At 38.2% G+C, this 144,179-nt stretch overlaps 2 protein-coding genes across 4 annotated transcripts; one reads left to right on the top strand and one right to left on the bottom strand.

The window, feature by feature from the left end:
- The first annotated feature begins 21,360 nt into the window (after positions 1 to 21,360).
- Positions 21,361 to 34,344, top strand: PDK4 (pyruvate dehydrogenase kinase 4). Its single transcript, XM_003921226.4, has 11 exons — positions 21,361 to 21,727; positions 22,732 to 22,873; positions 24,126 to 24,197; positions 24,910 to 25,094; positions 25,256 to 25,342; positions 25,796 to 25,873; positions 28,181 to 28,257; positions 30,077 to 30,175; positions 30,377 to 30,487; positions 30,782 to 30,895; positions 32,123 to 34,344. The coding sequence occupies exons 1-11, from the start codon at positions 21,598 to 21,600 to the stop codon at positions 32,261 to 32,263; spliced, it is 1,236 nt and encodes a 411-aa protein (XP_003921275.1). The 5' UTR covers positions 21,361 to 21,597; the 3' UTR covers positions 32,264 to 34,344.
- Positions 34,345 to 67,354: 33,010 nt separating this feature from the next.
- On the bottom strand, positions 67,355 to 126,106 carry ASB4 (ankyrin repeat and SOCS box containing 4). 3 transcript variants are annotated; one of them, XM_074379470.1, is made up of 6 exons: positions 125,862 to 126,106; positions 116,835 to 117,134; positions 79,355 to 79,845; positions 71,762 to 71,875; positions 70,815 to 70,883; positions 67,355 to 70,386 (listed from the first exon to the last, which is right to left on the bottom strand). In XM_074379470.1, exons 1-6 carry the CDS (start codon positions 126,046 to 126,048, stop codon positions 70,198 to 70,200), a joined length of 1,350 nt encoding a protein of 449 aa, XP_074235571.1. In that variant the 5' UTR covers positions 126,049 to 126,106; the 3' UTR covers positions 67,355 to 70,197. The 3 variants fall into 3 exon arrangements, with proteins under 3 accessions (XP_074235571.1, XP_003921274.1, XP_074235572.1); XM_074379471.1 differs by having other exon boundaries at positions 70,260 to 70,386; positions 70,802 to 70,883; XM_003921225.4 differs by lacking the exon at positions 70,815 to 70,883.
- Between the last annotated feature and the right edge of the window lie 18,073 nt (positions 126,107 to 144,179).

Below are 144,179 nucleotides of genomic sequence, written 5' to 3'. Positions count from 1 at the left end.
CAGCCTCCTGAGTAGCTGGGATTACAGGCACACGCCACCATGCCCAGCTAATTTTTTGTATTTTTAGTAGAGACGGGGTTTCACCATGTTGACCAGGATGGTCTCGATCTCTTGACCTCGTGATCCACCCACCTCGGCCTCCCAAAGTGCTGGGATTACAGGCTTGAGCCACCGCGCCCGGCCTCGATATTTTTTAATTGAATGCAGAAGCTATTACCTACGAGAACCTTTAATGTATTCTTAACCAGTCAATCGAAAACAATTTAAGCAAAGCAAAATCTGTTTTCTTCTAAGTTGCAACTGAGCTGAGAGCTGTCATGCCAAGTTTCACCCAGTGTGAATTTCAGCAGCTGAATGATAAACACCAGTAAAAGAAACCCTTTTCTAGAATGCCAGCAGGACTACTTTAACCAAACTTTTGCTACTAGGCAACAATCTAAAAAAAAAAAAAAAACAAAAAACAATATTCTATTGTTAATTACCCATCTAAAAGGCTAGAGAGGAAATTAAAGAAAGAAATAATCTCTAAATAATTCCCCCATTACCCTTATTCTGAATCTTTCCTTATCCACAAAAGGGTGATCATAGAAGTTTCAGAAATCCCAAATTTCATTAATGTGGAAAAATTGAGGGATTGTGTCCCTAAAGAAATGAGCTTAGCAGTTTAATTCAGAGGTCTTACCGCCATATAATAATTCACAAATGTAGTGAGAGAAAGTGACAGAGATGGAAGGCTGAAGTGGTGGGAGCCACAAGCCCCAGATTGATGTCAATGCCGTCAGCCACGTGGCAATCTTGTCCCCTGCTGGTTCATTTATTCATCAATTACAGGTGAACAAGACAGAAAAGCATAGAGTCTAATGTGGGGGTCAGATGAGAAATAGGTAATAAACAAAGAAGATAATTAATGATAATTCCGCCTTGAAGAAAATTCCTGCAGTGATACAGCAAAGAGTAACTTTCGAAGCCTTATCAATTAAGTGGTCAAGAAAGGGCTCTCAGAGTGCTCTTCTGGTGTAAAGTTTAAAATGTTATAAATGTTCTGTGTTCTTTTTAAATTGGGACTGCCCATTGCCCTGTCATATTAGCTGATAGAGATTTCCCAACAACTAGAAGCTTACTCTCTTTTCCAGCCAACTCACGTTGAGTCTGTGGAAAGGGAAGGCGGGAAGAGAATGGGAGGAAGTCCTAACATGGTGGCTGAAATGAGCCAACGAAAGAAGAAAATGGCAACAAGGAGAAAATGCACTGCTTCTCTTTGATCATGGAGCAGGCCAAGATGCCCTAGAAAGGTTTTTTTTAAAAAGCAACCAAGAACATTAAAGAAAAAATTAGACTTCATCAAAATTAAAAGCTGTTCATCAAAAGATACCATTAAGAAGTAAAAAGTCAAACCAGACTGGGAGAAAATATCTAATATATATCCAAAATACCATATATACATATACGTGTGCAGTGTGTATATATATGTGTGTGGGTGTGCATATATACATCATATATAATTAGATATTAATTACATATTAATAAAAATTACTTACATATTAATAAAAAGACAGGAGACTGAGATGGAAGGAGTTTAAGGCTGCAGTGAGCCATAATTGCACCATTCTGCTCCAGCCTGGGTAACAGTGAAACTCTGTCTCTATAAATAAATAAATAAATAAATAAAATAAGAAGACAACACAATTGTAACATGACAAAAATTTGAACAGGGACTTCACAAAAGGGGATATATAAATGGTCAATAAGCACATGAAAAATGTTTATCACAAGTCATTTAAGTTACCAATTAAAACCACAGTGAGGTATCTCTTCACACTCACTAGAATGGCTAACATTTAAAAGACTGACCAAACCAAGTGTTGACAAGGATATGGAAAACTAACTATTATACACTGCTGGTGCACACACAAAATCCTGTACATTAATGTTCATAAAATCTTTATAATAGCTAAAAACAAGAAACAGTCTACAGCCCATCACAAGTGAATGGATAAACAAGTTGTGTTATATTCATACAATGGAATACTACTCAGCAATAAGATGATGAACCACCAATACATAGAACATGGATGAATCACAAAAACATGCAAAGAAGCTACTCAGCTTCTACAAAGAAGCCTAGGAGGTTGAGGGGAGAGGATCACTTGAGCCCCAGATACAGTGAGCCATAATCATGCCACCACTCTCCCGTGAGACTCTGTCTCTAAAAAAAACAAACAAAAGTTTCAGACACAAAAGTACATTCTATACGGTGTCATTTATAGATAATTCTAGAAAAAAGGAAATATAGCCGGGCGCGGTGGCTCACGCCTGTAATCCCAGCACTTTGGGAGGCTGAGGCGGGTGGATCACGAGGTCAAGAGATCGAGACCATCCTGGTCAACATGGTGAAACCCCGTCTCTAGTAAAAATACAAAAAATTAGCTGGGCGTGGTGGCGCGTGCCTGTAATCCCAGCTACTCAGGAGGCTGAGGCAGGAGAATTGCCTGAACCCTGGAGGCGGAGGTTGCGGTGAGCCGAGATCTCGCCATTGCACTCCAGCCTGGGTAACAAGAGCAAAACTCCGCCACAAAAAAAAAAAAAAAAAAGAAAAGAAAGAAAAAAGGAAATATAATCTACCATCATAAAAAGATCATTTGTTACCTGGACCAGACATTCAGAGAGGAATTGGAGAGAAAATATGTAATATATATCTAAATTACTATATATACATATATGTGTGTATATATATGTGTGTGGGTGTGCATATATGTATCATATATAGTTAGATACATGTAGGTAAATAAAGAACTCTTACATATTAATAATAGCAAGATGCAGGAGGCTGAAGTGGGAGGAGTTTAAGGCTGCCATGATTGCTCCATTCTGCTCCAGCCTGGGTGACAGAGTTAGACTGTGTCTCTAAAAATAAATAAATAAAACTGCAAAGGGGCATGAGAGAATTTTGCGGGGTGATGGAAAAGTTCTAAGTCATAACTATGGTGGTAGTCACAGAAATGTATACATTTGCCAAAACTCATAAAAACGTACATTTTAAAGGAGCACATTTTATTGTATGCAAACAATAAAAGCTGATTTTAAGTCAATAAGTTGATTTTTTTAAACAGGCTTTTTCCAAGAAATAGTCTTACTACTTTCTCATAGCACTGTTACATGTGTGTCATTAATTAGATCAAGATCTGAGATTAGAAAGTTAGGCAGATAACCATAGTCCCAAAATATTTACTGATGCAGTTTTACCAAATTTACCATACCAGTCTTGAAAGATGCTCCATGAAAAAAGAAGTCTCTATGGTCCAAATAATTGTAGAAAGACTGAATATTCTATCCATAAATTATATATATTCTTAGATATTTATAGACCCAAAATTGTTTTGATTTTTTAAAAAATCTTTAAATATTTTTAGCATTTTTAAAAATATATATTTTATTGCATTTTAGGTTTGGGGGTACATGTGAAGAACATGCAGGATTGTTGCATAGGTACATACATGGCAATGTGGTTTGCTGCCTTCCTCCCTATCACCTATATCTGGCATTTCTTCCCATGTTATCCTTCCCCAACTTCCCACCCTCTGCTGTCCCTCCTCTACTTCCCCTCCCCCCAACAGACCTCAGTGTATAATGCTCCCCTCCCTGCGTCCATGTGTTCTCATTGTTCAATACCTGCCTGTGAGTGAGAACATGTGGTGTTTGATTTTCTGTTATTGTGTCAGTTTGCTGAGAATGATGGTTTTCAGGTTCATCCATGTCCCTACAAGGGACACAAATTCATCGTTTTTTATGGCTGCATAATATTCTGTGGTGTATATATGCCACATTTTCCCTGTCCAGTCTATCATCGATGGGCATTTGGGTTGGTACCAAGTCTTTGCTATTGTAAACAGTGCTGCAATGAACATTCGTGTGCATGTGTCCTTATAACAGAATGATTTATAATCCTTTGGATATATGCTATCATCAGTTCTTACAAGGAAGAAGATAGGTGTGGGAAATTAAAGATGGCTATGAGTTCTTATTTTTAACTTTTAAGTTCAGGGGCACACGTGCAGATTTCTTATATAGGTAAATTTGTGTTATTGGGGTTTGTTGTACAGATCATTTTGTCATCCATGTATTAAGCCTAGTACCCATTCGTTATTTTTTCCTGATCCTCTCTCTCCTCCCACCTTCCACCTCCAATAGGCCCCAGTGTGTGTTGTCCCCCTCTATATATCCATGTGTTTGGATCATTTATATCCTGCTTATAAGTGAAAATGTGCATATCTGGTTTTCTGTCCCTGCATTAGTTTGCTAAAGATAATGGCCTCCAGCTCCATCCATGTCCCTGCAAAGGACATGAACTCCTTCTTTCTTATGGCTGCATAGTATTCCGTGGTTTATATGTACCACATTTTCTTTATCCAGTCTGTTGATACCAAATACACTCAGCATTTGCTTGTCTGAAAAGAATCTTATTTCTCCTTTGCTTATAAAGCTTAGTTTGGTTGGATATGAAATTCTGGGTTCGAATTTGTTTTCATTAAGAGTTGAACATTGGCCACTGATTTCTTCTGACTTGTAGAGTTTCAGCTGAGAGGTCCACTGTTAGTCTGATGGGCTTCCCTTTGTAGGTGACTAACCTTTCTCTCTAGCTGCTTTTGATAATTTTTCTTTCAATTCGATCTTGGAGAATCTGATGATTAGGTGTCTTAGGGATTATTTTATTGTGAAGTATCTTACTGGGGTTCTCTGAATTTCCTAAACTTGAATGTTGACCTCTCTAGCTAGGTTGGGGAAGTTCTCATGGATGATATCCTGAAATACGTCTTCCAAGTTGGGTCTATTCTCTCCATCTCATTCAGGGACACCAGTGAGTGTTAGATTCAATCTCTTTATTCAGTCTCTTTACTAAGTCTATTTCTCAGAGGCTTTGTTCCTTCTTTTTATTCTTTTTTCTCTATTTTTGTCTGATAGTTTTATTTCAGAAAGCTATTCTTTAAGCTCTTAATTTCATCCACTTGTCATATTCTGCTACTAATGCTTGTGATTGTATTATTAAATTATTGTAGTATATTTTTTGGCTCTATCAGGCCAGTTACAGTCTTTTCTATACTGTCTGTTATGGTCTGTCAGCTCCTGCATTGTTTTATCATGATTTTTCGCTTCCTTGCATTGTTTTTCAACATACTCCTGTAGCTCAGTGATCTTCATTCTTACCTATATTTCTGCCATTTTGGCCATTTCAGCTCAGTTCAGAACCTTTGCTGGAGAGGTGATGTGGTCATTTGCAGGAAAGAAGGCACTCTGGTTTTTTGAGTTTTCCGTATTCTTGTGCTGATTCTTGTTTTTGCGAGCTCATCTACCTTCAGTCTTTGACATTGCTAACCTTTGGATGGTTTTTTTTTTTTCTTTCGTCCTAGTTGATGATTTGATGACCTTGAGGATTTGACTGTGATATAAGGGGGATTCAGCCACCTGGCTTTGTTTCTGGGAGATTTTAGAAGGCAAGGACTCATCTCTCAACTCCTGAACTGCGTGCTGTAATTCTGGGGAAGTTGTATTAGGCCTCAACTATTCTCTGACTTTTTGAGATTTGAAATCCACTGTGCTTGTGGAGCCAACGTGCAACAGCTGTTGCAGAATGCTAGCAGGTACTGGGATGCCTGCCTCCCTGCAGGTGCTTACCACAGTAGCAGAGGCAAAGCAGCTGGGAGAACTGGGAGAAGCCCTGCTGGAGACTGTCATTCTGGAGGTGGTGTTGACTCAATGGTGGAGTTCTGGTGGGCGCAGATCAGTGCCTTCTCTGCATCCCATGAGCAGGAGTAATGGCTCTTGCCAGACTTTCTTATTTACTTCATCAAGGAGTGCCTAGTAGAACATAGTTTGGGAAATACTAAACTAGTTTATGAATGTCAATCTGGAAGAAAGTTTCCAGCTCAATTTTACTTAGTTTTTAATCATCAATGTATATTTTAAATCTCAAAAAGGTGGTATGTAGCATTTTTCACATGTATTTGAGCATGGTGCTATTTTTTTCAGCAGCATTTTACAAAATTAGTATTCTATTCGATTTTCTTCCAGAAACAATTTTCTATTGTTTGTTCTCTCCTTAAAAACAACTTGGTCAAATGGCATAAACAGAACTGTCAAATTTGCAAATAGTACAGACTAGTTTTGAAAACAAAGTTGGTCAATATGAATTTGAATTCATTAATATCTGGACAGGTAAGATTAATGAGACATGAAAAACTTTCATTGGCTTTGAAAAATCAATTAGTTCAGTGTATATGTTTTGCAAGGGACAGGGAAAAACCAAGCATTGGAATTTTCGTTGAAAATAAACTCAACCAAAAGTATAACATTGCTGCCTCAAAAGCCAGTTCAACTCTAGTTTACGCTGTTAAGAGAATCAGGTCAAAAACAATAGGAAGAAAGAGAATGTAGCTAAGTACCACTGTAAATCTACAAGATGCCGGAAGGTCTAGGGATGATATCAAAGGCAACAGGTGAAAATTCTGGGGAAAAGAATACACAGACATAATGGTACTGGCCTCCAAATATGTGAGAAAAATTTCCTGGGATGTAATTGAGGCATCTTGATTGCTAGCGTCTATGCCTATTTTTAAAAAGCTGTACCTAACTAAAGTTATCTTATTCAAATGGGAAATTTATTCACAAAATCCACAAGTGGCTGGTGGATAAGGCTTAGCAAAGATGAAGGAAGCTCTGAGACAGGGCAGCCAGAAGCCTAGCAGGGCCACACACAGGAGCCATATGGTCCCCACTGCTACCGTCCTCCACTGTCACTAATGATGAAGGATCAGACCTGCCCTCGGGTTCTTGCAGTTGCAGCGCTCACTCAAAATTCAAATCTGATGAACAAGTTGGATCTGGTCACGTGTCTGGTCCCGGCATTAGGAGGGAATGAAGAAAAGAGAGACCCCAGTGTCTTTTATGGGAGGTAAACACGTCCTCTTCCAAGACAAAACACAAAGGGAGTGTTCCCAAAAGGAAATCAGGGCACAACTTGGAAACTAGAAGTTTGGCTGTTAGATAGGCAAAATTACTAAATGTTAGAGGGAAAACCTAGAAGAGGCTAAATTTATCTCAAGTTCTTTCAGAGAATAGAACTAGAAATAAATGAGACAGGTGAAGTGAAGTCAACGTTTTAGCATGAAGAAATAGTATCAATTCTTTCTGCACCAGGAGGAAATAAAGTTACTTACTAGACAGTGAGCACTGTGTCACCTGAAGAATCCCAGCAGCAATGAGAGGGTTGTTGTTTTGGAATGCTGTAAGGATGTCCCACTTGGAGAAGGAGTTTATTCTAAGTGAACTCTAATCAAAGATACTTCCTCAATAAGGGAGATGCAACAATTATTCAGACTCATTCTGTGAGAATTTTTAAATCAATAATAAGCAACCAAGGAGATGTGAAGAGTGGAATGCACCCTAGAGGTCATCTAGAACAATACCATTTTTGTCACTATGGAAACTGAGACATAGGGAGATGAAATAATTTTCTCCCAAGGGCTTTCAGTGAGTAAATATCAAAAGAAATCTAAAACAAGATCCCTATGCCCTCAACTCATACTTCTCTGCTACAAAGTACCGCTCCTTTTTAAAAACTGAATAGTTGCACTTAGTGATAAATGTCTAATACTCAGTGCGGTGGGGTGGGGGGGTCAGGGAGGGATAACATGGGGAGAAATGTCAGCTGTAGGTGATGGGGGCATGGAGGCAGCAAACCGCATTGCCATATGTGTACCTATGGAACAATCCTGTATGATCTGCACATGTACCGCAGAACCTAAAGTACAATTAAAAAAAAAAAAAAGAAAAACTTATAAAACTAGAAAGAAGTCTCCAAATCTATCCATTGTTAACAGAATTATCACGAACACAGGAAAGTGTGGTCATATGGGGGAGGGAAAGGCGGTTACAGTGGGAGAAGGAGACAAGACAAAAAAAATTCATTCAAACCAAGATGAATTTATTTTTCTGATATGGCCTCTAAATTACCAACATGTCCTTTGTTTTGATGCTAACCTTTTCTTGTAATTAAAGTTTGGGTGTTAAAGAAAAAACAATGCCTTTAAGTACTAGCAAGACCTCAGGAAAATGTCACCGTGAAGGCAAATTATTTTCAACTGCTTGGTAAACTTTTTGATTGATGAAAAATCAATACTTCACCAATTCTTTTTGCAAGTGTTGTTTGTCTGATATGTCTCCTATGTCATCCGGATACAACAGTTTAAACAGTATTTTAATGAGAAAAATCGCCTATGGCTGACCTGTAACTGTCTCAAATGGATTTGTAGCTGATAAGATGTTTGCTTGAAATGTTTTTTGAAGGACAAATCCATTATTTGTTGCCACTTTTCCCAAGGTTCATGGAGAAATTAGCTTAATTATTCCTTGCCAGAAGAGGGCAAATGTTCCTCTTTTTAGAAAGAAGGGCAAATGCTATTATTCACTGGGTTTGAACAATTATTTCATAAATCAGCATATGGAAGTTGGTGGATTAGACCATTGGACACCTTTTTCTGAAAGATAGAGTACATTATATTAATTCTTCTTCCTCAATGTAGAGGCAGAAGAAAAATGTGTTTCCTTAAATGCTGTGTCAAAATATTGAGATAAAATGTAGAAATCTCAGTCATTCAGAGATGTCATAAATATGTCTAATCTCTCTGTAGCCTCCTATCTCCTGTCAAATTCATGTAGGGTATAGATTCTCCAACTGCATCCTGAAATACCATGTCCGTTAGCAGCCAAGGAGGGGTTAGCGTAACTCAGAAGCACTTGCTTAAAAGAAAATCAAATTAAAAAGAAGAAAGAAGAAGAAAGGACAGGGAAAACTAGGCCATCCAAAAATTAAAGCCCTGCACCACCTATTACTGTTCTCTCCATACACTTTCTGGATTCTTTCTCTTTTAATAACTTGATGGTCCTCTCTACTGTTGCTCAGCTGCTCCAGGGGGAATATCCCATCCTCTCAGAGCACAAATCCTACCATCTAGCTGACTCCAGACATTTTCATGACAGCCTGTTTACTACCACATATTCCCAAAGGTAAAAGAAACTATCACGCTAGCTCAGTTTTCTTTGAGTGACGTTCACACCAAACAAGTTTTCATCCAGCCTTGTGAGCAACCAAAGTCTTACTCGCTTGAATTAATTTACCTCTGGGGGATGGTAAATGGAATTCATTTACCTTTCTTTAGATCCCCAATGTTTCAAGAAGGAATGCTTATCAGGAACTAACCCTGGAAACCATCTGAGAGGAACACTGTTTGCACAGCATTTTTAAAAATAATAACATGGCAGGCTTCCCAATTCACAGCCACAACATCCTGTAAAATCAGCGCAGCTCCTTAAAAAGCTAACAACCAGTTTGAATTTGAGCAATTATTTGGGGGCTCAAGGCATCAAAGATTTTGTTCTTAAAATCTAGAACAGTGGTCTTCTTACCTCATGATTCAGATAGATCTGAAATAAAAGTTTGACACACACACACAAAAACAAAAAACCCTGCACTTATCACAAACATACTTTTCTTCCTTGATTCTATTTCATTTTAATGCTGTTTGTGACTCATTAAACTGATTTTATGATCCACTGATTTCATGACCCACTGATTTCATGACCCACAGTCTAAAAAGCACTCCTCTAGAACATGGAGAAGTTCTCTCCTGACCTGGAGCCATTTTAAACACCATATTTTCAAGATTTCACAGCAATGTTGCACATTAAACTACCTGAAGATTAGGAATCATTGCTCTAGAGCAACTGATAAAAAAAAAAAAAAAAAAAAAAAAAAAAAAAACCTACAGGTTTCTTTTTTGAAATACACTTTTGAAAAGAATCTCTCCTTGCAAATTTGTTTTACAGAATATAAATGTAGCAGTAAGTAGGCTGTTTATCAGTTTGCCATATTTGGTACAGGGTGATCTATAAGTGCTTTGCAATCTGTTTTTTCCACTTGAGCAGCAGAATTCCTAACAGCCAGGAGACCGGAGCAGCTGAGTTCATGCAAGTACACAGTGTTAGATCAGGACTATGATAGAGCCGCCTTCGTCTGAACGACCTTTCCCCTAGTGAGCTCTATTTCCATAAACAGAAACTGGATGCCTGGGAGCTGAGGCATGGAAAGTTATTGGTGCTCCACTGCAGCAGTGACCCTTCACCTACTAAACTTCCCCTTGTTGACTCTGCAGCCAGGCAGTCCTGCCCTGGCTGTGGGTGTGGGACTGAACTTTCACCCACTTAGAGCCCCAGCATCTGCTTAGCTTCCGCATGCCAGCTGCTTCTCCCTTCCAACACAATGTTGGTAAAAATTGTGCATAGCAGAAAGTAACTTTGTTTTTTCCCTCGGGCATTTATCTATAGGTTTCATTTCTTATTTAAAAAACAAACAATCCCTCACTCCCTTTGCTCAATACGCAGTGCATTTTGAGAAGCCTATTTGAAAGAAGAGGTGAGGGAAACCTAGTGTGCAAGGGGTGAGGGAAACCTAGTGTGCAAGGGGTGAAATAAAGAACAAAAAAGAGGACTCCTAACCCTACCTATTTGTACTTCCTCTTGAGATTCCGCACTGACCGTTGAAACACAGCCAGGCAGGCCGGCTTTCCTCCATCAAGAACACAACTATGTTGCCCAAACTCAGCATTTGTCGGGCCCTCAAGTTATTTTCAAAACGGGAAACTAAAGAGGGAAAGGAGTGTGTCTCTGTATGGTTATTGCTAAAGTTGCAGACTGTCTAGTGTTCTCTCTGGCAAAGACTAACTGATGCTCAAGAGGACATCCTGTAAAATCAATTTTGTTCAAGCAACAAACGGTTAAGCTTCTAGCATCTGTTTAGCTTGTTTTGGCACTCAATTGCTTCTCACAGTTGCCTGGTTTTGGCCAATAGGGCAAATAGGTATTCTTCCAAAGTGACAGAAAGGCAATTTAAAAAAAAAAAAAAATCTTAGGCTTCTCAATCTCCAGAAGAGTGTGACAAGGATTTCTGCTTAAACTGAGATTTAGAGAACCCGTGTGTCCTACCAGCTATATGACTCTGCTGACTTCACTCTTCTGCCTGTCTTTCCTCTGCAAGTGAAAATGTTGGATTAAATGAATGGTTTTCATGTTTTCCATTGATAGTCTCAAGAAAGGACAGTTCTTCCAAACGGAAAGGCGAAGGTGGAGGAAGGGTGCTGCTGCAGGTTAGAACACCCACCAGCAGCTGTTGGGGGCCCCCAGCCCAGTACTAACAAGGGTTGCCTCTCCCAAACGTAATTCATGGATCCACTGATCTCTGGAGTCCTGTGCTGGGACGAATCCCAAGGCCACATCAGATCACACAGGAAAAGATGTTATGATCTATTATTACTGGTGGCAGCCACAGTTGGAGAGGGAATGACTAATCACTTGCATAACATGTTGCTTAAACTAGTATTTTCAAACAAATGCTGAAATTTTAATATAACATCTGGGTATCTGTCCTTTTACTGCCAAACATGTAGATGTACAATGCATTGCTCATACCAATAGGCCAGTGCACATAATAAAATAGTAAGGAATGTTAGTATCATTGACTGAATTTTCCCACTTTTTCCTAGACAGTGAATGCAATGGTAACACAGCTTTGACTGCCTCAGCACTGGTTTAAGCAACAAAATCACAAAAGAAAGTGAGCTCTAAAATTTGTCTTTCAGATGACCTGGTGTTGGATTGTGCTCCTTTTATTATCTGAAGCCCCAGAAAAAGTAGCTAAGGTAGCCAACCAGTGCTACACAAACCAAGGCTGGAACTGAGCAAAGCCTTGAGTTTTCCAAGGAATTCTATTTGAACTCTTTGTGTGTAGTAGGGGATACAGGAAAAAGAAAGGTCCTATTTAGTGATAATCTCAAGAAATTCATGCAATGATCAGCAATCAGAGGAAAAGAACAGGCTACAAAACTGTAAGCAAAGTTTCATCGTTCAATATCAGTCCACAGAACACAATGAGCAAGAATAATAAGGGAGAAAGCGGATTGCAGGCTCTCTTCAGGTTTTGAGTCTCCAAGCCTCCTAGCATGTCTGAGGTTGTTAGAAGTAGAAGGCAGGAGGACTGCTGATCTATTTCCCGGTCCCAATTTTGCCTTCCAAGTTGGTCAGAAGCCTATTTTGGACAGATATTTGCCAACTTCCTCTGCCTGTTCTCTTACTACACCTATTTTCATTTCAACTTTTGGAATAACATTTATTTTCTTTACAATTAGGAAGTAACATATTTCATGGCTTAACTTTTGAAAATACATTTAAAATGTAAATATAAATACTGGTAATTCTATTGCCCAAAAATAACCACTATGAATAATCTATTTTCCTTATGCATAGATTTGGGTATATGTTTGTGCATATAATATTTAAAATATTAACCAGGTGTGTTTTCCACCAACATTTCTTCTTTTTTCTTATTTTCTTTTCTTTCTTTCTTTTTTTTCTTTTATTTTTTCTTTTCTTTTTTTTTTTTTTTTTTTTTTTGACTAGGTTTTGCTCTTGTTGCTCGGGCTGGAGTGCAATGGCACTATCTTGGCTCACTGCAAACTCCGCCTCCTGGGTTCCAGTGATTCTCCTGCCTCAGCCTCCTGAGTAGCTGGGATTAGAGACATAGGCCACCATGCCTGGCTCATTTTGTATTTTTAGTAGAGATAGGGTTTCACTATGTTGATCAGGCTGGTCTCAAACTCCCGACCTCAGGTGGTCCACCGGCCTCAGCCTCCCAAAGTGCTAGGATTACAGGCGTGAACCACCATGCTCGGCCAATATTTTTTATAATCTCGAGATCCTTTCTCCAATGTAAGCAGCTGGACAGTGACTCACAAAAGGAGCCAAAAATACTTACACGTTTTGAGAAAACTTTACTGAGAAATTGAGATATATGTATTCCTTTTTCTCAGATCCACAAAACCCATATATGGTTTCTGTGATGCACCCATTAACCCTCTTTTTGGGCTCATCTGGGCTATTGTCAAGTCTCCTCCAGTTTTTATTCTCTTTTGCACCCCTACAACCAGAAGTATTTTCTAGTTCAAGAGGCAATAGTGGGAAACATGATGTGATTTATTGTATTTCCACTATGCTAAAAATCCCTTCAAGGACTACACTTTTGAAACTCATTCCCTATGCCAAGACCTTAGAAGATAGCAAGAATAGAAGTAGCTTCATGACAGGTAGGTAGACAGGCCTGTGACAGCCTTGTAGAGTTTCCTGTAGCCCAATGTGTTACAGTCACAACAGAGGGGGCACTAAGGTAGATGGGGTATGAGACTATGGTTCAGTATGTTTCCAGAACAGTGGAATGGAATGCTGTCGTTGGGTCCAAGAATGACTAGAGGCCACAAATGGGCTTTTTGGATGGGAATGAGACACGATGGAGTAGCAATTTGCACGAACCAATAATCTATGACCAAATTTGATAGGAATCATCTCAATGGATACTAGCATGGCCACTTGTCTACTTTCCCTGATAACTTGGGCCTATATACACTCCTGGGAAAATAGATGCTGCTCCAGGGGAAAAGAACAATAAAATCTCACGTTAACCAAAAGGTCTTTAATAGGCCTTAAACTGACTTCCAGGAAATTAAAAGAAAAGAAAATATCAACACGTGCATAGTTGACATTTATGGATTGAGAGCTGTACCCACTCTCTATATTTAGGATGGTTTTAACTAGGGCTTAGTGGGGTTAACTAGAGTAGTTTTAACTAGGTTTGCCACGTGAATATAACAGAGAGAAAGTTAAGGGTTTTCCCTACAGTCTAATTATAGTGTTGGATCATGGAGTCCATACTGGATAAGAAGGGAAGAAAAGACGTTAAGAAGAAAACGCAAAGTAAAATGGTAGCCTCAATTAGATGGAGAAAGGGTAAAGGGGAGAAAGCAGTATTGGGTGGGGAAAGCTTTCAGACTATCGTATCTGTGAAAGAAAAAGGGGCATGGGAAGCAGAATTGAGGCAGGACAGAGATGCCAACCTGATGAAGTCTCAGTACGGGTCTTCAGACAAAGAATCCCCATGAAAGGAGTCCTACATTGAGGAAAAATGACCACGTCCTTCCTGATGCTCCTCCATCACTGTGGGGCTGCCTGAGAAGGGCGTGGCCTCAGCTCAAATGCTGTCTGCGTCCCAAAGATTCTGCAGCTGAAGGCCATCAGCTAATTGCATTCCTTGCAACTAATGGTAAGCTCTTCCTTGAAAGAAATCTCACGGCAGACCTCAAAGCTGCTGAAAAAAATCTATGTCGGCCGGGCACAATGGCTCACTCCTGTAATCCCAGCACTTTGGGAGGCCGAGGCAGCTGGATCACCTGAGGTCAGGAGTTTAAGACCAGCCTGGCCAACATAGTGAAACTCCATCTATACTAAAAATACAAAAATTAGCCAGGCATGGGGGTGGGTGCCTGTAGTTCCAGTTACTCAGTAGGCTGAGGCAGGAGAATCGCTTCAACCTGGGAGGCAGAGGTTGCGGTGAGCCGAGATTGTGCCATTGCACTCCAGCCTAGGCAACAAGAGCTAAAGTCTGACTCAGAAAACAACAACAACAACAACAACAACAAAAATCTATGTCATTTATTTTATCAGCTGCATAGTGTTTTAGTGCATGGGTGTATCATTTACAATATGAGTTATTGGCTAGAGAAGTTGTTTTTCAGTTTTTGTTTTTACAGGTAATGCTACAATAAACAATCTTGTACATATATCTTTGTTCTCTCTGTCAATAAAACTGTAAGATAAGTTGCCAGAAGTAAAATGGCTGAGACATGGGGTAACTATCTTTAAAATTTCTGTAAATTCTGCCATTTACACTCCCACAAATAATACAGGAGAGTGCAATTCCCCAGGCCTTACCAACAAGGAGATGTTACGAGCCTTTTCTTTATTTGCCAGTCTAATGTTAGAACAATGGTGTCGTATTATCTTTTTACTTTTTATTTTCCTAATCACTCTTTAGTTTGAGGATGCTTTCATATGCTTAGGACACATTTGTTTTCCTTCTTCAGTTATTTTTTCATTTCTTTTATTCACCTTTCCTTATTATTTTATTAAAGCAAACATCAAACACAATTGAGAAATTTCTTGCAGGGGGAAAAAAGAATGCTTAACCTATATTTGAAGCCGACGCAAAATTCTTCTTGTCTTTCCTCAAAAAGTCGAGATGTATTAGCTTCAGGATTCACTTGCTTTTCTTTCCAGATAACACTGGAGCCACAAGTGCAAAAAGAAGAATGAACCCATTTGCTATGATGGAGGGAAAAGATTTTGGCCTCGATAAGTAAAAGGAGGCCAAATGAAACGAATGAAACAAAGGGCTGCTCCAGAAGGAGCATAGAAAAAAGTATAGGGACATGGATGAACCTGGAAACCATCATTCTCAGCAAACTGACACAAGAGCAGAAAATCAATCACTGCATGTTCTCACTCACAGCCGGGTGTTGAACAATGAGAACACATGGACACAGGGAGGGGAGCACTACACACTGGGGTCCGTTGGGGGGAAATGGGGGAGGGACGAAGGGGTGGGGAGGTGGGGAGAGATAGCATGGGGAGAAATGACAGATATAGGTGAGGGGGAGGAAGGCAGCAAACCACACTGCCATGTGTGTACCTATGCAACAATCTTGCATGTTCTTCACATGTACCCCCAAACCTAAAATGCAATTAAAAAAAAAAGAAAAAAGTAAGATATAGCTGTTGGCTGATAGGAGAAGGGAGCCTTGTATAAAGAAACTGGGGACAGAATCTCACCCATCTGTTTTCACTTCTCAGCAAAGGCTTAACAGCCTTTGAGTTCTCATCTTCCCTTCCTGGTAATTACTCATGACTCTCCCACGGTTTCTCATCAAGTCAAAATGCTCCCAAACACACACATCACTTGCACTTCTCATCCTTCCTTAGTCAATCTATCCTTTCTTCCGGACACTTTTGACTTCCCTGCTCCTATCAATAATATCACATTCTCCCAGCAACACAGGTTTAAAACGTCAGAGAACTTTTTAAAAATGTTCATTATCAGATTTGACAAAGCCTAGAGATACTACCAACAAAAGGCTCTTTTCAATCCCTCTCCTCACAGCTCCTCTTTGTCTGCCTATGAATGTCTGTTCCACCTTTATAAGTCAGATGACATGCCACTTCCTCTAAGGAAGTCTCCCCTGGCTGCTGCTTGTCCCCCCAGTACGCATACCATATATGCAACATGCTATTTTTTAGATTATTTTCATGATTTCCTCCCATCCTTGAAGACAAACTGTGCCTTCTTAATCTTTATATTCTCAGCATCAATCACAGTGCTGGTACATAGTGGGTGTTCAATAAAGTTTAGTAGAATTATTTAACTGTTAAAAAATTTGAGCAGAAAACACATTACTCCCTGATTAAAAGGCTTCAACAGTTCCCTGCTGCCTACTCTAGAAATCTCAAAGTCCTCATGCTAGCATTTCAGGCTTTCATGAGATAACTGAATCTTCCATTCTCTCTGCCTTTAGAGTACTCTAGACAGCAGCCAGATGAAACTAGTTATTATTTCTCTAACATATCTCTAGCTCCTATATCTGTGCTTTTACTCAGTCTTAGACATTCTTCCCCACTATCTACCAATTATTTGCCAAAATCTCGCTCATCTTTCTATAGCCATCCCAAATGCCAAATCTAGTCGCATTTCCTGATCCCCAACATAGCTCTTCCTCCAAACACCCCTGAGCACCCTTAACATATCTACTGTCTGGCACCATCACTATTACCACCAATAACACCACAATCAGCATTGCATGTGCAGTGAACCTTTCTTATGGAGCTTTTTAAAAAATGTATTTAATTAAAGCTTTTTACCCTGAGGATTAAATGAAAATCTCATAAACTAAAAAATAATTAGCTATTGTTTTTTATCATCCAATCACAGTCTGAGGTGCATGAGAGCAGACATTTTTGCACCCATCAGGGCACCTAGTCCAGCTCCTGGCACCTAGTATTCTCTAGGTTAACAGCAACAATAAGAAACATCAGAGACCAATTTGTGAATTAGCGCCTGCTTTTCCCAACAGCTTCATCAATGTGATTTCACCAGTATTCCCTCGCATCCCCGGTAGAAGCCCATTCCATTTCTTTTTTGTTTATTTGTTTTTAATCTTTTGAGACCAAGTCTCCCACTGTTGCCCAGTCTGGAGTGCAATAGTGCAATCTTGGCTTACTGCAACCTCCACCACCTGGATTCACTTAATTCTCCTGCTTCAGACTCCCGAGTAGCTGGGATTACAGGTGCCCACCACCACACTCTACTAATTTTTTTTTTGTATTTTTAGTAACGACAGGGTTTCACTACGTTGGCCAGACTGGTCTCAAACTCCTGACCTCATGATCCGCCTGCCTTGGCCTCCCAAAGTGCTGGGATTACAGGCTAGGCCACCGCGCCCAGCCCCATTCCATTTCTTTTCATTTTCATTTACTCAAGAAGACCTTCCCTGACCACCAAATCAAAGGTAGTCTTATTACACTCTTCACATTCATTTTCTTCTTAGTCCTTATCCTGTCTAAATATATGGGCTTATTGTCCATATGCTTTTGTAATGCCAATTTCCCCCACAAGTCTATCATCTCCATGAGGGAATAGATCATGACTGTGTGGTTCCCTATTGAAACAGCCATCTCTTAAATAATCGTTTGTCTAATACATATTCTGTAACTATATTATCTAAGTCTGTTGTTCATATTTTAACTTTAATATTCTATGGTCAAGTCTGTTAATCTTTCCATCATGTCTTTGTAGTTCCTGTTATGTGTATTTTAAATTGCTTCCTTGGAATATGATCCTAGAGGTGGAAAAATTGAATAGACTTCTCTTTAAGGACCTGATAAATTTTGTCAAATTGACCATCCCTCACGCTCTGGAAAAAGTGTGACTTGCATTCTCAAAGTTCTACCAGTGGCCTTATGTTATTAGATTTTTCCAGACAAGCTGGACAGAATTCATTTAATGCTAGGTAAGGTGTCCCTAGAAATTTTAGGAATCAGGTATCTCGAGTAGCAATGTTATGTTTAGCATTATCTGCAAGGAAACAGCTTTCATTACTTCTCCTCCTTAGCACTAAATCATTTAATAATCTTCTCATGGTTTACTTTTACTCAAATGAATGCATGGATTTGTCATATCCATTGCCCCCAAATAATCTTTTTGCTTCACCTCTGTCTCGACTGGATCACCCCCAAGATTTGTGGTTAACCTGAGAAGAGAAGTGCCACTCTTTTCCCAGGTGACTCTCTAATCATGGTCATACATAGCATCTTAGCCAACTGGGTAAACAACTTGACCTGACCTTTCTAGGCCAGCTATCATAAATGCTGCCAATAATAACAATAGTTCCCATCACACAGAAATGACACAGAAGAATGCAATGCACTGTGAGAGTAACTTCGTAAATATTATTAGAAGGGATGACATAGAGACAACATTTTGGCAACCTCAGTTCACATTTAGCCCTAGATCATCTCTGTGAACATCATATGATTTCATCTGATCTTTAATCAACTCACAGCACATAGAGTAGTAGTGCTGGGTAAGCTAGGCTGGGCACGCAATGCACTTTCCTAAATTAGCCCTTCCTGTAATGCATAATTTCCATTGCCTTTCCTCTGAAAATCAGAGGATATTCTTTGTAATACATATTTTTGCCTATTTCAGGTTCCACACACAGTGAGAAAAGCAAATGCATGCTTTACTTTTACTTCTGTTCTTAGGACCCAATCCAAGAAAAAGAAGGGGATTTATCTTAAATTTACTCACTTCATCAAAGAGAGTCTTATTTAGTTTTTTGGCTACTTGAACACATTTCTTTGCTGCATCAAGCTATGTAAATATTTAATAACGGATTCCAAGTACAAACAGTGACATCAAAACCTATCTGCAAGTGGAGACGCAATTTGTAACTTGCCCATATTCCCTTGACTGTTTCAGCTTAAGACAAGCACATGAGCTGCTGTGTTTTTTTCTGTCTTACTCAAGTGCAGTTGCTAGAGTCTACACTTGGATCATCCCTCAATATTCTCTAAGAACCCAAGCCCCATCCTCATCATTGGAAGATCGTGAATATTGCATGTCTTCACATAGCTGTTTCTCAAAGGTCTGAACAAAATATTTGGGCATAACAGGAAGTCACAAATTCTAGACCATCTATAGTTAATGTACACACAATGGGGGAAATAGTAGGAGAGTTAATATGGTGCCTCCACACAGGCCACACAGAGGGTTTGCCAGGACTGGTTTGGATCCCCCGTAATGTGGTCGATTTTAGAGGAGCAAAATTGACACCTATTAGACATCCAAGTGGAGAAATCAAATAGGCAATTGAATAGAAGAATCTGGCTTTTGGAAGAAAGTTTATGCTAGAGATAGAATTGGAAATCAGTCCTGTGACTTAATGCAGTCTCCTAGACGAAGAGGTCAAAGGATGACAGCAGATCCTAGGATCTCTCATGACTTTCGGAGTTGCCCATTCTGCTTATAAACACAGGGACAGGCCAGGCGTGGTGGCTTACTCCTGTAATCCTAGCAGTTTGGGAGGCCAAGGTGGGTGGATCACTTGAGGTCAAGAGTTCAAGACCAGCTTGGCCAACATGGTGACACTCCATCTCTACTAAAAATACAAAAAATTAGCTGGGCATGGTGGTGTTCCTGTAATCCCAGCTACTGGGGAGACTGAGGCAGCAGAATCGCTTGAACCCAGGAGGCCGAGGTTGCAGCGAGTCGAGATCGTACCACTGCACTCTAGCCTGGGAGACAGTGTGACTCTGTCTCAAACAAATAAAATAAGTAAAATAAATAAAATAAATAAATACAGGGACAGAAGGTAAAAAGCGGTCTTTCAGAACAAACCATCGTTTTTTAACACCCCATTTGTTCCATTCTATTTCATTTGAAACCAACTCTTTTACTCCCAACTTTCCCAAACATGGTGGCTTCATTCCCTAGTCCCTTCAGAATGTGGAAAGAGGAAAATGAGATTAGTATGAGACTTTTATGACAGGATAATGTGTCTCAACCACTGTCATTAAGCCAAGTAGGTGGCTGATGCCTGTAATCCTAGCACTTTGAAAGGCCGAGGCCGGTGGATCACCTGAGGTCAGGAGTTAGAGACCAGCCTGGCCAACATGGTGAAACCCTGTCTCTACTAAAAATACAAAAATTAGCCTGGTGTGGTGGCGGGCACCTTTAATCCCAGATACTCTGGAGGCTGAGGCGGGAGAATCACTTGAACCCAGGAGGGGGATGTTGCAGTGAGCTGAGATTTCACCATTGCACTCTAGCCTGGGGAACAAGCGTAGGAATCACAAAGATGCATCAGACAGGGTCCCTATTCTGATCTCTTTCAGTAGATGGGGGAGTCACAGAGGGATAATATAAAAACATAAATAACTATGGAATACCATGAAAGACCAAGGTCGTATTTGGAAGAAGTGGGGAGAAGTAATCAGGGAAGACCTCCTGAAGCAAACAGCTTGTGCCAGACATTTGAAGGTAGAATGGAATGTCTTAGGCAAAGATTCAGAGTAAGGACATTTCGTACAGGACAGAGTGAACAAATTCTCTGATCACAGTAAAAGGTAAGGGAAATTGACAAACTGATCCTCTTTTAATTTTGTTTTAATTAACAGAACTAAACCTAACGGAAAGAATGTGTTGCCGGAGAGAAACGGCTTGATGACCTTTTATTACCACAGGAAAAAGTAAATGTATGTGGGCCGCTCCTCAAGTCTCAGCAAAAGGAACGCAGAGTTCCTGCCATGTGCTGTTCTCTTCCGAAGAAAAGGGCATGGTGGTGGTGGGGGCGCAGGTCTTTAAGTTGTTTATTCCTTTCTCTCTGTTCAAAGGCAGAGAAGCGCATGCTTTTGAACGCGCCTTGTGGGCTACTGTAAAAGCTCTGCTCTGAGCAAGGACCAATGAGCGCTCGGAGCCCAAACTCTTGGAAACGCGTCGTGGCCAGGAGTACTTGACATTGAGACAGCCTGGGAGTTGTAAACAAGGACGAGCCTGGGCGGGACCCCAGCCCACGCGACCAGGAGCCCTGTCCCAGGAGGCTAATCTTGAGCCCACGTTGCCCCAGATGTCTGCTTCTGTTTCCTCCTCCCTGTTCTCCCCACCCTTTTCCCCTCACAGCCATGGGCACCGGTGCCAGGGCACTCCGTGGTCACTGTGCCAGGCCACTCCGCGGGGACCGCGGCCGGGGGGGCGGGGACCATAGTTCTTTCTCCTATCTGATTGGCGCGGCCCGGAGTTCAGGACGCGTCTCCAAGTCCCAGTGACTCCTCCTGTTTGGGACTGGGCGGGGAGAGTTCGGGGAGACAAATAAAACCTCGGGAGGCGGCAGCTGGTGGGAAGACGCGAACCTGGGTCTCGACCTACTGCATCTGCCCAGCCTCTTCACCCCTCTGCACCCCCAAACCCCAGCCCAGGCCGGGGCGCACGAGCCAGCCAGCGCACCTGCAGTCCTCGCCCGTACGCGCCGCGCCCCCTCGGAACCAGGCTCTGCTCCAAGCCGCCTTAGTCTCTCAAGCCAGTCACAGTCCCTGCCAGGCCGGGTGGGCGTCAAGATGAAGGCGGCCCGCTTCGTACTGCGCAGCGCTGGCTCGCTCAGCGGTGCCGGCCTGGTGCCCCGAGAGGTCGAGCATTTCTCGCGCTACAGCCCGTCCCCGCTGTCCATGAAGCAGCTGCTGGACTTTGGTGAGAGGGGACACACGGCCCAAAATGGGTCCTGGGGATGGGAGCGGCCTTAACTTTCAGCCTCGGGAGAGGGGGAGCTAGGCTCAAGCTGAACAACTGGGGTTCACGTTGCTGCTGAGCCCTGGATCTTCGACGCCAGCACACCTTTCCTTTTTCTAGATTTGGTTGCTTTCTGACGGTGGTGCCTCCAGGTCAAAGCCACCTGCAACTCTGCTGGAGTTTGACAGTCAAACTGGACGGTTTGACTCCATCTGCATACACTTCTTTCTGACCCATTCTTCCAGTCAAAATACTTTTTGCTTTCAGTTACCCTTTAACAATGGACTAGAAACCCCTCCTTCACAGCTTAGTACTTCCTGGAGAAGATTCCGAGTAATATTAAGTAGCCTCAAATTAATAGATTTTATTCCTTAGCCACCCGGCATCCTTCCACAGGGTACATCTCTCTGCATTCCTAACGGATTCTTTGTCTCTTTATTATTAGAGCTTTCTATATATTTAAATTATTGCTGAAAATATGTGAACACTTGTTGCAGTAATCTTGTAAGGAAAGGTTCAGGAGTTTAAATGTGATATCTGGAAATATCGCAAGTCCCACTCCAGCCTCTTATCGTCTCTTTCCAATTTCGTGTCTACATTCATTAAAGGATGCTGTGTTGTTGACATTGTGGTGTTGACTGAATCCTGCAGTCTTTTATAAATACTAAAAACTGTGGAATATTCTTACTCCTTGGAAGTGAAGCCTCTTCAAAAAGAGAAAACAATCATTCTCCTATATTTGCCACTTTTTAAAAGAAAGAATAAAGGAAAAGAAGGAAGCTAGGAAGAAAGGAAAGAGTCAATTAAGACAATCGCTCCTGAATTATTGATAAACAGTAACCCAACTGAGAGTGAAATATAATTTTATAATATATGTGTGTGTTCAATATTTGATAGTTAATACTATTTAGATATGTCATTTAGACATACCTTTTCCCTAACTAAATTAATTTCATTTATTATAGGTTCAGAAAATGCATGTGAAAGAACTTCTTTTGCATTTTTGCGACAAGAATTGCCTGTGAGGCTTGCCAACATTCTGAAGGAAATTGATATCCTCCCAACCCAATTAGTAAATACCTCTTCAGTGCAATTGGTTAAAAGCTGGTAAGTGGTAAACTATTTTGAAGTCTCTAGTTTTAAAACAGTTACCCGGGTATGAATTCTTATACCATGTTGACATCATAATTGGAAAACAGGTGATGTGAACAGTAACTACTTATGAAAGATGTAAGGATTTTAAAATTAATTTAGGGTAAGTTATCGTTAGGGAAGTTATAAAACTATAAACAGACATTTTTGCCCTGAAAATGTAGATTACTTTATAATAAAATTTTGAGTTCTAGGAGAAATTTGAAAAATAATTGGCATGCAATTTTAATTTTCAATTATAGAAGAGTATTTTCAATAATAAGAGTTTGATATTGCAAAATAAATCCTATGCCTAGAAACCAATTCAAATAACTACTATTTAGGGAAGGCTTAATCTTTGTAACTTACAAAGTGATTTATAGAGTGGGCTCTGGGTTCAAATCCTGCCTCTGTCACTTCTAGTTGTGCAATCCTTGGCAAGTGTCTTAAACTCTTTATGCCATTGAGTTATTATTCCCATCTGTGATTAAGGAGAGTAACGTATGTGACTTTGAGGAATGTTTGAGTGTAATTAAATGAGATAACCCATAAAAAAAGAAACAAAAACACTCAGGACACTATCTGGCATGCAGCCAGCACTCAGTAAATGTCCGTTGTTACAATCTTGTTTTATAAATGAAAATACTGAAGCTCAGAGAAGGTAGGTGACCCCAAAACAGCAAATTTTTGAATCACTGAAGCAGGATATGCACAGGTGGCAGACATGCATGACAGCCTCATCTTAATCCACTGACTGCAGAGCCTTTTGTTCATTCATTCAAGAAATACCTATATTATATACCTATAAGACAATTACAATCTGAAACATATATTCTATCTGTAATATTTACTGTTGCAGTCAAGACTTCTGCTCTTCTATGAATCAGGATAGTAGAAAAAAAATAAGAAGCCTTTAAAAAAGTTGTTTCTAAGTATTATTGCTAGAAGAAATGAAAATATTTGCCAAACGAAACAGTCAGAAAACTGAATACTGATCTGAAATAGTTAAAGAAACATTTTGAGTTAAATTTTAAGTTTGAAAGTCAAGGATTAAAAGTTGAAGCATTTTAAATTTGCATTATTTTCCAAATGTTGTGGGGGAAAGCTTTAATTTTGAATATAAAGCTTACTTTCTCTTTTCAAATTATTTGAAAAAGTGTATTCTATTTTCAGCCATTTGTATCCGACTATTAATTTTAAAACTTAAAGCACACCTATTTCTTTACAGGTATATACAGAGCTTGATGGATTTGGTGGAATTCCATGAGAAAAGCCCAGATGACCAGAAAGCATTATCAGAGTAAGTTCTGTGCATTAGAATAAGTGTTTAAAACTTTGGTTCTTTCCAGACAAATTCCTAAATTATTTTTAGACCTAAATTAAAGGAATTCAGCTCTTACTAATAAATTACTACCCCCTTACACATGACAAGTTTTGGTTTGTTAGTTTTTTAGAAGAAATATGGCATTGAAAATGATGCTGAGTGTGAACAGAAGTGGAAGACTCATTTTTGTTCCCCTTAGGGAGACCTATTTTTACTATAAATTTAGTCCAGTGATTAGATGTGCAGGAGGATTTACCATTACGTAATTTTAATACATTTTAGTGTCATTGGAGATTAAACATTTTCTTTCAGAGTAACTGATAGTTTCTAGCTTCAAATAAGAATCTTTTCTAAATCTGACAAGAAATTTTGAAAGTTTTTTCACAGTGGCATTCTAGAGTCATCTCTATGATGATATTAGATATTCATTATTATTTTATAAAGAGAAGACAATACATATGATGAATGCATTGATTATAAGGCTAATGAGTCTGTTTATGAAATTGTCTCCTCTACTCTGGTGGAAGAACCTGTAGTGAGATTCCTAATAAAGGACTAACATTTTATCATTTGATTTGTTCAGTTGAGTAGCGCAAAAAGAACTTCAGCCTTCTTTGAAGTAACCTAAGGAATGTAAGTGAATGAAATGTATTTGAACCTTCAGTAAACTCTAAATGTTATGGCTTAGCTTTGTAGATACACTCATCAAAGTTCGAAATCGACACCACAATGTAGTCCCTACAATGGCACAAGGAATCATAGAGTATAAAGATACCTGTACCGTTGACCCAGTCACCAATCAAAATCTTCAGTATTTCTTGGATCGATTTTACATGAACCGTATTTCTACTCGGATGCTGATGAACCAGCACAGTAAGTTAGCTCATCATGATCATGGTGTAGAGACATGGGGGTAGAATATAAGCCATACTATAACTAGACATTTCACTACTCAGCGGGTCACATTCTCAGTGGTAGTACTAATCATTATCCTGAATTTTAAAACAATAATTTTTGTTTTTATTTTTCAACAGTTCTTATATTTAGTGACTCACAGACAGGAAACCCAAGCCACATTGGAAGCATTGATCCAAACTGTGATGTGGTAGCAGTGATCCAAGGTATGTTCTGTATTTCTGCATTTCCCTTATTGAAAATGTACAGTATATGATTTGATATACCTATAATTGAGGTGACGCTGTAAATGAATTTACATTCACAGAGTGTTCCATTTATTTTATAAATGTTATCATCAAGGTCCTTTGCTTTTGAGAATCAGTAGTATAAACATTCGTTTAAAATATTCTTTTAAAATCCAAACATAAGTGTCTAACATGTCATATTCTTATATATTGTATTTAATTTCTGAAGTGCACATATTTATATTGCTAAAACTACAACTTAGACACTGTATTAATATTTCTTCAATAAAATACTAAAAATATATTTTATATAGATAAATCTGTACTTTAGAGACTATTTTAGATTAGGGTGATATAGACACTGAAGATTATTTGAGAACTGTACTTGGCATAAATTCATTTCATTGTTATAAAAAACAACTTCTATTCCAGATGCCTTTGAGTGTTCAAGGATGCTCTGTGATCAGTATTATTTAACATCTCCAGAATTAAAGCTTACACAAGTGAATGGTAAGTTATAAGTGAAATCTATTTTGACCTATAGAAAATTGTATATTCTCCCAATGTGATTGCTTTTTGTAAATATAAAGCAACTTCTGTGTTTTTTTAAATCTTGCCTAGAATTTGTGCACATTTTTTTTAAGACAAGGTTCTCTTTAACTATGTCAACTGGAAGGTTCCAATTCTGCATATTCAGTTGAGAATGAGGATTTATAAAGAAGAATGTTTTGAGCGAATAATATGGGATTAAAGTAGCAACTATGTTCCAATGTCTTAAATCAGAGAAAGATTACTTGCTATAGAATATGAAGGACAAGGAGACCAGAAATAGGGGGATTATAGCAGTGGAAATATCCTCTCAAAGAGGTTACCCATAAGACCTGGAAACAAAATTACTTTAAATTTCACTATAAGAAATAAGCCAGTGACAGATGCATGATTCCACTTACATGAGATGTCTAAAATAGTCACACTCACAGAAGCAGAGTAGAATGGTGGTTGTCAGGGGCTGTGAGGAAGGAGAAAACGGGTAGTTGCTATCCAACAGACATGAAGTTTAATTTACACAAGATGAATAAATCCTAGAGTTCTGCTGCTCAACATAGTGCTTATAGTTAGTGATATTGCATTGTACACTTAACATTTTGTTAAAAGGGTAGGTCTCATGTTAAATATCTTCACCCCAATACAAAAAAATTGCACTGTTGGTTTATACTACTGTTTTGGAAGCAGAACGTACTTCAAAAAGCTTCAGCTCAGCTGGGTTCAGTGGCACACACCTGTCATTCCAGCGTTTTGAAAGGCTGAAGTGGGAAGATTGCTTGAGCCCAGGAGTTTGAGAGCAGCCTGGGCAATAAAGGGAGACACTGCCTCTACAAAAAATAAAAATTAGCCAGGCATGGTGGCACACACTTGTAGTCCCAGCTACTCAGGAGGCTGAGGTGGGACGATCGCTTGAGACCAGGAAGTCAAGGCTGCAGTGAGCCATGATCGTCCTACTGCACTTGAGACCAGGTGACAGAGTGAGACCCTGTCTCAAACAAACTAACAACAAAACAAAACAAAACAAAACAAAAACTTAAATTCTGACAAGTTCTTCCATACTGTCTGAATTACTGAAGTGATTACATGATCAATGAAAGGCACTGTGTTCACTCCTTCCCATTCTGTTCTGGTAAATAGTTGTATTTTAAAACAAAACAGTATACTTAAATTGGAATTATCTTCTCTCTTCTACTTAAAGTAAACATCTTTCTCAAGTAATATTTATACAGTTTTTGTTTATGGTGAGAGTTAAAATCAAGTTGTCAAAGAGTAGCATAACAGATTAGGGACATGCAAATATAAGTAAACACTACACTAAAAGTAGAAGTACAAATAAAGAATGGAACATATCTCTAAGGATAAACAGTGTTGTTGCAGAATACTTATAGATAAACTGCTCCAACTGTTAAATAAAATAAAGAGGGAATTATGCCAGACCTTGTGTTTTCTGATTCAAACTTTGCCAAGGCCTGGAACCCTGAAGAATAATACTTTTCTTTTCTTTTTTTTTTTTTAATTTTATTTTACTTTTCAAAAAGCATTAAGAGATTTTTGTTTCTTAGTTTTCTTTAGCCTCTTTGTGATATTTAAGCATATTTAGCATATAAGATTTAATGTTTGGGTGATAAAAAAAAAGCAAGAAAAATCAGGTGTGTTTTTTACCTTGCATTAAAAACATGAAAATTATAGTTAGCATTAATTTCAATATTATGGTATAAGCATGGTGTTTTTCCTTCTATTTTAAAATACGTATGATTTTAACTCTGAAATTGTCCAAAGTAGAAATAAAATGTTCAAAGTAGAAATAATCTGCAAAATCTAATTTAGAGCACCATTCTTCCACACTGATCCAATGCCATACATTTGTGGAGAAATAAAAAAATAATCATATGAAGCAAGATGGTGCAGACCTGTCATCCCAGTAGTTTGGAAGGCTAAGGCTGGAGGATTGCTTGAGGCCAGGAGTTTAAGACTAGCTTGGACAACATAGTGAGACCCCATCTCTACAAACAAACAAACAAACAAACACACCAAAAAAAAAAAAAAAAAAAAAAAAAAAAAAACCGCTAGGTAGCAACTACAATAGCATTTTGAATAGAAGCCTGTTTTATTTACTGTTTAAGTAGAAAAGTTCTAGGGCAGGATTTGGGGATGGAGAAGACAGAGAATATGCCAACCCTCTTGAAATCTAAAATGTTAATCACATGGATATGGTGGTTTATTTTAGTGAAGTATTTGTTTACAAATTCTTAATGAACTTTATTTTTCTAGGAAAATTTCCAGACCAACCAATTCACATCGTGTATGTTCCTTCCCACCTCCATCATATGCTCTTTGAACTATTTAAGGTACGATACTTCACAATAATTGAAATTTTACCTATTAAAAAGGTTTCACAGTTATATTTTTATCTGCTTTATTATTTGCCACAAAACAGGAGCCTCAATACCTTTTCCCAAGAATGCTTCTGGTCCTCCTAAGAGAAAGAAACTACACAGTCAATGTTTGAAAAAATGCGTGTAGCTCATGTGTAGTATCAACACGTATTTGTATTTGAGAATGCATGATAAAATTCATGATGTGTCAATGTTTTAGAGCCAAGAGGAAGTTCCTATTATTTTTTCAGGTGTCCGACAAAGCACTAGTCATTTATGCATTCATTAAGAGAGGTCATAGGGTGAATGCTTCAGTAAATAGGGCCTTGTTATCTCCACCACCAGAGCCTGGTCCAGCTCCAAACTCAGAGGTTCCGGTCTAGAATTCCTGTCGGTGGCATGGCCCCATTCACAGTCCAGAATGTGCTCAGAGCACATCTGTAGTTCCTCCAATCATCTACTTTAAAGTGCATATGAATCACCTGGGGACTTTGTTAAAGTAAAAATTTTAATGCAGGAAGTCTAGAGTGGGGCCTGATATTCTGAATTTTGAATAAGTTAAGGGGTGATGCTGCTGGTCCACAATGCACAGTTTTCCTAGCAGGCCTGTAGAGCTGTGCTTCTCAAACTGTAGTGTGCATTAGAATTGCCCGCAGGGCTTGTTAAAACACAGATTCTTGGGCTCCAGCCCAGAGACTTATTTCTTTAGGTCTGAGAATGCGCATTTCTAACAAGCTCTCAGAGGATGCAGATGTTACTGGTCCGGGGCAGCCAGGTGCTAAGAATCAAATGCTTTCATGGGTCCTAAGATCAAATTAAATTAAGATTCGAAGATTAAATTAAACTGAACTTAAACCAAAAAATAAAAATACCTTAAGCTTTTTGATGCTTCTCAAGAGTTCCCTGAATTAGAGGGAAGGAAGCCTAAAAAAGTAAAATCTAGCTCTAATTCTCACATAACTCTATGCTGAACTTCCTGTTTCCTTATTCTAATATTACCGCTGTGAGGTATTGATTGTATTAGACATCTGATCTACGTTATTTCACTCTAGCTAATGACTAGAACTTAATATTACGTAAAAACCAGAAAGCAAATAGGTGGTGGCAAAGAAAAACGGGCTAAGAAAACCAAGACTGTATTTGTATGAGATTCAGCCAATAGACTGAAAACTTGTTTGAGTTTGTTCTGTGTTAAAGGACAAAGGATACTTTTTCATTGATCTGATTTACTTTTAAATTGAATGATCCAACTCATGGAGTTATTCTGCAATCACTGGTAAAAGTTAGATGATAATCAAATGCAAATTGAAATTTAATTTAGTATTATTGACTGTCCTTTTAAATAGTTAACAACCTTTTCACAGCAAGTTTTATAAAAGCCAGTAAATTGGTTCAATGATTCACTTTTCATTTGTTATGTAATAGTCTTTGGTGCTTGGATGTAAAATGTAATGGAAAGACAGAAAAGAGGGAGCTAGGAAATGGACTATAAAAACCAATTTCTACATTTAAATTAAGCTTACAAATAAGAACTTGACAGCTAGCAGAATTGTTTTTCCGTTAGACATTACTCCCAGGAGCTATATTACATGGTAAAAGAATATTTTTTATTATACATCCTACATGACACATTCATAAATGGCTATTTACAAAGCTGTTTTACTACTAACTTAAAAAAAGTAGGAACTTTCAATTACCCTCTGTGCTACTTTTATTTTAAAAAGTAAAAAAAAGTTATTTATTGTCCCTCATTCCTCTGCCATTGAATTCCTTATGGTTGGGTTTTCTTTAGAATGCAATGCGGGCAACAGTTGAACACCAGGAAAATCAGGCTTCCCTTACACCAATTGAGGTGACAGTTGTCTTGGGAAAAGAAGACCTTACAATTAAGGTAACTATTCTCTGTTTTTCTTTTGGGTGTCTCTTGAGAGAATTAAACAGAGTCAGTAGTAATAATGCTATCTGCTTTTTGCAATATATAACAGTCATGTGCAAAGTGATTTTTAAATGAAGGAAAGCCATTTTTATTTAGTCAGATGCACATTGTTCTTAATGTGTAGCTCTGATGACTTTGTTTGTTTGTTTGTTTTAGATTTCAGACAGAGGAGGTGGTGTTCCCCTGAGAATTATTGACCGCCTCTTTAGTTATACATACTCCACTGCGCCAACACCTGTCATGGATAATTCCCGGAATGCTCCTTTGGTAAGAATAATTATATGGCTAAATTCATCTCAGCCACCTGGTTCTAAATGTAGATCAAGGATTGCAAGGGACTATTTAGACAAGTTTATCAATATAGTTAAATCAGACATGAAGGATATGAGAAAGAATGATAAAGCAAGCTAAAAATGGTGAAACAAGTGGTGTCTGATTGGAAGTAAAAGATATTTATTTAGGTTCTAGGACATTAATATTAGTGAAGATGGAAACTTCCTACTTTTTTGTATTTCAGTAATCACATACACTTTTTAACCTGATAACATCTCTCTTCTCTAGGCTGGTTTTGGTTATGGCTTGCCAATTTCTCGTCTCTATGCCAAGTACTTTCAAGGAGATCTGAATCTCTACTCTTTATCAGGATATGGAACAGATGCTATCATCTACTTAAAGGTATCTCTTGGATTCAATAGCGAAATCCTATTTCTAAAACCATTGCTTCTTTTACAGCACTAAGTGCTACCGTCCAGAGTGAATTCCCCAAACTGAGTTAATGCAAATAATGACCACAGGTTATTCTATTCTCTTTCTGGTTATGTGTACATTATTTAGTATCGTAACTGACCAAAGAGGAAGCTGGGCCACACTACCTGCCTCAAGTGAAGCAAAATTGTTTCCCGAGAAGTTGTAATACATTACCGAAGTTTCAGAATGAGGACATGCGCATGTGAATTTTTTTTTTTTTTTTTTTTTTTTTTTTTGAGACGGAGATTCGCTCTTGTTACCCAGGCTGGAGTGCAATGGCGCGATCTCGGCTCACCGCAACCTCCGCCTCCTGGGTTCAGGCAATTCTCCTGCCTCAGCCTCCTGAGTAGCTGGGATTACAGGCACCCGCCACCATGCCCAGCTAATTTTTTGTATTTTTAGTAGAGACGGGGTTTCACCATGTTGACCAGGATGGTCTCGATCTCTTGACCTCGTGATCAACCCGCCTCGGCCTCCCAAAGTGCTGGGATTACAGGCTTGAGCCACCGCGCCCGGCCGAATTTTTTAAGGCAACTCCTTTTGGCATCTATGAGAGTAGCTGTACTTTTATTTTACTTAGATTTGTGGGAAATATATGCTAATAATGTTCCAGCCTGAAAAAATAACAGATATCAAGATACTCAAGACCTTAAACTGACCTTGTTAAGGAAAGCTGACTGTTCACAGGCTAACAGGGGGATGCCAGACACTCTCTGTTTAAACTTAAAAAGTTGGTGCATTTGTCTGTTTCTGGTAATGCCTAAATTTTTTTGTTAAAATCACTGTCTTGATTCTGTTCACCATTTGCCAACTATTTCAACGGAAAATATATTTACAGATAATAGCAACTAAAACATTAAACGTTCAGACTCCCATTTTGTACACTGGAATTACTTGCCAAATGGCCTTTGACCATCTGAAATAGTTAATATTATATACTTCTTAAATGAGCGCAAGCCTTCAAACTATTGAGAAAGAGCCTTTTAATAGGCTGAGTGCAGGCACCAGCGTGCTCTTATTACTATTTCAATTAAATGAATGTATTTAAATGTTTGGATACTTATCTCTGAAAGTATTTTGAATAATATCTTCCAGTGCAAATTATGCCATGCATAATTTCTTTGGTCTCATGTTTTTTCCCCCTTCTTCTTTTAGGCTTTGTCTTCTGAGTCTGTAGAAAAACTTCCAGTCTTTAACAAGTCAGCTTTCAAACATTATCAGATGAGCTCTGAGGCTGATGACTGGTGTATCCCAAGCAGGGAACCAAAGAACCTGGCAAAAGAAGTGGCCATGTGAAGAGGGACATTCAAGACACTATGGGATCAATGTGGGTCTGCACCAGTGCTGCTTCCTGAATGTTTGTGTGTGAATTCTTGTTTCGTCCAAAACAAACAACATCAACGAAAACTCCTTAATCAGAACCCTGATCCACTGAGGAATGGAGCTTATTTCTGTGACCCAGGAGAACTTAGTGCAGGATGACAGGAGTTAACAGATGGTCAGCTCCTTATTTTTTAATGTAGAACAGCTCATGAATTTATATCAAATCCTGAATAAATAAGCCTCAGTTTTCCATCTATTTTTGATAACAAGAATGAGAAAAAGAGTGAGCATGAAGATGGTGGTTAGTAGTTTCAGTAGACTGATATTTTAGGCCTCTTGTTCACATCAAAGGATACTGGTGTCAGAATACCAGCATTTTCCTGCCATAAAAAGGATTAGCGCGTATGTGGTTAGAAATGCATGTAAACGTACATTTTGAACATATTTATGTGCTCCGGAAGGAAAGGCTGGTGATTTAAATAAGGTTTACTTTGAATGAGGAGGAACGAGTCAAAACATTCTGTTCAAAGTTGCAGTGAAGGCATCAACCTATGTAAAAACTCAGAAGGAAGGCTCCTCTGATAAAAACACAGCTCCTTTTTTATGCTGCTTTTCCTGTTCACTTTACTCACTAAGTGAACACTTATTGTCAGGTGCCTAGTCTTGAGTGAATTGTTAGATGTGCACTTATCTCGGGATGTTGAAGATTGGAGAGAGAGAATTGCCAAAGTAACAGCAAAAATATCTCTTACTTTGCTTTGTTTGTAAACAAATCTGTAGACTGGAAAAACTAGTGTCGGGGAAAGAAATCAGATATTCAGAGCCTAACTCAGTAGGAAAGGCTTTTCTCTACCTTGAAATGATGGTAATCCAAAGGCATCTATTTTCTAGGCTTAAAATACATATTTTTATATAATTATTATGTTCTCTACACTCCAGCATTAATATGTCTGTTTAAAAATTTCTAATTCTCAAATGGTTCAAGAACATTAGAATTTAAGTACCTTTTGGAGTAATTTGTTTAAACAAATAGCCTGGACGTAAGAGATTCTCATGCCAGCATGCTTTCATTTGTGAGTCATTGTGACTGAGAACTAATGAATGACACCTGAAATGCATATGGTATTTTGGGAGAGTTAAGGCATAATATGAAGGTTGGTAGGCCAGTCATGCTGATTACTCTTAAAGAAGAAGGAATGGAAAAATTAAAGAAGGAAGGAAGGAAAGAAAGGATATAGGATGGTAGGGAAGAAGAAGGCAGGCATTTTTCTATTTTTCCCACAAATTATTTCAAAAAATAATCTATGTTTTCATGGATATGTCATTGGCAAGAGGAAGAATTGGTGTCTTTCAAAACAGTATGGCTTCTTTAAATGGCTCTCACTCTTATAAGATAGAAGGCTTTTATGAGATAATAAACTCATCTGTGTCAATTAACATCTAAACTGGCATATAGAGAAAAAGAAGGATTTTCTGCATTATAAAACAATCAGTATGGTTTATATGTTGAATTTAACATTTGTGTGTAATTTTGTGGTGGCCTGGTGTGGTGCTTCTGGTAATGGTAACAGATCCTCAACTGTTTTTCAGATTTTATCATCATAAGTTGTAGACAGTGATATTTCTTAATGGTTGGAGCCCAGCTTATGCATTTCTGATTATACAAAACAGTTTTCAGTAGGTTATTTGTCATTTCAGTTTTTTACTGAAATTTGAGCTAAACATTTTTACATGTAAATACTTCTATTTACCAAAGACTTTAATCAGTTGATTAATTAATTAACCCAAACACTGTGAACTATCTTTAAAACAATAGAAAAAAGAAATGGTAGTTAACTCCATTACATCAACCATGCAAATGGACTCTGATAAAATAGAAATAGTCTACATTGATATTTGTGAAATCTGTGGAAGAACTTTAGGGTTCTAGTGGATGGATACTGAATACTCAGGCTCACTTAAATTATTAATGTATACATTGTGTTTTTGTCTTTATGCTATGTACAGAGAAATGTGATAATTTTTATAATAAATATTTTTTTATGATAATAGAAGTCATTGTCTTTTAAAGTTCTTTTCTTAATTTACCTTAAGATACCAAGAATTTGAGTCAAGATAACATAGTACAATGGTGTGTTCACCTACAAATATGTATTCAGTAATCATTTTGCAATGCATATGTTCTCTGCATATTTTTGTAAATTTAAAGCTTCATTTTATGTCTGTGTTTGCATACAAACAGTGGAGTACCAAAATAATTATCTAGATAACTTAGGTTCCCAATGACTTCTGGATTAAATATCAGAGTAATAATAAGGTGGAAATAGGATAGAAATTACTAAGTTAAAGTGTGGTGTGTATTATCTTTGCTCTCTTTAGTGCTTTTCTTTACTATTTTAATCCTACTTTATCATTAGACAAGATCCTTTGTCTACCTTTCAAATGCCCTTATTGACAAGGTTCTACAAATAGGGGGCTGGGGTGGGAAGGAGAGAAGGGAAGGAGGAAAATAGACTAGAATTAAACAATAACAGTGGAAAGAGTTTCCCATAACTAAATTAGAAATCTTGTCAAAATACTTATATTTGAATAAAAAATGTCATCAGCCTAAGGCATTAGACCCTAAAAATCTTGTAGTAAGGTTGACATTTTACTAAAACACATTTAGTGAGGTTGACAATAAGACTATCCCTTTCCTTGACTGCCTTCATTTCTTCTGCTTCTGTTGAGGAAGCACTGAATCATGTGTAGCTAAGAGAAGCATGCACCTGCATGCACACACAAGATCTAGCTGTACAATTTCCTTGGACCAAGCTGCAGGGAGATAGAGAGTTAGTGCATGCCATAGTCTCAGAACCTTCACTTGTGTTCTCTTAATAACTGTGAAAGTTTGAATCCTACAACTCTCCATGTCTGCATACATATACCTGTTTGACTCAAGTCAATGTGTATACTCCAAAGGATACTAATTTTCAAGTACAATCAAGTGGACCAAATTTCCACCAAAATGCTCTTTAGACCATTTCTCTCAAATTCCACGTTTGGCTAGGAATAGTATTTGCTCTCAACTACAAATGCATATACAAAAAGAGAAAGAGATCATTGTGAGCTAGTAACTTGGGCATCAACCTTGATAATTTCATTATTCTCCTACTATACTTTCAGGGATGCACTTACATTTAGATGTATACCAACACTGAAAATGTGTGTCAAATCTTCTGATCATCTTGGTCTGTCCTGGTGGAAGAATTAAGAGATTTTTATAATTTAATAAGAACCTATATAACAAGTCACTGAGCCCTACGATGAACACCTAGAGAGTAGGGTTCTATCTTCATTAGCATTCCATTCACATATCTCTCTTTTTTAAACATTTATCTTTTCTTTGCCTTACATCACAGTTACTTAGGCACTCAATAAATATTCACTGCCTAAATACATAAATGAACATATGAATAAACTTCTGGCCATAGAACAGTATCCTGGCATTTAAGGATAGATTGGAACTCTATATTAATAGTACATCAAATTTTATAAGATCTTATGCTGGAAGAAGTATTCAAGAAATTGTATAATATTGCAGACACTATGAGATATGTTTCCAAACCAATTAAATTGCAACTCACATTTGTTTAATGTCACTTTTCATTGGTTGTCTTTGGCTATGAAATTATCATATATATCACAAGAAATTAAATAATGGTTAATGTTATCACTACTAAGGAAATTTCTTGAGGAAATGGGCCAGAATTTCAGATTTTATTATGACATCGTTATATTATTATTATCATATTTGAATAAAAAATGCCAACAGCCTAAGATATTAGACCCTAAAATTCCTATAGTAAGGTTGACATTTTACTAAAAAACCTTTAGTGAGGTTGACAATGAGCACTTTCTTGAACACTTTCTTTGTGTTCACCTTGGACGCAGATGAAAACACATTACCACCCATACATCATGATTCCTTAATGGAAATGAACAACTGTCTTTTGATGAGATTTTTCAGTTCCTACCCAAGTGAAAATAAACATTAAAAACCACTCAAAACCAGCAGAAATGTCAGTAGCCTTGAAAACATGTTGAATCTACTAAATGATGTGAAAATGATGTGAGCGGTCTTAATAACAAATCCAGCAACAAAATAATAAAGCTCAACAACGAATCATGAGACATCATTTTCATGTTTACTGCTACCATTAAGATAATGGCTATAACACAGGACTGGTTGTCAAATAATGCAATATATCTAGACATTATTTATTAACATATTGTTTTCCATAAATGTAAAAGGATGCTTTACTATCTAAGACAAATAGTCTACTGAATGGCAAAATCTCAAGTTTTTATCCATTTCACATAGCTATGTTATTTACTATGTTTCTACCCAAATATAGATAGATACAGATATAGAAAGATATTTGGTAGAATTGCCCTTGATTCAGTCTTTTTCTTTTAAGTGCATTTTAAAGATAATAATTTTTTAAATTATAAATTTGTGATTAGAAACAAAAATAAACTTTAAATCAAAAATAATTTATCATGTTCTTATGCAACTCTCCTTACCTATTTGAGTTTCAGTTTTCTCTTCTACCTAAATGGGTCTTGTACAAGAAAGGCATGTCAAATTCTAAAGTCTCTGAATGTCAGTTTTCTAGTAATTCTTTACTAAGTATCCTGCCTCCAATCTCTTTTCAATCTACCTGCACTATAATGCCAGATTACCTCTCCTAAACCAGCCTTCTCATAACTTTATTGCTAAGCTCAAAATCTCTTACCGGCTTCCCAGGGCCTAAGAATCTGAAATGTGTATGATATTTATAGCTTTATGCACTTCAGCCTTATAATTTGTATCTTCCATTACTGAACCGTTCAGAACACTATTTTCTAAACATGTAACAAACATGTTTCTTTTTGCTCATTGGCAATATGACTACCTGTAATACCCTTCTTCTGTTCTCTGTTTTTTTCAGTCTTCTGGGTCTGGCTTAAATCTCACCTTCATGGATGGGTCATACCAACTTCCTGTAAACTCTCACATGGTCAGGACAATTTTAGTATTCATAATTTTTAGGATTGTTAGTTACATGTTATAGATAGGTATAAAGTCCACAAGCCCAACTAGATTGTATCTGGAGTTGAACTGAAGATAGTTTGAATGTCTGGATGTGGCAACTGGGGTATCAAGGAGATACTAGAATGGTAAAAAATCCAAACAGCCCTGTCAAGTAAAATCTCAAGACCATGTATTTTGTTGTCAGTTAATTTAGAAAATACAGTACAGCAATTACGACAACTTTCTGAAATGAGAATGTAATATTTCGATAACTAAAGCAAGCATTGATATATGTTGATTGATGAGTGAAAACAATGGATATGCACCCAAGTGTGGTAGTTGTCAGGCATGTAGACACTGGAGCTGGACTGCCTAGCTTTCCATCCCAGCTCTGCCACTTCATAGCTTTTGGGAGTTACATAACTTCTCTCTTCCTCAGTTTTCTGATCTGTAAAATGGGATTCGTATTACAGCCTCTTCCTTGTATGAGTGTCATGAAAATTAGAATGAGCTAATATACATAAAGTATTTATAACAGTGATTGGCACATAAGAAATATTATATACATAACTGAGCATGGTGACTCATGCCTATAATTCCAACATTTTGGGAGGCCAAAGTGGATGAATTACCTGAGGTCAGGAGTTCGAGACCAGCCTGGCCAACATAGGGAGCCTTGTACCTACTAAAAATACAGAAAAATGGCTGGGCGTGATGGCAGCTGCCTGTAATTCCAGCTACTCGGGAGGCTAAGACAGGAGAATCACTTGAACCTGGGAAGTGAAGGTTGCAGCGAGCCAAGGTCGTGCAAATGCACTCCAGCCTGGGCAACAAGAGTGAAACTCTGTCTCAAAAAAAAAAAAAAAAAAAAAAAGGAAAGAAAGAAATATTATATACATATTAGCTATTTTATCAATAATGCTATTTAAGCATTAGAAACTGGATCCATATATTAAGTTCTTAAACAAATGAGTTGATTGCAATAAAAATAAAGTACAATCTTTAAGATACCAAGTCACACAGTGTAAGCATGCAATGTATCAGTGATAGCAACAAATTTGTTCTCATACACCCTGTTGCTTGTTTGTGACTCTTGGGTTCAATTTTTAGGTCAAAGTATGTGACCTGAAACTGCTGAGCAAGGCTGAAATTTGTTCAGACAGGGATCAAACTCAGACCTTGGCCTCTTCAATAACGCTGTCCAACCGAAAACTGGGTAGATGGTGGTGCCATGTATTACCTAATGAGATCTATTAACTCTTTTAGGTCCCTTTGAGAGCACTGCAAACCTGCACCTTCCTGAACACAGAAGAGAAGCTGGCTCACTAAACATTATGAATGTATACCTAGACAGCGTAACACAGCACTTTGCCAAGAGCACACTTTCAATCATTGTTTGTTTAGTTGATTAAAGGAGTCTTAAGCCATTAAAGTAACAATTAGGCTTCAGTTGTTCCCTAGGCAGCCTCTTTCCCCTTCTAAATATCATATTTCATCTTGCGAAAGCAGACCTTCAAATGATAACAAAAGCAAAACACAGGATTCTTTGAAAACTGTACCCTGGCTTGTCAGAAAATAGAGATTGTTTTCTTACTTTTTTTTTCTTAGAATATCTGACAATGGGTCTTTGTAACTAAAAATATACCTTGCATTTTATATAGAATCAGATGTTATTCTTTTTATATAATTCAGATAGTTCCAGGTGGGATCTTCATTTAGGCACCCATTTGGGGGACATTATTTTAGGGATAGCACTTGTCATAATACTTAGAGCAAAGGCTTCTTAACCAGAGACAATTATGTTGACTTTATTTCTCTTGAACTATATTTTTCAGTAGCCATAAATATATATTTTCATGTATTAAAATAGAAATTCTTTACTAGACTTTCTTTTCTCTCTGTAACTTTTTGAAATTGAATAGTAAATAAAAAAATCTATAGAATTTATGTGTCTTGTATTTTTCTAAGGATTTTATAGAATACATTTTTTCACTACAATTCATTATGTTAACTCCTATGTACAAATTGACTTCTTTTATTCTCCCAATAACTGTGTATTTTTACCCCACCCATGTTACAGATTGACAATGAGTCACGGAGAAGTCAAATAAATTGGCCCTATCAAGGGGCAGAGCTGGGACTGGGGAACTAAGGCACCATATATTTCAAAGTCTTTGCTCTGTAGAAACAGTCTTTCTTTAGGGACTGCACCAGGACAGCAGAATGCCTGAGGCCACGCAAATGAGTGACCCATGACTAGTCTACAGGAGAGAGGACGCTAACACTGACCTCATCAGACCTGAGCCAGTTGCACCAGGTTTGGGTGGCTGGAATTCTTTAGGCAAATATTTTGAGAAAGCCCTATCTACTTGCAGAGCCATCAGTAGCTTCGGGTTGTTAGATCAGCTCCCACATTCTACTGAAAGACATGTGTCTATTCTTCAGATACTAAGACAATTCACTTACTTGTTCAACTAGCCATTGACAAAGATTTCTTAAGTACCACATCTGCCAGGCACTAGGAAAACCATATGAACCATAAGGATTCCTACACCCAAGGGCATTGTAGCCTATTTGTGAACACAGAAATTCAATTTACAAATACTGTTACTTTAATATCTATACTTATTCATATGATTCTGAGAATAGATACATGACTTCTGGGGCAGGGACAAATTATTTGTACTTACTTATATCAATAATGGCATCATCTCCCCTTATCCTAATTATTCCCCCTTATAAGGTAATGCAGTGAAAGCCAGATGTTATCTTATACTTGCCAGGGTCTGTATTATAGGTAAAGAACCCCATAAGAATCTGAGAGTTTTTATAGAAAAGGGATAGCTCCCTTCTGAGACAGAGAAAGAAACCTTTGCTTCCTAATATACACGAACTATCTTTTGGGAGAGAATAGGAAGGATCCTGAGTTCTAACCCTTCAGCATGTAAGTAAATGTCTATAGGGGAGTATAAGACAAATTTCTTCTTGTTTTACAGCCCCTGGAATGTCTTCATGCTCCACCTTTTCTCATGTCTTCTCATCACTCTTGAAATAGAAACATATCTCCAGAGAGGCAAGTTCATTACTATTTTTCAGTTACCTTTAAATATCAAGGCTTGTCCTTAAACCCAAATCTCAGTAAAATTTACCCCAAAAGTCCTAACCAGGCAGAAACACGAAAATATTCGTGCTTCTTCACTTCCTTCTGATCTTTGGTCTTCAGAGAGTTTCTTCAAAAGGAAAAGATGACAATACCTTTTCCAGGACAAAGACTATGCCCAGCTTTGGTTACATGCCTTTTTCTGAATCAACCAATGTCAATGTAGAGGAGGAAAACCACACTCCAGATGGATTAAAGATTTAAACATAAGACCTAACACCATAAAAATCCTAGAAGAAAACCTAGGCAAAACCATTCAGGACATAGGCAGAGGCAAAGACTTCATGATAAAACACCAAAAGCATTGGGAACAAAAGCCAAAATAGACAAATGGAACCTAATTAAACTCCAGAGCTTCTGTACAGCCAAAGAAACAATCATTAGAGTGAACCAGCAACCAACAGAATGGGAAAAAATTTTTTCAATCTACCCATAAATCATTCTACTATAAAGACACATGCACACGTATGTTCATAGTGGCACCGTTTACAATAGCAAAGACCTGGAACCAACCCAAATGCCCATCAGCAATAGACTGGATAAGGAAATGTGCCACATATATACCACGGAATATTATGCAGCCATAAAAAATGAATTTGTATCCTTTGTAGGGACACAGATGAACCCGGAAACCATCATTCTCAGCAAACTGACACAAGAGCAGAAAATCAAACACCGCATGTTCTCACTCATAGGTGGGTGTTGAACAATGAGAACACATGGACACGGGGAGGGGAGCACTACACACTGGGGTCCGTTGGGGTGAAATGGGGGAGGGACGGGGGGTGGGGAGGTGGGAAGAGATAGCATGGGGAGAAATGACAGATACAGGTGAGGGGAGGAAGGCAGCAAACCACACTGCCATGTGTGTACCTATGCAACAATCTTGCATGTTCTTCACATGTACCCCAAAACCTAAAATACAATAAAAGAAATAAATAAAATAAATAAAATAAACCTTGAACATTCTAAAATAAAAACGTTACTTAGCATCACACACTGCGGTCAGTTGGGGGGGACTGGGGGAGGGACAGCAGAGGGTGGGGAGGTAAAACATGGGAGAAATGCCAGATATAGGTGATGGGGGGAGGAAGGCAGCAAACCCCCTTGCCATGTATATACCTATGCAACAATCCTGCATGATCTGCACATGTACCCCAGAACCTAAAGTACAATAAATTTTAAAAAAATTAAACAAGGGAGCTCAAGTTCTCCAGCCTAGTGGCTCCACTTCTGACTCAACAATATAAAAGTCCTTGAGCCAAAAAACACACTAAAGTTTGACTATGTTTTTGATTGGGACGGGGAAAGAAATTTCTATAGATGTAAGAGCAAAGTAAATAATATTATATCAATACATTTTCAGCCTTCAAAATTATAAAACAAAAGGTACACCTCATTCTGACCTTGAATAAAGGAGTGCCTAACCTAGTAATTGGGAGCCAGCAAAGGTTTATCTGAGAAAGGTTGATTGAGGTGAACCAGGTAAAGCAGGCATTGAGGAAAGCGCTCCTGAGATGAGGGGATAGCATATCCCTATGCCCCAAGGTAGAATCAGGAAGAATCATGGTGAGTCAAAGGAACTTAAGAATGGCCAATGTGGCTAAGATGCAGAGTGGGACAAGAGGGAAATTTTAAGATACTTTAAAAGGTATTCCATCATAGGTGGCCCAGTCAACCAAATTAAAAGCAATGGTCTTTATCAGAAAAGTAATAGGATCTATACATGGGTTTTGATGGTCAAATTTAAGTTTTGAAGATAGCACTCTGGCTGCACACCGTGAAAGGAATTGGAGCTGGGTTGGAGTAGGCAGGATGAGTACTAGGAGTTTTGTCTGGTGTTCATGATGACTGAATATGGGAACCTGAGATAAGACAGTAGTGATAAATATGGGGGGAGATGAAGGACTCAGTAGCCATTTAGAGTTAAAATTGAAAAGCACTAAGATTAGGAGGAAGGTTAGGATGTCTACTCCTACTACTGCTATTATATATGGTGTTGTATGTTCTAGCCAGTACAATGAATCACAAAAAAGAAATAAGGGCATACAAATTGGAAAAGAAGAAGTAAACCTGTCTTTCTTCACAATGTAATCACAGATATAGAAAACCCTACAGAATCTACAAAAAAAGTTGCAGGAAACAACAAATGTGTTTAACAATGTTGTACAGAGTCTAGAGTGTACTTCATATTATTTGGTGTTGGATTAGAAAGGGCATTCTTAATGTAAATTGCTAGCCCATAGAAATCAGTTAATAAATGTTATCTGTTATTTGGAAAAAAAAAAACAATGTTGTAAATACAAAATTGCCATATAAAAATCAATCATATTTCTTTATTCTAGCAATTAACAATTGGAAATTACAATTTTTAAAATAAAATATCATTTTGGTAGCATCAAAAAACACAAAATACTTCTAGCTAGATAATATTGATGAAAGATTTGTATACTGAAAACACAAAACATTGCTGAGTGTAAATAAAGATTGTGCAAATAAATAGAGCTATATTATATTTATAGATCAAAGGACTCATTATTTTTAAGAAATCAATTCTCTTCAAATTATGCTTCAGTTTCAATGCAATCCTAATCAAAATCCCAGTAGGCTTGTCTGTGAAAATTGACAAACTAATTCTACAGTTCCTATGGAAATATAAAAGATCTGGAAGAGGCAAAACACATTTGAAAAAGGAGAATACAGTTGAAAGACTAATAGTATCTGACTTCAAGATTTATTATAGCGCTGTAGTAATCAAGATCATGTTTTGGTCTTGGCATCAAGACAAGAAAATCAATTGGTGAGAATTGAGTTCAGAAATAAGCCTACACATAAATAGACAATTGATTTTTGACAAAGGTGCAAAAGCAATTCAACAAAGGAAGGACAGTCTTGTCAGTAAATGAGCTGGGTACAATTGAATATCCATATGGGAAAAAAGTACACTTCAATCTCAACATATACAAAATTAACTCCAAATAGATTAGTGACCTAAGTGTAAATCTAGAACTATAAAACATCTAGGAGAAAACGTAAAAGAAAAATCTTTGCATCTTTAGTTTAGAAAAGATTTCTTAGATATGCCACAAAAGCATGACCTATTGTAAAAAATAAAAAACAAAACTATAAATTAGATCTGATCAAAATTATAAACTTATGCTCTTTAAAATACACTATAAAAAGATAAGCTACAGTCTGGAAAAATATTTATGCATTATATATATGTTAAAGGACTTCCATACAAAATATGTAGAAAGTTATCAAAGCTCAATAAGAAAACATATAATCCAGTTTTATAAGACAGCCAAAAATCTGATTAGACACTTAGTCAATGAAGATATGTGGATGGCAAATAATGTCAGGAAAATATGTTCAACAACATTAGTCATTAGGAAAGCACAAATAAAAAAATAGCTACATACATATTTGAATAATTAAAACTTGAAAGTCTGGCTATACCTCTTGCTGGCAAGGATGTGAAGCAACTGGAACTCTGGTATACAACCACTTAGGAAAAATACTCCAGTAGTTAAAAAAAAAAGTTAAATATACATATACCACATATTGCAGCTTTTCCAGATATCCAAAAGATGAAAAAATAATATATCTATACAAGGATTACATATGAATGTTTATAATATATTTTTTCCAATAGTATCCCAAAGTAGGAATCAACTGAAATGCCCATCAACTGGTGGATAAACACATTTTTATGTATCTATATGAGGAAATATGACTCAGCAATAAAGAGAAAAAAATTGATACACACAATTCAAGGGCGAATCTCAAACTAATTATACTGAATGAAGCAGCTAGAACAAAGAACAAAGAAAATTGTATACTTTGTGATTCCATTTATATAAAATTCTAGAAAATGAAAACTAATCTTTGATGAGAGAAGCTGATCCATCAGTGGTTGATGAGATGGTTGGGGAAAAGTGAATGCGAGGGTATTACGAAGGAGTATGGGGAATTTTGGGGGGTAGTAGAAACATTCATTATCTTGATTGTTGTGGCAGTTATATAAACATATCAAATTTACGCCTTAAATATGTACAGTTTATCATATGTCAATTTTTAAAGTGTGTGTTCCAAACACCAAAGGACTTGGTGACTGGATATGCTTGGTAAACAGAAATAAAGTATCAAGAATGATTCCCTGGGTTCTGGTGTATACACCCATTCACCAGTTCTGGTGTTTTGGCAGCTAGCATTCCTCCTGGGGGTGCTTTGCATTGAGTGATTGCTGCAGAACTCTACAGAGGGCTATTGAAATTGAATGCTTGTTCATTATATGCCCAGGAAGTACTGTGGGAGATGCAAAAGAAGCTTAAAAATCATAGTGCAGTCTATATGTGTTCATGTTTTTAAAAGGCACTATAAAATGGTATTTAGGCAAGTCTTGGACGGTGTCACCTTAAATAAGTAACAGAATAAGAAAGTTGGCTAGGAGTGGTGGCTCATGCTTTTAATCCCAGCACTTTGGGAGGCTGAAGTGGGAGGATCACTTAAGCCAGGAGTTTGAGACCAGCCTGGGCAACAGAGCAAATATCTTATCTCCACAAAACGAATGAATAGATGAATGAATGAATAAATAAATAAAAATTAGCTGGGCATGATGGCATGAGCCTGTGGTTCCAGCTACTTGGGAGGATGAGGTGGGAGGACTGCAAGAGCTCAGGAGGCCAAGGCTGCAGTGAGCTGTGATCATGCCACTGCACTCTAGCCTGGGAAACAGAGTAAGACCCTATCTAAAAGAAAAAAACAAGTGGATCGATAATGTAGGTAACAGTCATCAGGATAGCTTCTTAGAAGAAAGTAGGATTTGTGGTTACTTTAAAGGACTTTTAGATGCTGCTAAGAGAAAAAATATACATATGCAGACAACAGAAAAGGAAAAAAGCATAAGTAAAAGTCCCAGGGTCAGAATATGTATGAAGTGTCTGTGTGTGTGTGCGTGCATGTTTTATATGCAAACCCATATGTGTTGCAGTTGACAGGGTTAGAGAAAGGCAGTAAGGTAATAACAAAGATTGTAATAGGGAAATGTGACATAGAATGTGGGATAGTTAGGATGGGTGCAGATTATCAAAGGTCTTGGAAAGTGTAGACATGATCTGAAACACCAGAAGTCATTATCGATTTTGAACAAGAAGCTGAATAATCAAAATAGCATTTGATAAAAATTAGAACTACATTTGTGTACAGAATAGGAGAGGAGACAGGAAATTTTATAGCTCTATAAAAGTGCCTTTGAATGTCAAAACATTTTTAAAAATCTCTGTAGAGCTAAACTGAAGAATTCCCAACCACATGTCATTTTCTTTCCTTCTTCTCAAAGGAATGTTAATGTGATAAGAAAGAGTTTCACCATGTCTTCATACTTTCTTTTTTAAAGGAGTGCTAAATAACTGCCATGCTTTTTAATCTAAGGAGCTCAGGCACAAGGACTTTAACTTCTACCTAGAAATTTTACTATGGGAAAATTTCCCGTGAAAATATATACCACTAATTGTCACTTGATGTGTAAAAAATTCATTTCCAGTTTGGTGATTTAAATTTTAACCTGGAGAAGTTAGTGAGGGATCTTTCCCCCAAAATTCAAATAATGAAATGTTAAAAGCTGAAACCTTTAAGATTAGAGGAACTAGGGTTATTTCGTGGAGAGTAAAGTAACTTAAAACTTTTATCCCCAATAGACATAGATTTGTCTTAAGGTTTATCTTATCGCATAGTTCTTATATCTACCAAAAATAACGCAAGAACAAACATATTTGTTTTGAACTATGGTTTCAAAGAGAACTCAAAAAAGAATTTTCTTATGGTAAGTGATAAACTGGGGCAGATTATTAAGAAATATTATTGCACTTTCGGCCAGGCACAATAGTTCACACCTGTAATCCCAGCACTTTGGGAGGCCAAGGTGGATGGACCATTTGAGGTCAGGAGTTCGAGACCAGTCTGGTCAACATGGTGAAACCCTTTCTCTACCAAAAATACAAAAATTAGCCGGGCATGATGGTATACACCTGTAATCCCAGATACTTGGGAGGCTGAGGCAAGAGAATTGCTTGAACCTGGGAGGTGGGGGTTGCAGTGAGCTGAGATTGTGCCACTGCATTTCAGCCTGGGCAACAGAGCAAGACTTCGTCAAAAAAAAAAAAAAAAAAAAAAAAAAAAAGTTAAAGAAATATTATTAAACCTTCTAAAAGAGTTTTGCTAAGACTGTGGAGGTCTAATTTCAGTTTAGGTGAGACTCAAACATGTTATATGCAGAGGAGGCAGAGGTCTAGGGAAACTCAGTTTGTGAATTTGAATTTCATTTTTCTTTTCCTTTTATAGGAATAATCTTCATTTCTAATTGGCAAATGAAAAATTGTATATATGCATGGTGTATAACATGATGTTTTGATATATGTATACACAGCAGAATATTAAATCAAATGAATATATCTGTCACTTCTGCATACATTTATCATTTTTGGTGATGAGAACATTTAAATCTACTCTCTTGGCAACTTTCAACTGTACGGTACAATATTTTATTGACTATAATCACATGCTGTCCTATAGCTCACCAGATCTTATTCCTTCTTGTATTCTTTCACCCTGCTTCCACCCCTAGCCCCAGTCCCTGGCAACCACCATTCCACCCCCTGCTTCTATGAGTTAAACTTTTTAAAATTCCACATGTAAGTGAGATCATACAGTATTTGTCTTTCTGTGTCTGTTTTTTTCACTTAGTTTGTTGCAAATGGCAGGATTTCCTCCTTTTTAAGGTAAAACAGTATTTCATTATATTATATGTACCACATTTTCTTTATTCATTTATCAATTGATTCCCTATATTGGCTATTGCAAGTAACGTTGCAATGAATATGGGAATGCAGGTATCTTTTAACTGTACTGATTTCATTTCCGTTGGATGCATATTCAGAAGTGAGATTGCTGGATCATATGGTAGTCCTATTTTTAATTTTTTGAGGACCCTCCATACTATTTTCCATAATGGCTATACTAATGTACATTTCCATCAACTGCGTGCAAGAGGTCTCTTTTCTCCACATCTTTGCAAATACTTATCTTAGAGATGTGAGGTGACAGATATCTCATTGTTTTAATTTGTGCTTCCTTCATGATTAGTGATGTTGAGCATACCTGTTGGTATGCCTGTTGGCCTTTCAGAATCTGTTTAGATTCTTTGCCCATTTATAATTTTTGTTGTTGTTGTTGTTGTTGTTGTTATTTAGTTATTTGAAAGTCTTACATATTTTAGATATTAGTTCCTTATTTGATGTATTATTTACATATATTTTCTCACATTGCATAGGTTTTCTTTTCACTTTGTTGATTGTTATTTCACTGTGATGCTTTTTTTTTGTTTGATGTAATTCCATGATTCTATTTTTGCTTTTGTTGCCTGTGCTTTTGGGGTTATACTCAAAAATTCTTTGCCAAGACCAATGTCAAGAAATTTTGTTCTAGATTTTCTTCTAATAGTGTTACAGTGCTGGTCTTACATTTAAGTTTTTAATCCATTTTATGTTGATTTTTGTATATGACATGAAATAAGGGTCCAATTTCATTCTTCTGCATGTAGATATTAAGTTTTTCCAGCACCATTTTTGAAGAGACTGTCCTTTCCATTGTGTGATTGTGGCACTTTTATTGAAGATCAGTTAACTGTAAATGGGTGAATTTATTTCTGTGCTCTCCGTTCAATTTCATTGGTCCATATTTCTGTTCTTGTGTCAGTACCATATTGTTTTGATTGCTATAGCTTTGTAGTACATTTTGAAATCAAATAATGTGATGCTTCTCACTTTGTTCATTTTGTTTAAGATTGTTTTGGCTATTTGCTGTCTTGTGTGGTTTCACATAAATTTTAGATTTTTTTTCTATTTCTGTGAAAAATGTTATTGGAATCTTGATAGGGCGAGATTACATTGAATCTGTCCATTACTTTGCAGAGTATAGACATTTTCACAATATACTTTTTGATTTTTACATTTGAGAAACACTCAAATTCCAGGGCATGACTGGAAGTCAGATAAGGCAGGCATCAGAAAAATATATTCTGCAACATGAAGCCAGGTGTGATGAAGTCTATTCAGAAGTAAGGACCCACAGTAAGAGGAAGACACAATTTTGAAATTTTGAAATGTGTCTGTCATTCAGATTTGTTTCCTATCTCAGTTCCCACTGAATATATTTTTTAAAGGACAATACTTTGAAAAATACTGCTTAAGCTTTTAAGCATTGGTTTTCATGCAGCAATGCTTGGGAACTCCTCTGGCAGAAGACAATCATGGAGGTCCTCACTCACTGTATTAGTTGCCAGGGACTGCTGTAAGAAAGCATGAATTAGGTGACTTAAACAACAGAAATATGTTTCTCTGAAAGTTTGAAGAACAAAATTAAAGTATGAGAGAAGTTAATTCTTTCTGGGGGCTTTGAGGGAGAATCTGTTCCATGCCTCTCTTTCTCAGCATTCAGGAGCCTCAGGAGTTCCTTCACTTATCAATGGTGCTCTCCTTGCGTTTTCACACCATCTTTCTTTCCCTCTATTTCTATGTCTAAGTTTATCTTAGATTGACACAGTCTTATTAGATTAAGGCCCACTCCAATGACCTCATCCTAACTTGATCATCTATAAATACCTTATTTCCAACTAAGGTGACAATCACAGGTCCTGAAGGGTAGACTTCCACATCTTTTTTGGGGGATGCAATTCAACCCATAATACCCACCATCATCAACGTTATCACACACCATAACACAACTTTGGTATCAAGAGAGTTCCAATGCTTCTGTGTTGAAGCAGATCAGGGTATGAAGACAGTGTAAAATGAGGTAAGAACAAAGGAACTACTGGTTACAAATTCAAAGTTTTAAAAACTTTGGTGGATTCAGCCAGGCTGTCTGTGGACTATTAAAGCCAACCAGTGTGCAGGTGTACATTAAATTTTACCTAAAGTCTACTAGACCTAAAATGCTACAAATGTTACTTTATAATTTTTCTTATAATGTTTCCATTTTCCTCAAAGGACTTAGATGTAGCTTTTGAAATCTCTTTTAAAAATAAAATTGGTTTTAATTCAGCATAATATTTTGTTTATCTTGAAAAAGAAGGCAGTTGCTTTGAAAGAAAACCTCATTAAAGCTTTCATTTTCTTTTTCATCCTCAAAAGAGAAAGAAAAATCACCATTTCAAAAATCAAAAACCTACTAGGAATATACTGTAATTAAACCTAATTTATAGGAAACAACCAATAATAAGGAAAATATTTGACTCTCTAGAAAGTTTTAGAAAACCTCATATACTTACATAAAGGAAAATTCCTAGAACTTAGCCCCTTTCCCCCTTTTGCCAGAAAAAAGGCACTAGGAGTTGACACTGACCTTGTAAATAGAGAAGCCAAAGTTTCTGTAAAGCAAGGTTTGCGTTGCACACAACTAAGAAGAGCAGGAGCCAATAACAAAATGCAGATATTATTCCACTCCATGAGACTGGTCACATATTCAATAACCATGCTAACTTACAGAATAAATCTCTGATGAGGGTAAGTGCTGAAGTCCTTCTTATTTGTACCGGTTAGGAAGGCTTTCGGCAGCAAATAACAAAGTCAATTAGTAATAACATAAATAGATAGGGTTGTTTCTGTTTTCTTTTCTTGTTTGCTTTGTTTTTGCAAAACCTGAACTCTGCAGACAGAGTTAAGGACGTAAATAATGTCTTAATCCTATCACTAGGAATTGGATCTTTCTATTCTTCCTCGCTACCATTCACAGTAAGCTTTTTATCCTTGTTTTGATCATTTCATGATTTCAAGATGACTGTCATAGCACCAAACATCCTGTCTGTGTGTAGGCTGAAAGAAGGAATCACAGGAGCCAATAAGCTATCTTTTCATCTCTGTCTGTTTGATTAGGAACAAAGACTTTCTCATAAGCCTCTACTTATACCCCATTTTGGTCGGATCTCGGCCATGTGATCACCCTCAGCTATAAACAAAAATGAAAAATTGAGTACATGGGAAAGGAATATAAGGTCATCATGGTTTTCTTAGACTAGAACTAAAAACACTATAACACAACAAAATTGGGGCTCTGTAAACAAAGAAGAATGGGGAAATGGCTGTTGGGTACACAGAGTCTGCCAGACCACACTGAGGATGTGTTAGAGGCTTTTTGAAAAACCTTAAATAGTAACCCATCACGAGGTTGAAGGAACAATAAAAAGATGATTAAAACATTTAGCTACAAGGACAAATAAGAAAAAAAAACCAGGAACTGTTTATCACTTTGGGAAACTCAAGAAAAACCATTGGGTAAAATGGTTTAAAATCAGAGCCCTTTATTATAACAAGAAACATTGACTAAATTAATAACCCATATAACATAAATTATGATGCTCAAGGCCTCTGAGCTAGAAAGCGTAGAAGACTGGAACAGTAACCCAAATTTTCCAAGATCAAATTCACCCTAGTTCTGCTTCCTGAAAGGTTTTCTTTTTTTAAGTTTTCCCTGAATATGTAATGAGATAGAACCTTGCTAAAAGAAAATTATAAAGAAAAAGGAGTTCATCTTACTCTCAATATAAGACTGCCTCCAATGGGGTCTGGTTAATAGCTAAAATAGTCGGTGTTCAGTGGTGGAAGCCCTTGCCTGTCTGATGAATTTGTATTGTTTCAAGAAAGGCTATTTCACAGCAAAAGCCAAGAACCAGGCATCCAGTAAGCTGACTTCTGGGACTTAATAACAAAAACTACAGCTGTCAATAAAAATATTGTAGTCTTTAATAAAAATAAAAATTTCTAAAAGATCATCCTTATTCTATCACAAAGAGATGAAATTATTTGTAAACGAAAGCTTCAGAAGAAGACATTTGGACTTACTTTCTAGTTTTCTTTTCACTATACTTCTGTCTATTGTAAATTATGGAAAGTGTTTCTAGTGGCTAGAAGAATTTGCCCCACAATGAGGCAAATCATCAAAGACAACACCACTGATACACATTGTTCTTAAGATCATATTTGCCAGAAAATCCAATAATTTAATTCATTTTCAATTTTCAGGATTTATTTTCTTCATTTTACGCAACATTTAGTTTATTTTATATACTTTTTATTGCTTTTTATGCTGATAATTCAAATTATAATGATAATAGATGGTTAATGTTTATATTCTTGAAATTTAAGTTATAGTCAATGTTATATAATGTTTATACATTTTATATGTGAAATATATGTAATATTTAGTTCAAATGATTTTTAAAATTTTTTTCTGAATTCTCAAGTTTTTAACTAAACAATGGTTATTAATATGAGTAGTTATATACACCATGAGATACATATGAAAATAGCAATATAGTGATTTTGCTCCAATAGCATCATCATGACTTTCTATGGACCTTCTCAATAATGCTGCATAAATGATCACCAACCTTGCTCAAACGTACAAATGAACATTCAGTTCATGTTTGACTTTCTCAATGCCTTCCTTCTGAATAATAGTAACTTATCTCCTCTTAGGGGTGTCTTCTGACTCTGCAACCTTGGAAAGGGGACAATAGCTATTCCTTAAGCATCAACTGTGTGCCTAGCATTGTGTGACACGTTTCCTGTAATCATCTATTTGCTCCTCACAATAACTCAATGTGGTCCTTGCCAAAATCTCTATTTTACAGGTGAGGTGATAGATGCTGCATGGGGTTGAAAAACAGAAAATAGCACATTACTGGGAGCCACTTTGGGTCCCCTGGCTCCAAAGCCAGTGTCCTCTCTCTTCTGTTTCACCACATCCGGACTCTTGGTCTCCTCTTTGTGTTATAAGTGTGCAGAAATTACTTTGTTTGCAAACCAGCACAAGACACTTTGATTTTAACAAGGAAGTGTTTTTCTAGCAACTAAATAATATTTTATCTTAACCAAATTGGAAACGAGATTAGATGATTAGATGACCTTTGTAATCTCCTCAGTCCCTGTTGGGTAGAGTGGGACTGTCCATAAAAGGTCAAAGAAGGCAACTGCCCAGTGCAGCAAAAGGCATGTGGTCAAATAACCCAGAAAAATGTTTCTTCGTGGGGGAAATGAAGACTTAAAGACATAATAAGGGCATTATGCTAAAAGCAGGAATACAAATGGAATATCTTATTCATTCTTTGATAGCAAAACATATGTAGACATTTTCTGAACATTTATTCTCTCTAGGTGACTAGAATAACATCTGCCATTTGTGGAGTACTACCTACTTGGCTAAGCACTTTACATTTGTCAGCAATTTTTTGAACATAGTGAACTCAACAGGGTTCAAACCTGAGAAGGCTTTATTTTTCTCCTATTGTGGCTTTAATATGCTCCGTTGAATCTCCTTTTCCCAAAACTTCATGGCTTCTCCAGCAGATGACAATTTTCTGACCTTTTTAGGTTAGAAAAGATGTACCCTAGTGCCATCCACTTCAGTTTCTTGTTCAATTCAAATGTCCATCTCTTCCCCAGGACACAGTGGCAGGAAGAGAGGGCTACTCTTATTCCCCTCTCTCTTACATTTTTTTGAGTCTTCTTCTATGTTGAGGAAGAAGAGAGAATTCTCAAAAGGCAGATTTGCTTCCGAGTTGCTGTTGTGACCTCTCTCCTCAAGCGGGCATCCCAATTGTACCTCTTGGGAGACACCTGATGATTGGCAAAGGCAAAGACTCCTTTGGCAGTCTCTTCACTGTACAGCCTCCTCTCATGGGATATCAGCTCCTGTAGACCTCTTCCAGTCTCCTTTGTTTCGTGTATAACTCACCCTACAGAATTTTGCTGATGGAGTCTCTTCTCTTAGTGAGTCACAGTCTAGGACAGGCTTGCATCACAATAGTTCAAGCTTGGTATCTCCATAGCATCTACTTGACCTAGGGAAGACTCATGCATTTTTTTCTGTCAGACAATGGGAGTGTGCTTTATTGCCATATTGCTCATTTTCTCTGCCTTTACTTCTGCCCTATACTCTTTCCTACGGCTGGAGTAAACAAAAACGATAGTGTAGAACCATGACTTGCGTAGATATCCAACTGAAAAATGAGATTCGAGGCACAATTTCTTTCAGGCACCCCACGATCATTACAAATATTTCCCTTGAAATAATTCATTGGATATGTATAAGGAGCACTGAGATAGAGTAAAAGGAAAAGACACAGAACCCTTTCTGAGGCTGAAGATTTACAATTCATAGTCCCCTCGAGATTAGTGAGTACAGTGATAAGTGGGGTAGCAGAATGAATTTGCCTCTCAATGATTGGTGTGTACCAATCATCTATATGTCTCCTAGTTTTCACCTATTTTGTCTCTAACTTTGCAGCCAAGTAGACAATCACGAGACAACAAAAAAGCTCCACTTAGTATCCTATTACATATAACTCTGAAAGATAGGCATTGCTGTGCCTTAGAAAGGTAGATTGCAAATAATAATTACTGCTACTTTTTGAGGGCAGGAGAATTTCCATCACCTCACAGAGTGCTTGGCATATATCGGGCCCAATAAATATTTATTAAATGACTACATAATGTGAATGAATAACTGAAAGTCATGCTTAGGAAATGGTGAACTGGAGTTCAAAGCCATTTCTTTTTTACCATCAATATCTCTCTAAACAAAATGTCATCCTAACACTAATGCTTATAACCATAGTACAGTGTTGTATAAGAGTTCCTTCAATATAACTCAGTCATACCTTTCAGTGAAATGCCTGGTTTCTCTACCCATGTTGGAATCCAGTCCTGGGATGGTTCCATACACACATGAAACCAATTAGCAGGTCCTAAGCGCAGGTGCTAAGCTTATCATGCCTGGACTTGATGTTCTATATTTTGCAGTTGCTTATGGTTGGTGAAATCTCTCCATGGCAAAATCCCTAACATTCACAAGTATCATTTTCCCCTGAGCTTTTCTATTTTCAGTTGCTTAATAAACAATAAAGATTTGTGTGAAATTTATCATCTGTTAATTGCCATAGGTTCTCAAATTCAGTCATTTAAAATCATATTCAGTCATATAAAGTCTCTGTTTTAGAGACTTTAAACAAAAAGTATTGGTTGGATGGATGGATGGATGGATGGATGGTCATATGAATGGAATGAAATGGACTAAATACCTACATTTCAGGGAATTGATACCATGTGAATCCACCTTGATTAATGGCAATTTCATAAGCCCAAAAAGCAGCTGAGTCTTAGAAACTTGGAGAACTATTCAAATAGCTTTAAAACAAAAAGCTGTACCCTATAGAAACACAAGGGATATGTGAATAACTCAGTTAAAGATTTTATTTGAAAACTGGTCAGGCACAGTGGCTCTCATCTGTAATCCCAGCACTTTGGGAGGCCAAGGCAGGTGGATCACTTGAGGTCAAGAGTTTGAGACCAGCCTGGCCAATATGGCGAAACCCTGTCTCTACTGAAAATACAAAAATCAGCCAGGCATGGTGGCATATGCCTGTAGTCCCAGCTACTTGTCTCTAATTTTGCAGCCAAGTAGGCAATTATGAGACAACAAAAAAAGCTCCACTTAATATCCTATTACATACAACTCTGAAAGATAGGCATTGCTGTGCCTTAGGAAGGTAGATTGCAAATAATAATTGCTGTTACTTTTTGAGGGCAGAATTTCCATCACCTCAGAGATGCTTGGCATATATAGGGCTCAATAAATATTCATTAAATGAGGCAGGAGAATTGCTTGAACCTGGGAGATGAAGGTTGCAGTGAGCCAAGATCGTGCCATTGCATTCCAGCCTGGGTGACAAAGCAAGACTTTTATTTAAAAACAGACGCATGATTCTTCCCAGTATTATTATAGAGGAAAAAAGATGGTAAATATTTAATTTTACAGCTGGGTCAAGTTGGAGACACCAGGGATTTAAGAAAACTTAGAGGAAAGGGTTGGAGAGACATCTTGTACGTCGAAGAGAAGAGTCAAGTTTTCTCTCAACATTACCTGCACTAGCTGAATTTTGGGTAAATTTGCCACCCTTGCTGAAGCTAAAGCAGAGGGCTAATGAGGTAGACTTTTGCTGGGCAAATAGACAAGGTTGCTGACTGTTCTCCTTGGGCTCTACTTCAAAGATTCATGGCCTGTCTCTGAGATGCAAAACAAATGCAAGCAGAAGGAATGTATTTGCATTTGGCTTTGGAGAACAAGATTACAGGTGCCCAAAGAAGTATAGTGACCTCCAGAAATAATTTTTCAACAAATCAAGAGATTGAGAAATTCAGGGAAACAGTTTGCAGGCTTGCTTTAGGCGGCTAGAGGAGCACAGAAGGGCAGTTGCAACTCAGCACCACACAGTGTCCCCTTCCGAGGCAGGAGAGAGGCCTTGCTTGTCTATTCTTGGCACTGATCAGCCTCTAAGTTTCTGGCAACCTTCCAGAGAGAACGGCGTGTTCCCTGCTGAGTGTATAAAGGGTTTGGAAAACATTTTTGTGTGTACAACCCCGTGGGCAGGGCCTGGCTTAGTCGCTGTGTGTCACATACTTCCTCTCTGGAGTGTAAGGAGGAAGTCTTTGCCTTTTAGACCTGCTCTGCAAGTCTTCAGAATCTGAGCTAGTCCCAGGTTCAGTCTGGGTATGTTGCTGTGTTTTCATCATCAGGGCAGAGATACATTTTTAGGGAACCTGAATGTTCTGTAAACCATGGTCCGTAAAGTATTCTGTCGCAAGGTATAAATATAGGTTGTGTTCCGGCTAACCTCCTATTATGGTCACAAAGGCTTCCTTTGGAAACTTGCACCTGTTTTCCCCAGTGAGACTTGGCTAGGCATGATTACTCACACTGTGGGAGCTAAGATAACACAGATTAACACCAGTGCTCCTTGCTGCCATCTTGGAGCTAGTGACGCACTCCCTGCTCCTCAAACTCCCTTTTCAGTAGAGTGAAATTTGAGCAGAAGGAAGGATTAGTCAGCTTGGCATGAGAAACCCCTAAGAGAGTGCCTGGGGTTTCCAGTAAACAGAAAAGGGGTTTTTAGAGAAACTATGAGCTCCTAGACCCTCTGGCCAGGCAACCTAGGTCTACCTGTCTTAGATTCTAATAACAAACAGCAACCAAAATATTGTAGAGTATCTTAATAACAGATTATAAGATTTTATCATTACAGACCTGTTCTTATGAACAAGGTAAGTCAATTTTTAAAATGAAGTCTCCCATGGAACTCTCTGGAATTGAATCTAGTGAAATTCCTCCATCTTCCAATATTTCAGGCACTTTATCTAACCCTTTTCTTAATATTGTCTTACACTGTAGTTACCAAGTGCACTCTCTTTCTATATCCCCATTCACCTATAATTCTCTCCTAAGTGTCAGGGATTTAGTAGACATCCCCATCCCCCTATCCTATAAGCTCCTCAAAATTAACATGTCCAAAATTAATTTTGTCAGAAGAAACAGGATAGTATAATGGTTTAAAAACAAAGCAAAACACACAGGCATTGGTATACACATGACTGAATATGAATCCTGCCTCCCTCTTTAATTATTGTGAGAGCCTAGGCAATTGCATGACCTATCTATACTACAGTTTAATCATCTATAAAATTAAAATAATAGTATTTTCCTCATAGGGTTATAGTGAGAATTAAATAAATTAAAACATGTAAAGGAATTAGCATCATTATATTTTCCATGTCAGGTTTGCTATAAATAAGAGTTAAAAAATGAATGAAGCAACACAGTTAATGCTTAATTTAATACTTAGTCAAGCTACCGGTAACAAAAAACTAAAACATGAAATACAGAATTTGAGAAGTACATGAGCAGCAATTTTGATAATTAGTAACTAGACCTTGATTAACATAACTTTTCCAGTCCTCATTTCCTCATAGTTAGAATAGGGATGGCACCAATAGCCACCAACTGTGGGGTATTGCCTATGTGTTAGGCACCCTTGATGAGTACTTTATAAGCATTATAAATAATGACACAAAAGTTTAATAACCATTTTGGAATCCTCACTGATAGATGATTTAATATTCATTCATTCATAAAACAGTATACACTGAGTGACTACAAAATGCTAGGAGTTGAGATAAAAAGGGAACAAATGATAAACTATTCCAACAGACAGTTCACCAAAGAAAATACACAAATAGCAAATAAGCAAGTGAAAAACTGTTTAACATCATTAACCCTCAGGGAAATGCAAATGAAAAGTACAGAGACTTATCACTATTTACCTATCAGAATGGCTACAATTAAAAAGACTTACATCACCAACTATTGACAAGAATGACAGCAACCAGAACTCTCATACATTGCTGGTAAAAGTGAACAAATGTACATTACTTTGGAAACACTTTGGTACTTTCTTGTAAAATTAAAGTGGCTGAACTGGATTTCACTTCTAGACATTTGCCAGAGGGAAGTGGAAACATGCCCACAAAAAGACTTGAGCAAGAATGTTTACAGCATATTTGTCCATTGTATTTGTCAAGGTTCTTCAAATAAACAGAACCATATACACAGAAAGAGAGAAAAAACTATGTTATGAAATTGGCTCACATGCTTACAGGGACCAACAAGTTTGAAATCTGCAGAGAAAGCAAGCAGGCTGGAGACCCAGGGAAGAGTTAATGTTTCCAATCTGAAGACAGCCTGGAGGCAGATTTCCCACTTTCTTAGGGAACCTCAGTCTTTTTCTTGTAAGGCATTCAACTGATGAACCCATATTATGGAGGGCAATCTACTTTACTCAAAACCTATTAACTTAAATGTTTGTCACTTCTAAAAAATATTTGCACAACAACATCTAGATGGATGTTTGTCGGGGACCGTGTCAGGTAGGCAGGTCTGCCAGGGGTCTCTCAACCTGCAAGAGGGTCCCAATACCTGGAAGAGAGAGTGCGCGGAAGAAAGGGAGACAGAAAGCGAGGCGTCTGGAGGGCTGGATAGGCCGTGCCTAAACAGCGAATTTTATTTTTCAAAGGCCAGGAATAATACACTTTCTTTGCTCTGGTTTACGTCATTGCAAGAGGAAATGCAAATCTATACCTTACACGCAGCCTATACAATAGAGAAGTCAGATACACAATCAGTGGTTGCAAGAGGAAATGCAAATTTTTACCTTACTGGCCTATACAACAGAGAAGTCAGACAATCAGTGGTTGTAAAAAGTAACAGAATTTCCTGTGATCACAAAGCTTGTTTACATCCAGACATTATTCCTCATGGCTGCAGGTATTTCTGGTTTGATCTTGTTTTAGAACTGAGATGTGAAAAGGTTTTCTGGTTTTGCTCATCAGAATATCTTTTAACCAGATTCTCCTTTGTCTGCTCCTGACTCAACTTATCTCAACTCCCCCATTCAGGAGTCTCTGAGTCAGGGATCAAAGCCATCCCCATTTGCTTTGCAAATATCCCCACAGTTAAACCATTATCTAGGGTACAAGGCAGTCAGGCAAGTAAAGAAAAGGTTAAAGCTATTAAAAGTTAAAAGCAGGAACTGGTTGCTGGTAAGGAGTCACTCGGTCTAGCAGCACTGCATAGTTTTAGGCCTAAATGATATTGTGCTTGATATTAGAAACGGATCATCTATCTCTCAGTCCCTTCTTTCTGATAGCTCGACTGCCTCCAGTAGGAAACTGTGTTTGGGATCAAACTCACTGCATAGTGAGACCCACACCTTTTGGGGGTCTCACATGGGAATGTTCCCCACAGATGTTTCCCCATAGCCAAGTTAACACACAAAACTAACCCTCACATCCATTATTACCCCAAACTGGAAATAACCCAAATCTTCATCGCTAGGAGAACGGGTAAATATTTATTTTGGTGTATTCATAGGATGAAACACTATTAAGCAATAAAGAATTATAAACTACTAATATATGCAAAATACAGATGAATCTCCAGAATATTATGTTAAGAGAATAAAGCCAAACACATAAGAATATATGCTGTATAGTTCTGTTTTTGTGAAATTCAAAACCAAGTGAACCTAACCCATGGTGATAGAAACAGTACAGTGGTTGCTTGTGGGAGATGGGGATTTACTAGAAAGAGGCAAAAGAAAACATGAAGATATTCTGGGGTAATAAATGTATTATTTACCTTGATTAGAGTGTTGATTACAAGGATATATACACTTGTAAACATTCATATAATTATCCATTTTAAAGTTGCATATTTCACTATTGGTAAATTTTACCTTGATCTTAAAAAAAAATGGGAGAGATTATAGTTCTTTCCTTTAAGGAGGTTATAGCCTGGTGGTGGAGACTGGCAGACAGGTGTTTACTACACAGTATAAGTGAGGTGCTTAACCTAATTCGCTTACTAAAGCTTTTAAAAGGGGACGTGGGAAATGGGCATGGTATTTTTCAAAGCACCACAGGTATCCTAATGTGCAGACTCATCAGTGTCCCGGTGAAGGCCAGGACTTTGCCATTATTCACCTTTGAATCCACAGCAGGTACAGAGTCCAGCTCAATAAATATTTGTTGAATAATAATTAAAAAAAAAACACGAAAGTGTGATTCTGTGCCAGCAACCCTGCCTTCTAATTCCATTCAGCTTTTTATTTACGTAATTCGAGACAAAGAGCCTGGGAGAAGATTGTGAATGAAATCCATGGATGACAAATATATTTCAACTTGCCTATCAACTCTAAGCAATTGGAAGTAACAGTCAATACACTGTACTAAGAACTCCGTGCCTGAGTCTGGGCTCAAAAAAAGAGAATATCTTGGTTGGTTAATATTGTCTGCCGTAGGTATAAAAAATAACACAGCCCACTTTTGCCATCCCTGAAGAGCTCAAATTCAACAACCATATAATATTTAAGTAAGAAACAGACACAACGTATGTTGAGTCAACCTGGTTCCAACACAGAAAAAAAAAAAAAAAAAAAGAAAGAACTACTGGAAACCAAATCAAATATCTACACAATGAGAACAGAGGGCCTATATTAATTTATTTAGAGGTGGCCCATGTCTACAAATGGGTAGATTTCCTTGAGTGGGCTGCAACTGGCATATCATTAAATATCTATTCATATGCTCACATGTTTTTGTTACATATGTGTGTGTAATCTTCTGGAATATCCAGGGTCTACAAGTCAGTCACTTACAGAACTCTAGAATTCAAGCAGGGTGGGACTACAATAGTAATTACAGTTTATTAAATGTTAACCATGTGCCTGACATTGTACTAAACAATTATTGCACCTAGTTACAAAGGTGGGAACCGGGCCTCCGAAAATATTAATGGCAGGGAAGAATTCCAACTCTGGCATATCTGACTCTGTGCCTTAGTCTGTATGGCTACCTATTCAGTATGTTATCTGAATAAGTAATTATTTTATGATTTTCCAGAAGGGAGCATACTGGTGGATCTGTCTGACTATGTGCAAAAGTGCATGGGACAACTGTAACCCAAACGGCATGATTAGGCTACTCTGGCATTGCCTGGGGTGGGCAGAAACATGCATGTCTCATTTTGGAGGCTTTTCTCCTGCCTCTTTGGTAGTTTTTGAAACTAGCTTGGCCCTGATCTCTCACCTGTAATCTATTGCACAACAAACGCTATTCCTGCCAGTTGTTGACAGTCCGTAAGAATATATCAACATGTACTCTACGTAAGTACATGCTAACATTGAGATCCTAGCCATGAAGAGGCAAAACAAAAACAAAACAATACCATAGCCAGGAATGAGGACAAGAGACACTAAGGGAAGAGAGAAAAGGAGAGAATGGAAAAGAATGAGAAAAAAAGGGGAGAAGAAAGAAAGAACGGAAATGCAATAAATGGAATTACTAATGAAATTGTCTACTTCAGTGCCACACAGAGAGAAACTAACTGCAATGTTTTTTTTTTTTTTTCTTCCAGATTATGTAACCACAGGACAGAAACCTATGGTTCTAAAATCATTTCCTGATACCCAGATCACTTTCCAATGAAGGGAAGAGCAAATTTTTTAAAACTGTAACCAGGAGATTAAAGAAAGTTGCCATAGAATACCTTTTACCTTCCTTGAGGTTTCGAGTTTAATTTTCTTCAAGATTGCATTTAGAAATGAAAGCTATCTGTGATTCCACGGCTGTGATTCACCGTAAGGACAAAGTTCTCCTGCAGTGCCTCCTTCAGGCCAAACTGCCAGGAGCAATGAACCCTTAAAACAGCTTGGGACAGTTTGTTTCAGAGACTGAGTCTGTACCACAAAAAAATCATTATAGTTAAAATGTAATAAAAAGAAAAAACAAAAGAAACACCAAAAGCTGGGTCTTTGACCTGTGCACATAAATGTCTTAGAAATTGCAATATCTGGCTGGGCACAGTGGCTCATGACTGTAATCTCAGCACTTTGGGAGGCTGAGACAGGTAGATCACAGGAGTTTGAGACCAGACTGGTCAACAGGGTGAAACCCCCGTCTACCAAAAAATACAAAAATTAACTGGGCATGATGGCGCGCACCTGTAATCCCAGCTACTCAGGTGGCTGAGATGACAGAATTGCTTGAACCTGGGAGGCAGAGTTTGCAGCGAGCCAAGATTGTGCCACTGCCCTCCAACCTGCATGACAGAGTGAGACCCCATCTCAAAAAAAAAAAAAACATTCTTAAAAAAGTCCTGAATATCAGGTAGTTAATCACCATTACCCAAATAAAGAAATTGACACGAGTTAAGAAACTGACCCAAGTTCACACAGATATTAAATGGAAAAATCAAGATTAAAATTTAAGCCACTGAATTCCAAAATCCATATATTTTTCTTTGTGCCACAGTGCAGTGCTAATTGGAGTAAATAATTTTTGGCTTCTTTGTATTTTTGCCATAGAATTACCCAGAGATAGCTTAGAAATAATTTGCTGATGTCTGAGTTTTCTTTGACAGATCATTCTAAGAGAGCTTTTGTTGTCCATCTGACTTCAGCAGTATTTGGAGTCCTGGGGTCCCTGAAGGACTGTAATGACGTCAGTGCTTCAGTGTATAATTCACCACTTGAACACTGCCATGTTGAGAACTATAAGCAGTCCTAGACCTCCAAATTTTGCTCTGTTCTGTCATTTTCTGATGCCCTGCAAGAAACATTCCTTTCTTCTTTTAATGCAATTTAAAAATCTTTAGCTTTTGATAAAAAGAAAATGTAAGGCTATAATCCCCTTTTTTGCTCAATAGTAAATTATTCCGTATGATTGGAGTGTTTTACATGAGAAGGAAGGGTTAATTAGTGTCATTTTTACATATTTTTTCAAATCTAACGGATCAGAATTGTATATGGGGGTGGCATGGAAGAAAAGCATAATGATAAAGGCAATTACCTGGTCTTAAATATCACAATGATACTTTGAAAATGATGAAATACCCTGTAAATGTTACATGATTGTACCATAATTGTTATTGCTGGAAAAATTACAAGGTTGGAAGAAGTATAATTATGATGATAATAATATTCATTGATTCCCCATGGTTCTTCCCCACTTTGAGACATTTCAGAATTTCATCCCACTCAGCCCTCCCAACCTTATCCTCTGCTCCCCACACAACAAATGTTCATCTACGTCTGTCAAGTTACTCTGACAGTGGTGAATACTCACTGTATATTCCAACTCTCACCCTTTTTTAGAGATAGTCACTTTTAAATCCCCCCCTCCCAACCCCAGGGCCTTACTGTTACCCAATTACCTAAACCCCACCCCTCTTCAGCTCACAGATCAAGTCCACCTGCCTTCCCAGGTCCACTGTGGCTTCTATCTGTCCTCAACTCGAATAGTACCTACCATCCAGACCACCACCCAGGCTGTCACCGACTTGTCACAGTCTTTTTCATGTGTGCGTCAGTCAGATCCTAGAGCAGGCGTCCCCAAACTTTTTACACAGGGGGCCAGTTCACTGTCCCTCAGACCATTGGGGGGCCGCCACATACTGTGCTCCTCTCACTGACCACCAATGAAAGAGGTGCCCCTTCCTGAAGTGTGGCGGGGGGGCCAGATAAATGGCCTCAGGGGGCCGCATGCGGCCCGCGGGCCGTAGTTTGGGGACGCCTGTCCTAGAGGAAGTGGAGGACACACTCAATACAGGTGATTGAAGAGAATCTAATCAAGGGCTCTCCGTGGAAGTGTAGGTAGTGTAGAGGAAGCAAGCAAGGCATGATGAAATATGCAAAAACATCCCCGAGATGTTTTTTGTTTGTTTTGAGACAGAGTCTTGCTCACCTGGGTGGGAGGCACAGGCAACTCAGTGGAAGCTGTGACTACCCCTAGTCTGAGAAAGCAAATGGAGGAAGCAGCTACCATAACCCAGGGAGAACAGGAGTTTAAAGTGGCTCCTGACAGGAGGTGTGGCCTTGGTAAAAGAATTCACCCACCAGCAAGAAGTGACTAAGAAGGGAGGGAGCCAGGAAGGGCCCAGTCTTCTGCTGATCTTCCCATGAACTGAACCCTCTAGGAAGCCAGGCAACAGGGAGTCAGTTGATGCAGTATATAGAAGTCATTCTGCCAAGAGCCAGAGCAGGGTAGAGAGAGGATCCTTGTTCAGAGAATGGGCAGCTCACTTTGTATGTCTTGCTTCCTGAATCGAATTAATTGTGATCTCTATTGGTTCCCACCACTTGTCAGTCAAATAATTACTTTCAGCTTCCACCATATCTGGAACAAAGCAAGGAGTGAATGTTTGCCTTTGTGCCTCTCAGCAGGTGTGTCTCCGCTCCTGGATCTTGAGAAGGCCCCAGTACCTACCTTCTACATCTGAGGCTGCCTTACGCACCCCAGCATGATAGTTCTGTTTTGTCCATTTTTCCATGCTTAATAAGCACTGAAAACTAATCCAAGCTGTCTTACATACAAGGTGGCTATTTTATTTCCATAACCAGATTCAGCTTATATTTGCATGGTGGTTATCCAATACCATTGAAGCACACCTCTATCTGAGAAAACAGAAAACCAATTAGTAAAGAAGAAATGTAAGTTCACTTAAACGACTTAGTGTTGCTTTTTTAAAAAATTTAAAAACAACTGCTGGCTGGACACAGTGGTTCACACCTATAATCCCAGCACTTTGGAAAGTCAAGGTGAGTGGATCATTTCAGGTCAGGAGTTCGAGACCAGCCTGGCAGATATGGGGAAACACCTCCTCTACTAAAAACATAAAAATTAGCCAGGTGTGGTAGTGGGCATCTGTAGTCCCAGCTACTTGGGAGGCTGAGGCAGGAGAATTGCCTGAACCCCGGAGGTGGAGCTTGTAGTGAGCTGAGATTGTGCCACGGCACTCCAGCCTGGGCAAAAGAGCAAGACTCTGTCTCAAAACAAACAAAAAACTGCTTCTAGACTCTGTCTCAAAACAAACAAAAAACTGCTTCTAGAGGACGTTTTTGCATATTTCGTACATTGTTTTTCATTGATGGCAGATATGATCAAACATGAACAAGGCAATTTATCACTAAAATGTAGGTTTTGAAAATCCTTTCTGATCAACCAGATAGCTCAGTTAGATATCATCTAATCTTTTTTTTTTTTAAAAAGAAAACTTTGTAAATTTTATCCTTATTTCTAAATAAAAACAAACCAAAACCTTAAGCTACTAAAAATGAATCTTATAATGATTTGATAACAACACTCCTCTTGTTCTTCCCACATTCATCACAGAATTGCACAGGCAGTAATACCTAATATGGTCTTTTTAAAAAAAAAATAAAAACAGTCAAGGTCTCCCTCTGTTGCCCAGGTTGGAATTCAGTGGTGTGATCATAGCTCACTGTAACCTTGAACTTGTGGGCTGAAGTGATTTTCCTGCCTCAGCCTCCAGAGGAGCTGGGACTACAGGCGTGTGCCACCACACACAGCTAAGAGAATAAATTCTTGTAGGTGAAAGAATAAATTAATTAAAATCTCCAACACTCTGTTCCTTCATTCTGATACCCAATGACGGTCCCTGCTAGGAATCTCATTGCTAATCTACACCCCGCTACAAAATTCATCTCCTCCTTCTGTTTCCCCCATTGAAGATGGAAGCAGCTGAGAAATCAGCTCTGTACACAGTAACTACATTTTTCCATAGTAAAATAGATTATCGAAACTTTGATAAACGTATTCACAATAATACAAAGTTTCAAAAATTAATTTGGCTGCAGTGTTTACTAATCCATGCAGTGGAGAATTTCTATCCCCACTCCCTACCTCAAAAGAGCCTAAGAAGGTCAGGGACCTGGTTTGTCTTGATCCCCCACAGACTCCCAGCTGTCATCAAAATCCTGACACATAGTACAAGCTCACCGATAGTTTCCAAAGTGAACAAAAATCTACAATGTATCACCTGCAGCTATAGCTTCACTCTAAGGCAGGCGTCCCCAAACTACGGCCCGAGGGCCACATGCGGCCCCCTGAGGCCATTTATCTGCTCCCCCGCCGCACTTCAGGAAGGGGCACCTCTTTCATTGGTGGTCAGTGAGAGGATTACAGTATGCGGCGGCCCTCCAACGGTCTGAGGGACAGTGAACTGGCCCCCTGTGTACAAAGTTTGGGGATGCCTGCTCTAAGGATGTACTACTCCACTGGTGGGAGCCTATCTCTACATTATAATGATTATGACAAAAACAAGGGCATTCATAATAATAAAATGCTACTGAGTATCATGTTCTGCTCTACATGCTTTAATCTGTTAATGATTTAACCTTCAAATCAATCCTATAAAATTCCTATGGGCCGGGCGTGGTACCTCACGCCTGTAATCCAAGCACTTTGGAGGCCAAGGCGGATGGATCACCTGAGGTCAGGAGTTCAAGACCAGCCTTACAAACATGGTGAAACACTGTCTTAAAAAAAAAAAAAAAAAAAAGTCCTATGAAGTAGGCACCATGACTACTGTCATTTCACAAATGAGAAAACTGAGGCATGGACCATTTTATGGACCATTTCCCTATATTACGAGTCAAATAAAGAGGGGAGCCTGAATAGGAATCCAGACAGACAGCAGCAGAGCCAAACCTTTGAACATCTAACTGTAACCCATCTGCTTATCCTCCTAAAGAAAGTGACAGGAATTCCTTCTAGATACTAGCTGTGGTGTTTTCTAAGAAAATGGGTGAATAGTTGGATTCATTTTTTAAAAGTTTTGAAAATGTACCAATTTAGAGCTTTGTAAGCTCTTCACAATCAGATGAATAATAAAAACATAAGGCTCAGCTGTCTTTTACAACATTGATAACCTACTGCAAATGGTTTGTTACTTTTCTTACCCCTACAATCATCGTTCAACTACTGTGTTTTTATCAGAACCCACTGGGCTTAGAATGGAAGGACAAAGTAGAGATATAACACTCGATGATTAAAAAATAGAACACAAGTGTGTCTAGTTCCTAAGGAGAGAAAACCAGATAGGTGGTCTTTCCCTCATATCGAAGATTCTTCCTCTCATGTAAGTTTCAGAAGAGAGATTTTTCTTCTTCAAGACAGTAGATTCTATTTACAGAAAGTTTTCTCAGAAAGTAACAAAGGCATCTTGAGAATATAATTTCCTCTGTTGCTTTGCCCAGGGTCTAGTGGACAGTGAGAATGAAGGAAAATGAAAAACCCCAGGAGGACAGAGATGGTGAGAGGCAGAAGAGAATAATTCAGTACAATTCCTTTATTATTATTAAAACACACTTGTTCTTATAGCAAGAGGCTGCATTGTATTTGTTTTGAAATGTTTTGGCCACATTTACCCTTTACTTTCTTTTGAAAACATTATTTATTTACAGACACAATCCCTTATTCTCTTTTTCTTTCTAAATGTTGAAAAAAGCGATTAAATGTGTAGAGTTCTTCAGTGTTGTTGCTGAAAAGTCAAAGCTGGGTTAGGAAAAGGTGACTCATGGGTAAGTAAACAACTCACAAGATGAAAGAAGACAGAAGAGCTTTATTTGAGTTCTCTAAATAAAAGTTCAAAGATAAGAAAAAACCATTTAAAATCCACCAACAAACATTTCGAAACAAGTAGCCAGGTATTCATGTATTCTATATTAGATTAACATGAATGTTTGAGCACAAGCAAGGTGAATAAGAAAAGTTTTCATTCCCTGGGGAAGGAACATCTTCTCCCTTTGTCCCCAGCATCAGTTTTACTTGCCCCAAGTCAGTGCATCACGAGCTTTTCTGCCAGAATGCTCCTTAAGATGCAGGACACCCAGCAATCCTCCGATTGTTCCAAGGTGCGTTCTTTTTTTTATTTTTTATTTTTTAAATTATTACTGCTTTTAATATTTCAGTGGTTTGGGGGGGTACAGGTGGTTTTGGTTACGTGGATATATTCTTTTTTTTTTTTTTTTGAAGAAAGAAAGAGAAAGAAAGAAAAAAAGAAAAACAAAGAAAGAAAAGAGAGAGAGAAAGAGGGAGAGAGAATGGAAGTCCTGCCCTATTGCCCAGGCTGGAATGCAGTGATGTAATCATAGCTCAGTGCAGCCTCAAACTCCTCACTTCAAGCCACCCTTCCACCTCAGGCTACCCTACCAAGTATCTGAGACTACAGGCATGCACCTCTGTGCCAAGCTAATCTAAAATAAAAATTTCATTTTCTTTTTCTTTTCTTTTTCTTTTTTTTTTTTTTTTTAAAAACTGTTTTCTAAAGTGACTGTCTTGTTTTGTATTTCCACCAGAAATGGATACATTCTTTAGCGGTGAATTTTGAGATTTTAGTGCACCCGTCACCCGAGGAGTGTACACAATACCCAATATGTAGTCTTTAACACCTCACCCCTCTCTCAAGCTTCCCCTCACAAGTCCCCACAGTCCATTATATCACTCTGTATGTCTTTGCATCCTCATAACTTAGCTCCCACTTGTAAGTGAGAACACATAGTATTTCGCTTTCTACTCCTGAGTTACTTCACTTAGAATAATGGTCTCCAGCTCCATCCAAGTTTCTGCAAAAGACATTTCATTCTGTTCCAGGAAGTGTTCTAATACTACTTGCTGCAAGCAAACTATTTTTTGAAGGATCAAGCTTCATATGAATAATTCATACAAATTCGCCATTCTGTTCCATGATACAGATCTTGTTTTAGTACCAAATATTTCCCCCAAAATATCTGAGTAAAACTGATACTTAAAAGACTAAAAACCTGTATCCACCTATGACTTTTACTCCACACCCCTAGGGGTAAGAAAATCCCGGTTCAGAAGCACAGTCTAAACTGGGATTAACCAGTTAGGTGATCACCAGTTACATTAAATAAAAGCCTAGTGGAATATTTGACATCATCTCTATTCAACACTCCAGCATCCAAAGTTAAATATGATGGAGAACTACGCACATAAAATAAACCTATTCACGACTGACAGATTCGTTTGCAATTTACTTCTGCTTTAACCTCTAAAAAATGATGCTAAGAGGCAATGAGCTTAACTAAAAGTGATTAGCAAGAATAAAAAAGTGAAGCAAAACTGATTTCATAAACCACAAGGCCCAGAGCTTAATCACCTACATTTCTCTTTCTGCAATACTCTCACTAGCAAGTCTGATTAACACACTTACCTTCTCAAGTTTCTCAAATTTTTACCATTTTCAAAAAGTCTCTCTTTATTTACTTTTTGTAATCCACTGTCACTAGCAAAGTGCTCCTTATCTTTTAGCTAAAATGCTATGAAATGTCAGTCTGCTACATAAAAAAAACCAAAGTAATCAACTAAGTCCCCTCACACGTTTTCTTTCCCCTATTTTCCTATACTTCCTTGTCACATGCACAGGAGTCATTGAGTGTGGAATATTTTTCTCAAGGAGTCTAACCAAATAACACACTTGTAATACTAACCAAATAACACACTTATCTAGATGTTAAAAAAATTTAAAATACACTAACAAAAACAGGAGATCCCTCCACTTTACATAACCCCTTCACTCTTTATCTTCATGCTTAAAAGAAAAATCACACTTCATGTCAGAAACACGACTTTGAAAGACAAGCACTAAAAATGAGTCTGCGCCTGAACTCTTGCCCCATCAATTTATATTGCAGTTACTTGCGTGTATGTCTGGATCCTCAGCTAAATGGTGAGATCCTGGAGGGCAGGAGTCACACGGGACTCATCTTTGCATCTCCAGTCTCCGGCTCAGTGATGTGTGTTCAAATGTCCATCCTTGACTAATAACTGGGCTGATATTTCTTTCTCATTCCTAATTTGACTCCAATTTCTCCTTGTTTTGACTAAGCTCATGTGCCTTCATCACTGAAATAAACTTGAGTAGCTTGGTTTGGGGAGTAGGAGTTTGCAAAACTAACAACAGTAATTACTGCTAAGGGGTAATGGGGGAAGACACCAAGTTTAAGAGGCCAATCACAAAGCCTGCCATGTGGCCATCTGAATGAGAATGTAAACATATTACTGATAAGGCAGAGAATTAGATTGGTTGGAAGAAAACCTGGGCCCCATTTCAGATGAGATAAGCTATGAAAAGTTTTACAAAAATATTTCAGGTACTTAGTAAAAGCACTATACGTATTAGTTATTACTGTTATATTAGTGTGTTCTGAACACATCCTTGCCTTTGAAAATTCCTTAACTTTACTTCTTGTTTATTTCCCCATACAATGATATGCTAGGATTAATGACACAGTGTTTGTAAAGTGTTTTGAAATCCCTGAAGTGTTATAATCAACCCAAGTACCATTTTATTTACGCAAACTGTGACTACCCAGCGAGTCCACTTAAATACCTAGGATTGGGAACTGCTGTCTCATAAGGCTTAATAAATAATTCCCTCTGGCTCTAAAAGCAAGTACTTTTTCAATGACAATGGGAGGGAAAGCAAAGGAATTGCTCTGTGACATCTGTTGTGTAACGTTCTTCTAATGGCACATCTCGATAAATGCATGAGAGTCCTTGGAGAGTTACAGCACACAGTAAAGAGAGAGTGGTAAAAATCCCAGTATTTCTGAAAAGGAAGGCAAGACAAATTAAAGTTAGCAAGTCCCCATAGTTGACATCAATAAAAATCAACAATGCTGCAACTAACTCCTACTTCACACATAACGGCAGCTTCCTAGGGTCTCTATTGGTGAGGCAAAAATTAAACATAATATTGAAATGGGAGCAGTGAGGAGGTGGTATACAAAGAAAGGCGAGGAGAAATAACATTCTGCAATTCAGAACCCAGGAAATAAGATAAAATATGCATGTGTAAACTGCCTGGACCATTCTAAACCAAAATAGCAATTTTAAACTCGTTATGTGCTTGGTGTGATACATATATTCAAATATTTAATGAAAGTGAAAGATTAATGCAGCTCACTCAAGTTAGGTTACTTTTTGAAGTAACACAGCTAATAAGCAACAGAATAAAATTATACCTAAGCCACAGACCTCCAAGACCAGTGAACTGTGCACTCTGTGCCTGATACCTCTCCATGTGTTAGAGACAGATTGTGACTTCTGAAACCAAGAACCGAAAGCGTTCAGTGAGAAGGACTGTGTACAAAGGTAGCGAAGTCTGAAAGTCTACAAGTGAGGACTTGACTCTGCCCATGGCTTTCTGTATGACCCAAAACGGGTTTATTTTTTATTTTTTATTTTTTTATTTATTTTATATTATTTTATTTTATTTTATTTTTTTTGAGGCGGAGTTTCGCTCGTTACCCAGGCTGGAGTGCAATGGCGCGATCTCGGCTCAACGCAACCTCCGCCTCCTGGGTTCAGGCAATTCTCCTGCCTCAGCCTCCCGAGTAGCTGGGATTACAGGCATGCGCCACCATGCCCAGCTAATTTTTGTATTTTTTTTAGTAGAGACGGGGTTTCACCTTGTTGACCAGGATGGTCTCAATCTCTTGACCTCGTGATTCACCTGCCTCGGCCTCCCAAAGTGCTGGGATTACAGGCTTGAGCCACTGAGCCCGGCCGTTTTTTTTTGTTTTTTAACTCTTTCCTGCCTAATAATCACTTCACGATCCTTAAAAGTAAATGAATTAATCTACACAAAACACTTTAATATTCTGGTAAAAATGCTATACGAGCAAACACAAATGTTATCATTTTACTAATCTAAATTCATGAGAAGAAAGGAAAACTGCCACCTTTATATACTCAATTCAACTTGCCCTTAAATGGAGGAATTCCCCAAGACATTCCCTAGTGCTGCATATTTGATGGAAATATTCTCTCAAACCTGCATTTTATAACCCTTTATCTCATTGCATTTGAATAGTCTTTAAAGGCATTCTCAAAACCAACATTTTATTAGAATTTTCCATACTTCTAGAGCAGTCTGAAAGTACTTGATAGTAAAAACTATAGGAGGGGAATCAATTATTTACCTCCAAGTCATCATCAGGGATAGCTCTTCTCCACTTTGTGTTCCATCTGATGTGTTCATAGGCATTGACTACCACTTCAATTGCTTTAGGACAAGAATGGCAGGCCTGTATCACCTGCAGAGGAAGCACGGAGTTTCAATTGTTTGATGCACATATATGGTTCATTCATTCTGCTCCCAGAGACATCAAGAATTCACAGACCAGTGGGGCTGGTAGCATGTGCCTGTAATCCCGGCTACTTGGGAGACTGAGGCAGGGGGATTGCTTGAGCCCAAGAGTTCAAGGGTATCCTGGGAAACATACCAAGACCTTGTCTCTAAAAAAAAAAAAAAAAAAAAAAAAAAACCCACAGACAAATTAAGCTCCCTGGAACTCTAAAAAGCTTTTGAGAGTCTCAATACTTCGAGTATTCCAATACATTGCCACCATGGCAGATAGGCAGATTAATAAAATCAGACCAATTTCTTTCACCTTCCAAGTGAAAAAGAGACACTAGCAAAAAAGATGAGACCTGAAGAATTGCTTTGCCTTTGTACATAATTGAAGCGATTTTGAGACAGACTGGACACAGAATACATTTCCAGCTGCCCGGGAAACTCTTCCAGCTCTACAGAAAATGTTATCGAAAAACTGAATGTTAGTCAATAAACTTAGATTTGCTGGTGACAACAGGGTAAAGCAAACTCCAGAATAACATGCAAGTTGAGCCAATTTATCTTCCCAGTCCAATACCTGCAGAGGACTGGTGTCAGGTACAAAATCACACTTATTAGTATTTTACCTTTCATCAACAAGTGAAAGATGACATGAAATTCAGTTAGCTCTTAGCACACTCTGTTTAACAGTTTATTGACCAACGAAAAATACTTGAAAGCTGAGTCAAGGTGGCCAGAATTTCCTTCAGGAGACAGAGAGATTTAGCTTGAACATTTAGATGAAACTAGATGGATGTTTATACACTTAACCAGCTCTTGGTGTGGCCAGTAAAAGGCACTCCTTACTCCTAGTTTAATCATCTTTCTTTCCATTGTCAGCAGATAAGCAGCTCCAGCCACAGACCTGTCTTTTAAATTTTCTCATCATGAGTTTCATATCAGTCCCATTTTTTCCTTGAAACTTCAGAAAGCATAAATCAACCTCTCTGAGGACTCCCCTTAAAACCCCTTTCACTTGGTGTTAGGTGGGGAGAAAGCCCATCCCTCACCATTAGAAGAGAGGCATGCCTCTGCACTTGACTTTCCTCGAAGAAATTTCTTCATAATTTCCCAGGTCATCTCAACCTCAACCTATTATTGTTGAGCAAAAGATAATAAACCAACTTTCCCTCCATAGGGAAATGTGATGCTAGACCACCTTCCTCATAGGTGGTCTAGCATCGCATTTTTCAGTTTCAAAGTTGCATTTATATATTACAAAGATGTAATAAAGCATTGCATCTTTATTACATTAGGGTAATAAAGACCTAATGTCTTGGGATCACGGATAAAACAGAGACAGAAAGATTATGATCTTAGCTGGTAAGATGAAGCCAGCTGGCAGCACACCTGGAAGCCAGTCTGAAGAGCGTGGGATTGACTCGACAGGAATGAGAGGCTGTTATACACTCTTAACAAGAAGGGGTGATATTCACCCTATCCATTTCATTAGGAAGCCTATATTATTGAGCACTGTGTTTAGCACTATGACAGTAATTCTGAGATGTTTATGGCCTGTTTTTTGTCTTTAAGGAGTTTATAACCTAGTTGAAAAGACACAAATAATTTCAAAGAGTTAGAGAGCAATATAAGTCAGTAAATAATAAAAGACTAGCTTATAGATCATCAAGTGTTCTTAGGCATCATCAGCAAGGCACAGAGAAGAAAAGTACATCAAGGGCAGAGAGCAGAGGGGAGGCTGACGGGAAGTTCACCAACCAGCTCCGAGGCTGGTGTCAGCACTAGTGCTGGGAAGGAAGGGTGGCTGAAGCTGGGAGAAGGAACAAGTATAGGGCGTAATACTAATCAGACAGAAGGAGGAAAGAATACCACTTGAAAGCCAGAGATAGAAGACAAACAGTGGTGCCACTGATCAACAGAAATGAGGAACATACTAATCTGTGAATGGAAAGATAATGAGCAGGAGGATATTTCATCTTTAACGTCTTCATGTCAGTCAAAAATGTATACAACAGATGTTCCCATGAGAAGGCTAAGTTGGAGAGAGTATGTACCATCAAAGTATGTGCTGGGTAAAGCATGAAGCTCAGCTGCACTCTAAATGGGTATAAATGGAAATGGTAGAGGATCATTACCAACAGCTTCAGAAATCCTAACAGGCACAAGAGAGGAAGAAGGAAAAATAATAGCTACCATTTTTCGAGTACTTACTATATGCAAAGGACAGTGTTAAATCTTCGTATACTTTAGCTTGCTCAATCTTTGAACAATACTATGAGTTTGGTCCAAAAGTATCCCCATTTCAGAGATTTAAGACCAAAGGCTTAGAAAATTTAACCTCTGGGTCCTTTAGCTAGGAAATGATAGAGTCAGGATTTAAACTCAAGTCTGCATGTATAGTTTTTAAACTCAAGTCTGCATGTCAAAAGAAAACCAGACATGCCAGAGTGAAATACCAAATAAAGAAAGAATTCCAAGTGAGGTTATCACAGGAGTCATGAATATCAAGGAGATGAAGACAGATGAAATACCACCAGATTGAATTAAAAGGCCAAGTTACTGGGAGTTGGGTGGACTGAAACTGTTAAGGAACAGATTGTTGGTGATAAAGGATGGAGGAAGAGTTGTAGGTAGGGTGGGCCTGTCCCTATCTTTAAGATCCTTGGTGTCATAGCACGCAGAGTGTTAGAGGCTCACTAAATAATGTTTCCTTTTTAGTGTAAGACCCATTAAAAAATAAAATGAAGATGACAGTCAAAGATCAAAATTATCATCTTCATTACTGATAAAGTAGATTACATATCTTAAGTTAGGGGCCCATACAGAGCTTCTAACACTCTACCTCCAAACTGAATTAATACCCCAAAATTGCAGGCCTCTCCCTGGCAGACAGAATTTATTACTGGAAGCTTCCCACATAAATGAACAAAGAATTCAAGGATCTCCAAGATTCAAGACTCAAGGTTAAGCAAGCTAACTCAATTCCTCCTCCCAACTCATCAGTCTGTTAAGTGAAGTGAGAAGGCTGGGGACAGAGATTAGTGGGGTATATTTTAGCATTATTTTCCTTATGAAAACATGAGCAAAGGAAACGTGAGAGAGCAGATGGGTGTGAACTCCGAAGGGAGAAGCCTTTTGGCTTTGCCAGCCCAGAACACAGAAGATGCTCAGTAAGCTTCACCTTCATGAGTCTCTGGCATCTTTATTCTTCCTTCATGGAGGAACAATTAGACAAAATAGCTCTTTCTACTGTGGTAATTACTGGAGAGAGCTTTAGACACCTCATCTCATCATTCAACCCCCAAAAGCATGGATTAATACACAATCTATTAAAAAAGAGATTCAAGGCAAGTCTCCCTGCCACTCTTCCCAACCAAATGCCATCTGTAAGCCACTTCAGCAGAAACATTTTCAAGCTACCTCCACTCTTACATATTGATATATTTGTATTCAGAAAGGTACTTAATGATCAAAGAAAACTGCCTGTACCCTAGCTTCATATAAGCATTGTTCAATGGCAGAAATCATCCTCACCTCCCCCAAATCCTCATGTTACCTTTTCCTCCTCTAGAAAAATGTCTTCCTTGCCCTACAAGAAAACCCAATCCTGGCTCCCTGGGGTGTCACTTTCTTTGGAATTATGCTGGGAGAAAAAAATCAAATGTTCTTTTGTACCCTGGAAAGCAATTGCAGACCCTCTAATTCTTTTTTCCGCTGCTTACGTAATTTACACATTGGCTTTCAGTGAAATACATCCTCTACAAATATGCTTTGTATTTGGAAGAAAGCATCTTCAGTTCTGACCTTGTTCCTTGTAAATAAGGAAACTGAATTCCCCATCTACACAAGAACGAATCACTTTATCTTCTGGATAAATGAGTCAGTCATTTATTTGTCATAAAGATGACTTTCTCTTTGGAATGTCGGTCTGTGGAGTAGTTGTTTTAAATCACTTTGTGGCATCTGCATAATAAATTATATAGTTTTCCTTTACTTTTCCTTTGGAAGCAGGCCAGCTCTCCTACACAGTCTGTTGAGTAGCAACAAAAATGTTTGTAATACCAGCCATCTACCAGTAGCCAACTCTATCCTAAATCTCTTTAGCATACAGCCTAAGTACAGGGACTCAAAGGAGCAAAACAACTGAATAGGAAAATGCTAACCGTGGATAAAGTTGGTTGGAACACACAATTGTATGTCTACTTTATAGGATGATGGAGCCACCAAGAAGATCAAGCAGCAGAGATGCCTACGCTGGACCAAGAGCATGTGTTGAGAGGAGGAGAAAAGAAAACACTCGGATTGAATGCCTCTACTGTATTCCACAGCAATTTTCAGAATACAACTCAACATTTAGTCTCTGGGCAGGGATTCACACATATACTGTCTCTCCTGGCTGGGAAGACCGCTATAGTAAAGCAGGCCCAGGAGCATCAATTCTCCTGCTCAACGGAGGGGTAAGGATAATAATAGTCATAGCCATCATTTGTTTAATGGTTGCCATGCCCATGGCACTGTGCTAACCACTTCTCAAATACTATCTCATTTAATTATCAAAACAACCTTACAAGAAGGCTATCACTATTCACGGAAAAAGTGATAGAGTATGTTTCCTGGCACCTTCATGCCCTGTGTCCCTGTCCATCCTTTTCTCTGGAAGGAAAATAGTCTTTGAACGTCAATAGGCAGAAAATTATACTTTGTGAAGTGAGCTGTATTACAGAGGTAGATTTCTTTTTGTCTTCTAGATGTTACACTGTGAAGAATGACCAGCTCTTAGAGGGATGTATATAAGAAAAGAAGATGGACGTAGACCAAGGGAGAGATGTTTATAGATGCAGGATGAGAGTGAAGTGAGGAACTGGGAAAGAGACTCTGCAAGGACTGAAAGTGTCCAAGAGAAAAAGAAAAGAAATGTTTGCCACCATCCTCTGTGCTTTGAGTATATTTGTGATGTGCTATGAGTAGGTTAACTTCCTTCTGGGGAAGAACTGAGTCTGCATATTATTGTCAAGGCATACATTCAGGGTATACGCATTAGCAGGGGAAGAAACTGAGGCCCAGGAACTTTCAGCAGTTCATTTAGTCACACTCTTAGGTAAGTGGCAGAATCTAAGTTTGTCTAACCCCAAAGTCCATGTTTCTTACCACCCTCACTATTTCCACTGTGAGTCTAAGCTACCCTAATCTCTTATCTAAATCGTTGCAACTTTGCCTGCCCCCAACTCAGAGTTATTCTCTGAAAGGCAGTCAAAAGGATCATTTTAGAATATAAATCAGACTTTTATTTTTCCCAACTCAAAATCTTTCAGTGACTTCCTCTGTTATGCAGAGCAAAACACCAAGAACATTCCCTCAGCTTACAAGGCCATATATATGGTCTGCAAACAACTTACATATATACCTCTTGGACTTACCTTCCTCTTGCTCACCCCTCTTCAGCCACTGTGGCTTCCTTGCTCTCCTTCAAACATGCTTAGCCCTCTTCTACCTCAGGACCCTCGCACCTGCTTTTCCTTAGGCCGTGAATGCTCTTCCCGCCTTCCCAACAAGTATTTGCATGGCTTGTTCCTCCACATCCTTATTTTTTCTAATCAACTTAAAGTAGCACCCATAATCTGGCATTCTCATTTTTTTTTTTTGCCCTGCTTTTTCTCCATAGCACCTAACATATCAGAGTATATTTATTTTCCTGTTGTTTTGTCTGTTTTCTGTCTCCCACTAGAAAGTATCTTTCATGAAGGCCTTCAGTTCATTGCTCTACCTTTAGCAAACAGAAGAGTGCCTGGCACTTTGGAGATGTTTAGTAAATATTTGTTAAATAAACAAATGAGTGAACTTGACGCTTACTCTGTGTGACTTTATGAAAATATCTTAACCCTATTATCTTGCGCTTAATTGCCTTTCAAATGAGAATGATGCCAGTGCCTACTTCAGGGTCTATTATAAAAATAAAACCAAGTAGTCTGTATAAAACCTATTTAGAGCTCAACTCAGGACAGTTATTGTAACATTATTCTCATTCTATTTCTCATCTTAATCACTTGGTGTTCTCTAAGAAACTTTTAGAAAGTTCAGGACATTCTGAGATTTATACATAATTTTTTTTAAAAAAGATATAATCTTCCAATAACATACTGATTACCAAGGGAAAATTCCTTACTGAGATCACAGGAGTTGCTGAACCCATCGAATCCTCATTTGAAAGTTCTCTCGTTTCTCCATCTTGAATTTGCCGTGACTGAATGCACCACCCTTAAATTCCTTAATAGAACTTTTTTTTTCTAACTAACCTTCATACTGAAGAACTTCAGACGAGTCCCTGACATTTTACCCAGGTAAGAGGTAGGACTTAAGCTGTGAATTCAGGAAAAAATCTGTTAATTTGCTATCTGTGGCCCTACATTAGTCAGCTGTTGTATACTTCGAACTCTTCTGCTTCTTGTTAATTAAATTTTTAGAGTAAGGGGGAATCCTAGGTATGGTACTATTTGATTTATTTTAGGGTAAAATGCATTTTGGCCTTCAAAGTAATTACCATCAATAAACGTATGCAAAATTCAGTCTCTTCCATGTTTCTGTAGCACTCAATCATTCTTTTACCTTATCCTTTGCCACAGCATATTAAAATTCACCCTTAATTTGTTTGCCTCATCTGCTAGATTCTAAGCTTCTTGAGGACAGGACCCATGTCTTGTTCCTATCAATACTGGTAGCAACTGGCCCCTACCAGCCTGTTTGAGATTATCAATGTTGTTAAGAGAAACCGTTCAGTGTGATATTGTAAGAATAAATGCTGGAACTACAGTATCCAAGGTTGGATGCAGGCACTGGCCCTGTAGGCGCTCAGGTTAAGTTACCTAACTTACTTAACTGTGCCTCAGCTTCCTCCTCTGTAGAATATGGACAATAACAATAATATATACTTTGTAGGATTGTTGTTAAGACTTCAGTGAAGAGATACAAAGTGCTTATAACAGTGTGCTTTTTCATTATACATAATAAATATAATTTTTAGTACTTAATAAATGTTAGCTTTCATTAAACTGGAAAATCGGGTGGCCCTTTCATGGCTACAAGCTAATTCCAAAGCAGGTGGAGTCACCTTTAGATCAGTCATTCTGTTTAAACGATGGTAAGTATATGTCTGTCTAACACTATTCGCCTTTCTGGCAGACTTACCTCAGTCCCCCAGGAAGCCACTAGTGCATTGGTGTTCATATAAGGCATAAAAAAGTCTCTGCTACTCTTGTTCTCATTCTAGCTCTCACACCTGATTTCAAACAGACTAGGATGAGACGGCGAGACAGCTAGGGTTAGGTATGTAAACAGTGGTAGTTAGGACTCAAGCCTCAAGCAAGCTTGAGTGACTTGGAGAGTTCAGACAGGGCTGCATTTGGGTCTTCCTCAACATGCTGCCCACTGGGCACAGCCTCACCTTGTGGAACTGTGGAGGGTATATTCGGGCAGCCCCGTGGTTCAACAGGAGCTGGTAGCAGATCTCAGGCTGCGCGGCAGGGCGCACGGAGGTGACCTTCAGCACGTACTGGATGGCAGCACAGCCGTTGATATCCATGAGATTGGCTTCGGCGCCAGCTTCCAGCATCATGTGCATGAGCACGTGGTCACAGTTCCAGGCTGCCTTGTGGAGGGGAGATTTAAAGTCGTCATCCCGGGCATTGACCTCGGCTTTGTAGTCGAGCAACATGCGGCAGACGAGGTGGTGCTCGGTGCTGTACTCCTGCTCCTTAAAGCGGAGGGCCCAGTAGGCGGCGATGGCCAGGGGCGTCTCCATGTGGGCGTTCACGCTGTCCACTACGGCCCCGTGCTCCACGTAGAAGGCCACCAGCTCCGAGAGGCCGAAGTGGGCAGCCGTGTGCAAGGGCGTCTCCTCATCTTGGTTGTTGGTCTTCATGTTCACATTCGCCCCTTTAAAGGGAAATTGTGGAAGACAACTATTTAAACATATTTTGTCATTATTCCTAAAGTTCACAAAACAAGACTTTTCTCACTGCTTCTCTTTTAGCTTCTGACTGCCATGTATTATCCCCACCTCTCAACCCCTTTGCCCCCAGGTTCCAATTCTGGGCCGCATGGAAGCTATTCCCCTGAAGCAACAGCGCCATCTCCTGCGTAACTGGCAAAGGTACCCAGGGGAGGAGAAGGAAGGATTCGTGCCAGAAGGCTGGAACCTTGCTGAATTTCGCTTCTTACTACCAGACTGATTTGGAAATACCAAGAGATTTATGCATCTATATACATTAAATCGCTTTTATCAATATAACAGTGTTTGCTAATAACATTAAAAGCAAAAGGTATATTACAGCCTTTGACTCTAAAAATCAACTGTTTTGAATATTCCACAAAATAATACTTTCTTCTCTTTCATAGCAGGTAAACCTAAAAGATTGATACAAGTAGACTTTAGTGGTATGGAAATTGCCCATACCTTTGGCTGAAATTACAGTACAGACTAAACTACAGTACAGTACAGACTAAAGTTCCTCTGTGAGACTTTCTTGGAACACACCACCACCACTACCACACACATGCATACATGCACACACACACACACACACACACACACACACACACAACTTTAGTCACCAAACTAGCCTAAGGAACGTATTTTTCACTGAAAGGGGTAGAAGCTGGTATAATAGAAATACTCTCTTAGAGAAAATGATTCAGAGACTGCAAAATGTTTAATTTATGGTTGACAAAGGATGCTAGAAATAGAAAGTTTTTTGTGTGCTTGGAAAGCTCCTTAAAATTACTTAATCCAACCCACTTATTTAACAGACTAGAAAATTTAAGTGAATTTTATTTTCCTAATAGGAAATGTTAAGTGTGAGAGTGGTCAACTAAAGAATCAGAAATTTTCCTTCTCTCCTAATTTAATGGAGTGAACAAAATGACCCTTCCAGGGCCAACACTAATATTAATTCTACTGCAATTTTTAATAGCTACTTCAAGTATAAATCTGTAGAGACTTTATTATTATTATTATGCTCGTAACTTGCATTTACTAAGCACTTATCCATATGCAACATTCTTGGCTAAATGCTTTTCATATAGTGCCTCATTGACTCTTCCCAGCAACCCTTTGAAGTAGGTGCAGTTTTTATCCTAATTTTACAGATGAAGAAACTTGTACTTAGAGAGGTTAATTATTGGCCAAAAGTACACCCAGCTTGTTGTCACAGCTATAACAAGCTGGAGGTGTCACAGGTGGTAAAGGAATTTACCAAGACAGTTGTAGATAAAGAAAGGCAGATGTATTAGAGAAAGTATGAAAATATGTTGCAAGGTTGCAACAGGCAGATCAGAAGAGAAGGGACTTCGTAGACGTGGGGTGGGATTGGAGAGAAGCTTTATAGGGTTGTGCTGGAGGGAGCTGCTGTACCGAAGGAGGTCATTGGGCCCACAGAGCAAGGTCATTGTGCCAGGAAGAGGTCATTGTTTGTGATTCCCCATTTCTCAGAACAACTGTTCATTGTTCTTTCCCACCTGGGGCTCTCTCCCACCTGGGACCCGTTCCTCATTGTGAATCAAGATTTGAAAACAGACAGTATGGCTTCAAAATTCCTTATTACTGTTCTATTCTACCTCATACTACTTTTCTGAAGGAAAACTTCTCTGTACTTTGTTCTCTTTTGCTATATGAAAACCAGAAAGTAGTAGAAAAATAACATTGCATTTTGTGAGCTTAAAAAAAATCATTCATCATGTATTGTTCCCTTATGCCCTTACTTATGGCATCTCCTGATCATACGGAACATTTTTGAGAAAGGCAAAACTCCTACAAGCATGCTCAATATCCTATATAAAATTAGTCCCCAAGGGAGGTACCCAAGAGCACACTGCTCTGTGAACCCTGAAACTGTATTCCTAACTTGTAGAAAGCAGAATTGTAACCAAGATGGTCTCTCACGGAGCCATCTGTGTTCATCAGTATTCTGCCCTAGAGAAGTTCTGGGTCAGGTCTTCTTTCAGGTCAGCTCTTCTTTGTTCTGGAGTGAAATGGAATGAATGAGAATGTCTTCCCAGAAGCTATACGCAGGGTCACTTCAGACGCTGGAGAATTTCCAGTAAAGAAGAGGATCAAAGGGTCAGGATGAAATTCTTATAGTCCAACTTGGAACAAACCACATCCTTTATTTTTTTCATTTACAATTGATCTTTGACCTCTTGGTACAACTAGATATGCTACATGGTTTCCTTTTCTGAATAGGAGCTTCTTATTTTTATCCTTGAATTGTGTCTTCAGTGTAACTTTTCCAGGGAATCGGTAAAGTAGGATAATTTGATTACTTTTTTATTTTAGATTTAGTGATTTATTCAATAAGTTTTTGAGACCAGAAACATACATTCTTGGGAACTTTGAAATATATTTTAATGTGAAAATACAATGTATTCATTTCCTGGAGCTGCTGTAACAAAATACCACACACTGGATAGCTTAAAACAACAGCAATTTATTCTCCCACACCTCTGGAGACTAGAAGTCCAAAACTAAAGTGTCAAGGGTTGGTTTCTTCCAAAGGCTTTGGAGGAGAATCTGCTTGGTATCACTCTCCTACCTTCTGGTGATGGCTGGTAGTCCTTGGCTTGTAGAACCATCACTCCAGTGTCTGCTGCCAGCTTCGCATGGCATTCTCTCTGTGTCTCTGTGTTGTTGGAAAATCCGGGTTCTTGTCATATGACCAGGATAATTTAGGCACTCAGACACTTTGAAGGTTGAGGGATTATGGAATTTATTGGACAAAAAGGAAAAGACTCTCAGCAAAGTGAGAGGGGTTTCTGTTAACAGGCCCGCATTTCACAGACTGAATCCCAGGTTACCACCCAGGAACAGGAGAGGCCAGGCTTGCTCCCTGCTGCAAATGGCAGGAACTTCCACAGCTCCACCCCATTCTCCCAGTGTGCAGGCTGGTCGGAGGGTGTCTGGGGACCCCATTATACTTGGCTGTCTCATTTATGTCTCCACATGGTCATCTTCTCATAAGAACACCAGTCATACTGCAACAGGGAACAATCTTACTCTAGTATGATTTTAACATAACTTAAGTAATTATATCTCCAGCAACCCTATTTCCAAATAAATTCACTTGCTGAGGTATTGGAGATTAGAGCTTGAACGTATTTTTGTCGGGGAGGGGAGCACGCACAATTCATATATATATGTACAGTTTTTTAAATTATTGCAAAGCCATCACCATCTAATCACAGCCTTGGTCATGAAATCAGACACTCTTAGACCCAGAAAATCCTTCCATTTTCCTAGAATCTTCTGCCTCACAGCTCCTCCATCGTACCAGAGGTAACTGTTATCTTAATCAGATCTTTGCATTTCTTTTCAGTTTAACTGCTTTTTTTTTATAACAGCTAAACAAGATAGCTGCATTTCATTTATTTTTGAACTTTGAATAAATGGAATCATAAACACAAATTATTTTGACTTACTTCTTTCACTCAACATTGTGTTGGTGAAAATAATCTATCCTGTGCTGTTTAGCTCTCATGTGTTCATTTTATTATGTCTGTCTTTTAGCATGAGTAATCCACAACTTATCCATTCAACTAGAGATGGGCATTGCCAGTGTCAGGCTATCCCAATCACTGATGCCATGGGCATTCTTGCACATCCTTGTACTCTGGTGCTCACGTGCAGGGGTTTCTCTGGGCTCTATATCTATGTGTGAAATTGCTGGGTCACTAGGTATGCATATCTTCAACTTCATTAGGTACTGTCAAATAAGCAATTGTATCAGCTTACATTCTGATAAGCTATGTGTGAGGGTTTCTCATGGTACTACATCCTTATCAACACTGGCATTTTCTATTTAATTTTAGCCAGTTTGGTGGGTGCAGAGTGATATCTCATTGCATTTGAATGATTTCCTATTACCAATTAAGTTGGACACGTTAATACTTTTATTGACCAACAGGGCTTTTATATTACTCTCATAAGCATTTCCATGTTGTTATATAGTCATTTCAAACATAATTTAAAAATAACTACATAGTCCTTAGAGTAAGTTGACCCTACTGTGCTGACTTTTTCCAAAATTTTGATCTTAAAACTAGTACTACAATTAATAATTTTGTGTGTAAGTTTTAAGATTTTTCCTTAGAATAAATTCCCCCAAAATAGAATTATTAAGCTGAAATATTTGAACTATGTTGAGTCTTTATGAATAATTACCAAAAGTCATATATATATATATACCTATGATACACAAGACTAGTTATTTCACTAACTAGTATATTACACATTTAAATAGAAATTATTACTAGTTTGGTAGCAAAAAAAGTTTTATTTTTTAAAATCCAAATTCATTTATTACAGTTTAGACACTTTCTCTGTAATTATTAACTAGTGATACTTATTTTTTAGTTAATTGTCCAGATTTATTTCATTGCCTCTTTATTAAGTGAAATCATTGTACTTAGTATTTTTTATGAGCTCTTCATGAAGAGATAAGCTTATGCTATCACAGTTGCTATAAACATTTTAATCAGTTTATTTTAATTTTTCCTAAATACAGTGATATTAACTTTAGAGTGTCAAGGTTTTTCTTGTCTGTTCCTTTGTATCAGAATGTCCTACTCCTTTCAGAAGTAGCATAACAGTCTAGATTAATTATAATCTAGGCCGGGCGTGGTAGCTTACTCTTGTAATCCCAGCACTTTAGGAGGCTGAGGCAGGTGGATCACCCGAGGTCGGGAGTTCAAGACCAGCCTGATCAACATAGAGAAACCCTGTCTCTACTAAAAATACAAAAAAAAAAAAAAAAAAAAAAAAAAAAAAAAAAAAAATAGCTGGGCGTGGTGGTGCATGTCTATAATCTCAGCTACTCGGGAGGCTGAAATATGAGAATCACTTGAATCTGAGAGGTGGAGGTTGCGGTGAGCAGATATCATGCCGTTGCACTCCAGCCTGGGCAACAAGAGCAAAACTCTGGCTCCAAAATAATAATAATAATTATTATTATTATCTCGTTTTTATAAATGTTAAAAAGGTTAATATTTGATTCATCTGGATTTTATTTTGGTGTACACATCAATTTAAGAAGAATTGACATTTGGAGTCATTCCATACAGTCTGTTTCTCTAAAAAGTTTTATGTTTCTATAAACTATACCATATAAAATTTGTAGCAGTTTTCATTCTAGGTGGGCAGAGTACATTGTTTCTGGAGTGAAGTGACTTTGAATGGGAGAAGGTCCTTCATGAACCTTTTAACTTATACAAGAGGGTCTCCAGAACTAGTTTGCAAATGAGACAGGTAAAACTTTAAATTTTCTCTGCATGATAAAGAAGGAATTTTCGGATTTCATCTGTGGTAAAAGCAACCTGGTTTGTGTGAACTGAGAATGGGATGAAGAAGAGAGAGAGGATAAGAATTTCAACAGAGAAGATGGAGGCCCCTCCCTGTCCTGATGGTCTTGATTTCTCGAAGAGCCCTTGTGTGGAAAGAGATGGGTACTAAATGGGAGGATCAACGCAGATCAGTGCTTCCCAGCCCTTCCAGACACTTCCTGTGCTGCAGTGAGAGCCATAGAGAACATCATCTACCTTCACACATAATCTTTTTAAAATAAACATAATGCCCTAGCTAATTTGTAGAGGCAAAATTATGATTGTTACAAATAATATAGTTAAATTACAGTGATGGAGAGTAAGATTCAAATGTTAATATTAAAAAAAGATTATCCTAAATGATATAATGAAATATGATCTGCTCGAACCTATGTGTAGGATCTGAACAGCTACATATTCAAACTAACACAGGTGTTTTATATTGTAATTCAAATACCATAAGAAACATCGCCATCATGAATAGTATTCCAAAATAAGAAAAATTACTGGTAAAGTTCTGAATAAATCAAAGTTCAGCCTCACTTTATTTTATACCATAGCTGCATCTCCAGAATTGTCTATAGTTATTTAAAAATTCAAAGTTTTTTTATGTTTATATATGAAACAGAAATCTCTGTTGTGTTACTGCATCCAAATATCTATTACTACATCAGCACCAAATCTAAGATTTTCTAATGAATTATGAAATATTCGAACAAAGAGAAAATTCCAGAAAATACTGATACCTATGTACCATATCCATATTTGACAGAATTTAATTATTGTCATATTTGCTTTAGTTTTCTTTTGTTTTATGATAAAATTTTACCTAAAACCCTAGCCCTTTTCTTTCTTCTCCTCTCCCATTTTTTTCCCTCCATAGAGGTAACTACAATTCTAAAATTGATGCTTGTCATTGCTTGGTAAATTTTTGTCCTTTTTACTATTGACATGTGTATCCATTTAAAAATATACTATTATTTTGTGTTTTGAAAGGCTAGATACATTGTATCTCACTTTTTAAACCTGTTTTTATCCATCACAATATGTCTGAATGGAGAACTGTTTTTTGAATTTCAACTGCTGAGCAGAATTACCTTGTATAAACCACAGTTTAGCTATTCCTTTACCAAGGATAGTAAATTTGTTTTAGCTTTTCCCCAATAGTAAATATCTTTCAAATTGTGCAACAGTTACTTGAGAGGAAGAAATAGAATTACTGGGGAGTAACCTATGAACATTTTCAACCATATTAAATTATATTCATCAGTGTATATATCAATTTATATGTCCATCAGTAGAATTTAAAGGTTCAAAATCATTTCCAACATTTCATACTCTCAAACTTTTTGGGGTTGCCAATTAAATGGTATTTTGATTTGCATTCCCTTGATTACCAGTAAAGTGTATCCTCATGTGTTTGCAGGCCACAGAATCTCATTTGTAAGACTTGTCTCTTCATAGCTTCTGCCCATTTTTCATTGGGTTGTGGTTTTATTTATTTTTCAGAATATATAAAGATCAACTATGAAGAAAATGATAAAAATTTTATTGACGGCAAAAGACCTAATAAATGGAAATTTGTACTACGTTCATAGAAAGACTCAAGTGTAAAGATGGCAATTCTTTCAAAATTAATCTGTAAATTCAATGCAATTCAAACATTTTTCCCAACAAAATTTACAGAGTGAAGAACAAACAGAGCAAATCAATTTTGGAAAAGAGAAGTAAAAAGAATGTGAAGGAAATTTTTTTTTAATTTAAAAAGAATAAAATGGAAAGAAAAGACAGTAATAAGGGGTACTTACCCCACCAAATATCAAAGCAAACTGTAATTAAAATAGTGTGGTATTAATGCATGGAGAGAAAGCCTGATGATGAAATAGACTGTAAAGCCTAGAAACAGACCTACCTGCAGAAAGCATCTGTACTGACAGGTGTGGCAGTGGAGAAATAATGAACTATTAATAAATGTATTGGAACCGAAGACTAACAATATTGTAAAAGCACAGATTTCATCTCTAGTATGTGTGTGTAAGAATGGGTGGTGGGGAGTGGGAATGTGTGTGTTTAATTTCAGATAGATTAAAAGCAAATGAAAAGCTAAGTAACAAGCTTCTAAGATAAAGGTGTAGGAGTAGGGATTGGAAAAGAATGGGCAATAATCTGTATTCTGTCACTATATTTCCAGAATACCCTCTCAGCTTATTTACTTTTGATGGGTGCATTTTTAGCCAAGCCTCTATCAGATCTGAAACAACAGAGAATTATTTTTATACTCCCCCACTAGTTGAGCTTGTTTGGATACTTTCCAATAAATGTGAGTTTGTAGACAGAGGGTTAATTGTTTTCACTTTGTGCAGTCTTTTAGTTGGCTGGAAGAGTAGGAGAGACCAGCTGAACAGCTGTTAATGGCATATTTTGTTTCTGCTCCTTTTATCCATAACTTTCCTAAAGATCCTGAAGTGCAGTACCCACCACCGTGCCAGAACACATGTGCCCTGTTGGGGGGACACTAGGGATGTACCATAGCATTGAATACAATGCCCAGCACTAAAATTTAATATTTTATTAAAGGTTTATCTGGGCTTAGATGTTTTCATTAATTCTACCAAAAATTGGACCTACCCATTTCATCTCCAAACAAAGGAATATTTTTTAGATGACGATATTTTTTCTCCCACTCTGTTTTGAAACATTCATCATATTCAAAAAGGAAACATTTCTTTATGTATTGAAAACCATAAAACTCTTTTTGCTTAAAATATTCACCACCCACCAATTATCAAGTAAGTTATAGTCAATGAAAAGAAATCCCCTCTCACAGTTTTTAAGTCCAGTCCTCAAATACATGACTTAAAACACAATAAATAACTAATGACTGCCTTTTTAACCTCACCTTAAAAAAGTACACTTTTCTTAGAAAAGGTATTAAGACAGGTCAGAAAGACCATGGAGAAAATATTACCATGGTTTATTAGTAAGGATTTGAGAAGGAATTTGGTTCCATTTACTAGCTTCAGGTAGAAGTTTAGAATCCTCATTAATTGTTTTTTATCTGAGATATTTGATTCTTGTTAGTTTATACTTGGTCTCATCACCTTGACCTGCAACTGCCTCAGTACAAAACCCTGTTGGGCTGTTATACGTAGGCTTCTGTGCAGATAAAGAACAGCACATTTGTCATGCATTCTTTTATGAAAATATTAATAGCGTCTGCTATTTTTTGAGCACTCACCAAGAGTTTTACATATATTGTCTCACTTATTTTTTACAGTACGAATTATTTAGAAATATCTATTACTCAAAGATTACATCCCTTTTATTCTATTCAGGGCTTTTCATTTGCTGCATGTTCTGGAATTGTTTCTCAAGTCTGCTTCTTGGTCAAGGATGCAATTTTGTACAGTGTCGAGTATGTTATGAACTGTCACCAATGTATATTTTCAGTTGGCTGCTTTGTCCTAGTTTCAGTATTGCCCTTTCAGTCTACATTCTGCAGGAAATATATTCTCCTGTATCTTCCATATTCTTGTCTCAAATGAAATCTTAAATGAAATACCATTTCCCTTAAGTTCCCATTTATCTGATACATTCTCTAGAATCTGGGGTTGAAAACTACCTTCTTCTAGAGCAACAAGAACCATTACTTCCTCACCTGTGCACTTCATCCTTTAAGACTTATATCCAGGGAAATTACTCTTTATGTCTTATCTACAAACTTACTAACTTCCAGCAACTCTCCCATTTTCCCTGAAGACACAGGTGTCTGGCTTAAGTCTTCTGTTGATCTCTGTCCTGATATCATCTTGCTAAGCTTTTGTGGTTGGTCCATCCAACACACTTGCACTCACAATTCCTAAACCTTCTGGGGCAAATTTTATTGCAATTATCAAAAATCTCGTTGGTCATTCCTGCAGTGGACTGTTAACGGTTTATACATCACCTTGTTGGAATCAGTTTGAGTTAGTGGTTCCAGTTGCCCAGTTTCATCTCTATCTTACCCTTAGCTAGGTTATTCAACTCTTTCTTGAGTGACAATATAGTCTATTTTTTTTTCTTTGGGCTAGGATTTAATCAGAATAAACTTAATTATGCTGTTGTAACAACACTCATATTTCAGTGGCTTAGAGCAACAGTTTCTTCACTGTCACATTGTGCACTGCAGTTCCGGGGGCAATCCAGAATCAAGGGCTTCCATTTGATCTCTCAGGGCTCCAAGCTGCCTCGATCTTATGGCTTCAAACCATCTCTACCCAAGGTTTGCCCCACTATCACAATACTATGGGGAGGAGAAGGCTTTAAAAATCTCTCATGGACTTTTCATTGTCTGAGTCTGGAAGCCACTCTTATTTCTTTTGTTCATATGTCATTAGCTAGAAGAGACATATGCCTGCTGAACTTCAAGGGGACTAGAAAGTATGGTCTTTCATAAGCCTGGAGTGGAAAAGAACTAGATATCAGTGAAAACTAGTTATTTCTACCATAGCTGAATTGAGTTTCTGTGGGTTTCAGTAAAAAGCGAACAAAAAATGCTGACTAATTCAGCATCTAGCTTTACCTTCTCTCTTTCGTCTTAGGGGAAGTGGGCTCTCTCCTCCAGTTTAAGACCAACACCTCCTTCTTTGCAATTGATCATACACCCAGCAGCAGAATGTTGCTCCACAGGTAATTTGTTTTTCTTTCTTTCTTTCTTTCTTTTTTTTTTTTGAGATGGAGTTTCACTCTTGTGACCCAGGCTGGAGTGCAATGGCGCAATCTCGGCTCACCGCAATCTCCACCTCCTGGGTTCAGGCAATTCTCCTGCCTCAGCCTCCTGAGTAGCTGGGATTACAGGCACGTGCCACCATGCCCAGCTGATTTTTTTTTTTTTTTTTTTGTATTTTTAGTAGAGACGGGGTTTCACCATGTTGACCAGGATAATCTCTGTCTCTTGACCTCGTGATCCACCCGCCTCAGCCTCCCAAAGTGCTGGGATTACAGGCGTGAGCCACCGCGCCCGGCCTCCACAAGTAATTTCTTTGTATTATTTATCCAACATTTCCATTCCCATGGATTCTTTGTCTTCATTTTGTAAGCATACTTAGGCTTTTGCAACTGGTTTCTCCCTTTTAGCTATCCTCCAAGTTCTTTTTATAGCTTTTTGTCTGAACTCTTGAAAGTGTGATCTCTGTTTTCTGCACCCTCTGTCTCACCACCCACACACTCCTCAGTCATCAAACCCTGCCTCTGTCCCCACACTCCACTGGAACTGCTCTGACAAAGGTCACCAGTGGCCTGTAATTTATTGTCTACATTTTTCAACCTTCTAGTTACCCACATTTCTACTACATATAATGATATTGACTCATTTCTTGAAATTCTTTATTTTTTCAGTTTCTTTGAGTGTGCTTTCTTCTCCGTCTCTGAAAACAAAGTCCGTGATGATTTTTCTGTGATTCCCTTTCTTCTCACTCCCTAAATTTTTGTTTCACTCTGGGTATCATCATTTGCTCCCTGCACTTCTTCTTATGCATAACTTCCTTGAGCAATGAAAACTACTATTTTCTATTTATCTGTGAACAGACAACTCCCCAAATTCTATGATCATATACATGATAAAAGATTTGTGTCTAGAATACATAAAGAACTATTATAACTAGGCCTGGCACAGTGGCTCATGTCTATAGCCCCAGCATTTTGGGGAGTCTGAGGCAGGAGGATTTCCTGAGCCCAGGAATTTGAGGTTACATTGAGCTATGATGGCCCTGCTGCACCTCAGCCTGGGCAACAGAGTGAGAGCCTGTCTCCAACAGTAACAACACACACACAAATAGAACTTGTACCACTTAATAGTAAAAAGCCAAATAGCCCTATTCAAAAACGGACAAAGTATATAAACAGACATTTCTAAGCAAACCATGTAAATGATCATTAACCCAGGGATAGAAAACACTTTCATTCTGGACATGGAAAGCTTGAGATGATAACTAAACATCCAGTGGAGACAGATTATATATGGCTGGATAGATGAGTCTGGAGTTCATGGAAGAGACTCAAACCAGAGATACAAGCTGAAAGTGAGCACCATTTAATGACATTTGAAGTCATAGGAGCAGATGAGATCACCCAGGTTTGAGTTCAGATGGAGAAAAGGGCCCCTTAGACAGAATCCTGGGGCATGCAACATTTAAAAATAGAAAAGAGTAACTGATCTAGCAAATAAGACTGAAGAAAGACCAGTAAAAGAATAGAAAACTACTCGGCTTTACAAATGCTTATTAAACCAAACCATTTGATACTTGGTCTGCTCTCATAACAAGTTTGTTCTTCTTTAACAGCTACTTGCATTTTTTTAAGCCATATCAAAAACAGAAAGCAAATATCACAAACTATTTCCCTTGTCTCCTGAAGCAAATCTTTTTCATATCAAAGCTTGTCTGCCAACTCCACAGAATATTGCTTCTCATCCCTTGGGAGACACATTTTTTTTCATCGAACCCATGTTTATTTATCATTTTGTTTATTTTTAATTTACTCAACCCTAAAGAAAAGATATCCTTCTAGATGTGCTATTGGAGAACAACCAAGATGCAGACACTGAACTCAGTCACCCTGTATTTATTTTATTTTTTATCTTTTTAATTCTGAAAAACCATTGATTAAAATTTAACAAAGTAACCATAGATAAGACTGAATAACTCAGACTTTGGAAAATGTACCATTACTGTATTATTTTGCACTAATCTTTTTGGGCTCATAAAATCAGAACATATCTTATGGTTGGAAAGGTGTTTTCATTGAAGGAAATGAATGCTGCTATTATCATTCAACTGAAAAAGAGGTTAATCCTAAAGAAGATTGATTTTTTTTTTAAGAGTACAAGTTTGGACAAATTGATAAGAACTTCTTCCTCCAGTCAGGGACAAAATTCTGTCTATTCTGGACTCAAAGGCAAGAGGAGGCCTGGACCAGACCAGCCATAGGGTAGAGGTAAAAGGCCCTGGCTAATGGAGGCAGGACTGGCGTGAAATAGGGAGATGACATGGTATGAAGGAGAATGGTACCAACGGGCATTGGGTTATCAGAAGCCGATTGTTTGAGAAGGAATTCATCAAGCCACAGTGGGTCTCCCTTTTTGAGTGGCAGCAACAGCAGCAAAAGCAAGGGTGATGATGCCCATCTCTGGAGCAGCCAACATCTTTGATAGTAAGTAAGGAGTCCCTTAGCTCAGGGGGAACACCAGGGTTTACTCTACAACCAGTGGCTTACAGAAAGAACAATTGCGACTGGAGGGTGACTCACGCCTGTAATCCCAGCACTGTGGGAGGCCAAGGCGGGTGGATCAAGAGGTCAAGAGATTGAGACCATACTGGTCAACATGGTGAAACCCCATCTCTACTAAAAATACAAAAATCAGCTTAGCATGGTGGCACATACCTGTAGTCCCACCTACTCAGGAGGCTGGAGCAGGAGAATGGCTTGAACCCAGAATGTGGAGGTTGCAGTGAGCCGAGATTGCACCGCTGCATTCCAGCCTGGCAACAGAGTGAGACTCTGTCTTAAAAAAAAAAAAGAAGAAAAAGAAAAAAAGAAAAGAAAGAACAATTGCTTGGATAGAGGTGGTCTCTACTGGGGATTCATATCAGGAAGGAGCACCTTGAAGAAAGATTCCTTGCTAACACAGTATGTGGCAGACCACAGTTTTTAAACACAGGGGTACCTAGGTGTGATACTGTCTATGTCACCAGCTGGTGAAACTAGAGCTATGGCTACATAAAGGTTTAGAACAGCCCCTTAGGTGAATGGAAGAGGAAAGTTTTCTCCCCAGATCCCTTTGCATTTCTGCCTTTATCTCAGCCCATCATCTCCTTAGGTCTCATAGAGGCCATGTCCCCTTCACACTTTGGGTGGGATTAAGCAAAAGCCTTCACAATTTTTGTCTGCTTCTTGCAGAAAGGCCATTTCAGAATTATCCTCCCCTGCACTGAAGGGTAAGGCTCTCTCTTTGCTGGGGACAGAGTATTTAATGGACTCCAGGTTGCACTTCTTTGTACCATCTTCATCACTGAGAAATGGGTAAGACAGGTAGTGGTTAATCATCTGAAAGTATCTTTTTGAATGCCTGACAGGTTGCATACTGTGAGTTGTATTCTCAATGAATACAGAATAATGAAGTTAAGGGAAGGCAGAACTTGTGTACCCTGAAGCCAGACACTGAACATGTCAGTCAACCTCTTCCTCTAACTCTTGGGGGGCTGTCTGTCCATTTTGTTTTAGAGGGACATCCAAGGCCAGGTGCAGTGGTTCACACCTGTAATCCCAGCACATTGGGAGACCAGAGATCGAGACCATCCTGACCAACATGGTGAAACCCCATCTCTACTAAAGTGCAAAAAATTAGCCAGGCCTGGTGGCACGCGCCTGTAACTTCAGCTACTCAGGAGGCTGAGGCAGAGGACTCTCATGTACCCTGGAGGTGGAGGTTGTAGTGAGCTGACATCGTGCCACTGCACTCCAGCCTAGGCAACAGAGTGAGACTCTGTCTCAAAAAAATAAAAAAATAAAAAATAAATAAAAGAGAGACATCTGAATCCACTCCCTTTTATGATGTAATTAATAGAAATTTCACCATTCTTTGGTTTATAGTTTGTTCATATATTTAGTTTACATAGCTATTGCTAAAAAGCTTTTTTGGTAAGTTTTTCTTTCTTTTTTTATTGCATTTTAGGTTTTGGGGTACATGTGATGAACATGCAAGATTGTTGCATAGGTACACACTTGGCAGTGTGGTTTGCTGCCTTCCATCCCCTCACCTGTATCTGTCATTTCTCCCCATGCTATCTCTTCCCACCTCCCCACCCCCCCGCCCCTCCCCCATTTCCCCCCAATGGACCCCAGTGTGTAGTGCTCCCCTCCCTGTGTCCATGTGTTCTCATTGTTCAACACCCACCTATGAGTGAGAATATACGGTGTTTGATTTTCTGCTCTTGTGTCAGTTTGCTGAGAATGATGGTTTCCAGGTTCATCCATGTCCCTACAAAGGACGTGAACTCATCGTTTTTGATGGCTGCGTAATATTCCATGGTGTATATGTACCACATTTTCCCTATCCAGTCTATCATTGTTGGGCATTTGGGTTGGTTCCAGGTCTTTGCTATTGTAAACAGTGCTGCAATGAACATTCGTGTGCACGTGTCCTTGTAGTAGAATGATTTATAATCCTTTGGATATATACCCAGTAATGGGATTGCTGGGTCAAATGGGATTTCTATTTTTAGGTCCTTGAGGAATCGCCACACTGTCTTCCACAATGGTTGAATTAATTTACATTCCCACCAACAGTGTAAAAGTGTTCCTATTTCTCCACATCCTCTCCAGCATCTGTTGTTTCCCGATTTTTTAATGATCGCCATTCTAATTGGTGTGAGATGGTATCTCAATGTGGTTTTGATTTGCATTTCTCTGATGACCAGTGATGATGAGCATTTTTTCATATGTTTGTTGGCCTCCTGTATGTCTTCTTTTGTAAAGTGTCTGTTCATATCCTTCGCCCATTTTTGAATGGGCTTGTTTGTTTTTTTCTTGTAGATCTGCTTTAGTTCTTTGTAAATTCTGGATATCAGCCCCTTGTCAGATGGGTAGACTGCAAAAATTTTTTCCCATTCTGTTGGTTGCCGATTCACTCTACTGACTGTTTCTTTTGCCGTGCAGAAGCTGTGGAGTTTGATTAGGTCCCTTTTGTCTATTTTGGCTTTTGTTGCCATTGCTTTTGGCGTTTTGGTCATGAAGTCCTTGCCTACACCGATGTCCTAAATGGTTTTGCCTAGATTTTCTTCTAAGGTTTTCATGGTATTAGGTCTGATGTTTAAGTCTTTAATCCATCTGGAGTTAATTTTGGTGTAAGGTGTCAGGAAGGGGTCCTGTTTCTGCTTTCTGCACATGGCTAGCCAGTTTTCCCAACACCATTTATTAAACAGGGAGTCCTTTCCCCATTGCTTGTTTTTGTCAGGTTTGTCGAAGATCAGATGGTTGTGGGTATGTTGTATTTCCTCTGAGACCTCTGTTCTGTTACATTGGTCTATATCTCTGTTTTGGTACCAGTACCATGCTGTTTTGATTACTCTAGCCTTGTAGTATAGTTTGAAGTCCGGTAGTGTGATGCCTCCTGCTTTGTTCTTTTTGCTTAGAATTGACTTGGCTATGCGGGCTCTCTTTTGGTTCCATATGAAGTTTAAGGTGTTTTTTTCCAGTTCTGTGAAGAAGGTCATTGGTAGCTTGATGGGAATAGCGTTGAATCTGTAGATTACTTTGGGCAGTATGGCCATTTTCAAGATGTTGATTCTTCCTAACCATGAACATGGAATGTTTCTCCATCTGTTTGTATCCTCTCTTATTTTGTTGAGCAATGGCTTGTAGTTCTCCTTGAAGAGGTCCTTTACGTTCCTTGTTAGTTGTATTCCTAGGTACTTTATTCTCTTTGTAGCAATTGTGAATGGCAGTTCGTTCTTGATTTGGCTCTCTTGAAGTCTATTACTGGTGTATAGGAATGCTTGTGATTTTTGCACGTTGATTTTGTATCCTGAGACTTTGCTGAAGTTGTTTATCAGTTTCAGGAGACTTTGGGCTGAGATGATGGGGTCTTCCAGATATACAATCATGTCATCTGCAAATAGAGACAATTTGATTTCCTCCTTTCCAATTTGGATACCCTTTATTTCTTTTTCTTGCCTGATTGCTCTGGCTAGAACTTCCAGAACTATATTGAATAGGAGTGGTGAGAGAGGGCACCCTTGTCTAGTGCCAGATTTCAAAGGGAATGCTTCCAGTTTTTGCCCATTCAGTATGATATTGGCTGTTGGTTTGTCGTAAATAGCTTTTATTGTTTTGAGATACGTTCCGTCAATACCTAGTTTATTGAGGGTTTTTAGCATAAAGTGTTGTTGAATTTTGTCAAAAGCCTTCTCTGCATCAATTGAGATAATCATGTGGTTTTTGTCTTTGGTTCTGTTTATGTGGTGAATTACGTTTATGGACTTGCGTATGTTGAACCAGCCTTGCATCCCCGGGATGAATCCTACTTGATCATGGTGGATGAGCTTTTTGATATGCTGTTGCAATCGGTTTGCCAGTATTTTATTGAAGATTTTTGCATCTATGTTCATCATGGATATTGGCCTGAAATTTTCTTTTCTTGTTGAGTCTCTGCCGGGTTTTGGTATCAGGATGATGTTTGTCTCGTAAAATGATTTGGGAAGAATTCCCTCCTTTTGGATTGTCTGGAATAGTTTCAGAAGGAATGGTATCAGCTCCTCTTTGTATGTCTGGTAGAATTCAGCTGTGAACCCATCTGGACCTGGGCTTTTTTTGGGTGGTAGGCTCTTTATTGCTGCCTCGACTTCAGACCATGTTATTGGTCTATTCAGGGTTTCAGCTTCTTCCAGGTTTAGGCTTGGGAGGATGCAGGTGTCCAGGAATTTATCCATTTCTTCCAGGTTTACTAGTTTATGTGCATAGAGTTGTTTGTAATAATCTCTGATGATGGTTTGGATTTCTGTGGAATCTGTGGTGATATCACCTTTATCGTTTTTTATTGCATCAATTTGGTTATTCTCTCTTTTCTTTTTTATTAATCTGGCTAGTGGTCTATTTTGTTGATCTTTTCAAAAAACCAGCTCCTGGATTTATTGATTTTTTGAAGAGATTTTTGTGTCTCTATTTCCTTCAGTTCTGCTCTGATCTTAGTTATTTCCTGTCTTCTGCTAGGTTTTGAGTTTTTTTGATCTTGCTCCTCTAGCTCTTTCAATTTTGATGATAGGGTGTCAATTTTAGCTCTCTCCTTTCTTCTCATGTGGGCACTCATTGCTATATATTTTCCTCTAGAGACTGCTTTAAATGTGTCCCAGAGATTCTGGTATGTTGTGTCTTCGTTCTCATTGGTTTCGAAGAACATCTTTATCTCTGCCTTCATTTCATGTTTATCCAGTCAACATTCAAGAGCAAGTTGTTCAGTTTCCATGAAGGTGTGCGGTTCTGAGTTAGTTTCTGCATTCTGAGTTCTAACTCGATTGCACTGTGGTCTGAGAGACTGTTTGTTATGATTTCTGTTCTTTTGCATTTGCTGAGGAGTGATTTATTGCCAATTATGTGGTCAATTTTAGAGTAGGTGTGATGTGGTGCTGAGAAGAATGTATATTCTGTGGATTTGGGGTGGAGAGTTCTGTAAATGTCTATTAGGTTTGCTTGTTCCAGGTCTGTATTCAGGTCCTGGATATCCTTGTTGATTTTCTGTCTGGATGATCTGTCTAATATTGACAATGGGGTGTTAAAGTCTCCCACTATTATTGTGTGGGAGTCTAAGTCTCTTTGTAAGTCATTAAGAACTTGCCTTATGTATCTGGGTGCTCCTGTATTGGGTGCGTATATATTTAGGATCGTTAGCTCTTCTTGTTGCAGTGATCCTTTTACCATTATGTAATGTCCTTCTTTGTCTCTTTTGATCTTTGTTGCTTTAAAGTCTATTTTATCAGAGATGAGAATTGCAACTCCTGCCTTTTTTTGCTCTCCATATGCTTGGTAGATCTTCCTCCATCCCTTTATTTTGAGCCTTTGTGTATCCTTGCATGTAAGATGGGTTTCCTGGATACAGCACACTGATGGGTTTTGGCTTTTTATCCAATTTGCCAGTCTGTGTCTTTTGATTGGGGCATTTAGTCCATTGACACTTAGGGATAGTATTGTTATGTGTGAATTTGATACTGTCATTTTGATGCTACCTGGCTGTTTTGTTGGTTAGTTGATGCAGATTCTTGATTGTGTTGATGCTCTTTTACCATTTGGTGTGTTTTTGGAGTGGCTGGTACTGGTTGTTCCTTTATATGTGTAGAGCCTCTTTCAGGAGTTCTTGTAGAGCAGGTTTGGTGGTGATGAAATCTCTGAGTGCTTGCTTGTTCACAAAGGATTTTATTTTTCCTTCACTTATGAAGCTTAGTTTGGCTGGATAGGAGATTCTGGGTTGAAAGTTCTTTTCTTTAAGGATGTTGAATATTGGCCCCCAATCTCTTCTGGCTTGTAGGGTTTCTGCTGAGAGATCTGCTGTGAGTCTAATGGGCTTCCCTTTGTGGGTAACCCGACCTTTCTCTCTGGCTGCCCTTAGCATGTTCTCTTTCATTTCAACCCTGGTGAATCTGACGATTATGTGCCTTGGGGTTGCTCTTCTTGAGGAATATCTTTGTGGTGTTCTCTGTATTTCCTGGATTTGAATATTGGTCTGCCTTGCTAGGTTGGGGAAGTTTTCCTGGATAATATCCTGAAGAGTATTTTCCAGCTTGGATTCATTCTCTTCATCACATTCAGGTACACCTATCAGACGTAGATTAGGTCTTTTCACATAGTCCCACATTTCTTGAAGATTTTGTTCATTCCTTTTTGTGCTTTTTTCCCTGTTCTTGCCTTCTCTTTTTATTTCATTGAGTTGATCTTCGACCTCTGATATCCTTTCTTCTGCTTGGTCAATTCGGCTGTTGAAGCTTGTGCATGCTTCACGAAGTTCTCGTGTTGGGTTTTTCAGCTCCATCAATTCACTTATACTCCTCTCTATGCTGTCCATTCTCGTCAGCAGTTCGTCCAATCTTTTTTCAAGGTTCCTATTTTCTTTGCGTTGGGTTAGAACATGTTCTTTTAGCTCATTGTAGTTTCTTACTACCCACCTTCTGAAGTCTGATTCTGTCATTTCTTCATCCTCCTTCTCCATCCGGTCTGGTTCCCTTGCTGGTGAGGAGTTGTGATCCCTTTTAGGAGGAGAGGTGTTCTGATTTCGGGAGTTTTCATCCTTTTTGCGCTGGTTTCTTCCCATTTTTGTGGGTTTATCCACCTGTTGTCTGTCTCTGTCCCAGGGAGTTGGAGCTTTATGAGTTTCCGTTGCACTACTGCCTTTTTTGATTTTTCTTTCAGGTCGGGCCCGCCCAGCTAGCAGCACGCCTAGCCATTGCCTGCCTGCAGGGGCTTTGCTGAGCTGCTGTGGGCTCCGCCCAGCTGCCCTGAGCTCTTCCCTGCAGTCCTTTTTATATGGGCGTAGTTAGAACTGTTTCGGCAACGGTGGCCCCGCCTCTGTTATGGTGGACTCTCTCTGTTGTGGCAGGTTGCCTCGGCAACGGCAGCCTGCCTCCGTAGTGGTGGAGAGTCTCAGTAATGGCGGAAGCCCCTCCCCCACGGAGCCGGACCATCCCTGTTCAGCTGTGCTTGGTTTGGAGGGCTCAACCCAGAGGGTTTCCAATTACTGTTTTTGTTTTCGTTGTTGTTGGGGGTGGAGGGGTGGGACCAACCGAGCCTGATCACCTGGCTCCCTGACTCAGAGTCTTTTCTTTTAAGTTGAACGACCCCGCGTTCCGGTCGCTTGTTGAAAAGGCGCCGGGATCTCCCGTGCTGCAACTCACGGAGTCGGCTCGAACTGCGGCGCCGGCTCCTGGTGGATTTTTTGCCTAGGAATCTCCTGGCCTGACTCGCTATTTCAGATGAATGGGCAACTCTGTTGTCTCAGGGCTCTGCTCGCCAGCTAAGAGGGCTCCCAGACCAGTGGCTTTTGTACGGAGAACTGCAGCAACAGGGCGCGGTCACAGCAGCCGCGCGGGCGGAATCAGCCCCACAGGGGCCAAAACAGCCGCACCGGCTGGGACTGAGACGCTGGCGACCCCTCTGCCTGGGTATCTCCTGGTCTGTGGGCAATAAGAGTTCGTCTGGAAATGCGGCGTCCACTCACTCTCTGCACCTTCACTGGGAGCTGAAGTCCTGAGCTGTTCTTAGGCGGCCATCTTCCCAGCATTCCGGTAAGTTTTTCTGAATTTTTGTAGATGGTTTAACAGTAGGCAGGGAGAGGTGTATTAGAGGTGTATACGGTCTGTGCTAGCCTAGAAGGACTGCACTGTGGCAAAGTTACAGTGTCAGTGAGAAGTAATCAGCAAGGGAGCCCAGACTGAGTAGAGAAACAAATGACATTAAGAGAGAGTGAGAGACCTGTATACAAAATGGGGCAAAAAACTGGAGTCATGAAGACATTAAAGAACTGGCACAGTGTAACTGAGAGAAAATGATGGAGAGAGAAGAAAAAATACTGGAGCAATATAAAAAGCCAGGATGAGATCATGTGAGTGGACAGCTGACCTGGAGTGAAACGCAGGTGTTAGAATTGTGAGATCCAGGAGTTGTGAGGGTGATTTTTAGACTCAAAATTTATACCATCATCGAAATCCTTCACTGATGATGGCAGATTTAGAAAAATGGATCAGAACTGAGAGACAGATGACCAAGTTCTCGAAAGGGAATCACTTACATTACAGCAGATAGTAATGCCTAGGATGGGTAAGTGAGCATCCTAGCTTCTTATTGCTGCTGTCACAAGTTACCACAAACTGAGAGAATAGCTGAAAACAACACAAATTTGTTATTTTATAGTTATGAGGGTCAGATGTCCGACACAAGTCTCAGTGGATGTAAGGGTTAATTTTGTGTATTGGCTTGGCTGGGCCATATTGCTTAGCTATTTGGTCAAACAATATTCTGGATGTTTCTGTGATGGTATTTTTCTGGATGATACTGACATGTTAATCAGCAAACTTTGAGTTAAAAACAGATTGTTTCCTTTAACGTGGGTGGGCCTCATCCACTCAGTTGAAAGACTTAATCGAACCAAGACTGACCTCCCACAAGCCAGTAAGTGTTCTGGCAACAGACAGTATCTTTTCCCTAGGTCTCTGGCCCACTGGCCTTCCTTCTAGATTTCAGACTTGTACCTCCACATTGCATGAGCCATTTCCTTAAAATAAATCATTCTCTCTCTCTGAACACATGCACTCTTTCTCTCTCTCAGCTCTATCTCTTAAAAAAAAAAAAAAAAAAAAAAACCTGACAGTGGGCTAAGATCAGGAGACAAGCAGAAGAGTCCATTTCCTTGCCTTTTCCAGCTTCTAGAGCCTTCCCACATTTCGTGGCCATGGCCTCCTTCTTCCATTTTCAAAGCTAACAATGGTGGGTAGAGTCCCTTTCACATCCTATCTCTCTGACCTTCCGTCTATAGTCACATTTCCTCTGATTATAGCCGAAAATGGTCCTCTGATTTCAAAGAGACAGGACCAGCATGGATAATCCAAGATAATCTCCCCATCACAAAGTTCTTAATTACATCTGCAAAGTGCTTTTTTGCCATATAAAGTAATCACAGGCCCCAGGGATAAGAACTGAGACATCTTTGGAGGGTCATTTTTCTGCCTAACACAGTGATAGAATCTGCCCTCAGAAGAGAAGCTCGAAAGAAGACTGATGAACACAGGGCTGAATTGGGTTCTTGCTGCACCAAATGTGAGCTCCCTTTCTAGCTATAGGCCCTAATTTCATTCTTCTAAGCCAGCATTTCTTAAAGTCTGCTCTGTGGCATGTTAGTATTACATGATGCGTTAAAATTAAAAGCTCTGTGGTTAAATAAATGTGTAGATTCTATGTACCTTTATTTCTTTATAATTTATATTAGCATATGAAAGATTCTGAAAAGTTTATGGTGAGGAAGTCTATCAAGTTTAACATGGGTTTTCCAAAACTTATTTTTCCAAGGAATTCTCTTTTTGAAACGCCTATTAGCAGCCCCAGAATCATAGTTTAATACAGTGGACTTTGGGAAATGCATTTCTAGACAACACAAAGATACCGTCACAGGCCCAAGTATAGGGGAAAGAGCCATATGTGATCCATAAAGCCTTGCTGGAGTGCCCTAGAATCAACTTGAATTATCCAAACCCCATTTAGTACGTGAGGGCTAAGATTCAAAGAAGTTAAATCTTGCCCTCAGGAATGGAAGAGTCAAGGTCTGAACGCAGTCAGTCTTACTCCAGAAGCTTCACTTTTAAGCACTGTACTTGAGTTCATCTTTTCATATCGAGCCATGTTTCAGCCTCCCGGCCAGCCCTTTGTTGAACACCACCCCTGGTCTAATAGGCTACAGTATGGAAGGATCAAGTGTTTTCCCTTCATCAGGGGCTGTGAGCAACGCAGTTATAGAAGTTGAGGGAGTGGCAGGTTTGCTGACTGACATATCCAGTCTACAGTGGATATGAGATTCGCAGAATAAGGCAATAGCAGCAAAGTCCCCCAGGGCAGTCCCAAGACTCATTACCTTTAGGACTCTAAGTAGCAAAGGGGAGGCAGCACCACCTAGTGGACAAAACGAGTGGTCTGCATGGAGGTCACTGCAGTCAAAACCAGGTTTCACTATTAAACAATTTACCTCAAGCTCAGTGCTTTAAACTGCAAATTAGGATAACAGTCTTAACCTCATAAGATAGTTGTGAGAATTAGTGAAAGCACAGACAAAGTGCCAAGCATGAAAAATAAATGCCACATCCGGCTGTTGTTATTAAGTCCAAGTCGATCTTTCTTCAGGGCTCTTCCTCCTGCCCCCACCCAGGTTAATTCAACTTTGCTTGCAAGAAGTGCATGTACTTCCTACTCTTACCACCCAGGTCTTTGGTTAGTGTGGCCCCCGTAATTGAAGAGTGTTGGTCGAGGGCTGCCAGAATTCTGAGACCGCAAGAAAAGAAAGGCAAAGGGGGCTGGAGTGATTTGCTTTCAGCGGACTCCCTAACTGGGCCTTCCCTGCAGCGTTCACGTCTTGGTGGCCCTTGATGGCGGCTGGCTGCCAGCAAAATGTTTTGTCTTGGAAAAGAGGGGGTCCACCGTTATTCTGTTCTCATTAGCTTTCTAATTAGTAAAAACTTCAAGAAGCTGGCATGCGCTTGATTCTTAGCCTCCAATTCTGAGCTTTCATCATTTCCCCTATTTGTATGTTTTCTTGGTTAGCTTAATGGAAAAACCTTCTAAAATTGTTTACATTATCTTCAATAAGTTATTACTTACAAAGATGACAAAGAAAACACTTGTGTTTCTGTTTATAAGTCTTCTATCTTTTGCTAAATGAGTATTTAAAGTGTTCAGACGATAATAATATCCAGGCTCCCCTAAGTAAGAAACAAAGAACACGTGCTGATAGAAAATAAAGAAGTACAGGCCCAAGGAAATTTCATCCTTCAATTTCTGGTTTCAGAGGCTTCCAGTTATAAAACAAAGATAACACACCCAGACTGAAAGACACATATGGTTTTTGATTGTAGAATTTAAAGAGAATTGGTCAGAGATGGAAACCTATAAGCTATCAGGTGGGAAAGAAGGCTGTAATTACTTACTACTTTTCCTCTGAAAATGCACTTGGGAATCATCTGGCTGCAGTAAGCAACGCAAACTTGAGAAAATTGACCTAAAATTATCGTATAGGTGAGACCAAAACAATTAAGTGTTTGAAGAAAAAAAATGAAAAATGCTAACATCTTAGTGGCAGGGACATTTAACATACACCTAGTTATTTCTGCTATTTTAAACCGCGCTATATCACATTGTTGGAGGTAGAAATTAGAAATTGATCGAAGTGCTGCTTTTAATTAAAGAGTTTAATTTTAAGGAAAATGAATTAATGGATTTTCAATATATCTTTTTCGATCACTTATCTACACCTTTGTTCGAACAAATCCAGAAACCAAAATAAAAGCATGATACTTAGAAGGAAAGGATTTGTTTCTGTGTTCAGAGTGTGCTTTGCAACTCCAATCCTTCATGTTAGAAAACGACAGAGTGGGGATAAACAACTGCCTTGGCGGGACTCATTTCGGAAGAAACATTGACAGTTTTTCATGTCTTTTAATTAAACACACTTCTGATATACCCAGCGGCCTTCTCATACTTTTTTTAAGAAAAGCCTTTAAAAACATCTTATGATAATTAATTTTTTAAGCTAATGGTATTGTGATATAGTATTTAAGCTACTCTTTTATATAGTATCACCGTGGCATAGTCTTTTCGTCTAATTTTTTTAATTAACCAAATGTCCCAGAAGGATAAGCATTATACAATTTCCAGCAAGACACAGTGGGAGCATCATGGACTCAAAACAAATAGAATTTGATCTTTTGAATCTGACAAACTGTGTGAACTAAGCCCTGATTTAACTTCTCTGAGTCTCTGATTCCTCATTTTTAAAATAAGGAGAATAATTTGCAACTTCACATGGTTGTTGCAAGCATTAAATGAAACATTTTATTTTCAAGTACCTGATATAGCCACATCACAGATGCTTAATATGTGTTATTTTCCTTTCCATTTTCCCCTTCATATGCATATATACCAGCAACATCAATTCCTTAATATGTAGCGCTGATGCTGTTAACTTTATTAAGCTAGATTTTCCATTAAGCATTTATCCTTATTCATTAGTTAGGAGGACTGACGCACAAAGATATTAAATTATTTACTCAAGTTTAATGAATGAAATTGAAAACCTTTTTCCCCTGCTTAACATGAATGTGCCCTTTTCAGTATGCAGAGCTTTGTTGCATTTATTCAGAAGCTATTGCTAAGTGCTCAGTTTGGAACATAGGATTAATGAGCCCGGAGACATGGCGTTGGTTACCATGGCAACCAAACTAGCTTTGCTCTGTTCCAAGCTCAAACAACGGATGTGGGAAGCTTAACTCTGGCCTGCGGTATATAGCTGGGTGTTCTTTTTCATATATCTGACTTCCCATTGCTGCTTCCAATTAATCCCTAATTCTCTTGGAAAAATAAATAAAAAGAACACCCCTACTTCTTTAATGCTTTGCTTTTTCAGCTATACCACCTAACCTCCTTCCTGAATAGAATTATCTCCCCATTTGTTTCTTAAGATTTTGGCACCTAACTCAGTGTTACTCCTTTCTTCACAGGTTCCTGACATTATTCTGGGGGTCTTTAATAACCACATGAATGACTCAACAAATCTCCTGGTCTCCCCGTTTCTGGATCTTATTTACTTCAGTGACTTTCTCCGACTCTTTGACTTGATGACTCCAATCCATAATCATACCTGGACCGAGTCATTAACTGAAATTTATCAGTCCCCAGAAATCACTGATTCACATGTCCAATTCTCTGCCCATAATCTTCTATCTTTGCATCTTGCTTGTTCAATGTCCACTATAACCATTCTTGGACTCCATCAGATCCTTCTCTGTGTTCATTTTGTCTGCTAGATGTTCCTTCCTTTTCTCCTCCTCTATCCAGCTTAGTTCCATATTTTATCATTTTAATAACTTAATTCTTTTGCCTGAACTTTAAATTCCCTCCATCTCTTCATAGCATTTACCTGGTGCTATGAGCGACCCTACCCCTGCGTGAGCCCAGTTATCTGCCATCTCAGTGCCTGCAGCCAAGCAGCTGAGCGCTGTGTGGCAAAAACCACCTGTGCCACCTGTGCAAGACTGGTACCATCATAAAGTCAAACGTCCAAACTCAACTGGACCCTCCAGATGGGTCAGCAACCCAATGTTTCTCTGTTTTACTTACTTTCCCATTCTCTTTAATTTCCTATAATAATTATTCTCTGTAATTTTAGAAAATTTAATGTATTCTCTGTAATAATTATTTCAAACCTCTTTTTTCCCCAAATCTTTTATACTTCTTCTCTTTTCACCCTCAACTCTCTTCACTTCTTACTTTACATTAAAAATGCCCTTCAAAGGGAAGCTTACTTAAATCCTTCCCACCACACACATCAACCCCATTCTCTCTGTTTCTGCCTCTGGCTATGACAGAACAGAGGTTCTTTTCTCCAAAATCAATCCCTTTACCTGCTCTGGATCTCATTTCCCAAACTCAGAATCCTCACACCAAAAATTATCCCTCCTCTTTTCTTTGTCTTCAATCTCTGCTCTACTGGTGGATTTTTCCATCAGTTTTTATCATCTAAATTTTTTTTAAGAAAAGTTCAAACTCATTTTCCTCTTCATCTACCTTCTGGTCTTCTCTTCACAAATATTCCTTAAAAGCCTTGTTCACACTCTCAGACACGCTTCTTTTTAGTTCTCAATCCCCACCACTCTGATTTCTGCGTCCATCACTCAACTGATTAGTATAATCTCCAGTTCCATCCATGTTGCTAAATCCAGTGGCAGCCTTTTAACTCTCAACTTACTGGGTCTTTCCATAGTGTTTAACACTTTTGACTTCTCCCTTCTTCCTGGCATACTCTCTTCATATGGGAAAGAAGAAATGTGTGCAACTGAGCATGATTTTGTCAGTAATGATCATGAAATTGCTCTGGTTCAACCGCACTCTTTTCCTTAGTGCTAGGACTTGTTGTCAATTGAACTTTCAATAAGTTTTTAACAATCAGTATCCGGTATGTTCTACGCACTGGGCTATGCTGAGCAAAACAGTCTCTGCTCTCATGAAACTTATGGTTTAGTGGGGGAGGCAGATACTAATCAAAGAATTCAACAAATAAAATATAAGTGCCACCAAGGAAAGCTACAGTGTGCTATGAGAATACAAAACATAGCATAGGGACCTAATTGAGTTTAAACGGATTAAGAAAAACTGATTCTCAGAACTGAAGTCTGAAGTAAGGCCTTGCACAGAAGTAGAAGTTTGCTTAGCAAAGAAGAGGGATAGAGCATTCTAATAGCAAATATGATATATTTGCATCCCTAGCCTTTTCCCCTAACTCAGCACCTGAAATAATGGCAATTAGGTCTTGACTCTTCAGGAAAAAAGAAAAAAACAAAACAAAAAAACAGTTATATTTTTCTTTGGAGAAATCGGACCAATCTCAAATAATAATAATAATAATAATAATCTTAAGAGACTATGTGAGAGATTCCTCAGATGAAAGGTCCAGCCAGATCCCCTACAGCAAAACAAAACAAAACAAAAAACTCTACCTAGATAATTAGATTCCGAATCAGCTTTTAGTGAGTCAATCTTAAACACAGGCAGAGAGCCAAGGATTACAAGAGATCTAAGGAAAGCCTCTAATATAGCAGATAGAGACAATAAAAACAGAGAAAAACAACCTAGAGAAGATCTCCCAGAAAGCACAGAATAAAGAAATGTAAAATAGGAGAGACAATACAAGACAATTAGAGAAACAATCTAGGGAGGTTCGATGTCCAAATAACAGTAATTCAAGAAAGAGAGCATATAGAAAACAGAAGAAAAGAACTCATGCAGGAAATAATTCAGGAAGGTTTCTCAGAACTGATAGACAAGCATTTTGGAATTCAATGGATTCAGTATGACGGATGAAGATAAACCCACCAAGACAATTCATTGTGGAATTTTAGAACATGAAACACCAAAAAAATTTAAAAAAACGAAATTCTAAGTTCCCCAGAGAGAAAGATAATAAGTTACGTAGAAAAAAATGAAGATGTAAATGGCTTTTAATTTTCCAGCTGCAGTACTGGAAACTAGAAGGCAATCAGGCAATGCCTTCACCATGCTAAAAAAAAATGTTTATGAATCTAGAATTCTATGCCAAGTCGGGGAAGAATTCATTCACTGGGGGCATGTATAGTCTCATGCACCCTTTCTCAGAAATCTACCAGAGGACATATCTAACCCAAATAGGCAACACACCAAGATTTAGGAAGATTTGTGGTCCAGAAAACAAGAGAGAGGAAAAGGGTGTCCCTGGGATGATAGGGAATGGGGACCCAGGATGACAGTGGTTCACCAGATGTACACGAAGCTAAACCTAATTGGAGCAGGTCTGAAGACTCCAGAAGGAATTTTTTCAAGAAAGTAAAATTGATAAAATATCCACTGAGTTTAAATATTTCAGAAAAGATTAAAACTATCGTCAGGCCAGGCACGATGCCTCACATCTATAATTCCAGCACTTTGTAAGCCTAAGCAGGAGGATGACTTATGGCCAGGAGTTGGAGACTAGCCTCATCAAAATAACCAGACCCTGTCTCTACTAAAAATAATTTTTTAAAAATTAGCTGGGCACAGTTCATGTGTCTGTATCTCAGCTACTTGGGAGGCTGAGGTGGAAGAATTGCTTGAGCCTGGGAAGTCAAACCTGCAGTAAGCAGTGGTCACGCCACTGAACTCTTGCTTGCATGATAGAGTGAGACCCTGTCTCTAAGAATAAATAAAATAAAATAATATTGGCAAAAGCTTTGAGGCTAAATAGCAGTGGGTATGTAGAAAACTAAGCAAAAGTACGAAATAGGACAGTTTACCACAGAGATAACAAAACATTGCACAAAAATAGAAGCTACCAAAGTTGACTAGAAGTCTCGTAGTTATAATGTAACTGCATCATAAGGGACAGGGAATGGAATAAGTACTTGCGGGGAGGGACATGGGTAGAGGAAAAGAAGACAGATCTGCATTTTTCCTTACAGTCAAATCAATCGATTCTCATAAAGCTGCTTCTATTGCTACTTATTCTTCCTACTTTTATGGATAAATGGTATTTATTTAGTAATTTGGAGCTAAATATCAACTAATCGGCTTAGGGAAGTCAAAGTGGTTGCCTCTGAAGAAGAAATCATCTAGTACTACATTTTTCATAATAAACCTTGAACCTGGTATCTTCTTAATGTCTTCTAAACAACTTTCATATTTCTTTCATGTCTTTTGCTAAATACATTTTCTAGGTCCCTTAAATTTCTTGTGATATTATAAATCTATCTTTTCTTACATTACAATTTCCAGCTGCTTATTTCTGGCATATAGAAATGTAATTGATTTTTGTATATTGATCTTAAATGCACTACCTCTGCTAAACTCAATTACTAGTTGTAACCATTTAATTGCAGATTTTCTATGAAGACAAACGTCTTGTTTTAAATAATGGCCATTTTTCTTCCTTCTTTTCAATCTTCATATATTATTTCTCTTTCTCTTCTCTTTGTGCCAGTTAGATCCCCAGGACAGGGCTGAAAAGACTGTGATGACAGCAGAGAAGTTGTTTCATTCCTGATTCTAAAGAGATGCTTCTACAATTTCACCACTAAATAGACTATCAACTTTAAAGCACTGCTTAAGGCTGTGTTTCCCAAAGTATGGTATGATTTTTCCTGGAACAATCTTTACAGGACTAGAGTACCTGCTGACTGACTGGGTGTGAGATAGGGACTGCAAACTCACTTCAAGTTCATTCACTCAGAGGGGAAGATTGGAGGCAAGCCTTCTGGAAAAAGCAGTGACCAGAAGCCAACAGTGCTTTAGAGTCATTCTCTGCCATCTGAGAGCAGAGGGTCTCTTAGCAGATGGAGGTCAATAATTTAATTGCATTTTATTTACTGTTACTGTTACCCTCAATGTATGTCAAGGGATTTTGGTTTTCAATTTTTTATAGTAATATCAAGTTTCCTTTAAAATTGAATTTAATAAGTAATATCAATTTGATGAGAACATTAAATTCATATTGTACAGGTGGTACTCACAATACAGCAGATGTGGCAAAAATCCTCAGGGTGGTTTGCAAATGCCTAACATGGTCAGATTTGTGCTATTCCAATGTATAACATAGGAGATGAAAAGATGGAAGGCGATGAGGTGGTAAGAGCAGGGTCTGTCCAGCAAGCATATCTATTTCGGATTAAAATGAAGGCCAATGACATCTTAACTTACCATCTTCCACTTCATTGACCAGGGAATTTCCTAACGTGGGTAACTTGTGTCACTGTCACACAAAGTAGCAGGAACAGTCTTTTAAAAGACATGGTCTCTTTTGCATTGCCCCCATGTTACATTCTGCTAGGGAACATTTGAATTTTTATGGCTTTCCTGCAGTAACAAATTTTCCTCCTACTGTCAGGATTTGCTTCATGCAGAGTAAAGCAGGCAGCTTTCATTTTCCTCTTACGAATGGAATAGGTAGAAATAATATGCTGCTTAGCAGCCACCTAAACCTGCCCTGACTCTCTTTATTCATAGGGAAATGCAGGATTCAATGAGAGGACGTTTTTCACCGAGGTAAGTAAGCCTTCTCAACTGATGAACACTATTATACTAATACCAAAGGAAACAAAGGCCAGGAGATGGGGGCATTAAGTAGAATGGCAAACAGGAAAATAGCAGACAAAATCCAGCATGGGGACAAAGCAGGCTCTGCAACACTGGGAAAATAGGTGAAAATCCTTTAAGAGAAAATTGGATGCAATTTTTTGGCCTCAATTAGCCTTTTCCACAAAGAGCACTTTTCCACAAAGAGTCCATTAAATAGCAAATGAAATTACATCGGTTTTCAGTTGCCATGGCATTGGTTCTTCCTCTAATGCACTTGTCTGGTCCCGAGTTTAATGTTAGCCTGACTTATTTTCCTTGTCTGTATGCTGTCTCAATTCCTTCTGTCCAGCTACAAAGTGATGTATTTCAGTTCTCCCTCAGAGTACCTATGCCATAATCTAAGAGAGACAAAATTCAGTCTTCCGCTATATTTCTAGAGACTGAGAGGGTAAAACTAATGAAGAGCAGCATTTCATTAACCATGAACCACACAGTTTTCATTTATTAGATGGTAGTGGGTCCCATCCATGCACCCAGGGCTTCTGGAGCCATTCCCAGATCTGTCAGTAACCTCAGTAACTATTTATTGAGCACTTCCTATGTGCCAAACGCTGTTCAGAAGCTGGGTCAGAAAAATGCAAAGGAAAGAAAACAAGATGCTCAGTCTTTTAATTTCCAGGTTAAAAGATCTACCAGCAAAGCACTTACTTTCTCATATTTCCTCATCCATAAGATGGGCTGAAATTTCCCCAATGACTTGATTCACAATTTTGTTTTTTTCATTTATGTATCTGCCAGCTACCACACTTAAAAAAATTATTCTAGCAGTAAGGATCTAAAATAATAGATTTGCCTTTTTGAAATTGCTTAGCTACAGTTAAACATTAGGTATGATATCAAGTTTGACTCTGATATTTTAAATATTATTTTCTGATATGCATAGTCACACAATTTTTAGAAAAATACATCTATACAGTCTATACTGTCCTAAAGCTTTTTACAACCTTCCCATGTGAATGGACATTCTTTTAAACATCATTTTAAATATCTACATGGTATGGTATTAACAACATGAAATTTTCTATTAGATATGTAAGTGCTTTTTAGTTTTTCAGTAATATAAATGACTCTCTGAGGGCAAATAGGAATCAAGCAATTTTTTTGAGACTCTAAATACATTTAAAAATTAAAAACGCCTATCTATACATTTTTAATTGTGGTACATTTTAAATGTTTTTCTTAATCAAAACTTCTACGACAAAAATATAAAGTAAAATATGCTCTAACTGCATTATTCTGAAAACTCTTAAAGAATTAGGAGAAAGTCTCTAATTTCTAGTGTACTGCAGGTCATGTGACCAAGCACAACTCTAAGTTACATGATCAGTGGCTTCCTTTTTCTTTCTCCCCAGTTATCTCTTTGACTTTAGGTATAACCTAGTTTGGAAGTATCTAAAGTCTGAATTTGAGGCCCTAAGTAATGTTAGCCCTGGGTAAAAAAGGTCCCCCTGCCTAGGATTTGTCCCTAACCCTAGAGGTGAAATTTCTAAGTTAAAAGAAGTTTTAAGCTTTCGATATGTGTTATCAATTTGCCCCCTAGGCTTGTACCTGTTTACATTCTATTAAGAGTGTGTGAGAGCACTTCCCTACATATGTGTTACCTTTTGTATGCTTATCAATGTAATAAACAACAAAGTATCTAATTGTTATTTTAATTGACATGTTGCCGATTACCAATGAAGGCTATCATTATGTCATGTATTTATTTGTTGTTTATATGATTATTCCTTTTTTTCCCTTAAATAATCCTGTTCTTGGTCTTTTTGTTTGTTTGTTTTTTCTTTATTAAATCATTTTTTCTTCTTTTTTCCCTCTTTTTCTCTTTTTTTCTTAGGTGTCAGCCTTCTTACTTTCATTGAGAAATCTCTGTATATAGTAAGCCCTGTGTCATGTAGTCTCAAATATTTTCCCCAGTTTTATGATTGCCTTTTAGTTTTATGATGTTTTCCCTATTGAAGTTGAATAGTTTTGCTTTCTCTAATTTATTTTTATTTTCTTTGTGAATTCGGCCTTTGATGACATGGCTTAAAAGAGTAAGTGAATCTTTAGTAGACTTTCTTTCTCTCTCCTCCTTGATCATTACAAGCCTAATTCATTAGTGTCAGCCTACAAACATTGTCCAACCTTCCCCTATTTCCTTCTTCCTTCTCATCTCTAGGTAGTCTCTCTCTGTTGACAGGAACAAAAGAGATGGGGAATAATTGTGTCGGCTGGGAAAGGTGATGTCTCTAGGGAAGGTTTGGCCACTGTTAGTTTGTGGTTGATGAAATCACAGAAAAAGGCAGTAATATAAAAAGTTAACAAAGTTTTAGTTATGAGGGATGAATAAGTTCTGAAGATCTGATGTACAGCAGAATGACTATAGTTAATAACACTCATTGTTTATTGGAAATTTGCTGAGAGTAGATCTTAAATGTCCTTATCACAAAAAGTAAGACAAAACATGTCTTAATTTAAAAGTTAATAATTAAATTAATATATAGTTTCTAAACTTTCTAAAACTCTTAAAAATAAAAAGCTTATATGTTTAATTAAATTTAAAAATCAATAAAGATAAAAAATATAAACATAATTGAATGAGTAAATGTGAGAGTGGTGATGGCCAAATACAGAAAAGGTGGGTAAGCTCCAAATGACGTCTATAACCTTGTCCCTATAACTCCATGCTAGGCCCTTTCTTCCTAAGGGGAAGGCTGAAACGCAAACATAAAAAGAGCATATTTGCGGGAAGGGGCTGAAGGGAGGTCACAAGCCAGTATTATCTATATTTGGAGATCAGAGAAAAACCTTGCATGCCAAAGGAAATGATTCATAGAAATAAAACAACTAAAGATGCACAAGACAGGATAACTGAAAGGTTCCAGTGTTTCAGAAGTTGGGAGAGATGAACTCCAGAGACTATATGGCATACATCCTCATTTTTAGCAGGTGAACCAAAGAAGAAAGAGAATAAGCTGGGCTGATTTTTTTCCCCTTCATTTCCACAGGTTGAAAAGATCATGTCTTTTTTTTTTTTTTTTTTTTTTAGACAGATCTTGCTCTGTCACAAAGGCTGGTGTGCAGTGGCCCAATAATAGCTCACAGCAGCCAGTCTCAAACTCCTGAGCTCAAGCAATCTTGCCTCAGCCTCCCGAGTAGCTAGGACTACAGATGCATCACCATGCATGTTTAATTTTTTTTTTCCCTTTGGTAAAGATGTGGTCTCATTAGGTTGCCCAATCTGATCTCAAACTCCTAGGCTTCAAATGGTCCTCCTGCCTCAACCTCCCAAAGTTCTGGGATTACAAGTGTAAGCCACGGCTCCTGGCCATATGACATCTTTTATAAGTCCAGTAATCCTACTACATTCTTTAGTAAACGTCTTATCCCATTTTTTTTCTCCATGAACTTCTCATTCCATTCTTATCTAAATATCCGCACTTTCTGCTCTTCTCTCATTTTTTGGCTGACGATTTTGCCTGATGCATTATTGAGGGGAAAAACCATCAGAACTCCCTCAGCTTAGCATTGTCAAATCTATAATCATTCTGGCATTTAAAACCGTCTTTTACTTTGTCCCACTTCTTAAAAATGAGGATGTACCCCATAGTCTCTGGATTTCATCTCATCATCTCATCTCAACTTCTGAAAGGTTGGAACCTTTCAGTTATCATGTCTCATGCATCTTCAATTGTTTTCTTTCTATGAATCATTTCCTTCAGCACAAAAGTTTTTTCTCTGCTCTCCTACTGTTGACAGTGGTTGCCTGTGACCTCTCCCTCCAGCCCCTCCAGCAATCATGCTCTTCTTAGGTTCACTTCTCCAGCCTCACTTCTTTTTAACAATTGTTTACACATGACATCTCTAGTTTCTAACAACCCATTTACACTTTATGCTATTAAAATCTGCCTTTTAACACTGTTTCACCAAAACTATTTTTGTCAGTGATAACTCTGTCACCTAATCTAATGAACATCTAATTAAGCCTATGTCGCTATCGCTATAGCTGGCCGCTGTCTGCTTCTGGAAACTACCTCTTTCTTAGTCCTTGTGTTGCCAAAGGGCTCTTGTTTTTCTCCAATTTTAGTTATCAGGATATCTTACTCTCCTTTATTGGCTTCTCCCCATCTTCTAACATTGAAATATTAGAATTCATTGGGGCTTATACATAGATTCACCATTCTCTATATATACTGTTTATCCAGGTGATTCCATTGATTTCCTTGTCTTCAAATACAATCTATAGGCCAACAATTCTGAAATTATATCTTTAGTCCAGGGCTCTGTTCTGAAATCTATACTATTATATAAAGTGCATCCTTGACATTTTCACTTTGAAGTCTCAAAGAGATATGAAAATTCTCATACTTAAACTGATCTAGGAGAACTCACTCTTCTGATTTCAAGACTTGATTCAAACCTACAGCAATCAAGTCAATGGAGTATTAAAAAAAATAAATAAAAACATATATAGGTCAATGGAATAGGCTGGAGTCCAGAAAGAAACCTATATGTATATTGCCATTTGAGTTTTGACAAAAATACTAAGGCAATTCAATAGTGAAAGAATATTCTTTTCAGCAAATGGTGCTGAAACAATTGAGCATCTATATAAAAAAATATGAACCTAACCCATACCTTATACTAAAAACAAAAATTAACTCAAAATGAATCCTAGGCCTAAGAGCAAAATCTGAAATGATAAAACCTCTAGAAATAAACATAGAAAACAAATTTTGTTGCTAGGAGGAAAAACATTGATAAATTGAATTTATCAGAATTAAATACTTCTTCTCTTTGAAGGATACAGTTAGGAAAATGAAAAGAAAAGCCACAGAATGAAGAAAAAACACATGCAAACTATGTATCTGATAAAGTATCCAGAATATATATAAAGAACTCTCTCAAATCAGTAAGAATACAGAAATCCCATTTTTTTAAAAGGAGCAAAAGTTACAGACATTTCACCAAAGTAAATAATATACAGATGGCAAATCAATTAAGGAAAACATATTTAACATCCTTAGTCATCAGGGAAATTCAAATTAAAACAAAGAGATATCATTACAAACATATTAGAAGGCTAACATTCGAATGATCTACCCCCCAGTAGAGGGACGTTTAGACTGTACTGTTAACTTTACTGAGTGAAAATTATACTCCATAAACTGACTTTTTAAAAAATGGATTTAATGATCATCCCCACATAGGTGCCTCTTCCTCAAGTTTCTTTATCTCAAAAAATGGCATCACTATCTGCCTGTTTTCTAAAACCAGAAACCCAGCAATGATACTTGGGACTTTTTTTCCTTCACATCCCACCCACGTCCAACCTATCTCCAAATCCCAGCAATTTACTTCCAAAATGTATTGCAAACCCATCTCCTAATCATCCTATCCAAGCTTGCCCCTAGTGCAAGCCACCACCTTCTCTCACCTAGACTGTTACAATAGCTTCCCTGCTGGTCTCCCTGCTTCCATCCTTGTCCACCTCCAATCTATGTTCTGTGTAACTCCAGAAAAATGACTTTAAAGGAAAATTAAACCATGTCACTGTCTTACCGGAAACTTTCTAGTGGCTCTATTTCAGAGCCCCACAGTTTGACCCTAAAAGGCCCAGTGGGATCGGACACATCCAATGTCATCTTGTGACACTCCCCTCTACCCTCTTGTCCTTCCCACACTACCCACACCCATGATACTCTGGCCATAGTATCTGGCCATAGTAACCCTCTTTCATCTGCTTAACAGGCCAAGGTTTTGCTCTCTTAGCAACGTTTCTCAAGCTATTTTCTATAGCTAGACTCCTTTTCCTCTCGGCTTTCTTAATGGGTAGCTCCTTCTCCTTCTCTTTCTTTTTTTTTTTTTTTTTTTTTTTTTTTTTTTTTTTTTAATTAAACAGGCTCTCACTCCATCACTCAGGCTGAAGTGCAGTAGCATAGTAGCAGTTCAATGCAGCCTTGACCTATTGGGATCAAGTGACCCCATTGCCTCAGTCTCCTGAGTAGCTGAGACCACAGGTGCAGGCCACCATGCCCAGCTAATTATTTTACTAGTTGCCCAGGCTAGTCTCAAACTACTGGGCTCGAGTGATCCTTCCACCTTAGCCTCCAAAAATTACAGTACCACAAGCGTGAGCCACTGCACCTGGGCCACCTTCTCATTCTTAAAGTTTCAGCCTACCTAACACATCCTTAGAGAAGGCTTTACACATTTTATAGTAATTCACTTCTGATATTCTCATTCATAACTCCTGTTTTCTCTTTCACAACACTTTTCCAAAGTGTAATTATATATTTATGAATTTGTTTTGTTAATATTTATCTTCCCTATTAAAATATACTTGCTTTGAGGGCAGGAATATTTTCTCTTTTTTATTTACTTAGCACATTACCTGATGCATCATAGGAGCTAAATAAATATTTGTTAAGTAAATGAGTAAATGAATGAACTTCCTGCTACTGAATAATAATAAGATTCCAATGTGATCATCACTGAATTACCTGGATCAACAGAACTATGTATTTTTTAGGGGCCTCTGAACAGGTGTAATTGCATCATGCTGCTTACTATATCACCTGAGGTAGGTGGGGGTCACAAAGTCTTGAAACCATGAGTGTACAAGCAGACAATGATGTTGGCCACCCAGAAAGGCTTACCTCTCCAAACCAATTGCTTGGCACAGAGAATGGAACTTGGAGTTGTACAAAAGTGCAAAGCTGTGTGTCCACTTAAGGAGTAGCAATTAAGTTTTGCCCCACGATCACAGAGGACCTTAACACAATCCACATTAGCCATTTCACAAGCCACATGAAGAGGGGTTTTTCCATTTGGTCTACAGTTGATGGTAGCATTGTGGTCCAGTAGCACCAGAAGGCATTCCACATGACCAAACAAAACAGAGAGATGCAGGCCTGTGGCCCAGGAAGACTTTAATTTATAGCTGGGCAACCAATAACCTGAAAAAAAAAAAAAAAGAAAAAAGAAAAAAGGAAAGAAAGTTTAACTTCCTGACCTGTGATTTCTCCCTGTTTTGTGAAGATTTTTACAAGGAATTTTATTTTGGTCACATTTATAAAAGTGGGGTGGAGGAAGGATGACAGAGGTTTTAAACTAACACTAATGGTTTTGCAAGTGTTTTGTTTAATAACATATTCTGCTGTTCATCAGTGAGAAAGGCTTTCTCAAATTCTTACTGACTCTACTATTTCTTACTACTGTGTCTTGTTCCTTTGTTTACTTCACATTTCTAGCTCTTGAAGGCATTTAAGTTTGGGATCTTCATTTATGTGATTGTATTTTGTTTTGCATAGTGAGTTACATGAGATGCTTCAAGGACATTTTTTAAAAACTTTCAATCATTTAGAGTTTGTCTTGAGTGATTCCAAGGCTGTTAGTTGCAAGCTTATAATTTTTATTCTATCTCAAATCTTTTTTCTTATAGTTGTCAATCCAAGTTATGAATGTGTTTAATCTTTTTTAAAAAAGTGTCACTCCAAGATTTTATTTGCCTGTCTGTTGATTTATGCAATATCTTTTTCCAAAGAAGAATTTAAGGCAACTCACAACCTTCATATACTACAAGATTTTTAAATGATTTTAAAAATAAGGGCAAAATTTTAAAAACTAGGAAAATAAAAATGTCAAAAGTAAGATAAATACATACACAAAATATAAACTGTGCCCTATACAGTAGAACAGCATTGCAAATTTACCTTTGAATTTCCTAGCAGCCAAAATAAACAGGAAAATAAGATAAGCGTAGTGCCCAGAACCAGAGATGTAAACGTTGTATTCTTCACTGATTAGATAAGTCAATAAATCTAGAATATTATGATTACTTCTGGGCATCGCCCCTTACAAGAAATGATTAACGACTAGAGGGCGCTCTGAGGATGCTGACCACATTAAAAGTGGGCCTGGAGATCAGGTATTAAAATGCTCTCATTTAAGTGAAAAACACTAGATACATGCCACTCGTGGGTATTTATCCTAGAAGCATAAACACTCATGTGAAACGTCCTAAAGGACCACTGCATTGCACAACTCCGCAAAAAACACCATTTACATTGTACTCTGTGAAATGTGCACCTGGACTTAGGAATCTTGACAACCTGGTCTACCTATAAGAATATGCACAAAACTACAGTGTTATTCATAATGGCTAAAGAATCTCAATGTTAATTAATAGGATACTGCTTAAATAAATTATGATACATCCATCCAATCAAATACTATACAACCATTTAAAAAAATGGGGCAGTTCTATATAGACTGAAATGGAAAGACCTCAGGATATATTACTGAGTGAGAGAAGGAGGGAGCCGAACAGTATATAAACTATGCTATCATATGCAAATATGTTTGTAAACACTGAGTACAAGAAACTGGTTATAGTGGTAGCTTCCAAGAAAAACTGACGAGTTGGGGAATCAGGACAGACATGTACTTGTTCTTGAATCTCCCCTTGGTAACGTTTAAATTTAGTATTCTTTACATGTATTGCTTTTTAATAAAAATAAATACAATTAAAATAAGCTATTATCTCTCTGTCCAGAGGGGGAAAAATAATTTAATTTAAAGAAGCTATTTACAAGGTCGTGCACAGCGATTAACCCAACAGGAATGAATGAACTCAACCCGAAGTTTGTCTTTCTGCAATCTGTCCTCCAACTTAGCAACACACACACACACACACACACACACACACACACACACACACAGAGAGAGAGAGAGAGAGAGAGAGAGAGAGAGAGAGAAAGAGAGAGAGACAGAGAGAGACGGACAATTTTAATCCCTGTTTTACTCCATTCAGAATTCTAGAGCCATCTTGCTTTCTCTCCCTCCCACCTTCCCCTTTATCCAAATCTACTCTTTAAAAAGAAATCCAGTTATTTCACATTAAGGTCTAATGGACTGAGGATTATTTAAAGTATGATCACTCTCAGGATTATCTGAATTTATGGAAGAATCTATATTCAGCTAACAGAATTAAATTCTAAGATATTAATTTGAGATTCCAGACACTGGGAAGAGATGGTGTTGGATTATATGGACTTTCTGTGGCAGAACTAAGTAGTATCATAGATAGCCTGAGCTGCGGAGTATCAGCTCCACTCTGTGTGTGTATGTGTGTGTAAACTGATATGCACATACAATGTATGTACATATAGATCCTTTCATATATTTCTATTGAGTTATGTACGTTGAATCTGTGTTCCAAGCGGAGTTCTTAAGCTGTATGTTATGCAGCTTTCTTCTGATAATGAATGAATCACATTAACATCAATACTTAGTCATTTTAATACTCAAATTTCCTCAAAAAGCAATTGGTAAAAGCAGTCTTTTCTGACTGCCTGGGAAAGAAGTTGGTTCCAGATCTGAAAACCAGGGTGTGTTTTGTCTGCCGATTAACAGCAAAAATTAAGCAGCTCTCTGCGGCAAGTGATTGGAAACTCGCGCCTGCTTCTGCAATGGGAAGAAAAATGATCCCAGAAAGGAAGCAGCAGAGAGCTGATTGAGAAAACACCATTTTGATGTAAAATCAAAGAAACGCAGAAAGTTAGCACTGGAGGGAAGATTATTCAGTCCAAGCCTTTCATTTTCCAAATGAGAAAAGTGCCACTTTTTCAGCCTGCTAGAGCCATGAGTCGCCTGCCTCAATCCAAACTCATGGACTCAGAATACCTGCAATGCAGTTTCCATCAGTCTTTGTCTTTGTAGAAGCAGAATAGGTTTACCCACAAGTCTGCTTCGCAAATCACAAGGAAATGAAGATCCTCAATTCATCTATAATATATCACATCTCTGATACGGAAATGCATTTGCAAATTGAATTTTTTTCCTCCTCCTAACTTCCCAGTAGCACCTAGAGAATCTATCTTGCCCATGTATTACATGAATCAGTCATCCTTGGTCTCTCAGTCAGTTTCTTCTGCAACTCCTGTAATCATAAACGTTAACTGGTCAATCAGGCTCACAGACTACCAGGTCCTGGAATTCAGCCAACTCCCAGAATGGAGCTGTGGCTACAACTCACCTCTCTTAAGATGGGAATGTATCTTAGCAACAAGACTCCTTAGCTGCTGCCCCTGGGGAGCTGAAGTGGAGAAATGGGAAGAGGACAGATTGCAGGCTATGGCTTAGGGTATACTGAAATGTATCTGGAAGTTGTGTTGCAAAACTTTGGTAGTAATGTTCGGTGAGGGATTTTTTAAAATAATTCAGCCCTGAGCATATCAGGAAAGCCTACTGCTTTGAGCAGAGAAAAGAGTAGCCCCTGACTAAAGGGCCATCCCTGTACAATCATCACTTTAAAATGAGGCTGGACGCACAGGTTGCTGTGCAGCAAGTGTGGAAGTAAGTACACTTACTGTCATGGAGGACCAAACCCCAGGTAAAGCTATCTTCAAAAACCACAGATGAGGCTGTGCCTGTTCACAATCTTGTGCTGATGCTGATATGTCAAGAGATCGGAATTTGTCCCCCAGAATATAACCACCAATGATCACAGCAGGCTAGAAACACAATGAACTGATCAGGTAGTCATTTTTTATACACGCCCTTCTTCCCACAGCAAAATTTTCCCAGGGCTTTGAAACCTAGAATGTGATTTATTCCTAGTATTTGTCTTTTGAAGGCCCCCTCTATTCACCTCTGCAGATTTCAGGCTGCCCTTTTACTTTATGTTTAGACTGTGCAAAGGACAGAGGTGAGGCAGAACTGGGAAACCAAGCCCATGGGAGCTGAGGGTGGGAGGTGAAGCAGCGGCTGCCTCCCTCTAATGTAAACCACTCACACGCTACCCCACGTCTGCAGTCTGTGTGCGGTGACAGCTCCTTGCAGAAGAGCTCTGTTTGAGTAAGAAGCTCCACTAAGAAGAAAAGAAAAATACAGATTATTTCCCCTATGTATAAAACCCTCAGGAACTCTCAAATACAGCCCGTGCCCTGTGGCTTGACCATGATACGTAATCTGTTTACACGGTTTCACCTTCATAACATGATTCATTATCTACATGCAGGAATCTGAACTTAGACAGGGTCTTGTTAAAGATTGCATTTTGCGAATGAGGATAATTAGTCTGGAAGAGGTTAAGTAGTATAAAGTGTCCATGTTCGTATAACAAGTACTGACAGGATCAACTCTGACTCTCAAACACTGTTGCCCCCAAATCTTTAAGTGGCCGCCTATGATCCAAAGGCTACATGTAGTTTACCTCCAAACTGATATTACTTGTAGCTAAAAGTTCTAAAGAAATTTTAGAAGTGTTATCCCTGAAAAAAAATATGCAGGCTAATCCTGTGTGCGTGCGTCCGTGTGTGTGTGTGTGTGTGTGTGTGTGTGTGTGTGTGTGTATGCATATGTGTGCTTAATTTAAATCTGAAACCAAAGATATATGCCCCAATAGCCAGGTAGAAAGCTGCCTAGAAATATGGCATGAAGAAAAGTGTTTGGGCCTTCTTTCGGAAGAAAGGATTGGTTCTGCTCCACTGTTTGGAGAGAATGTACACATTTTTGGTAAACCTTCAGCTAAGCCTGGGCTCTGTAACAGTTATCAACTATAATGTTATCTGAGTCAAAGAACCCCACACATGAGAAGCCTCTGTTATTACAGCCAAAGGTTACACACGCTGCTCGTGGCTGGATTAGCAGACATTTGCTCTGCCTGTGTCCATGTATTTACACAGTCCTGAAGGATTACAGACCGAAGCACAATTCTTGGCTATTTTTTAATAGCTAATATTTTCCGGATAACTCAAAGTTCCCCTGGGAAGGGGAAAAAAAGAGCAAGCTTGAAGTGAAAAATTTAAAGAAAAAAGTTTGAACATCAAAGAAAAGAAAAAAAAAAACCCTAGGATGGATATGAGAAAACAGGAGAGTAAATTTCTGGCAAAGAGCAAAATTAGATGATAAAGAAATTATTCATTCGGAGAGTGGAAATAAGAGCTTTGACGATATTTGGATATAAGTTGCTACTTAGTAAAGTAGACAGAGTACCTGCCAGAAAGTTTTCAAGTGAAATCATTCATTGGTTATTTTAATTAAAAATGTAACTACCAACCAAGGAATCAGTGGCTGTGGGCCATAAATGAAGTACTTAAAGTGCATTACACTGATTAATAAAAGGACTCTGATTAACTTTGCTGACTAGGGAATTTCCTACCAAAGAGATAAGTATGAAATTCTGCTTGTATCATTTATGAAACAAAGCTCATACATCTGAAGGAAGCTCAAGCTGTGTAGCTAGTAAAACCTCCGGAAACAGTTTTATGGGCATTCCTTCATATTTCCAGTATGGAGGTCACCAGTGAAAACCAATAGAAAGAGGCTTTGTGTTTTCTTTACAAATTTCTTTTGTGCTTGCATTCACTCTACATACTCAGTGCTTGACTCGTAATAAATTTTATATCAGTGACATTCCTTGACTCTCAATAACTTATTTCATTTGGCAGTTAAAAAGTTGTTCATGTTTTCTTTATATCATTTTTATTTTAAAGTGATCATCTGGTAAATGCAATTTTTGCTTACTTGTTTTTGCTTTTAAGACCCGTTATCGCCACCACTCCCAGGGAGATCTCTCAAATGCTATCCAGTACATTGTAAATGTTCACTTTAAAAAATGTGAGAAAAGTTTCTTTAAATTAATAAAACATGATTATATCTGAAAATTTTATTATGAAACTTAAAATAACTTAGAAAAGTAAAGTGAGATCTCTCTAACTTTGAGAATCATGATTAGGTGCTGGAGAAGGATAGGACTCACAGTTTGAACATGAACTCTGGGCTGGCTTCTAAATCTGTTCTCTGTCAAATGGTAAGAGTTGCTAGCTACTCAATGAGATGTGTCCAGTGCTACAGAGGAAAGCAGAAATGAGCTTCCAGACCTATTTATAATCCAATAGCTTTATTCTATCTTCCTCACAAAATCCCCATTTCATTTTTGCTTATGAGCTCAACTTTTGATTTCTGGTGTGCCAACTAGATTGTAAATTTGGGAAGCACTATTTAGATTTTAGATGATTTATTTGCCAGCAGAGCTCTGAGTTCCCTTTTCAAAAATTATACACTGACTTTCACATAGGCTTAGATGGAGTAAATTTAGGGATAAAATTTAATTGCTTTTTAAATCCTATAAAAATGCTGTATATTCTAAAGAATGATTTAGAATTGATTGTACTACTGTTTATTTTCTATAGGACAATGAAATGTTGAATATGGAATTTTAGTGTTAATTACGCAAGAAAATTTAAGAGTAGCATTAGATATGTTATAGGTTTTGCACATTGCCTTGCTTATTAAGCCAAAAATAACGGAAACCTGGAGATTCCCACACTTTAAAAGTAAACAGGAATGTTCAGTTTCCTCATCTGGATGCTGGTTACATAAGTTTCTTTATTTTGTGAAAAGTAATCAAGCTACACACTTATTTGTGCACTTCTGTGTAAAGCTTTTCAAATGTGCTGTAAAAAATCAAAGAACAGTGTGTAGCAATTCAACAGCATCAAACATCCAGAAGTTCTGCTTTGAATAAAGTCTCACAAACTTTAATCAAGCCACATACTCTTCAAGGCCACACAGAAATAAGTCCTATTCCTTTGAACTATTTGGAAAGGAACTAACTAACCACTGTAGACTGCTTAGCTCCATGCTGCTGCCTAACAATGACTTTATGACTTAAGAAATTGGTATAACCACTTAGATCTACTAGCAGCTAGGATTCTATTTATCATTTCCATTTCTAACTTCCCATTCCTAAGTTTAAAAGAATTAGTAATAAAGCTGAAAGGACATGAAGAAAAAATTGAAGAAACTTTTAAGAAAGATGAGGTTTTAACCTGAGTTGAAGATTAAAGCGACAAATTCTTATATTCATATTAAACAGAGTAGTGTGTTTCTTTCTACACATGCATGCACACACACAAATTTCCTCCATAAACCCTAAAAGTCAGACCATAAATCTTACTAGTTCTGTGCAAACATCCATCTGGCATATATAAGAACAGAACTGTTTTTTTCCTTTCCCAGAGAGTGTAATTTGCTATCTGCTTAATTGAAAGCCACATCCCACAGTCCTAACACTGTGAAAACACCTCTATTCATGTGAATGAAAATTTAGCTCTATGAGGACCAAAGGAATCAGCTCATATTGACAAGAAGAATTTAAATTGTATTTTCTTTTTCTTCAAGGGTGATAACACCAGTGGAAGCAGGAGAAACAACCCCTCCCCCACCCCCGCACGTCCCTAGAGCTTGTATCTAAAACTTCCTTTCTTATATCCTAAGAACTTCACACAATCTGTGCAACTTGGCTTGGTCGGAAAATAAGAGAAGGCAGTCTTTGCAACTCAGGGTCAAATAAAATGCCCACTAACTTGAACCTGAGTTATTTCACCCTAGGCACAAATATAGGTTTTTAAAAAACATCTTAAAAATTAGTTTGGTAATCAGACATTCTTTCACTAAACAAAGTTACAAGATGAAAGCAATCTACCTATATAGTATACAAATTTTATTTCTAACAGAGACCCATAAACTTTTTTAAAAAACAGGTCCCTTCTTTGTCTTTCCACCAAAATATTAATGCCAATTTATTATAAAGCCTTTGAGTAAAAATCATAGACACAGTAACTGGCCTCAACTCTTCTATACTTCCCTCAGAAATGACAATCATGGGACAGTAAATTAATGAAGAAATATATACTATACCATTAGCATTTGTATCTGGAAATGGATTATACTGATGATTTATTTATGAACAGAAAATATCTTTAAACATGCAAATAATGACTGTCTCTAACTGCTATACACAAGACCTTAGCATCTATATTGTTTTAAACAGAAGCAATGTTGAGCAGTGTGTTAGCAGTCTGCTTATCAGATGACCTAACTCATGTTCCCCCCCATTAACTACTTGATTTGGGAAATCAGAACCAGTGTACTTCTAATTTATTTCTGATTTATTAAGCATGGGTTCCAGAAAATTCCTTGGTTTAAAAAAAATTGTTCTGATTTTTGTTTTCCTTAGGTCTTTATAAGGTAGATATTCTGTATTAAACACATCTACAATTTTGAATAATTATTATAGTCCAGGAAAAAAAGTTAACTTTTTTGTTTTGCTGAACTCAGCTTTTGTGCCTGAAATTAAAATTTATTAAAATGATGAAGACCATCAAGGTGCCTGTGGCACTGCTTTATCCATTTATTAACCCTCCAAATGCTGGGGAGATTCCTCTTTTTCAAACACACAGACATAGAGAGGATATATCTTTAAGTGACTGTTAATGGAGAATTAGCAGCCTGTTCTTAAACCAGCTACATTGTCTAAAATAGGGTTTCAACAATCTGCTTAGCCATAATCTAGAAACGTTTTCTTCCTTCCATATCATCATAGTCAGAAGAAAAATTAAAAAGTGAGAGTGCATTGCTAAAAATGATTGTCTGGGATTTCAAGTTCTAGGCACAAGGGTGAGAAAAAAAAAAAGCGAGAGAGATACAAATAATACATATATATCAGCCCACCATGTGTTCTAATTTTAAAAAAGGAAAATATTAATTTGGAAATATTTTAAAATAAATACTTAAAGAAACAATAAGAGCTACTGTTTAGAGTGGATAACTGACACTGCATTTTTTTAAAAAAATCATTTTCTAACAGTTTTACAATAACACCTATATGTTTTTACCTTGTTTATAAGATGCCAAAATCATATTCTCATCTTCGACTTCAAAAACAGTGTCCACATCTATTTGCCTTTGGATTAAAATAGCCTTCAATTTTCCGAAGTCATTGGACTTTAGAGCCTCCAGGAAATTTCTCTTAACTAACTTGGCAGCTTCAGATTTAGTGACAGGGGCACTGGCGCCGTCCATCCTTCCTCTCCTTCTGGAAGCTTTGTTGTGATTTATCAAGAGAGCGGCACCAAGCAAACAGGCGCATGCTGGAGAGTCCACAAACTGTCGGCTAATTTTATCGCAAAGTTATGCTGATCCGTTCTATTTATATAGGGATCATTTCAAACTTCAAAATATCCTTCTTGGCTGTCACTACATTTTCAGGTCCTTTAAACTGTTTATATATCAACTGATTCATTCAGTAATATATAGTGTCAATATGAAGGAAAGCCCCCACAATACATTTCCAAGCATGAAATGTCACAATTATTTCTTATATGATCAAACTAGTAATGTAAGATTTAAAAGCTCTTAATGCTCTTTTTTTGCCCCTCAATAAAAACATCTGGTGCCTGGCTGGAGATCCAGTGGCTTGCTCTGACTAGACAATTGCCAAAAATGAAAATCTGTTATGGTTGTTGATACATGTGCTTCTGAAAGCCTATAATAATTTTGCAATATGAGCTTGTAGAATCAACCACGGCCATATATATTTGAAGACAAACAGGAGGTTTTCAAGTGACTTAATCCTGGAAAATTTTAATATCATGAAAAGCCAGGTGGGAGTGGGGGAGATGAAGGGGGCAGGGACTATTTTACATAAAGAAAATGAGGAGATAAAACAGCTAAATGCAACATTTGAATGAACTTTATTGAATTCTGTTTTTTAATCAGCTAGAAAAGACTGTATTGGGACAATTGTGGAATTATAAACATGGGCCAGACATTACTTGACAATATAGAGGCATAATGACAAATGTATTGTAGTTATGTAGAAAAATATTCTTACTCTCAAGTGGTACATTAAGGGATAAATTGTCATGATATCTAAAACTTCTTTAAAAATAGCTCAGATGTGCAGATAGATGTGTGTACATATGTATACACATATACGTGTGTGTAAATAGAAACAGAGAGATAGCAAGTAAGGCAAAAAGGTAAAGAGCTGGTGAATCTAATAAGGGATATATTGGTGTCCATTACATTATTTGTTCAGCTTTTCTGTAAGTTTGAAATTTTTCAAATAAAAAGTTGGAGAGAAAACTATATACTTAATTTTTCTTACATAAAATTATTAAAAATTAGGAAAATTATAGTAGTAAGTACTAAAAAGAATGCAAATAAATTGCATTTTCATATTTGTTTGTGGAAGTCAAAACTGGTACAAACTTTCTGCAGAATAATTAAGAACATGAATTTTTAAAAACTTACAATGATACTATTTAGTTTTTAGAATTCACTTAAGTATGTAAATGATGCAAATCATAACATAATTTTAAACTTATTGATGTGTAATATAAATGCAAGAAATAGACAAGTTATAGGTATACAGCTTGTCAAATTTTCAGTGAACACACCCATATAAGCAATATTAAGGCTAAACCATAGACTACTTCGAGTTTACGTGGAGCCCCTTTCATGTTCTCTTCTAATGAAAACACCTACCTCACAGAGATAACAATAAATCTTGACTTTTAATACTGTAGATTAGTTATTTTATTTTATTTTATTTTATTTTATTTTATTTTATTTTGAGAGAGGGTCTTACTCTGTTGCCCAGACTGGAGTGTAGTAGGGTGATCTGGGCTCACTGCAACCTCTGCCTCGCAGGTTCAAGCCATCCTCCCACCTCAACCTCTGGAGTAGCTAGGACTACATGTAGGCCACCAGCACACCCGGCTAAATTTTGTAATTTTTTGTAGAGACAGGGTTTTGCCATGTTGCCCAGGCTGATCTCCAACTCCTAAGTTTAAGAGATCTTCCCGCCTTGGCCATCCAAATTGCTATGATTATAGGCATGAGCCACTGTGCCCTTCCAATTTTTTAAAATTTACTTTTTAATGTTAAACATTTTACAATTTTTGAAAATTTTAAATTATATGATTTTTGAAAATAGCAACAACAAAAAGAGGCATATATGGAAATATTTCCTCAACCAAGAGATTGGTTCCCAACTGACTCTCTGTGGCACACTGCTTTTGTTGAAATTGTATCAGCATTCTTAGGGAGCACTTTGCAAGTCTGTTTTATGTTATTGTTATAATTCTTTCCACAAATACCCATTGAGTGTCTACCATGTGCCAGACATTTATTCTGGGCACTGAAGATACAGCTGTGAACAAACATAAAAATCCCTGACTGTGTGTTTAAGTGGTGATGGGAATCCCTAGATCGCCTCCATTTCCTATACACTAGCATTTGTTACAAAGTTGCGAATATACTAAATTTCATATAAAAATAATATAGTTTGTTTATATCTAATCATTTGATCTGACACCCATTATGGGTCTCCCCACCTAACTTAGTGGCAAAAGGAAGGACAATTTAATTTTGGTCCAACCTGATGTGTTTAGTCTCATCCAAATATTTAGCAGTCTCTTTAGATAAATGATCAGCCTTTTTGAATTCTCTATGTTTGAGAGTTCAGAGTTTCCCTCTAAAATAGCTTCAGGGAATATGGGATACATAGAGGAATAATATTCACAATACTAATATTTAACAACTGGTATTAACTAGAAGAGACTTTTGTCAGAAATTACCAATATGGCCAGACCACGTGTATCAAGTGAATAATGGTCAGCAGTAAGAGTGCAGCTTATGAGACCTCATGGTGACTGAAAGGCAAGGGGGTCCTCAGACGGACTCATTGTTCTCTGGACCCTCCCTGATATCTCTGTGGCAGAATGAGTCCTCATTAACTTTGTCCTGTCTGGCTACTGGAGTGTGATCCTTTTCATTTGACTACAGTTTTGATGTTCTCAAATACTGCCACCCGTTGGCTGACAAGGACCATGAAGAACAAGTCACCTTCTATTGCCACCTTCTTGCCATCTTCTTAAGGCCAGTATAGACATGGACGTAAATTAAGGAATAGAGTTTTCCAAGGAGTCTACATTCTCTCGAATGCTGAGACGCCAATCTCAGTGTCCTCAAAATTCCTTCGTCTTATCTGGTTGTTTCTAAGCCATCCCCCTATCCCATCAAAGTTCAACCCCGGAAGAAGTGTGTGAGGAGGGCTGAGTACATGGCATCTGAACCCTGGATCAGCCTATGTATCCTCTCATAAGCTATCACGTCTTCCAGCCTTCCTAACCACAAAGGTCCAGTTGGACTGCTTACTGCCTCTCTAGTGTTTCCTTTTCTCCCTATGGCAGCAAGCCTATTCATCTCCCTCCAGAGGTGGAATGGTTATCATCTTTGCCTTGTGAAAGAAACCCTATGATGTGAGTTCTTCAGTCACGGTCCTTGAAATGCTAAATAAGGAGATAAGTTGATTGAGAAATATTCTCATTTTCCTAATGCTTGAGTCTTACAATGACTGTCTTTGTAAGTGTCTGCACTGAGACTTAAACCTGATTAATGGCCAGTTTGTCCTTTGGTGCTTTCCTCAGGTTGATAAACTTCAAAACTTGGCCCTGAAGGTCGAAGGCCACAGGAAACGGGACTTCAAAATGAAATTTTAAAGCATTGCTTTAATATCTGGATACAAATTTAAAATTTTAGCCTAAAGAGATGGCTATAATTTTTCCCACAGAAGCTATTTCAGTCTTGTCCCATAGCTATATAAATAAATACTAGATTTGAACTTGGTGGAATAATCCAAGAAAACAAACAAAACAAAATTTTCATTAAATAATCTACCAAGTTGAAAATGTTATCTGTATAATTCTTCTAAAAATCAATTGATCAATTTACCCAAGCAGCAAAGGATAAAACTTACAAATTATTTGCACTTGCAAAGCAAATAGTTGCTTAATTAAATTGCCCATTAAAGTCCTTCTAACCTAAGAAGCAATGCCACCAATGTTAATAGCAGGTTTGAGAGCTGCCTCCACTATCTAAGTCATTGCTTCAAGTCACCACAGGAGGCCAACTTACACAATGGTCATGTTTCACACTGTCTAGTCAGGCCTGTCAGAAATTCCTGTCTCCTTAGCTCCTAAAAATGAAAACTCTCCATCCTGTAAGATGAGTTTTTTATTGGTGTTTCATGACATGCTCAGAACAGTGTCCTTTGCTCCTGAAATAGTATGAAGAGCTTTTGGATGAGGCAATGATATTGTGGCAAGTGGCCCATAAGACCCTGGCGTACTCTCTGGGGACCCATGGCTGAGACAGCAGGCACAAAGTCCCAGCTGCTTGTTTTCATGATGTCTGTGTACAACATAACTTGTCCACTTAGAGTATCTTCTCTGGAACACAAATGGCCCCTTGGTTTTTCATGGCATTGAAACATGAATTTGATGCTACTAAGCCACAATCACTTATCAAATGCAACCACGGGGAAGAAATTTAAAGCCAGCTAGATTTGGAAACTAGAATTTCTGTGGCAACAGAACCCCTTGGGCCTCCTGACTTTCCCAGCAGATGAATTAGGATGTCCTTGCTATTACAGAAATGGGTGATTAGGTGGCCCAACATCCCTTTCTTCTCATCTGTTATATTTGTCCAATATGTAGCATCTTACTCATTACATGCCATCTTGTTGTTTTTTTTTTTTTCTATTCTTTTATATGTTAGTGTTGATGCTTTGTATAAAGATGCATTTGTTTGTAAGTAATACCAACAACTATAACTTACTTAACTAGTAAAGATTTATTGGTTCCCATAATGGAAAATTCCAGTTGCAGTGTTTGGGTTTCTGCAGAGGTCTGATCCAGAAGTTCACAGTGTCAACAAGGCTCTGCCAGGCAGGAGGTATCATTAGTGGAATAATTTTAATTGTTATTATTTGGAGTTTACCCATCAGGGAAACTAAGAATCAAAGACTATAAATGAATTATACAAGGTCAAATAGCAAGTAAGCAGCAGATCTAAAACTCAAGCCTGTATCTTGAGACTTCCAACCAATGTTCCTGTTGCTCAAATGGATTTTTATATGGTTTTGTTCAGGTTAATTACAGATATTCTACTTGATCACTGAGTAACCTAGTGAGAAATTGGCCCACATTTAGTCCTTCATTCAATAAATATTAGGTGCTTACTACGAGCCAGACACTGTATTAATTATCTTTTGCTGCATAGCAAATAACTTCAAAATGTATTGGCTTAAAGCAAGAGTCATTATAATCTCTCAAGATTTCCGTGGGTGAGGACACAGTGAAAGAGGCTTGTCTCTGCTCTATGATGTCTGAGGCCTCAAACTAAAGACACAAAGGCCAGGGTTAGACAATTTCCTTTAAAAGTGGCTCAATCACTTAGCTAACAAGTTGGCACTGGTTATGTGGTTTGTGTCCACGTAGTTCTCTCCATGGGCTGCTTGAGTATCCTCACAACATGGCAGCTGGTTTCTCCCAGAATGCAAGATCCAAGAGAGTCAGTTGGAAGCTGCAACATCTTTAATGACCTAACCTAGAAAGTCATATATCACTATTTCTATCATATCCTATTGATCACACTGACTAACTCTGATTCAGTGTGAGAAAGAATTTTGTTAAAGGTGTGAAAACCAGGAAGTGGGAATCAATGAGGTCCATCTTAGCTATCACCAGTACTTTTTGTAAGTACTACAGATACACAAAGAAAACATGTTAAAATCTTTAGTTTTATGGAACTTTTATACTAGTGGAGGGGCTGCAAGGGAGAAGACAAAAAAATAAGCAGTAAGATATGTAGTTCGTCAGATGGTAATATATGCTACCAAAAAAGTAAACTGGTCAGGGTCTAGGATTGCAGCAACCCCATAAGCCACCCTTGTACGGATCAGAACTAGGTGTGCTCCTGTGGACCAACAAGTAAGAAAAGTCTTCTTTGCTTCCAGGCTGGTCCTGGGAGGGTGTTATGGCCCTGGAGAGCACTGCAATTTCAAATAAATGGTCAGAGAAGTATTCACTTGCTTTGAACAAAAACTTGAATTGTGCAAATGAGCCATGCTGATATTTAGGGAAGGAGATTTCTAGGCCATGGGAGCAGCAGATTCTAAGACCCTGAGACAAGAAACAGGAAAGGACACCAGGAAGCCATCCTCATTCAGATGCCTGCACCTCTTTTCAGATATTTTTGAAGCTCAATGAAGCTTAGGAGTAGAACTGATGAATACGCATTTATTTTCTTTCTTCTACTTCTTGAACTCAAGTCCAATTCTCTCAAAGCTAAACCCACAAGAGCATCCTCATATCTGCTGTGTGCCAGGACTGATACATAGTAGATTCTCCAAAATGGCTTATAATTGATGATAGTTTTGTTTCTTGCATAGACAAGCAATAAAGGACATATTTTATCTGTAGATATTCAATATTTAACACAAAAAAGTGGAGCAAACAGAAAAAAATTTTTCAAACCACGTTAGGATTTCAATCATCGATTCCCAGAGGCCATCTTGGTTTGGGGGCATGGCCACAATATTATAATTAACAGTTAGCAAGCTGGTATAATTAAAACTATACTTTTATAAGAATACAGATCAATTCTGTGGACTAGGCACACCATTTCATAAGAATAATTACCAGTGTTGTAAAAATCACATGAAACAACATGTATAAACATGCTTTGCACATTGTAAAGCATTATAGGAGAGTTACAGATTATTACTGTTCACATCAGTGGACTAACAGAACATCCCAATTCTTCCTGAGAAATACAAGTGGTGCTACAGTGAAAGACTGTCAGACTGGGAGACCTGGATTGTGTTCCCAGGTTTAGTGGTCATAAGCTGTGTGTTTCAAACAATTCAAAATACCTCTCAGTGACTTCTTTTCATTTAAGTAAAATGAGACCTACCAGACCCACTCTTCAGCCTTTAGGGCATTTTTTCTCTCTTGTGGAACACAATGTCCTGGACATTGACAAAGAGTAACACTATTTTGCAACGGCAGAAGACCTTGCTGAAATTTTTGAAAGTCTTCACTGTGGAAGCCATGTTATGGGCTGCCCTTGTTTACAGACTAGTTCAGGTTCTGTCTTCACGAAGTTGGGGGTGCAGGAGGAACTGCTAAGATGCTTCCAGCTCTCAAGTTCTGTGTATTTATTCTCAATCATAATTACATACTGGGAGCATGTGTGTTTAGCATAAAATCCCCACGAACAGCAGAAATGACTGCTTTGTGAACGGGAGGGTCCAAAGTCCTATGTAAGCACATCTTCTCTTGGAACTCTATTTGTGGCCTGGCATCCCTCTCTTTGGAATGCTGAAGTGATTATTTAGCTGCTACTGCCCACTTCTTGGATCCCATATCAGCGAACAAACCAGCTGCCTTTCATGTAAGAGTATTTAAACTGAATTCCTAGCTAATTACCCTGAGTGTTTCCAGAGAATCTTGGTAGCTGGCACGATGCTAGATTGTTCCCTTTCAGTATCTCCCTTTACAGGTGGTGGATGTCAGAATGGTTGGATTGACATAAGCAATAACCAAGCACTGGCCCACCTGAATTTCAACAGACTACTCATTTAATGTCATCTTTGACTGTGAAAGACAAGGTTTCTTGAGATCAAACATCCCTGCCCCACAGAGGGGGCATTAGCTCTGTGTTCCACGTCTCCTAGCAACTGCATTTACACGCCCGGCCAGCACAGTTTAAACATCACACCAGCTTGTATTTCCATCCCTCACTCAGCTACACACTTTACAAAATCAACTCGAGGGAATACTTTACCATAATTCTATCTCATCAGAACATTAACCTGACAATTGTACTCCAAGCAGCCTTTGCATTCTCTTTTTACTTTTGACAAATTTATGATGCAGAGGTGCAGTAGGAGAAAAGAATTGTCCTCCCCTTTCAGGGGGTAAAGAAATTGGACTGTCTTCTGAATTGTCTTTTCTAACATTCTTGAACATGCTTTACGACCAACAGTTGTCAGAAGCTAATAAGTTGTTAACCAATGGCAAAGATTCATCAGTTTTATTTTAGACTTGTGGAAATATCTAATTCATGAATGCTGTTTGAGTTGGCGCAATCCTCAACACAACACCAAAACTCTGGGACCTTGCAGAAAAAAAATTGCACAATGAATTGTGCAGGCAAAGCTATAATTAGGAATGGTAAAGAGAAGTGGAGAGAAAGGGGGCAAATATTTTCAGAAAACCATAGAAAAATAATATACCTAAAGAGAAACAACACTCTTGCTTTTTAAAAGAACTTAATTTTGCTTGTAGAATCACAGAAATATAGCAGAAAAAGTTTCTTGTTAAGGGTATCAAACCATCTTATTTAAGAAAAAAGCACTGAGACCATCTTGCTTACATGTTTGCACAAAATTGCATAATTAATTAGTCACAAAGCGGAGACTGCAACCTAATGTCAAGCTTCGTACTTTAGTTTTTAAACTGCATAACGATGCTTCCCTATAGTTTTCTATAGTTTTGCATCTCCCCTCCCTACACTGACAGTGTAAAGAAAAAATAAGCAGCCACACTAGTGTATATAAGAAAAGTATTCCTCTCTTTTTAAAGTATGTAAATTTGTGAAAACCGTACACATTTATAAATTGAGCCATGTTCATTTATTATTTTATATATTAAAAAATTCAAATGGTGACATAAAGTTGATCCTTTGGAAAATATTTTAAGGATGCCATTTCAGAAAGGCATTAACAAATACAGTTTCAAACAACGAAGTACATTTTAAAGCCACAAACATTTTTTTGAAGACAGAATCAAAATCAAAATCGTGCTGCTAGTCTTTTAGGGCTGTCTTAACACATCAGGCCACATGATGGCAGTGTTCCTCGATAAATGAACCCGGAGAAAACGGCTGCAGTAACCTGGTGAAAAAAAAAAAACCAAAAAACCCAGCCAATGCAGATAAAACGTGATCCAGATTAAATCACAAATACGGATTTAAAAAATTTTGTTTTAATCCATGTAAACCATATCTTTCTTGATGATATTTTTCTACAATGAATTTCTCTACAGAGAATTCGCCATGGGTTTATGATTTCATAAAATAAATATCAATATGTAACTAACAAATATATAAATTAAACATTGTTTGGAAGAGGAGTAGGTTGCTCATTTATTGTTTGTTTTTGCTACAATGGTATTAAGAGGAACACTCAAAACAATGAGCGAAATAGGTTCCAGACCTTGTGTCTCCATATTCTTTACAGACCGTTGTCTTGTGAGTCTCTGTCTTTGGTTGTGGGAAAGCAAGAGAAGCTTGCTTCTCATGCTCACAATTTTCCTCTTAGGCTGAACGTATTCCCTGTAAGACCAAAGTGTGATTTTCTGAGTCCCTTCTAAAAAGGCGTGAAGCCACAGATGGAGGTTAAAGCAGCAGCTACTGTCAGTCAAGGCCCCAGGCAAGACTGTGAAATCAAAGATTTGTTCCCGTTTCCCAGCCCTGGTCTTTTCTAGTGTCTGTAGCTGCCCCTTGATTGCTCCAGGGTGTGAAAGAGTGAGGCTTGTCCTCTAGATCTTCCTTCCATTTCTTGATTTCTCATAGGTGAATTTTGTATTTAAAACGTGGGCTGTGAGCTTTCTACAAATCTTTTTAAAAAAATGTCAGTCACCTGCAAGAGAGTATTTTGGGACAAGCATGCAACCTACCTCACACAGCTAACAGCCTTGGCTGAAAGCTATCCGATGACTCTGGGCTGGGCTGGAAGCCCTGCCGCTCCATACCACAATTTGAACACTATTGACTGGGGTTATTATTATGTGCCTGATACTGTGATAGGCGTCGTAGGGACCAAAAGATGAGCAGGATTCAGCCCCAATCTCAAGATCTTATAGACAAATGAAAACAGACTATACTGATTATACAATAAGGCAGACCAGGATCTACTGTGCCAGAAATAAGAAACACAGGGGGCTGGCACTGTAAAAAGGAAAGATCACACCATCCATTTTGAGGAATCAAGAAAGATTTCACAGAGGAAACGGTATTTGAAGTAGGATCTTGAGACATAGAGACCGAGAAGTTCAGGTGACTTGATTTCTTTGTTTACACAGTGATGCCATTTAGGAAAGCACTCCCATAAATCTTCACTAATTAAAGATGCTTCACAACGTTGCCAGCTCATGGCAAGGAACAGAAATGTGGGGAGAGGATGGCCATCCAATTTCACTCAAAGATAAAGAATACAAGCAGGAAAAGCAGAAGATGACACTGGAATGCATGATGTGGTTTTATAAAGACAGAAGACCTTGAATGCAAGTAGAGCAATTTGGCTATTAAATAAACTCAAGGCTGGGCCCGGTGGCTCACACCTGTAATCCTAGAACTTTGGGAGGCTGAGGTGGGTGGATCACATGAGGTCAGGAGTTTGAGACCAGCCTGGCCAAAATGGTGAAACCCTGTCTCTACTAAAAATACAAAAACTCAGCTGGGTATGGTGGCACGTGCCTGTACTCTCAGCTACTCGGGAGACTGAGGCAGGAGAACTGATTGAACCCACGGGGGAAGGCTGCAGTGAGCCAAGACTGAGCCACTGCACTCCAGCCTGGGTGACAGAGTGAGACCCCATCTCAAAAAAAAAAAAAAAAAATTAAATAAATAAATAAATTCAACCTGCAATGGGGAATCACTGACTACTGCCAATACTCTGGGTTGGGATTTTACTTCTAAAGTCTACATCCAGCTGAGCATGGGGATGGAATATGTAAGGAAAGGTAGTCATTGGCTATAGTACAATGAGTGTATAGCATTATGACCCTACTCTATTCTATTGTCAGCCTGGATTATGACAGCAGTTCTCAAATTTTTTGGTACTTTAGAGTCTTCTGGAGGGCGTGTTACAACACAGACTGCTGGGTCATACCTGACAGAGTCTGAGTGAGACCTGAGTTCTTGTTAAATGCCAGTGTTGCTGGTCTAGGGACCATATATTAAAAACAGCTGTCTATAGGCTCTATAGAACATTTGCCAGGCTACAGAAAGCTATCTCGTCCTAAGGATCATACTACTAAAGTATTTCCTGAATCCCTCCTCCTTAGTTACTGTTTCTAAATCTCAATGATCAGTAACATCAGATAATTTTTACCTTAACTACATGCCTATTTGGGATAAAACAATTTTACTGTTGAAAATACGGTATGCATAAGGATGTAAAAACTAATTTTTAGATGAGCCGTGGTGGCTCATGCCATAATTCCAACACTTTGGAAGGCTGAGGCAGGACTGCTTGAGCCCAAGAGTTCATGACCAGCCTGGACAACATGGTGACACCCCATCTCAAAAAAAATATATATATTTTTTAATTAGCTGGGCATATGACTAATGACTGACTTAACATGTGCCCGTAGCTTCAGCTACTTGGGAGGCTAAGATGGAAGGACTGTTTGAGCCCGAGAGGTCAAGGCTGCTGTGACTACACCACTGCACTCCAGCCTGGATGGCAGAATAATCCCCTGTCTCAAAAAGAAAAACAAAAACTAAGTTTTAAGATAGGATTTTAAACGGCATATTTTGCAATCATAACCAGATTTTCAGTTGTTGGGGGCTAGACTTAACTTAAAATGTTAACAGATATATACAAAACAGAGATATAAAAAAACAAATCAATAAGTGAGCAAGATGATTGATTATCCCTTTTGGTAAATTGTGTTTCTTTAAAAAATCAAAGCACACAAGTTATTATCAAATGCTACAGTCCATGTATGTCCTATTTTTATATTTGACCCCCCAAAAAAGAAAACATAAACAGCCAAGAAAAATAAATGTGTAAAATGGTGGAGACAATTATTAAACTGAATTTTCAAAAAAAGGAAAAGACTAAAGTTCAGCACACAAATGAGCTAATGTGAAGTCTGAAAAATCTTTCAACCTGATCTTAATGTGATCTTCATGCGATCTCTAATCTGGGCCAGATCAAGTATGGGTGTGCCCCAACTTTTAGCAAATACCACACATAGAAATGTAGCTTTGCAGACAAGATCAAGATTCACTGAATGTTAAGGCTGGAAGGAGTTCCGGAGATAACTTGCAGCTTCATTTTCCGTTAAGGAAGGTAAAGCCTAAAGATTAAGAAATGTCCCCAAAGCTATCCAGTTTCTTCTTTCCATCCCCCTTCTGACCTGACTCCACAGCCAGTAAGTAAATCCTCTTCCCTGCTCTCATTTTCTACACCATTCATGGGTAAGGACCACAGTGCAGCATTTACTTATACCAGGCCTGGAGTCCCTGGCCATTGTTCCCCATCTGTTGGTTCTGTCTCTCCAACAATAATTGCAAATGCCTCAAAAACAGGAACTGCTTCTTCAATCCTCTCCTGAATTCCCTATGGATACATGAAGGGGCTGATTATTCTGCTGATAAAAAGAGGAATCACCAAATTACAAAAGCATTCACAATGGCATCTGTATTCTATGGGCTCTTTTAGGTTGCAAGAGCAAGGGAGACCAATCGTGCTTCCCTCATTAACGGGGTTTATTGTAAAGACAAACAGTACAAGGCCTGGCAGCTGCACACCCAGACAGGCTCCACTGGGAACTCATCACTGCTTGTTATTGTCCTGGATAAACCTGTGGCTCTCACAGCCCGGCAGCTGCTCTCCTGACTTAACTGCTTACCCTCTCTGTGCTTTGGGTCCTTCACGTCTAAAATGGAGATAATAATAATACCTCATTGGGTTATTGTGAGAATTAACTAAGCTGACATGTGTAAAGCCCTTACAAGGGTATCTAGGGCACAGTAAATGCTGGAAGATGTTAGCTATCATGATTAATTCAGTGCAACCCGACAGGTATCTTTGAATTGGAAGGCCCTGACAATAGAGGTGAGAAATTCCCTTTTTGTCTTCTTTGAGAAGTTGACTTTTTTTTCTCTCCTAGTTTCTGCTCATTGGGATCATTACTGCCCTGGTGGAGACAATCAGCTCACTGCCCTTCCCTTCAGAAAATACATTAGGACTACCAATTCCACGGAAACTCACCACTGGTGAGCAATCATTTATTCTAGCGCCAAACTGCTGGAGCATCAAGAGAGGAAAGAGAGTATTTAGCAGTTTTGCTTCCTTGTACTGAGACAGTTTGATTTTTCTCTACAAGTTTTAGCAAATCTTAACTAAAGCGTGCCTAAATTATGCAAACACGATGGGATGGGAAGGGCATGTTTCCAGGTGGACCAGAGCTGAAATGTTATACGTAGACCCATGTTGCTTCTCAGGAGTGCTCCTTGGGACTAGCTGCAAATCCAGCTGAGGTTAATCATGTTTTATCATACTGCAAAGAAGCTCCCTTCTAGTTAACCCTGCTGTGGAATTCAGAGCCTGTCCTGAGCATTTTTGCTTGAGGCTATGCATGTGGACCTTGCCAGAGCATCATTAAAACCCCTATTAGTGAGTGTAGACTGCTTTTCCTTGTGAGGAAAAATATTGCATTGCAGTAAAATGCAAATCCACTAACAGGCAACTGCAGATTTATAGCACTGCAGTTCCAGAGGAATCACAGGGAAATAGAACCTTGATTCCCCAGGTGGATTGGAGCTCCTGGTGTATACAGATTGCCCAGAATTCCACACAGGACCAGCTACATAACTTGCAGGGCCCATTGCAAAATGCAAATGCAGGGCCCCTTGATTAAGATTTTCAAGATGGCGGCAACAGATCATTTATCCAAGCGTCCAGTCATTCTGAACACAGGGCCTTGTGTGACTGCCCTGATTCTATGTGTCACTGAAAAATGGCACTTTTAATTTTGGACACATCATATGGCCTTTGGGGAAAGAATATGAGTGCAGATATAAACCTTGTTTACCCAATTCCCTCAACCTGGGGACAACCACACACTGGTAGAGAATCGAAATGGTATATGAGCTGCTGAGCCCCCACCTAGTGTCATTATTGATATTGTAAGTCCCCTCCCACCACCACACACACCCACTCACCTCCTTTTGCTGTGAGTCTGAGGACTCACACTCCTCCTCTGACCCTTATGTTTTTTGCCTTGTAGCCAGTAAGAAATGGAATGGCATAATATGTAAGAGTATAGACTCACTAACTACTACTAGTTGTGCACCCTTGGGCAAGTTATTTAACCTCTCTGTGCCTCAGTTTCTTCATCCATTAAAAAGCAGCTAATAACAGTACCTGCCCACAAAAGCATACTGTTAGCACACATAAAATACTTAGCATTGTCCCTGGCACATAGCAAATGCTCTGGAGGTGTTAGCTGGTATTAACCTGCTACCTTTACCGCAGCTGTAGTCAACTCCACCGTTGCCACCACTGCTGTCCTCTGAAGATCTAATGTTCATGTAAGTGTATTCCTTAATGAGTAAAGAGGGCATTAAGCCAGGACCTCAAGTTCATTAAGGGCCAAAATTAGACAATTATTTTTTATTTCCAAATGAGTTTAGATACATACAGTCACTACACTGACAGTGTTGGAAGAGCCTACAACTCTCATACAAATGTAATTGCTAATAAGTGTAAACATTTTAACTACAGCAGAAACCTATTTTGACATGTCTTCATTTAAAAATATACCTGGAGCCTGGAAAAATGGAAGCGGCCTTCTTAGCAGTGTGGAAGTTCCTTGATGCAACCACTTTTGATCTTCTTCATTTTTCCTTTAGTCATAAGAACAAGAAAAGAATGCACATTGTTTTGCAAATGAGGGAGCATGCAGGAAAGAGACAGGACAAGAACAATGGCCCTGGAGCTCTGGGGAAACAAACCTGACTCAAACACCAAATCTGCTTTCCATGGGGCAAGCCACAGTATTTGAAGGGGACATGTGTCTTTATTTTCTGTAGAACACAGTTCATAATGAGGGTCCTCCCTAGGTCATGGTGCTGCTGGCAATTGTGCAGGATATAGACATTAGAAAACATACTAAGAAATAAGCCAAGGGGACAGAAAAATGAGAAACATTTTGAGGAAGCCAACATGAACAAAATCAATATGGCATCAACTAAATCATTCCAGGCATCAAGGATGACTGAAAATGGAAATACGGAATAAAGCAGGAGTTGAATTTAGGGCTCTGAAAGAAAACAAAGTAAAACTTAAAACTTACTTTGTAAACAGGGAACCACCCTGTGAGTTATTGTGTGAGTTTCTTTCTTTTGTTTGGTGGTGGCTTAAAAGGGAATTTTGAATAAAACACATAAATATCTTTCAATGGTGGGGATAAAGAAAACCGTACCTTTCATTTCGAATGAGTTAATGGATGGGACAGTGCCTTGAAAAGTCCTATTATGAAACCTGCCAGAGCATTATCAGCCTTTCTTCTTAGATTCAGTCGCCACAGCTGCCAGGCCTGTACAAACAGCAAACAGGAAATGAGAAAGGAGCTGACACCACAGCCTCAGCCAGTTCTTACCGACCTCCTGGAGGTGTGGGGGCGGACGGGGAATCTAGCAAATCTGTGTACTTGCTGCTTTATTAATAAACAGATACTTTTATTGCACAAGATTTATCAAAGTGGCCCTGTCAACAAGTGTTTGTTCATTCTCTTAAAAACACTTTTAATGAAAAAAATTGCATGTCATATGCCTAGATTTATGGATTAAGAGTTTTTTTTTTAAATAAGCATAAAAGTTCCTATTGCCGCAAATGATCAAAGAGAGCTGATTTCCTCCCATAGCTGTTCCTTCAGGTGTTTTTTATTCTGAAAGGTTATTTTCCTCTTCTTTTCAAAACAGTACTCAAAATGAAAAGGCAATCTGTATTTAAATGTTTGCTTTATATTTCCTTTGTTATTCAAGAAATTGTGTGTGCCTAGACATTGAGTGGTCACATTACACTTATAAGAAAATTGAAACAAATAGTCCGAAATTGTCTATCTGTAATTTGGGGGAATGTGTTTTAAATTAAAAAATAAATAAATAAAACTTTTTCCAGGAAGAGGCTCTATGCACAGCATCAGGATGGGGCTACTCCATTCAGAATCTGTTGCCATGGTGACCGACCTGGGAGCCTCATGGGCTCTGTACAGGAGGCATGTGTGGTAATTATATAAGCTGAAGTGCTGTTGAATAACCCCAGGAAGGCAGGACTGCCACAGTGCAATTTCTCAGAAACCACTATTTAAAAATTCATACCTCATAATGCCCTCTTCTTTTATATGAAAAATGCATCATTTAGGTATTTTTCTTACATCAATCTGATAAGACTGATATAATGGAAAATAGAATTTACTAAATTCTGAGCATATAAAGTATGCCAAATAAGTTGCATTATATAATAATGAATTTATTTCCAATAATTTTATTTTTTATGAATTAGCAATGAACCAAGAATTAAATGCATTGCTGTTGTTCTCATAATAAGCCACGTGTGACTTACTCCTTTTTAATATGTAATTTATAATAATTATAAAAGTATAAGTAGACAATTGATTGAAACAATAAATCAATGTCATTTTTAATTGAATAAACAAGTTAAATTGGTTAAGCACGAAGTGCAATCAATACATATTTTCTGATAAAAAATGGAAAATTTTCTCATTCCTTTTCACATTTAACATTTCACATTGTCACATGTAGGTCACAGGCCACACTTGTAGGACATAGATCATTACCTGACACATAGGAAATTGGTTTCTGGTGACATGTAATGTTATTTCTTCATTCAACAAATAGTTATTGAATGAGGAAAACTAAATATTTGATCTTAGCAAGTCTGTTTGCCTCCTCAAGCCTTCGGTTTCCTCATCTGAGGGCCTATCAATTTCAAAAATCCATCATTCCAGAACTCATGAGATAAAATTGTCTGCATTTCAGTTGTTTCATAATTTTACGTTGAAGCAAGAGGACAACTGTTATGTACTGAGCGTATTCTAACACTGTGCCAGACATTTTACTTATATTACCTATAGCACTGTAAGGTAGACACTGTTTTCCCATGTAATGAATGAAGAAACAGCTTATATAATTTAAATCCGTCCAGCTCCAAACAAATGAAATGCACTTTGTATTACCCCATGCTGCCCGTACACTGGTAAAGAACCTTCAACTCTCTTACAGACAAATTATTTTTTGTACCGATAAGCAAATGGAAAGTATGATTGTATGACATGTCAAAAAAGAGCACTGATTTTTTAAAATTATCAAGGAAGCCTGGAACCAAAGAAACAAAAGACTAAATTGAACTGTCACAAAACAGGGATTTCCAGATTCATCCAAAGGCAGTAAGATGCAGAAAGTGGACGCTACTTATTGTAAGAACAATGCTAAAAACAGGACTTGGACATGCGTTTACTGCTCATTAGTACCCACTTATGTCTAGTCATACTCAAGTGATTAATCATGGCTCTATGTCTGATCAATTGAATTTTGTACAAAATTAAATGACGGTTAAAAATAATCATTGTAATGAGCACTTAAAATGACAGATATGACTTAGTGCAGGCTTTCTTCATTAACCTGAGTGTTTTTCCTACTACTCTTCTGAAAGCGCTTTCCCTCTCTCCCTGTATTTGAAGATGTGGCTGATAATGATGTTACCATTCAGGTGTCCACATTTATTTGTGAAACCATTGTGTATTCCACAAGCTTCCTCCATTATGTGCATGGTCTTCTGTTCAGTAGTTTTGCATACTTTTTACTGAATTAGTACTGGCCCTTTCCTGTTCTGTTCATAGAAGAGCCCCCGCTACCCACCACATGCTTTACAAGTCAATGAATGCAATTTCTGCCTCTTTATCTTGGAGACTTTTTTGCCTCAAGTCCCAATGTTATACCCCATTTTGGTTTTTGTTGTGTAAAAGAGTGGACTGATGACAGATTTCATTTCCCAGAATTTATTATCTATTGTATATATTGCAGTTCATTCACAATGACCCCATCTGCATTTAGGTTGAATGGGGCCCCCCAACCCAATTTAATAAAAAAATAATGAGGCCACTCAAAGCTCATGGATGTGTCAGCTCTATGAAAAGGCTCTATAATCAATGCAAATGTGATGTTTTCCTGCTTTGTGGAGCACAGAGGTTTGACACCCATCTCTTTTGCTGGATCAAATCAGCCTCCCTCTTTGCTTTGAGAATCTAATGAAAGGTGTGGGCTGTCTTCTTCCCTTAAAAAAAAAAATGTATGTGGCCGGATAATTTATTGAAATGTTCATTGGTGAATTGTTTCATGCTTGATTTTTTTTCCTCTCTCCTGCTCCAAGAGTGTGGTCAAGCCTCTTGAGATGTGAATGGTGCCTCTAAGGTTGTGCAGAGCATAGCCTACCGAGCTATTGATGTGAGCTCTGCTGGAAAGTTCAGGAACCTTAGTACTGC

This window comes from Saimiri boliviensis, chromosome 10 (assembly GCF_048565385.1).
Source record: "Saimiri boliviensis isolate mSaiBol1 chromosome 10, mSaiBol1.pri, whole genome shotgun sequence".
NCBI classification, from domain to species: domain Eukaryota; kingdom Metazoa; phylum Chordata; class Mammalia; order Primates; family Cebidae; genus Saimiri; species Saimiri boliviensis.
Note: the sequence above shows the minus strand (reverse complement) of the source record. Positions and strands in the feature narration are given on the sequence as shown.

Coding starts and splice junctions, on each gene's coding strand:
- PDK4 (XM_003921226.4), top strand. CDS start 21,598: ATGAAGGCGGCCCGCTTCGTACTGCGCAGCGCTGGCTCGCTCAGCGGT. Junction 22,874..24,125: donor GTGCAATTGGTTAAAAGCTG/GTAAGTGGTAAA, acceptor ATTTCTTTACAG/GTATATACAGAGCTTGATGG. Junction 28,258..30,076: donor TGCTCTTTGAACTATTTAAG/GTACGATACTTC, acceptor GGTTTTCTTTAG/AATGCAATGCGGGCAACAGT.
- ASB4 (XM_074379470.1), bottom strand. CDS start 126,048: ATGGACGGCGCCAGTGCCCCTGTCACTAAATCTGAAGCTGCCAAGTTA. Junction 117,135..125,861: donor TTTGGCATCTTATAAACAAG/GTAAAAACATAT, acceptor TTTTTTTTTCAG/GTTATTGGTTGCCCAGCTAT. Junction 70,387..70,814: donor ACAGTTCACTGGTCTTGGAG/GTCTGTGGCTTA, acceptor CTTCCTTTTCAG/AAATACTGGGATTTTTACCA.